General features: G+C 38.0%; 7 protein-coding genes and 1 non-coding gene across 21 annotated transcripts in view; 4 read left to right on the forward strand and 4 right to left on the reverse strand.

Annotated features, from left to right (window-relative positions):
- Positions 1-1,143, forward strand: part of tns2b (tensin 2b) — a 23,702-nt gene extending 22,559 nt beyond the window's left edge. For all 5 annotated transcript variants that reach the window (XM_053232013.1, XM_053232014.1, XM_053232015.1 and 2 more), the window contains one exon: positions 135-1,143. In XM_053232013.1, coding sequence (XP_053087988.1) covers positions 135-282 — 148 coding nt within the window. In that variant the 3' untranslated portion in view covers positions 283-1,143. The remainder of the gene's footprint in view (positions 1-134) is intronic.
- A 1,440-nt stretch (positions 1,144-2,583) lies between these two features.
- trnaq-uug (transfer RNA glutamine (anticodon UUG)) lies at positions 2,584-2,655 on the reverse strand. The gene has a single exon. It is a non-coding gene; the product is annotated as a tRNA-Gln (tRNA).
- An 8,315-nt stretch (positions 2,656-10,970) lies between these two features.
- Positions 10,971-40,909, forward strand: vdrb (vitamin D receptor b). 3 transcript variants are annotated; one of them, XM_053227252.1, is made up of 11 exons: positions 10,971-11,515; positions 11,804-11,942; positions 16,204-16,284; positions 25,806-25,950; positions 27,560-27,690; positions 29,289-29,473; positions 29,591-29,690; positions 31,552-31,732; positions 33,081-33,232; positions 34,427-34,543; positions 35,748-40,909. In XM_053227252.1, exons 2-11 carry the CDS (start codon positions 11,927-11,929, stop codon positions 35,996-35,998), a joined length of 1,359 nt encoding a protein of 452 aa, XP_053083227.1. In that variant the 5' UTR covers positions 10,971-11,515; positions 11,804-11,926; the 3' UTR covers positions 35,999-40,909. The 3 variants fall into 3 exon arrangements, with proteins under 3 accessions (XP_053083227.1, XP_053083229.1, XP_053083232.1); XM_053227254.1 differs by having other exon boundaries at positions 16,207-16,284; XM_053227257.1 differs by lacking the exon at positions 16,204-16,284 and having other exon boundaries at positions 10,973-11,515.
- Positions 40,910-48,179: 7,270 nt separating this feature from the next.
- hdac7b (histone deacetylase 7b) lies at positions 48,180-67,685 on the forward strand. Of its 5 annotated transcripts, none has more exons than XM_053227233.1 (22): positions 48,180-49,699; positions 51,446-51,488; positions 53,463-53,547; positions 53,646-53,740; positions 54,796-54,867; positions 54,966-55,031; positions 55,232-55,341; positions 55,529-55,688; positions 56,905-57,038; positions 57,677-57,871; positions 57,987-58,140; positions 58,790-58,923; positions 59,724-59,843; positions 60,636-60,700; positions 60,800-60,881; positions 61,290-61,406; positions 61,506-61,603; positions 61,706-61,824; positions 64,180-64,313; positions 64,427-64,511; positions 64,741-64,879; positions 66,359-67,685. In XM_053227233.1, exons 3-22 carry the CDS (start codon positions 53,468-53,470, stop codon positions 66,420-66,422), a joined length of 2,223 nt encoding a protein of 740 aa, XP_053083208.1. In that variant the 5' UTR covers positions 48,180-49,699; positions 51,446-51,488; positions 53,463-53,467; the 3' UTR covers positions 66,423-67,685. The 5 variants fall into 5 exon arrangements, with proteins under 5 accessions (XP_053083208.1, XP_053083213.1, XP_053083206.1 ...); XM_053227238.1 differs by having other exon boundaries at positions 48,183-49,699; positions 57,984-58,116; XM_053227231.1 differs by having other exon boundaries at positions 48,187-49,699; positions 57,984-58,140.
- Positions 67,686-67,827: 142 nt separating this feature from the next.
- Positions 67,828-76,469, reverse strand: slc48a1b (solute carrier family 48 member 1b). The gene is made up of 3 exons (XM_034314826.2): positions 76,135-76,469; positions 72,302-72,469; positions 67,828-71,180 (listed from the first exon to the last, which is right to left on the reverse strand). The coding sequence occupies exons 1-3, from the start codon at positions 76,262-76,264 to the stop codon at positions 71,044-71,046; spliced, it is 435 nt and encodes a 144-aa protein (XP_034170717.1). The 5' UTR covers positions 76,265-76,469; the 3' UTR covers positions 67,828-71,043.
- A 1,488-nt stretch (positions 76,470-77,957) lies between these two features.
- bin2b (bridging integrator 2b) lies at positions 77,958-98,778 on the reverse strand. The gene is made up of 12 exons (XM_034313367.2): positions 98,359-98,778; positions 94,855-94,935; positions 89,986-90,040; positions 85,770-85,864; positions 85,587-85,682; positions 84,312-84,419; positions 84,104-84,189; positions 83,054-83,129; positions 82,866-82,948; positions 81,392-81,953; positions 80,405-80,503; positions 77,958-79,438 (listed from the first exon to the last, which is right to left on the reverse strand). Exons 1-12 carry the CDS (start codon positions 98,461-98,463, stop codon positions 79,322-79,324), a joined length of 1,563 nt encoding a protein of 520 aa, XP_034169258.2. The 5' UTR covers positions 98,464-98,778; the 3' UTR covers positions 77,958-79,321.
- A 3,289-nt stretch (positions 98,779-102,067) lies between these two features.
- stk35l (serine/threonine kinase 35, like) lies at positions 102,068-112,318 on the reverse strand. 2 transcript variants are annotated; one of them, XR_008301357.1, is made up of 3 exons: positions 111,640-112,318; positions 107,670-108,444; positions 102,068-104,191 (listed from the first exon to the last, which is right to left on the reverse strand). XR_008301357.1 is itself a non-coding variant. In XM_053232033.1 (2 exons), exons 1-2 carry the CDS (start codon positions 112,133-112,135, stop codon positions 107,720-107,722), a joined length of 1,221 nt encoding a protein of 406 aa, XP_053088008.1. In that variant the 5' UTR covers positions 112,136-112,318; the 3' UTR covers positions 102,068-107,719. The 2 variants fall into 2 exon arrangements, 1 of the variants encoding a protein (XP_053088008.1); XM_053232033.1 differs by having other exon boundaries at positions 102,068-108,444.
- Positions 112,319-121,858: 9,540 nt separating this feature from the next.
- Positions 121,859-122,500, forward strand: part of cnga3a (cyclic nucleotide gated channel subunit alpha 3a) — a 14,106-nt gene continuing 13,464 nt past the window's right edge. For all 3 annotated transcript variants that reach the window (XM_034309902.2, XM_034309904.2, XM_053229866.1), the window contains exon 1: positions 121,859-122,241. The gene's annotated coding sequence lies outside the window, so the exon portion shown is untranslated. The remainder of the gene's footprint in view (positions 122,242-122,500) is intronic.

The raw sequence follows: 122,500 nt of genomic DNA on the forward strand, positions 1-122,500 counted from the left end.
CATAGTTACATTTAGTTATTTAGTTAGTAAGTTAGTTCATGTTGTCACTTATGTTACAGCAGCTGTAAACAGTCGTTCCATCACCAGCCTCTCTCTCTCTCTCTCTCTCTCTCTCTCTCTCTTTCTCTCGGCAGGATGTTTGGATTCGTAGCGAGGCGCAGTGGGAGCAGATTGGGAAACGTCTGTCACCTGTTTGCAGAACTCGATCCGGAGCAGCCGGCCACGGCCATCGTCAACTTCATCAATAAAGTCATGCTGGGACCACATCACATACGCAAGTGAGGGACGAGAAGAGAAGAGAAGAGAAGAGAAGAAAATGGAAGAGAAGAGAAGAGAAGAGAAGAGAAGAAAATGGAAGAGAAGAAAATGGAAGAGAAGAGAAGAGAAGAGAAGAGAAGAGAAGAGAAGAGAAGAAAATGGAAGAGAAGAGAAGAGAAGAGAAGAGAAGAGAATGGAAGAGAAGAGAAGAGAAGAGAAGAAAATGGAAGAGAAGAGAAGAGAAGAGAATGGAGTTTTTTAAAGTTTTTATTTTTTTATTTTTATCCTTAAATTAAATAATACTGTCTTGATCTTCCAGTTCTTTATAAACCATACTGTGCATTGATTACTGAAATAAATTTATGTCTAATATAAATTTCAAAAATTAATATAATGCGATTTTACTAGTTATATTCCCTTTCTGATATTCCTGTTTCATAATAATATTTAGGTTGTGTTTTTATTTTTTATTTTTTTTTTAGAAATTAAATTGTAGCAGGGTTACCATGCCTGAGATTTTCATTTTCCATCTGAACTGAGTTGCTGTTTTATTTTTTAATTTTATTATTATAATGTTTTTTTGCCTTCAGCTTGTGTTTGGGTATTTTGCATTTTTATTATTATATCTGTGTAAAATAAAGTGTATATTAAATGACAATCCTACTCCATGATCTACATTTCCCAGCATGCATAGCGGGATCTCGTTTTCGTCCTGTTGTGAACATCAGTGTGTTTCTGTCTAAATATTATTTTGTGTGTCACTACATCAGTCTCCCGCTTCTCATAAATATTCTTTATTTATGACAAAATCTGTAATTAAATAAGATTGTTTATGAGAAATTGTGTTCTCTTTATACAGCTTTATTAAAACACATTTATCCCACAGCGCTGCTGAGTTCTGGACTCTGATTGGTCGTCAGGTGTTGATTAATTCTCTAGAACAGCAGCTCTGACAGCAGCGCAGGTTTATATTAATGCGCTCGCTCTGATACGTTATCGTTTCCATAGTAACAGCTCATTCGCAGGGACGTGTACGGTGGACGCTCCACTGATAATAAACAAATCATAAAAATTGTTGACATGGTGAAGTTTTCTGTAAAGAGGCGTTTATTTATCATTTATGGAAGGAGTCTCCAGTGTCAGCGCTTTGTAGCAGTCGGAGGTAAAGCTGTAATTTTAGGACGGAGGAGTTTACGCTTCTTTGTGGTTTCTCGGTAACGTGACGTTAACTTCAACATGACAAGCTACGTTTTTATTTTTATTTTTTTTAGTAACTTCAAGAGAGAAAAAAAAAGAGAGGCTGGTGAGGGAAAGACTGTTTATAGCTGCTATAACGTAAGCGAGAACAGGAACTAACTTGTTTCATGGACGTTCTCCAACATTAAATGTAACAATAAATGGATAAAAAGTACAACATATTTTTTTAATACATAAAAAATATTATTATTGTCAAATTGTTGTGGTATAAGAAGAATAAAACATTTCAGGATGTGCTGTTACAGGAAAATAATCCCCGAGAGAGTGGTAACAGTTACTGCGCTTCATCACACCACTCGGTTGTTGATTATTTTACTAAAAGAGCACAACATGGAGTGTTTTATTAATTACATTATACATCTGCTAATGAGAGGAATGATGCTGAAATTAAAAAGCAGTGTACAGAGGCTGGCTTTGTGAAGCAGATCTGGCAACTCTGAGTTATTATTTTTTTTTAAAAAAAAAAGGTAATGAAATTGGAGCTTTATTATTTTAATGAAGTGAAATTTGAGTCAGTTTTTGGTTCATAAATTTTGCAGGTGAAAATGATGCATTAACATTAAAGCTATTTCATAACCACGATTTCTTTTTTTCTCTTTTATTTATATTTTCTTTCACAAGTCCAGTAAATACAGTAATATCTCATACCTTTTTATAAATACAGCTGACAGTGATATACAGCAATATGACATGAATTTGTGTTTATTAATCATTAACACATTTAAAATGTTTAATAAAGTGAAATTTAAATCTTTTTATTCTTAAACCAAACTTGACTTTGACATTGTACAAATATCTATCAGTTGCTCCATAAATACACTACAGATTTAACCATTAAAGCTATAAAGTCCAATTTTAATTTGCATTAAAATAACATTATTATTATTACTGTTATTATTTTTATTTATTTATTTTTATGAAACCAGACACTTGGTGCTGTTTAGGCGTCGTTTTTTTTTGTTTTTTTTTTGCAGTATGACTCAAGAAAGAAACAACACAAGGAATAAAGTGAGTTTCTTTTCTTTTTACCTGAATAAATATTTCTGTGAAATAAAAGGAAAAGGGACGAGGTCCCACCGAGATTTGAACTCGGATCGCTGGATTCAAAGTCCAGAGTGCTAACCATTACACCATGGGACCAGGCGCGTGCAAATACTACCGGAAGTGTTCCTCATAAAGCTAACGCTTCCATATTAGCCCGTGTTTTAATTTTGTTAAATTATAGCAATTATATCAGCAATTATAGCTGATTGTGAAATCCTCCGTCCGTTTTTAGAGATCAGTTACAAAACACAAATGCTTTTAATAAATAATATCGCTTGATTTACAAAATTTAACCAGCTAACGTTAGCTAGCTAATCCTCTCCTCGATTTACGACATTTCCGGGACATTTTCTGGTGCGCTAATGATTTAGGTTATACACAATATTTGTCATATTTTTCAAGTCGTTTACAGTTCATTGCGTCATAACACGCTATAATTAACTGTCTGGTTAGTAGTGAAGGACAGATGACAAGTCATTTCACGGAATAACCGCGAGAGGGAGCTGCTCATAAGCCTTTATAGAATGTCGCTAGCATGTTTTGCTAGCAAGTCGTGTACGTCAACATGTCCGCCATATTGAAAGGGGCAAGTTTAAGCCGAATCCTGTGCAAGTCTATGGAGACATGCTGCCCTGTACAGTGATAAAAAACAACTGTAACTCGCTTTATGTTTTAACCAATTTTCACAAAGTTGTCTTTGGTACAGACGTCATCATTTTCTGCACATCTTTCTGCAGGTAATTTACGTCAAATATATATTCATTGCTGATATTTTGATTAAGCTGTAATAGTACAAACACTCGAGGAACTTGTAGTCTTTCTTTCTTTTTAGTAATGTAATTTAGTTAGTTAGAATGTCGAGAAGATTTCATTAAACAATTTCAACCACAGTTGGGAAAAAGAGGACGATCACTGGTCAAAACTGTCCGGTTTAGGGTAAAAAAAAAAAAAAAGGAGTCTTTTGGGAGCTGAAAGAATCGACTCTTATTTATGAGCTGATTACATTAGACTCACTAAAATTAGTTTCTGTACCAAAACAAATTAAATGCTAATAAGATTCGATCATGATTGCACTGTGTCTCATTAACAGCACTGGAGAATAAGGGGGGAAAAAATCTATTAGATATGTGACTCCTCTAATATATGAATCCCTAACATTCAGCTAAAAGAGTCGATTCAAAGAGTCGATTCCTTAGTGAACGACTCATCACTGATGTGTTATACTAATTTAGACCACAGTGTTGTTGAATTCTGGGTTCTGATTGGTCAGAAGGTGTTAATTAATTCTCTATAACAGCAGCTCTGACAGTAGTGCAGCTGCAAATCACAGGTTTATATTAATGCGCTTGCTCTGATACGTTATCGTTTCTATAGCAACAGCTAACAGTCAGAGGTGAAACTGTAACTTTAAGTTTTCCGACAGTTAACAGTTTCTGCGTTGTTGTTTTTTATTTTTATTTTTTTTGTCTTATTAATTTAAGGGGAGAGAATAAAGAGAGGCTGGTGAGGGAACGACTCTTTATAGCTGCTATAACGTAAGCGAGAACAGGAACTAACTTGTTTGCTGTAACATTAAATGTAACTATAAATGGATTTAATTAATAAAAACGATAATCGTTGACACACTGCTGTGCTATAAGAGGAATAAAAAACTTGGGGATGAAAATAATGAACTTCGGAACCCATTCTGCGTTATATTGAAGTTACCGTGTTTATGCAGTTAGAAGGGATTATGGTTGTGGGTTGTTGTTTTTTTTTTCGGAGTGATCATGTGACCAGCTCTGTGTTTGTAGTCGTGACCCATGAAGGATGTTTTCTTTGCTATTTCTGTTCAAAGGCTTCAAACGAACAATCCAACTCCACAAGCGACATTCTTTTCTCTTTTCCTGGACTTTTTTTTTTTTTTATGTACAGCTGTGGTTTTAGTTCCAGAGGCTGTAAATCCACAACAATTCAGCTATAAAAAAAATAAATAAATAAATAAACAAAACACATTTTCTCGTTGCTTCTTTACTTCTAAGCGCTAATTATCAGACATTCGTGAGTGGCTCTTCTACAGCTCTTTCTGTTAAAGAGGGTGATAACAGACGTGCACCAGTTCGGTTAGTTTCTTCACACACACACATTCCACTCCACTCTCTTCCACGCTGCATGACGATTGGCTGGACAGCCTTGACCTTTGACCCACAGTGATGCAACCCCATTGTAAAGCTGTTTTCTCTGTACATTCCAGCGTGGTGTTTGTGTTCTCTGCAGAGTTCACGGCCTGTTGCATCACGTACACACGTCGAACACGCACAGAGGAGGTGGACAGAGGAAAAAAAAAAAGTTTGTTTATTCACAAACACATCTACCTTCTGATCAGGAGAACTGAGAGAACGGGGTTTTAAACACAAAACTCATGAAAACGCTTCGTTTAGCCGTCTCAAGATCAGAGTTTTCGCTCATGTGACCTTTACTTATGTTTTTGTTTACATAACTTTTTAATACATTATAGATGGAAGTGTGTATAGAAGTAAAACTCGCAATTAAGCCTGGACTATAATGATTTTTGTCTGTTTTTGCTACTTTATTGGCAGCTTTCAGAAGTCAAAACTATGGACAGTGAAAATATTTTCACATTTACACCAAAAAAAACCAAAATTTATGACAATTTTAACAAAATAATCTTGCAAAAATCATTTGGATTGATCACATCCAAGTCCGGACCCAATCTGGACCTTCCAATATGGCCGACATGTTGATGTAGCGTTGTAGCTAGTAAACGCGACACCAGTGCGTGTGTTTCGCTATAATACGTGACGTTAGATTGGACAAAAAGGTTTTGTCTTATGAGGGACTGTTACTGATCACAAGCACAAACTAACAACATAAAAAAGACCTGTTTCAATGTTTGTACGCTTTTCTAAATAAATACATAAATGTGGAATCCTGTCAAGCACCACGCAGTATTTGTGGAGTTACAAATCGCCGCTTTAAAATGATTCTATGTTATGCATGAGGTTGATTAAAGAAATCACCAAAAGACACAAAATACAGACTGTCATTTTATTTTATTTTATTTAGTTGTTAATGTAATTCTTTCACCCAGACCCAAAAAACAGAAAGTGGATGTAATGTTTAATATTAAAGGTGCAGTTTGTAATAGTTCATGGTTATTTAATAATCCTATAGTTTTAAAGCTACATTTAAAAACTGTGGTTCACAATGTCTGGCCTGTGGCGTATGTGGCTAGTTTATTAATTTCAGGTTTGTTTACTTTTTTCTGGCCCTGAAATTAGCTCCTCCCCTAGCTGATTCACTTCACAGGCTAAATATTGCATACTGTATCTTTACAGACAATCTGCTAAACGTCTGTTTTACTTCTTCTGAACTTGAACAGCTAGCTAGAACAAATAGCGCACACTAAAACCTCGTTTAAATATTGTTCCCAACCCGCGATTTCACACGTAATGGATTTTCCACAATTATTCTGTGTAACTCTGTCGCAGCACGTCCACTAACACGCGGCAATTAAGCCTGGAGTGCTCTGACATCAACATCACAGACTGCAGCTTTAAAGAAATTAATTAAAAATCATCTTCATCTTCTTAAAGGAGCTTTCTGTAATATTTATCGCCCTCTTGTGTCTCGGAGGTGAACTGCAATTGCAATGAAAACATTAACAAGTGTTAAGCACTTCTGTTTAAGCTAGGGGCGGAGCTAATTTACGGGCCGGAAAAAATTCAAGCAGAAGCCTGAAATGAAGAAAAGAAATCGTGAGATTCATTGTATAGCAATATGGCATCAATATGGCAAGTTTTTTGAATATTACTATTATTATATATTTAAAGATTCAGTAAATATTATTCATATTTACTGAATCTTTAAATATATGAGATTATTACAGGACTATAAACACTTTTAAACATTTCAAACTGCATCTTTAATGAAAAAATGTTAAGGATTGTGATCAGCGTTTGTGCCTCTCGTGTCAGTAATCACTTCAACACACTGCTGCGCATCAATAAATCACCATTAAAGATAAAACGATTCTCTCTTTTTTATTAACATAAGGTTCAAAAACATTCCCTGAATTTAAAAAAAGGTAGCAGAAATAGCTGAGTCACAGTGCTGTACTCTAACTCAAGTATCTACACACACACACACACACACACACACAGATATATAATTTACTGAAATAAAACCGCATTGAATTTAAACTATCACCTCCCCCGAGGAAGAGAAAACACGTTCTTCAGCACAAACAGCAAAATCAAATCATCACACATTCGTCTAAGCAACATGGATATCAAATATAATGAGCATAAATCATTTAATAAACAGATTAGATTTGGATTTATGTATAAAAATGATTATAAAATGATTTAAAATGGCTGCCAGTATAGAGTCGTTTATGTGGCACGTACGGTCTTGTTTTTTAAGTCTTGACAAAAACTGACAATTTTCAATGAACTATTTCCTTACATCATGTTTGTGGAATCATAATAATAATAATAATAATAATAATAATAATAATAACAATAGTTTCATTTACATAGCGCCTTTCTAACACTCACTAAATAAAACTACAACTGTTTTTTTACATCATTATATTTCTACCACTGGCAAACATTTTATTTTTTAAAAAAAAAAAACATTTGATTGTGTAATTAAATTATTTCAATCTAAATGTTGTACTCACAGACTTACAAACGTCTACAAATCATTTTTATTGTCTTTGCTTTTATTAAAAACATCCCTGAACTCTGGGTATAAAACACCATTCTGGGTGCGGAGCTACATACAACCTCAACTTGTGATGTCACTAAATCACATGTTCAAAGGGTTTTTGGACCAATCACGTCTGATATGCAAATGATTCGAAAATGACTGTACGTTAACAGGAAATGTTTCCCCGCAGAACGTGACTACTATGCTACATAGCTAGCTTGCTGACTAAGATAACGTTAGGGATGAGTAGGTGGTGGTTGTCATGGTAACGTTAAAATTTGATGCGCAATAATAGAAGAAGAACATATAACCGTGGTTTTGTTTTATCCTGTCATATACGACTTTTCATTACATGTGTATAGAGACATTAGGAAGATAAACAATACAAACTACACAAACTACAGACAAACTACAAGCGACGTGACTGACTTGTCGCCTTCTAGCGTGAATGTAGCGATGATTTTAGCCCATTTTTAGTATTTTTAAGGATCAATAACACACAATAACTCATTTATTATCATATTATCATTATTATTTGAAGTATTTACAGGTTTAAAATGACATGTTTAAGGGACGTTTTAAAAAGCCAGGCTGATTAGAGTAATAGACGTCCCGGGATCATAAACACATCCATACACGCCTCGAGACAATAGCACACACACACACACACACACACACACACACACACTGGTGAGTGGTGGACAGATGGAAACAGGATAACGGAAAGCCGCCTCCCCTCCCCCCTCACGCACAATACCAACTCGTAGCTCGCTGCACGCCTCAGCGTGGCCTCTTCCTCTCATTCCAACACATCAGCTCTTTCTGTTTTTTCCCTCTTCCCTTCACCTCGTGCTCTGACATTCACGCCAAACTGAACAGCTCTGCCCTTGGTGTAACCCCACCACACACACACACACACACACACACACATGCACACACACACACACACACACACACATGTATACACATACATACATACATACATGCATAAATTCAAGCTTGCATGCATGTAGGCAATTTTCATCTCTGAATCACATCATGGGGCTCATGCAAGGGTGTACATACACACATACACACACACACACACACACACACACACATACACACACATACACACACACTCTCATGCACGCACACGCTAGGCCCCCCAAACGGACGCATACCTCCAGGACTGCATTATTGCACAAGGCATGGACACACCCATGTGAAAGAGAAGCCCATCGGTGCACTGACCCACATCAGCACACATTCAAAACATCCCCCGGGGTTGCCAGATCTGTATTAAAAAAACAGCACAATATTCAACCAAAACTCAAATTAATAAAGTACAACTCAGCTTTAGTGTGTTGTCATATTTACACACAGGAAGGTGTGGTCAGATTTATGAAAAAAATATGTGTTATGTATGTGCTATTATAGAAAAATAATCTACAAAGAGGTGGTGTGATGAAGCGGCGTTACTGTTACCACACTGAAGTTGATTATTTTCCTATAACAGCATGTCCCTAATGAGGCGTTAGCTGGACTGTTAATCATCCGGAGCTGAGCCCAGAGTCTTCTCCATCAAAAAACTTAAAAAACATACTTCTAAATAGACCGTTTGCATGCAATTTTTCTTGCATTTAAAGTCTAATTGCTTGAAAAATTGGAGAAGGAAGGAAGGGTTTGGATTTGATTTGCCGTATAATCTGCACAATGAATAATCCAGCCACTCGAATGTCTCAAACCAGCGTCAGATCAGATACCAAAGTACCAGAGCGATAAAATCTAAAACTTTTCGGCTTTCTAATACGAGACTAAGCTAGTGTGGTGTCGCTAGCCAAGGGGAGGCACGACGAAGCTAGCATTGTTTGGGTTTAACTGCTACAGCGCCATGTAAAGTACGTTAGCTGTGAACTAACGAACTGACTGTGTGAGCGAGCGTTCGGCAGAACTGAGACCCATCAGCCAATAAGACGAGAGAATTTCCATGTGTTCTCCTTTAAACCCTGTCTGATTGGTCTTTACCTCCGTTCACTGAAGATACAAAATTACAAATTATTCAGGGCTAAAGAAAAAAATCTTCGGAGCTACAGCCGTAAACGCTCAGGCCAGGTTACACCCCCGGTACCTAAGTGTTTTATTCCTCTTATACCACAGCACAACGTCATAATTTCTATCTATCCATTTATAGTTACATTTAAAGTTAGTTCCTGTTGTCACTTACATTATAGCAGCTATAAACACTCGTTCCCTCACCAGCCTCGTTCCCTCTCTCTCTTTTTTTCTCTCTCTTGAAGTTAATAAGACAAAAAAAACGCAGCTTTTCATATTACAGAGAAACCGCAAAGAAGCGTAAACTCCTCTGTCCTGAAGAAAACTTAAAGTTACAGCTTCAAAGCGCTGACACTGGAGACTCCTTCCATAAATGTTAAATAAACATCTCCTTACAGAAATCTTCACCTTATCAACTATCTTTAATCCGTTTCTCATCAGTGGAGCGTGCACTGTACGAGTCACTGTGAATGAGCTGTTGCTATAGAAACGATAACATATTAGAACAAGTGCATTAATATAATCCTGCACTACTGTCAGAGCTGCTGTTATAGAGAATTAATCAACACCTTCTGACCAATCAGAGTAACTCCACTTCATCACACCACCCTGTCGCTTCAGTATATTTCTATAACACACACACACACACACACACACAGTGTTTTATTCCTTACTTAATACATTTGGTAGTGATGATAGGAATGATAAACGTTAAACCTAATATTTAGTGTATAGAGGGTGTTTTTGTGAAGCAGATCTGGCAACCCTGTGTTTAATCTATAACAATGGAGCAATAAATGAAGGATTTATTATTTTTTAGAAGAGTTTGGGTTGGTTTGATGAGTCTGTGGTGCGATTTACAGGAATTTTTAGGATTTTATCAGAGAAAAGTGTCTGTATTGGTACACAGATGTTGCAGGTCTTAGTTGTTTTGCTTTGTTTAATAAATAACAAAATGGACTTGATGGTAAAGTGCTGCGGTATAAGAGGAATAAAACAGTAACTCTGCTTCGTCGCACCGCCCCAGCGGCGTAATTCGGAAGCAGGAATTCGTGTGTTTATTGCGTCTTCGAGCTGCAACGTGGGGGGAAGAAAAGAAAATGTTTGGTTTTTTTTGTTAGCAGCAAACTATCACTAATGAAGCAGGATTTTATTTCCTGTTGATGCTGAGAGCGGCCATGTTGAATTGATGTCACTTATACAGAACTCAGTGTTTATTATTATTATTATTATTATTATGATGATGATGCTGATTTCTATTTCTAGTGAATTACAGGATCAATGATCCTGGATGGAATTAATAATGTAATATACAGTAACAGTATACAGTGTGTATAAATAGGACACTAATGCTGCTGCATTTCGGAAGTGAGGGAAATCCGCGGATCTGGCAACTCCGCCTCGCATCCCGTGACTCCCACATGTTTATTAAACCTGCTTATTATTATTATTATTATTTTAACATTTATTACATTGAATCATGGAGCAGAAACGTTGCGTTTTTTCTTTGCAATGCAAAACATCGTGCATTTAAAAAAAAAAAAAATTAGTTTGTAATTTTACGGAGTTTAATTTTCGGTTTCTCACGCGCACAGAGCGAGTTGTTTACCTCTTCGGTGCGTGACGTCACGACACACCCCTTGTCCGCGTACGTGTATTGATGTGTGTGTGTGTGTGTGTGTGTGTGTGTGTGTCATCCCAAACGTCGGAACGTGAGCGTGGCGTGGCGTGGCGTGGCAGCGCGCGCGCGTGGGCCGGTTACTGCGCGTCATTACAACCGAGTCCCATTTTTTTTCTTCCCTATTAAGATCCAAGTTCGACGTGTGTGTGTGTGTGTGTGTGTGTGTGTGTTTTTGACGTGGGTTCAAAGTTTGCATGTGTGTGTGTGTTTTTCACACGCTCCGGAAAGCAGGCGCGCGCTCTGTTGTTTCATTTTATCGCTCGCGGATGCAACAAGAAAAGAAAGAAATCGGCGCAAATCGTTTCTGCTGCGTCTCCGCGTTATTCTCCTCCTCCTCCTCCTTCTCCACGCCTCGGTGTGTGTGTGTGTGTGTGTGTGCTAGCACTGGAGCCAACTTCTCGCCATAGGAATGAGATAAACACACACGCATGCACACACGTTTACGAAAGAAAAAACGAGAGAAAAGTTCCAGGGAACCGGAGCGAGCGCGAGGAGAGGAAGAAAAAGGGATAAAGAGAAAGTTGCACGGTATGAAACTGAACTGGATTAAAGTGGAGCCACGAGCCATGAACAGCAAAGCGACTGCAAACAAAAGCGCTGCGATGTGCTGAAGATAAAGAAACAATAACAATAACAATAATAATAATAATAATAATGATGATGATGATCGTGCTCGAGTGCGCGCGCGTGTTGCGCTTTTTTGTAACCTGGCACGCGCTGAATAGTATCCTAACTTTACTATCCTAAACACGAGGAACTTTCACATTGTCACACAGTGTACCGTGTGTGTGTGTGTGTGTGTGTGTGTGTGTGTAGGTTACATTAATGCATGTGCACGCGGGAAGGAAAGAAAGAAAGAAAGAGAAAAAACAAACATCACGGAAACGAGAGAAGGAAAAACACAGTGAGGAAGAGGAGCACACACTGATGTGAAGAGGAATGCAAAAGAACTCGGGTAAGAAAGCAAGCGTGTGTGTGTGTGTGTGTGTGTGTGTTGTCCTGTTAGCACTGCAGCTTCCTGCAGCCATTTGCAGCTGCGACATCATATAGGATACACACACATATGCACACACACACACACACACACACACACACACAGAGTGTGTGAACTTCCCTTCTGACATCTTTATATTCAGTGTTTAATAAAGTACAGCTCTGTCTTACTGAATGAAAATGTCACGCGCTTCCCTTTTAAAGAAATGTAAAGGAAATACTTTAATCCTTTAATCCTAAATACTTTAATGTAAAGGAAATACTTTATAAATCATTGAGACAAAATTTACTGCAGAATGAAACTTTAATTTAAAAAAAAAAACATTTCAGGACAGATGAATTTTATGATTAAAAAAAAACACAGACACTTAACACATCACGCTTTAAAGAAAAAGAAAGAAAAAGAAAAGATAGTTTTTATTTCCAGGAACTGAACACAAAATAAACCCGCTGTGCTAAAGATGATCACTTTTAAATAAATAATAAGAATAAATAAGTAATAATAAATATAAATAAAGTAATAAATAAATAATAACTGTTTCTTTAAATAAGAAATGAACTTTTATTTCATTTGTTCTTTTTAAAAATAATATTAATTACTGCATTTTTATATGAATAAACTATTTTAATATGCAGATTTTTGCCTCATTAGCTACAGAAATCTCTGCATTAATTTATTTGTTATGAGAGTGTTTTTATTTCTACAAACAGAACGCAAAGTGTTTGCTTAAAAAACTGAAGATTACATTTGAATTAGAACTGATTTATTTACACTTTTCTTCCTTTTTAATATGAATATTCAAATATTCAGCAGATTATGCAAATATGTAACATCTTATCGATTGATCGATTGATTGATTGATTGATTGATTGGGAGAGTATTTTTAGTTGCACAAACACACCGCAGGAACGTACACTGTGTTAAAGTTAAAGTGTAGTCGACTTTCTTTACACTTTATATTTATGCTATTTTAGGTATTGCAGGTTAAATAACTAAATAATCAAGTAGCTGATAAACATTACTGCAATCATTAAAGACGGCTGTTACATTTAACTCGATTCTTATTTTTATATTATTATTAATCTTCAGATTAAAAGGATGAAAAGAGAACGACGTCGGTGAGAGCGTTATTTTATCACATGCAGTAAACTAAGAAGGAAATAATAACATGAATACTTAATTAAAAAAAAAATTAATTAACATTAATAGCTGATAAACATCTCTATAATCATCATATCAGTTAAAGACATCTGAGTTACATTTTACGCCACAGCGCTGTTTAATCCTGGACTCTGATTGGTCAGAAGGTGTTGATTAGTTTTCTATAACAGCAGCTCTGACAGCAGCGCAGGTTTATATTAATGCAGTCGTTTCCATGGCGACGGCTCATTCATGGGGACGTGTACAGCAGACGCTCCACTGATAACACACGATAAGTTAAATAAATCGTTTTTGTGTCATTTATGTAACGTTTATGGAAGGAGTCTCCAGTGTCAGCGCTTCGTAACAGTCAGAGGTGAAGCTGTAACGTCTTCAGGACAGAGGAGTTTACGCTTCTTTAACATGATGAGAGAATAAAAAGAGAGACTAGTGAGGGAACGATTGTTTACAGCTGCTATAACGTACGTGAGAACAAGTACTAACTGTTTAAATGTAACTATAAACGGATAAAAAGTATGAGGTGTCATTTTTTAACTAAATCGATATTGTAATCATTGGCAAGAGGAATAAAACACTTCAGGGTGTGCTGTTATAGGAAAATAATCATGTTCAGGATGGTAATAGTAACTCTGCTTCATCACACACACACACACACACACACACACACACCGTTTTATTCCTCACCTTTATGTGTGTGTACACGTAGTTAAATGTGTAATGATTAATATGCGGAGTGTGTGTTTAATAGTTGACACCTGTGTTCGTGGAGATTAAACAGCTGGTAAAATTAGACCCTACACACACACACACACACACACACACACACACACACACACACACACACTACTGTTGAGTTGCATTAGCTCAGTCTTGATCGCAGGCTCTGGAGCGGCTGCTGCTGTGTTGAAACCTTGAAGCCTGACTCTGTGTGTGTGTGTGTGTGTGTGTGTGCACCATACAATCACTTCTGTACGCTTCTCTATCGCATTCTCTATGAGCACAAGATTAATTTTCGTCTTTGTACAAAGTGCCAGATGTTTTGGCACCTGAAACCTGGACCTGTTCTCATTGCAGTACCAGAAGTTCCAGATGTTTGGGTTCGGGTTCCTCTTTAATCCCTCAGTGTGACGATGCAACGTTGTGGCTGAAAGTCGTTCAAGTTTCAGAGACTATTTATAGCAACAGGAGGCGGAGCAAGCGTTAGTGAAGAAAAGTGGGCGGGGCAAATGATGTGGGAAGCAGTTATTTTCTTCCTTATCGTTCACAGCTTTGTTTGGATCTACGTGTTGGTTCCTGAAGCAGTCGGCGAGTCCGGCTGTGCTGCCGCGAGCTTAAAGTGTTTAATCAACATAAATAAATCCAGCAGCAATGTTTTCACCACAAACAAACAGCATTAGCCGTGAAAAGCAAACCAGCACGGCTTGCAGTTCCCCCCGAGTTTTTACTTTTAGTGGAAAGATTGGTGACTGATACAGCCTAAACGTGCTAGCATGGCTAAAACGATGAATAAAAAAGACGTTAATAATCACAGAAGTTTCATTTACAGATTATTTGTTAAAATAAACGTCTTAAAGCAGATTATTAGGGATTTTTATGGAAGTGAGCGCAACAGCAGCACCAACAGGTCGTAACTAAAACACACAGAATGGGAAGAAGAAGCGAGTGTGGAGGCTGGGGCTGATTTCTTTCGGACGCATACGTGCATTAGCGAGCTACATTAGTTAGTTAGTGTGGATGGATGGATGGAGTCGGGTTGCAGCGGAGAAGAAAAGCGGAAAAGTATATGTTTGTTTTCATCGTGTAGGAATCCCTCGTTATCGGCTGATCGTCAGGAACAACACGCTGGCTAAGAGCTGTGAGAGTTATTTTCTCTCACCTAGCGTCACCTTGGAGACGTTTAATCTCGTCTAGCTGCGACGATCTCCTGACGATTTTCTGAGTAAATGAGCACCGATTACTCGTCAGACTAAAACCCCATACTGTTACCGTAGCGATGATGATGATGATGATGATTGCGACGCTTTTATGCTGCATTCAGCTTCACTCGGAAACGGAAAGTCACAACTCAGGAATTACGTCGTTTTCTACCTCTGTGCGTTCGAGCCCCGAAGCAGAGAAAAAACACAAACGTCTCCATGTTCGTCTTTTGTTAGCAACCAGCTAGCCAGCTAACTGTGCTGAGTGATGTATATTTGCCTCCTGTAGACTCAGCGTTAAAGATTTCACACGTGAACGTGTCCGTATGTTGATTGATCTAAAGCTAGTACGTGTGTATACACAGTGTAACTCGCTGAAAGGGAAGAATCGCCGGTACTGTGAGCGGCCATTTTGATTTGAGGTCACTTGCTGAACTCGGGGGTGAGGAGATCGTCCTGAGGTCCAGGATATGAATTCCGAGTTGAGGGTGCGTTTTCTTCCGAACTTCCGAACTGTCGTCATGGTAACTGTATCCCGTCCAGCCGTTTCTCAGACGCTGATGGAAAATGAACTCCTGTTAGTTCCTGTTCTAGTTCATGTTTTTTTGTTTTTTTTTTTAACGTGCAGTTAAAAATGTCTTGATACTCCACAGATGTCCCGGCGCGCTGAGACGTTCTCACGGGAAAAAAAAAATGTTTTGAAATAAAATATAAATCTATTAAATAACCACAATATGGAGAGCTGGAAATGATTCAGCGTCATGGTTACAGCCTGATGTAGCTCGTTTAATGATGTAATTGAAACGTGGCTTCATGTTTGGGTCATTATTGTGGTTGTGTTCATTTCAGGAGTAGGAATGCATGCGTGTGGGCGTGTGTGTGTGTGTGTGTGTGTGTGTGTGTGTGTGTGTGTGCCATTTATGTAACTGTAGAAAGAAGCTGTGAGGCCTTGACTGGAGCGCTGTACGGAGGCCCGTCTAAGGGGAGGCCGTGTGTGTGTGTGTGTGTGTGTGTGTGTGTGTGTGTGTTCACGGTATAGAGGGACCCTGTACGGAAGTAGGGGAAAGAGAGGAAGGAGGAGTCACTCACGCTCTCTGGTCATGTGTGTGTGTGTGTGTGTGTGTGTGTGTGTGCTTGAGTTACAGCAGAAGATGGGAGTAAACACATGCGGGGAATAACGTCCTCGCTAACACACACTGAGGCTCGGAGTGACGCTGGCGTGCAGTGTGAGTTTCTCATCCACCTCTTTAACCGTTAACTCTCCTACCTCAGCGTTTAGCTCGGGGTAAAAAGGGCGGGACGGTTATGTAAGGAATAACGCAGGATGGGGCGTGCTGTTGGAGGAAAATAATCCACACCGGGGTGGTGAGATACGGCGTGACACGAGCTGTAGCCTGTATTACACGTTTAACTGAATACAGAGAGTCTGTAAGGAAGAAACACTGCGTGTGTGGTGCTGTTGGAGGAAAATAATCCACCCCGGGGTGGTGAGAGGAAGCGGAGTTACTGACACACACCGGAGTGGATTATTCTCCTGTAACAGCACGTCCCCGAGTGTTTTATTCCTCTTACACCACAGCAAGCTGCTTACGGCTTTTTATTTATTTAAAAAAAACAGACACTTCATACTTTTTATCCGTTTATAGTTACATTTAATGTCTGCAAAACAGTTGTTCTCTCAGCAGCCGCTCTTTCTCTCTCTTTCTCTCTCTTTCTCTCTTTTTCTCTCTCTTTTTCTCATCGTGTTACTGCGAAACTGCAAAGAAGCGCAAACTCCTCTGTCCTGAAGATGTTATGGAGTGGAGCTCTGTGCTGTTCTGTGATTGGCTGGTGGAGCTCTGTGCTGTTCTGTGATTGGCTGGTGGAGCTCTGTGCTGTTCTGTGATTGGCTCATGGAGCTCTGTAATGTTCTGTGATTGGTTGGTGGAGCTCTGTGCTGTTCTGTGATTGGCTGGTGGAGCTCTGTGCTGTTCTGTGATTGGCTGGTGGATCTCTGTGCTGTTCTGTGATTGGTTCATGGAGCTCTGTAATGTTCTGTGATTGGTTGGTGGAGCTCTGTGCTGTTCTGTGATTGGCTCATGGGACTCTGTGCTGTTCTGTGATTGGCTATTGGATCTCTGTGCTTAATTAAACTCTGTTTAATTAAGTTCTGTGTTTAATTAAACATTGTTCAGTAACATTTTACAGCGTAAAAAGTTCACAGCTGTGCAATAACAGCGAAATTTTGTTGTTAGGTTTTATTTATTTTACACTTAGCATTTTTAAAATTTCCTGTAAGGAAAGAAATTTTGGCATTATTGTTATTTATTGATAAATAAATCAGGTTAAAAAAGCTAATTTTTATTTTTTTAAATATTTTAAATTAAAAGTAAAACTGTACAGTTGTATAATTGAGCTTTAATTTATTAAATTAAATTAAATTTAATGTTTAATCATTATTTTCTTTATTATTATTATTGTTATTATTATTATTATTGTTATTATTGTTGTTATTATTATTGTTATTATTGTTGTTATTATAGTTGTGGTATTTAACATCTTTATCACGTTGCAGTTTCTTGTCCTTTCTGTGCAGAGCTCCTCTGTAAGAAATGTTTTTTATTTTTATAACACAGAGATAGAGTTACGTAAATACGGGGTGCGTGTGTGTGCGTGTGCGTGTGTGTGTGTGTGTGTGTGTGTGTGTGTGTGTGTGTGTGCGTGTGTGTGTGTGTGTAGGTGGTGAAGGACGAGGTCAGCGTTTCACTAAAGCTTTGATTGACGTGTGTGACGTGAAGCGTTCAATCGTCTACACGTGATTCACGTTCTCCAGCAGATGTATTTAGCCGCAAGTTCTAGGAAAAACCGAGACGTTTGGTGGAAAATATCTTTTCTGAGTGTATCTTAGCGGAGGCCTGTTTGTGTGTGTGTGTGTGTGTGTGTGTGTGTTTTGAAGGAAAAGAGAGACAGACTGTAGTGCAGCCTGGCGAGGTCTCTGCTGAGGGGTTCGTTTAAGGACACCAGAATTTAATGTGTGTTCTGGATGTGAACTGACCCAACTGGCACACACACACACACACACACACACACACAGACTGGAACTGGTATAACTGTTATTGAGGAAGTGTGGAGGGGTGTGTGTGTGTGTGTGTGTGTGTGTGTGTGTCGTGTGTGTGTTGTGTGTCGAAGATGTGTGTATTGTGTGTCATGTGCTGTGTGTGTAGTGTGTCTTGTGTGTTGTGTAGGTGTGTGTGTGTTTGTGTGTGCCGTGTGTATTGTGTCTGCGTTGTGTGTTTGGTCTTGTGTGTGTTGTGTGTATGTAGTGTGTTTTTGTGTGCCGTGTGTATCGTGTGTTTGTGTGTGCCGTGTGTATTGTGTGTGTGTATTGTGTGTTGTGTGTGTGTATGTAGTGTGTTTTGTGTGTTGTGTGTGTGTTTTTGTGTTTGTGTGTCGTGTTGTGTGTGTGTTGTGTGTTTGGTGTTGTGTGTGTCGTGTGTATGTAGTGTGTTTTGTGTGTTGTGTCGTGTGTGTGTTTGTGTGTGCCGTGTGTATCGTGTGTGTGTGTGTCGTGTTGTGTGTGTTGTGTGTGTGTATCGTGTGTGTGTTGTGTGTGTGTATCAGTCTCAGCACTAGTATTGTGTATTTGTGTGGCAGTAAATCTGTTAAACTCTCAAACCGCTTTTCATTTTGTGTAAAACTTAATTAGGGGCGGGGCTACCTATGAGCCCAGAGTATGATGTCACTAATTGCAATAGATATGAACCAATCGGGTCCGATATGCAAATTAGTAGAAGACAACAACATTGTGTTTAGAAACTTTTAGCTACTGAACTTATGCTAAGTTAGTCGTATAGTCAGCTAATGTTAGCAGTGAACACGGTTACGGTTGTCATGGTAACGCTGCTGTGAAGTAAATCGGTGAGGATGTAATTTGTGACTAATGTTAGCTAGATTACTAGCAGTTAGCTAACCAGCTAGCTAAGTTAGATCATGTTAATTACAGATTAATTACGCTATATGAGATGACTGGGAAACTGAAACTTGAACCTTTCTAATTTGCATATTCATGAATATTCATAGATTCCGGCACTTTTTAATGAGGATAAAGGTGTAGAGACGTTCACAGAACCAGGGTTCTCAAATTTCTCAAAAACTCTCACGGCTACTTTGATGAAATTTTAATAATAAGTGTTTTAATAAATGCAAATGTCAATTTGATTAAAAAAAATGAATAAATGCTAACGAAAGCTTTGAAATCTAATAAAATGTTAATAATAAAAATGTGAATTAATGCTAACGAAAGTTGAATAATAAAATTTTGAATGAATGTTAATGAAATCTTAAAAATAAAAATGAAATGTAACATTTTAATTATAGAAATTTGAAAGAATGAATTAATCTAATTAAATGTTCCTAATAAAAATCTGAATGAATGCTAATGAAAGTTTGTTAATAATATTTTGTATGAATGCTAACGTTTTAATAATAAAAATAATATTAGTTAATTATATTTTAATAATAATATAGAAGTGAAACGTGGGTGTATTCTGAAATGAGACACGTGTCTGGATATGTACAGCTGAGTGCAAAAGTTTGTGCCCCCTTTGGATGTTTTTTTTTAAAATGGAAGAAAACCACTATCCAAATCAATTTTAGATTTATAAATAATAAAAATAATTACAAAAAGTACAAAAAAAAGAACGTCTTTGAAATTAAATTTCGATAATGAATCTTGAATCTTGAAAGGAGATTTTTGATACTTGTGTTTTCCCGACTATACAGTATTGTGAATAATACTCTATAGTGTTGGTCATGATGAAGGAAAACCCTTTGTTTCATGTTCATGTGGTTTCATCCCCAGGGTGCACAAACTTTCGCACTCGACCGTACATATGGAATGTATAAAAGCAGAAGGCTCAAGGCTGAGTGCTTCACTTTGCCTCACGTTAACTTTGTCCTGTTTTCCAGAAGAGGGTGATTATAGATTTCAGATAGAAGCGGTGAGTCACTCTGTCCTCACGTGTCCTGAAACGTTTCCACGTGTCCCTCATATCTCACATGACCTCAGCGGGACTTGGACTGGAGTGTGAAAGTGTGTTAATGTCACGTTCTCACACCGATCCCAACACTCGCCGTTTCCCAGAACTCTCTCAGAGCTCGGTTCTGATCCACTTCCGTCACCTGTTCATCGTTTCCTCCTGATTTAAACCGTAGCGTGATGAAGCGGAGATACTGTTTTATTCCTCTTATACCATGTCACTTTACCAAAAAAATTACAAATTTTTAAAAATAAGATGTCGGAAAACTTAAAGTTACAGCTTTACCTCTGACCTTTGCAGAGCACTGACACTGGAGACTCCTTCCATAAATGAATAAACAATAAACATCTCCTTACAGAAAATGATTTCTTAAAATCCGTTTACGAAGTGAAGCGCATGCTGAACACGTCCCTGTGAAGTAATCAGCTGTTGCTATGGAAGCGATAACGTATTAGAGCGAACGCATTAACATAAACCTGCGCTACTGTCAGAGCTGCTGTTCTAGAAAACTAATCAACACTTTCTGACCAATCAGAATCCAGAATTCAACAGCGCGCTGATCTGATCGCTAGACTTCGGACCCTAAACGCTAAAGGTTCGTAGTTCGTAGAAACGCACTGCTGTAAACATTAGCGACATTTTTTACTACACTGACGTTATTTTGTGATAAAAAGTATTTTACGGAAAAACTTTTGTAACGTCTAATAGAAACGTAATGTCTAGCTAACTATCCAAACCCTGAGAGCACATGTACGCTACTCATGGAAGATCCTTTAAAAAAAAAAAAAGCAATCATGTTTCATGTTTTTTTTTTTTTACATCTTGCACGAGAGTTTCTCGCAGCTCTTATTAAGTCATCTGTGTGGTTTATTCACTTCTGCATTGGTTTAGCTTCTAAAAACGATGCTAGCATGAAAATCCAAACCAGATAAATTCACAAACAAAACCATAAACCTTGTTATTGTCTGTTCAGAGCTTTCGGACCAATCAGAAATGTTCCTGATGAGTGTTTTGTTCATTTTCAAACACAGGCCAATCATTAACCGCGTCACTCTGTGTTTAACGTATACACTACAGTCCATATTGCACAACGTGTTTTTCTATATTCCCTCAACAAGGAGTGAAAAACCAGGTCGAGCGGTCACACGATCACATGACATCCACCGTTTAGAGTTCAAACATTAAAGTGAAGAAGACGAAGTGGTCGGATGAAGTCACAGCGTGTTTCAACATCAGCGGTAAAAACAGGGAGATCCAGAAATCAATAGAACTGATCAGAGGTTAAGATTAGCGAGAGAAAAACATGAAACGATAACGATGTCCGAAAGTACTGATCATCGACGCTGGTCACACGGAGCCACGCCCCAAACGCAGCCTGTAAACTTTCACTTAAACGTTCACTGTGTATCTTTATGCACATGATACACTGCTGCGCTCCTGAAATAATAACTAGCTCTTACACTAGAGAAAACCATTTCAGCTAGTAATGCTAGTTATGTTTCATTACTATATTTATATTTCACTCCTGTTTTCCAAATTCGATCCGGTTTAAAGCCGTTAATCACGTCACTGAGAACTGCATCCTCACGTGAGATCACGTGACTGTAGTACTCACGCGTACGGTTATAAAAAAAAAATCGCGATTTTTTTTCTACTTTATGAATGATTACAGTTTAGATTTTTTTTTTTTTTTTTCTTTTATAATGCAGATATAATACAGATTTTATGTGAATGTGGTGAATTTTTCCGGGAGAAATAATTACGCTTTCAGAGCAGTTAAACAAATAAAAAACGGTTTTATGTTCTGTTTAAATTAGTGAGTTTTCTACAGCGATGTTTTTGTGACACTCGACGCCAAACGTAACAATTTAGGTGAAATTCTAGCTACTTGGGCTACGCTAACATTAGCTTCCTGGTAATCTTTAGCAGCTAACAGCCAAAGTTGTAAGAATTGCTTCGTAAGAATTTTGCTGTTTCAGTAAAAGCTAAACATTTTTATGTATTTTTGAGATTTTTGAGAAGTTTTTAGATTTATATTCAGGATTCTGTGATTTTGACTTAAAGTTTTTAGGGAGAAATTTTTACCAAAACAAAGAAAAAAAGACAACGTGGTAAATTGTACATTTATTAAATCCTCCAGAGAAAAAATATTTTTATCTTATCTTTGGTTTACGATTGTTTCTCTCCCACCTTCCCTGCGGCTGTTTACAGGAATTAGACTCGATGGTGTATAAATATTGACTTTTACAGCGTGTGATATGCAGATTTACGACGTCTTGAACAGAGTAAGTGTTGTGAAATGGACCGACCTTCACGTTATCGTGTTATTTACTGTATAATTAATAAACACGGGTTATTTATCAGCGCTGTTCCAGGCTGCAGTTACAGTAAAGGAAAAACTTTCTACATTAACGGACTGTAACTGTAACTGCTGTGTAAAGTAGGGCTCGATTCTGTGATCAATAATATCTTAATTTATAGTTTATAATAACTTTTTTTTTTTTTAAATAACAAAGCAGCTGATTTGATTTCCAATTTGGAATCTTTAAACTGTAGAAAGTTCATTTTTACAGATTTTTACAGAAAAGATTTTTTACACTCTTCTTTTACAGAAAGATGCAATTTTATTGACATGTCAGAAGCTGTTTCCTTCAATTTTTCTCTCTTTTCCACTTTTTTTTTCCCACTATTTTTTTTCTAGAAACCTACTGCTGATGTTTTTGCTTGTTTTTTTTTCTGTGCTTTTAATTTTTTGTTTCATTCTTTTTCTTTTACTTTCCCATTTTTTTGTTTCATAAAAATATTTTTTAATCTTCTTTTCCTAGTTTCTTCTTTTTTCTCCTTTCCTTTCTGTTTTTCTCTAGCTATTTACATTATTTGCTTTAAAAAAAATTGAAAAAGAATTTAAACAAACCAACAATTTGAGTGAGCTAGCTGCAGATATTTGAGATTGTTTTTCCCTGTCCTTTTTTCTTCTCTCGTTCTCTTTCTGTCTGTGTGATCTACCTTCACTGGGGGTTCATTTCACTCCTGTTGGTGTATTTCTACATTCGTTAATATTACACACTCCCGTAAAATATAAAAACAAACCAATTTTTGTAGAAATTAGACTTTGCTGTCCTCCTGTTGGTGGATTTTTGACGCGCATCGTAGCGGCGCTCACACTGAGACTTTAATAAAAGATTTTCTCACACTGACAGAGCAATAATGCTACAGCGTCACGTTACTAAACCTTGCGACTTCTGTACGACGTCTGATGTCTTTCAGCTACATCAAATTCACGCAGAAAAAAAAGCTGGCTTTAATACGAGCAGTGAGTCTGTGGTGGGTGGGCGGAGTTTGCTGTAGTGAAGGTCGCTGATTGGTCATTTGTCATTTTTACCTCATACACTGCAATTTAAAAACCTGTTTACTGAGAAACCGTGATTTATGATTTATTTTAAAGGATCATCGTCATGAAGAAATGCCAAAACGACGTCCCAGAGATTCTACTGATGAAGTGATGAAGTGGTTCATCTCTTAGAACTTAGTGAATAATAATGTTTTATTTATTATTAACACTGAAATAAACACATTTAGAATGAAATCCTGGCGTTACATTCCCAAGTAACTTTAACTATGGAATCAGTTTCTGTTTTTTTCCCCCCTCACCTTTTTTAGAAATTTCCCAACTACCGGTATTAACAAGTTCAGCGTAAACATAAACGCTGTAATTAGGGAGAATTTAACCAAAAAGGAACTTTGGTCGGCGTCGTGTTCTGTGTTTCTCCACCACAGGAACCTGTTTAGGAACCAAGAACACTCCTTCAGAAACTTTTCCAGGAAATCAAGAACTTCAGCCGCGTTTCCACCAGAGGAACCATTAAAGATTTTAGTTCCAGGAACTGTTTTAGTTCCTGTTCCAGAGTCAGTGCTTTATTAAGGGGTGGAGCTTGCTGACTGCTGACTACTGAATGTTGCTGATTGGTCAATCGCACATTTTACCTCTTTCTCCATTTCAGCACTAGCAAGCGACTGAACGAAGGTGATGGTTGACTTTCTACACACGTGTGCGACACGGAGCCACGATTTCAGTGACATTTGAATCGAGATTTTCTGAATTCTACGCAGATTAGTTATGACACGATAAAGCAACAAGTCGCTGATTCCTCGGACCAGCGTGACACGTGCGGTCCAGCGTTTCTTCAGTATTTACAAGTTCAGCGTAAACATACATGCTGTGTTTCAGACACATTACCTAAACATGCTGCCTACTTAGGGAGCTAACCTTCTGATTGGAACACAATAAAATTAAATTAAAAACACAAAAACAATTAAACAAAAAATTAAATAAATGAAAAACAGAAGCAGGCAATGACAGTGTAAATGTATTATAAGACAACAACAATAAGACAAGAATTCTTTTATGATGTGTGAATGTTTTATTTCCTGCTACAGCAAATTTAGGCTGAAAATCTTACAGTGTGAAGCTGAACTGTATTTAATACGAGCTTTTTTTTTTTTTTTTTTTTTTTTTTTTTTTTTTTTTGCACAGACGCAACTTTTTGGCAGGTAGAAAATTTTCCAGACTTTTCCCGAAGACTTGTTGGTAAAATGAACCACCGAACAGGCTGCAACGCGCCTTACAGCTGCTTCCAAACAGCATAATAATTTAAAAAAAAAACGCTCCGTCTTTGAGCCCAAAAGCTCTCATTCAGCTTCATTGGTACGAGATAGTTTTAATCACACATGCGATCTGGTGTAAGACGTGTTGTTCTATCCATCCTCCGAATGGACAGATTCTGTACGTTGGCTTTGTGTTTGTGAGTGCGGTTCACTTTTTGACCGTAATAGCTTGGTTTATTATTTAAGACTTTTCTCCACCGGCTGTTGAAAGTGCGGGTCAATCATTCAGGAGCGCGGATAATCAAAGCAAATGAGTTTTTCTCGCTCACTGCCATACTGATGGATGTCTGAGTGTGTGTGTGTGTGTGTGTTTAATGTTTTTAAAGCTTTTAAAAACAAAATGCAGTGTGCGTGTGTGTGTGTGTATATATATATATATATATATATATATATATATATATATATATATATATATATATATATATATATATATACACGTGTGTATGGGTGTGTGTGTGTGTGTGTGTGTACATTTTCATGAATATCTGTAGGTGCATTTCTACAGGAACGCCGCTGGAGTTAACGCTGTGTTTCCGGGTGCCGTTTGAGAAATCCGCCTCATTCCCCCACTCCGTGAAAACAGGAATGCTGTGACATCACTCCCTCCTACGCCCCGGGAGTGTTTATTTAGCCAGAGTTGCTCGTGTTTGCACGTGGCCGCAGAGTGTTCACAGACCTGTTTTGTGACATGTTCCCGGGTTTTACAGCGATGATTATGTAAAAGGTCTCGTTTTTTCTCTCTCACCTGATGTTTTCTTGGCGTATAGACCGCTGTCGCGGGTGTTTGCGTATCTCAGTTCAAGTGATTTACAGTTCTATTAAAGTAGTTTTAATTATTCAGCGCCGTGCAAAAGCCACGTCGTTTATGATTTGTGGTTCTGTTTTGATTTCGGTTAATGTTGAAGGACGGGGAGATTTCCAGCTGCTCAGACCATTAAATACAGTCAATTTCTCCATTGGCTCCGCCCCCTCAGCCTGCTTCTGTAAATCAGTAAACCCACTGCTCTCTCTCTCTCCCCCTCTCTCTCTCTCTCTCCATCTGCTCCATCTGTCCGTCTCTGTAGTGATGGAGTCCACAGTTAGCACATCCACGCAGGTGCCTGATGAATACGACCGGAACGTTCCACGGATCTGCGGTGTGTGTGGAGACAAAGCTACTGGCTTCCACTTTAATGCCATGACCTGTGAGGGCTGCAAGGGCTTCTTCAGGTACACACCAAACCACACACACACACACACACACAGACACACACATACACACATACACACACGCACACGCACGTATACATTTACACATAATTTAAGACATAGCTCAAAAAAGTTTCACGCTGCAACCAAGTTCCATTTCACTGCCTCAGTAATTCGAATCTGTCTTATTAGAGAAAATTTAACCAAAAAGGAACTTGGGCAGGTGTCATGTTCTGCATTTCCACCACAGGAACCTGTTCAGGAACCTGTTCAGGAACCAGGAAACCTCCTTCAGAAACCTATCCAGGAAATCAAGAACTTTAGCCAAGTTTACCGCAAAGAAACCAGGAACGATTTTAGTTTCAGGAACTGTTTTAGTTCCTGTTCCAGAGTCAGTGCTTAATTAGGGGGCGGAGCTTGCTGACTGCTGATTACTGAAAGTCACTGATTGGTCAATTGCACATTTTACTTCTTTCTCTTTGCTAACACTAGCAAGCGACAAAGCAAGAAGCGAGGGTTAATTTTCTACAAACGTGCGCGACATGGAGCTGCGATTTCAGCGACAACAACTTTTGAACTGAGGTTTTCTCAATTCTGTGCAAATTGTGTACGAGGATGATTCCTCGGGCCAGTCCGATAACACGTGTGGTCCGACGTTTCTTCAGTTCCTCACTTATAAGAACTTTAGTTCCTACCTGCAATGAGTCTTCGTTTACTGTTTAAGCTGCAAAAATGGAAGAAAAACTTATAACCGTGGTTTCGTCTTATCCTGTCACATACGACTTCTCATTAAACACAAGCACATAACCTGTAAATCAGACTTTAATACGTTTCAAACAGAGGTAGTGTGTAAACCTCGTATAGTGGGCTGTAGGCTGTATATTTTTAGCTCCTGATGTTTCTTATCTTAGCTACAAATAACGCAGCACAGGCCACGCCCACAGGCGACAACAGTAACAGTTGCTACACGCCCACAATTAATGAACTACAAGCACGAGAGACTTGTGACCTGCTGTTGTGAACGTAGGGTGAACTGCGTTTTATAAAATATTCACGTTACATCGAAATGACAAAATGAGATCCCAGAGATACGAAGCACGAAGCAATTCATCCCTTAGCTTAGTGATTTCCTAATGTTATTTATTATTATTATTGTTTATTATTTATTATGTGATTTCATAATGTAATTTATTACCTGCTCAACACTAAAACAAACACGTATAGCATTAATTCCTGCTTAACACTCCTAAATAACTTTAACTGTATAAACACCTTTCAGAAATTTCCGGCTTCTGCGTTCCCGACTGGTATTTACAAGTTCAGCGTAAACATAAATGCTGTAATTTCCGACACATTACCTGCGCTTAAACACGCTGTTTACTGAGGGACCTGCCTTCTGACTGAACAAGCAGATAAATAAAATAAATATAAATATATTTAATTGGAAAAACAGTGTAAAATACGTTTAAAACGTACAGTATAGAAGGGATTCATTCTGTAAATCTTTGGATGTAAAAAGCTACAAATAAACAAACTGGTATAATATAAATAACACGTTTAGCATGTCTTGCAGTATAGTACTATTCCCCCAGACTGCTGTTATTTGTGTGTGTGTGTGTGTGTGTGTCAGACGCAGCATGAAGCGCAAGGCCAGCTTTACGTGCCCTTTCAGTGGGAGCTGCACCATCACTAAAGACAACCGGCGTCACTGCCAGGCCTGCAGACTCAAGCGCTGTCTGGATATTGGCATGATGAAAGAGTGTGAGTAATAACACAGCCCGCATTTCACACCTTCCAGCACTGTAGTCTCTTATGCACCGTACACTCGACGTGTGTGTGTCAGGACTAGAATCCCGCAGGACTCGGGTGTGGAAAAGCTGTGGGACATTTTTACTCTCACGCTGAGAGGGGGAGGGGCTTCAGAAATGAGGACAGATATAGTGCAGAGCTGCTGTTAATAAATACCACTGCCTCCATTTACATTTTTTCCATAAGATGTATCCTGTTTTCTAACGGCTCTCGCTTACAAGGTCAGCGATTTCAGGTGGTTAAAGTTCACCTGGATGAAATTAACTAGAGAAAGCAAATCTTTTGACCTTTACCGTTCTGTCCTGGCTTGTTATGGCCCAAAAGCGATTACTGTAACTGTTTCTTGTAAAACAAAGCACAATAGTTAGACATTAAATTGCTTAAGTTGCTAATTATATTATGAGGAATTAAGTCAAAACAGGATCTGTGGGATTGGGTGGGTGGGGTTGGAGAATCTGCAGGAGTGGGTGGGTGTGACGAGTATGTGGGAGAAGACGCGCATGATCTGGGTGTTGTTAGATGTGGGAACAGTTGGACGTGTCCAGGGTGTGTGCGAGGGGTTTTTGGGAGTAGTTGGGTGTGGTCATGGTGTGTGGGAGGCGTCGGGTGTGGTCAGGGTTTTTGAGAATGGTTGGGTGTGGTGAGGGTGATCAGAAGTCATTGGGTGTGGTCAGTGTGTGTGTGGGAGTGGTTGGGTGTGGTCAGTGTGTGTGTGGAGTGGTTGGGTGTGGTCAGAGTGTGTGTGGGGTGGTTGGGTGTGGTCAGTGTGTGTGTGAAGTGGTTGGGTGTGGTCAGGGTGTGTGTGGAGTGTTTGGGTGTGGTCAGGGTGTGTGTGGAGTGGTTGGGTGTGGTCAGGGTGTGTGTGGGGTGGTTGGGTGTGGTCAGAGTGTGTGTGGGGTGGTTGGGTGTGGTCAGTGTGTGTGTGAAGTGGTTGGGTGTGGTCAGAGTGTGTGTGGGGTGGTTGGGTGTGGTCAGGGTGTGTGTGGAGTGTTTGGGTGTAGTCAGGGTGTGTGTGGGGTGGTTGGGTGTGGTCAGGGTGTGTGTGGAGTGGTTGGGTGTGGTCATGGTGTGTGGGAGGAGTCGGGTGTGGTCAGGGTTTTTGAGAATGGTTGGGTGTGGTCAGGGTGTGTGTGGAGTGGTTGGGTGTGGTCAGTGTGTGTGTGGGTGTAGGTGTAGGTGGGTCAGGGTCTGTAGAAATGGTCTGTAGGAATAGTCAGGGTGTGGTTGGGCGTGGTCACTGTGTGGTTGGGCGTGGTCAGGGTGTGTGTGGGGTGGTTGGGCGTGGTCAGGGTGTGTGTGGGAGTGGTTGGGTGTGGTCAGGGTGTGTGTGGAGTGGTTGGGTGTGGTCAGGGTGTGTGTGGAGTGGTTGGGTGTGGTCAGAGTATGTGTAGGTGTAGGTGGGTCAGGGTCTGTAGGAATAGTCAGGGTGTGGTTGGGCGTGGTCAGGGTGTGGTTGGGCGTGGTCAGAGTGTTCACCGATTGGTTTGGCTGTAGTGTTTTGGGAGCTTTGTCTCCTTTTCCTTGTTCTCATCCGGCTTTCCGTGTGACAGTTATCCTGACCGATGAGGAGGTGCAGAGGAAGAAGGATCTGATCCAGAAGAGGAAGGACGAGGAGGCGCAGAAAGAAGCGCAGAAGCCCCGCCTCTCTGAGGAGCAGAACACCGTCATCTCCACGCTGGTGGAGGCGCATCATAAAACCTACGACGACTCGTACTCGGATTTCTCCCGCTTCCGAGTAAATCCTCCACATCCACCATTCTCCTGCTGCTCCGTCTGATATCCGTTACTGCTTCCTTTAGTCCTTCTTCTAAGTGTGTGTGTGTGTGTGTGTGTGTGTGTGTGTGTGTTGCAGCCTCCAGTGAGAGAGGGTCCTGTTACACGTAGTGCCAGTCGAGCTGCTTCCCTACACTCACTATCTGATGCTTCCTCCGACTCCTTCCGCCACTCGCCTGGTAACACACACACACACACACACACACACACACACGCACCATCTACTGTGTTTATCTCATTCACTTGATTAGGTAAAGTACCTCTAATGTAGTGAGTGATCTTTACTCTAACCAGGCGCCACACACACACACACACACACACACACACAGTGTTCTAGTCACTCCACAGCAATGATAGGTTGTTGGAGCTGAACTTCAGTTTTAGCATTATTATTTATATTATTTTATTTATTTTGTATTTCTGTATGTGACTTAACTCTGAAGCGGAGAAGTCGGAGCTTCATCATTTTCCGTTTTGTAACATTAAAGCTGCCAAGTGGGAAAAACATGGACACCTCCATGAAAGCAGATCTTTTGTTTGCTCTAGCTGAGCACAAAACGTTAATGAACTAGCAACGAGCTAGCCCGCTGACGTTAGCGCTGTGAGATATGACAGTGTGCTGAACTCCGACATCTCCAGGACACTTTCCTGACTTTACGAGTCGGAATTCCAAGTTGAGGGGGTGTTTTCTTTGCGTGTAGTCTGTCGCTTGTGGGTGTGGCCTGACCACGTTTTTTTTAGCTCTGATGAGAAATGGTGGTAGCTATATATGGCGTGAAACTCGGTTGTGTGAGTTACGTTACACACTCGGCTTCACGCTGGTTTCATTCTCAGATTAGATTAGCAAGGAGAGTTAACTGTACTAGCTCCTTACATTCAGCAGAACTTTATTTTACTCGTATTTTACTTGTATAATGTCTTTATAATGTCTTCTCACAACATCTCTTTAAATATTGCTCTCTGAAATCGCAGCTCTGAAGGTCTCTGGATGCTGAAGTCTGCTTTCACATCTGTGAAATAATTTTGTGTGCATAAATGTATTAACTAACCTCCTTTCTGTCTCTCTGTTTCATTTCTTTCTCTCACTCCTGTCACTCTGTCCTGTCATTTCTCTCTGTCCTGTTTGTCTCTGTCTCATCTCTTTATCCTCTATCTGTGGACTGTCTTTCTGTCTCTCTCTCTCTTTCTGTTTCTCTCTCTTTCCTGTCTTTCTTCTCTCTCTCTCTCTGTCCTCTCTCTTTTTTTCGGTCTCTCTGTTCCTCTGTCCTGTCTGTCTCTGTGCCCTTTCTCTCTCTCTCTCTCTCTCTCTCTCTCTCTCGCTCTCTCTCTCTTTGTTTTTCTCTCTGTGCTGTCTTTCTGTTCACTTTCTATGTGCTGTCTTTTTCTCTTTTCTTTCTGTCTCTTTCCATCTCTCTGTCTGTTCTGTTTTCCATCTCTCTGTGTCTCTGTCTCGTTTCTCTCTCTCTCTGTCTGTCTCTCCCTCTGTCCCGTCCTCCTTTCCTGTCCCTCTGTCTGTCTCTCTCTCTGTCCCGTCCTCCTCTCCTGTCTCTCTGTCTGTCTGTCTTTCTCTCTGTCTCATTTCTCTCTCTCTGTCTGTCTCTCCCTCTGTCTCTCCCTCTGTCTCTCTGTCTGTCTCTCCCTCTATCCCATCCTCCTCTCCTTTCTCTCTGTCTGTCTCTCTCTCTCTGTCCCGTTTCTCTCTCTCTCTCTGTCTCTCCCTCTGTCCCGTCCTCCTCTCCTGTGTCTCTGTCTCATTTCTCTCTCTCTGTCTGTCTCTCCCTCTGTCTCATTTCTCTTTCTCTCTGTCTGTCTCTCCCTCTGTCCCGTTTCTCTCTCTCTCTCTGTCTCTCTCTCTGTCTCTCCCTCTGTCCCGTCCTCCTCTCCTTTCTCTCTGTCTGTCTCTCTCTCTGTCTCATTTCTCTTTCTCTGTCTCTCCCTCTGTCCCGTCCTCCTCTCCTGTGTCTCTGTCTGTCTCTCCCTCTGTCCCGTCCTCCTCTCCTGTCTCTCTGTCCCGTCTCTCTCTCTCCTGTCTCTGTGCAGAGTCGGGTGATGGTAAGCTCAATCTGAGCAGTATGTTGATGATGTATCAGGAACAGGGTTCGAGTCCTGACTCTAAGGAGGACGAGGGTTCTCGCTTGTCCATGCTGCCTCACCTGGCTGATCTGGTCAGCTACAGCATCCAGAAGGTCATCGGATTTGCCAAGATGATCCCCGGATTCAGGTAGAAAACTTCAGCTTGCAGCTTTAACTCCCTCTTCTTCTCTTTATTGTTATTTGGAGTTGATTCCTCCTTGAGTTTGGGATTTGACATGATCAGGGTCTTTTCCTGTCCAGTCTAAAACATGCAGAAAAGTTTTTGTCCAGGTTCATAAATTTCACTGGGATACTGTTGTGCTCTGAATCTTGCAGTTAAAACGTTGTTTGGACACCTGATGCTAATCACTTTACCGTCATTTACATAGCTGCACCTCGCTAACACAAGTGACGTGGCTTTACCTGCGTGTCTTCACTGGCGTGTCTTCACTGGCGTGTCTTTAGTGGCGTGTCTTTACTGATGTGTCTTTACCGGCGTGTCTTTAGTGGCGTGTCTTTAGAGACGTGGCTTTAGAGGTGTGTCTTCACTGACGTGTCTTTAGAGGCGTGTTTTCACTGACGTGTCTTTAGTGGCGTGTCTTCACTGACGTGTCTTTAGAGGCGTGTCTACACTGACGTGTCTTCAGTGGCGTGTCTTTAGTGGCGTGTCTTCACTGACGTGTCTTCAGTGGCGTGTCTTTAGAGGCATCTTCACTGATGTGTCTTCAGTGGCATGTCTTCACTGACGTGTCTTTAGTGGCGTGTCTTCACTGACGTGTCTTTAGTGGCGTGTCTTTAGAGGCGTGTCTTCACTGACGTGTCTTTAGTGGCGTGTCTTCACTGACGTGTCTTTAGAGGCGTGTCTACACTGACGTGTCTTCAGTGGCGTGTCTTTAGTGGCGTGTCTTCACTGACGTGTCTTCAGTGGCGTGTCTTTAGAGGCGTGTCTTCACTGACGTGTCTTTAGAGGCGTGTCTTCACTGACGTGTCTTTAGTGGCGTGTCTTCACTGACGTGTCTTTAGTGGCGTGTCTTTAGAGGCGTGTCTTTAGAGGCGTGTCTTCACTGATGTGTCTTTAGTGGCGTGTCTTCACTGACGTGTCTTTACGACAGGCTTTGTGCGAATAGTGATCGCTAGAAGAACAACTAATATAAACATATCCAAACGGTATGACAACAAGTTCATCAAAAAATGTTATGAAATATTTTAAATAATCTCCACCAGGTATAACCTCCAAATTCTCAGAACGTTTTTACAGAGAACTTCCTCTGAGCAACGATTTTTAAATCCATTTATATACGAAACGATAATGTAGAGTGAGAGCATTAATATAAACCTGCGCTGCTGTCAGAGCTGCTGTTACAGAGAATTAATCAACACCTTCTGACCAATCAGAGTCCAGATCTCAGGTGTAGATAAAAAACTAGGCTAGAGTGTTACAGTACTTTTGATAATATTAAGCTAGGTGTGTGTGTGTGTGTGTGTGTGTGTGACAGAGAGTTAACAGCGGAGGATCAGATCGCTCTGCTGAAGTCCAGTGCCATTGAGGTGATCATGCTGAGGTCCAATCAGTCCTTCAGTCTGGAGGATATGAGCTGGTGCTGCGGGGGGCCCGAGTTCAAGTACTGCATCAATGATGTCACTAAGGGTACACACACACACACACACACACACACACACACACACACACACACACAGTGGTACCAGGATTGTGGTTCAATATTTTCTCCATTGTAATCAGAAACATTGTCTATGCTTTTGTATTAATCTGATTAGGGGGCGGAGCTGTGTATGAATTTGTGATGTCACAAAAAATAATTAAAACATTAATTTCATAAAACATTGGCTTTATGTTTAATGTTGCGCGTTGAAACATTTCCTGAATAGTTTTGTTTAAAAACAATGTTAAAAATACTTTTGAAATCATGAATAATTATTTAAGGTGTATTTGAATCCCATGTACACAATCAGACTGTAAACACCAAGACACTTTTCATTTTATTTTATTTTTACATATATATATATATATATATTAATATTTTTATTTATTTAATATTTTTGAGGCAAGTGTTCAAATCCATAGTTTTAGCTTCCTGAACATTTTGGCTAAACGACTCTGTGTGTTGCTTAATGTAAGAATAGAGAAAAAAAAAATGAATGCTTATTTACACCATAATGTATTTTCATATATTTTTAAATGATGTGCAGTTGTATAATAGTTATAATAATTTTTAATAATAATTAAGAATTTGTCCTAAAAGGGATGTTAAATCATTTTTTGTGACCGAACCACAAATGGTGCGCTACATAGGGGCAGGAAGCCATTTTGTTTTGTTTTATTTTATTTTATTTTATTTTTGGGAGTTATATACAGGAACAGGAAGCTTTTCTTTATTATTTTATTTTTTTATTGTTTATTCTTTCTTTATTTTATTTTACTGGGCTATATAATTTTATTTTATTTTATTTTATTGGTTTATTAAGTGAACAGAAAGCCATTTTATTGATTTATTAAATGTATTCTTTTTTATTTATTCATTTATTTATTTTATCCTCTTGACCATGAATTTAATTTAAAATACTTTTCAGTTCTTTGTTCATTTTGCTTATACGTTAATTTATATTTATATATTTGAGTCAATAAAATGTTTTATTATTTATTTATATATATTTTATATTTAATAAGCTTATATTTATCATGTTATATTTAATTATATTAATGAATTAGATATTGTCTTATTTTTATTTGTATCTGAGTGATGAGTATCTCAGCCGCAGTTTTGTTAATAATCAGGTTGAATTAAACCTGTGTGTGTGTGTGTGTGTGTGTGTGTGTGTGTAGCTGGCCACACACTGGAGCTGCTGGAGCCGCTGGTGAAGTTCCAGGTGGGGTTGAAGAAGCTGAATCTGCACGAGGAGGAACACGTGCTGCTGATGGCCATCTGCCTGCTGTCCCCCGGTGCGTCAGTGCTGCTGCCCATCGCTCGCCTCTGCAGCCGTCTAATCAAATCCAAATCCAATTATATTCCACCCAATACACTTTATTCACTTTATTTACCCCCCGAGGGGGGCGGTGTGTGTGTGTGTGTGTGTGTGTGTGTGTGTGTGAGTGTGAGAGAGAGAGACCGGGTGTGGTGAGGATCAGGATCAGTGTAAGAGAAAAGACAGGAGTAGATCAGATATGAAGCAGTGCATCGCTGCATCAGACGGCCATTTTGTTGTCTGTTATCATTTAAATCTAATCATTAAATTAGTTTTTTTTACTTTGTGTAAAGCTGCAGCACAACAGCTGCTTAAACACAACGTCACCAACTCGTCAAATACACCATCATCACCACCACCATGTTTACAGTTGGGTTGTCATGGTAACCTGTTTCTCATTGTTTCCTTTTTTTTTTTTTTTTTTTTTTTTGTCGTCCCACACGTATTTTTTTTTTAAAAAAAAGTAAAAAAATACAAAAATTACAAAGATTTAAATGTAAAAAAAGGTTCTCTCTGCACTTTATGGCTTAAAAATTCTACATATACTTATTAATAATTATTAAAAATTTATATAAATTTATTTATTTATAAATTTGTGATCATTAGAATTGAATCATAAAGTTACACTCGAACTATAAGTTTTTTTTAGGTCTAAACATCTTTATAAAGAGATTATATATTTTTTAATATTTTTTAGCTTATAGTTGTATGTAATTTTTTAATTATATATTAATTATTTAGAAAGAAAGAACGAAAAAGTGCAGCTAAACAGTTAAACCACAGAAATGTTGAACTTGTGATTTAGAGTCAATTCCAGATGACATTTTAAGCTAATTAAGCAATTAGCTAGCTCATAGCTAACACTTACGACATGTTTATTACACATTGTCTAATCACAGTTATTAATCTGATTAGGAAAAACTTTAGATTATGGAATCAAATAAATGAATAAAACAGCACGTTTGTTTTTATAGAAGTCACACCATCAAGAAGGTGTGTTTGGGAATTTTTCTGTTTGAATTTCTGAGGACTGATGTCCCTTTAATACACGTTTCCATGACAACGGTATAGTTTATCGTCCTGTTTCCACACATGATAGTCATGATATTATCTGTATTAAGAGTCAGAGACAGTACACTGAGCTGTGTGTAAGTGTGTGTGTGTGTGTGTGTGTGTTGCAGACCGTCCCGGCGTGCAGGATCACGAGCGTGTTGAGGCTCTACAGGAGCGTCTCTCCGAGGTCCTCCAGGCGTACATCCGAGTGCACCACCGCGGCCGTCTGCATTACGCCAAGATGATCCAGAAGCTGGCGGAGCTGCGCAGTCTGAGTGAGGAACACTCGAAGCAGTACCGCACGCTGTCCTTCCAGCCCGAGCACAGCACGCAGCTCACGCCGCTCGTCCTCGAGGTGTTCGGCGGACAGGTCACCTAGAGGTCAGGGGGAGCGTGAAGGGCGTGGACGCATGGACAATCACCATGAGACACACACACAGAGCCTGGGAGTGATGTCTGTGTGTGTATAAATGTGTGTGTGTGTGTGTGTGCTGCTATGAGAATGTGTGTGTTCATTCCTATTCCTTTATCATGGGTTCTAGATCAGAAGGGTGTTTTTAGCGCCATCGCAACGTGCAGCGCAAAGCATTTATCCCATAAACATTAACCTACAGTATTACACTACATGTAGCTCTGAGTGTGTGTGTGTGTGTGTGTGTGTGTGTGTGTGTGAGTGTGTGAGTGTGTTATAGCTCTGCTTGGTCCACTACTGCTGTCTTTTTTTCACCTCCTACTTTTAAAATGCACACGGTCCACACAGTCCAGCCACTCGACCAATCACAACGCAGCACTTCACTCAGACCCCTCCCCCCAAGAGCTCTGATTGGCTGTTGAAAAAAAATGCACAAAATCAGGTTTGTGTGTAATGCATAAATTATTATTTATTTAAAAAAAAAGAAAGAAAATATCAATAGGATCGATAAGAGTGTCCAATTTATGTTTTAAAAACTGCAAAAAAACTTACTTTGCTAAAATATTTCGAATATTAATGAGTCTCTAATTATACTACACTACTCTAACATTGCAGATTGGTTTTATATAAGAAGACACCTTTATACGGGAATAGTATAATCCACCATGAATCACTAACGGATTCATGTTCACTATGTGTGCTCACTACAAAGCGTATTATAATGAGGTTACATACGTCACACAGAACATCGTGAAGATACAGAAAAAATTTTAATATGCAAATTATATTGGCATAAAGGACACATTTATTTCAAGAGCTTCTACATCAAACAACACACAAGTCATTTAGTCAAATTTAATAAATGATTCTGAGTCATTTAGTCAGATTTACCTTGAGATATCTACAAATTATGAAAATTAGTTTTTTTTAAATGATGGATATTAAAATTTTTAAATATTTTTAAAAGAAGATAGTTACGATGCATAAAGAATCGATTTCTAGTCTGACTTTGACTCGCTGAATCAAATGCAATAGAATCAGGAAATCGGAAGAAATTTCCACCTCTTTGGAAAAAGACAAAAATAACAGTCTTCCGGTTTTCTTTATATATTTTTCACCTCATAATATTTACACTAGCTAGTGTAGTATAGTCTCTAAGTATACCACGCTACTGTCGCATTTCAGGGTTTTTTTGGATTAATTAATAATCCAGAATGGCTTCTTGTTCACTATGTGTGCCTCCTGTGTACGTAGGGTATAACATGGTGGTGTTATAAACCCTACATAGAGCATACACAATGCTTTCATAAACACATAATAAATTTTGTAATTAATTAGCGCTTCTCAAAGTGCTTATCAAACAGCATGTGAGTCATTTGGTCAAATTTAGCAAACGACTCGGAGTCATTTAGTCAGATTTGCGTTCAAATATCTACATAATAAAAACCTTTGTTTTTTTTTTTTTAATGATCAACAAAATGTTTTAAACGCAGTAAGTCATAGTATAAAAACATAATGCATAATCAAGATGCTTGAGGAATCGATTCCTAATAACATGAATCAAAAATGAGTAAATGACTCTGAGTCATTTAGTCATATTTACCTTCCTGTTTCTAGATATTATAAAATTTTTGTGTTTTTTTGTGATTGATAAATTGACATTATGTTTTAAGATAAGATCAGGATCATCAAGATTGATTTCTAATCACGTTGACTCATGACTCACTGAATCAAATCTCACTAAATGAGTCATTTAGTCAGATTTCGCTTCAAATATTAAAGATATTATGAGAGTTTGTATTTCTAGGATGTATGTACATGATATTGTGTTGTAGAAGCAGAAAGCCATAGTGGAAAAACACAATCTACAAGTGAGATGTCTAAAGAATCGATTTCTGATCACACTGTGACTCACTGAATCAAATCAGGAGTCAGGTCTCTAGAAATTTTAATCCCTGCTGAAAAAGACAAAAGACGCCTTTGCAATTTCTTTCCTCTTTTTGCGCCTTGCAGAACGCGAGTGATGTGATGAGGTCTGTGTGGACTGCTCAGTGCTTCGTCAGCGTTTATCGCTGAGCTTAATAACGTGTAAATACGACTATATATCCTTTAGCGCTATATTCTTAGAACCTACATGTATAATCTTTACCTCTGACCCTGAGATGTGTATATAGAACCGAGTTCCTCTTTAAGCTGAATTTAAGGTCTGATCAGCGTGTGACCTCTCGGGGGTTTTAAGGTCTAACTGTAGTTTCTTTAGAATGCTGTTGTAGCTAACAGTGACGTGTTAAGCTTTGGAACAATGATGTACCGTCATGCTTCATGGCGCATGCTTCGTTTTCCTGATCGTCGTCGTTAATTCGCTCGTTATTGCTGTAGAATCTCCTGACAAACGTGGAGAACGTCGCCATGAGGCTGCTTCGGAAATGAGGCTGCTTCGGAAATGAGGCTGCTTCGGAAAGTTCTTCTCCAGAGCTGAATCTCTCGCCACTGGATCTGTCATGTGTGTGTGATTTAGATTTAGATGCGAAAGGTTTTTTTTTTGCTCAGTGTGGGGAGACGACTTTAAATTCTATACAGATATTTTACACACACACACACACACACACGAGACACAGTGGAGGGAGATTAGAGTGATGAGTGAAAACGCCGGAGTTTCCCTTTAATAGGCTTTAAAGGATTTGCTGCTCTCTCATTGGTAAATGAAGCTATGTAACGTTATTGCGTCTCATATTACGCCAGTGTTTCTAATAATCTATTTCTATCCTGTTTTGTTATAGAATGTTATAAAGCTGTTTTAATTGCTTTCCGAGTTAACATGTACGCTCGTTGTTTTTAAATCATGTCGTAAGAAAATGAGGTAGTGAACGAGGGCGGCCTCGGACGAGGCACTCGAGGATCTGTGATGCGTTCAGAGACGAAGTTTATTCTCCAGTTCTTCATATTCATCGTTTATGGCTCGTGGACGTGTTTCTGTTCCGACGCCTGCTGCAGGAGGATGTCTTGTGGTTCCGTGTGTGTGTGTGTGTGTGTGTGTGTGTGTGTGTGTGTGTGTGAAGGAAAGAGGGCGTGGTCAGGTCACCGTGGTGATGGCAGGCTGAAGCTGCTTGGTCGTCTAGGCTCAGGGTCGATGGCAGAATGTTTCATCGCTTTTTTATTAGAAAAATATTAAGATGGCTCAGCGCATAAGGAAAACAAAAACTACCTGGAGACTGAGCGTGTGTGTGTGTGTGTGTGTGTGTGTGTGTGTATAGCAGGACTGTTAGGCACTTATCTATTCACTATGTATATTGATATTTCTGTCTGGGCGTGGCAGACTCGGCTTAGTGCGTGCGTGCGTGCGTGCGTGTGTGTGTGTGTGTGTGTTAAAGATAAAGAGAGATATTTTATAACCCAGTCCAGAGTTATTTGCAAAATATAATTTAGTCCAGGCACTTAAAAATTTAACGTTCAAATTTTGATCCATGAATGTTGGTTTAAATTAATGAACTTTTATTATTATTATTATTATTATTAAAATTTATTCTCCTCAGCTATTCCTATTTCAGTCATATTTAAACGTAGGGCTGCACAGATAATTATATTTTAAGCGTGTTCACAAATTGTAGCCTCGATTTATTAAAGATAATCGACGGTGATGGCAGTGAGATTACTGTCTGTGATCGTTTCGTATGGACTCTGGTGCATTAATGCTGCGTTCACTTGCTCTTGAATTGTTTGTGATTTATAAAGTTTTTGCGTTTGGAAAGTTTTTCTAACAAAAAATAAATGTAAAAATATCTGTATAATGGTCTAATCTAGAAGTCTAATTGTATCTGTAGTCTAATCAGTGACGATTTAAGGAAATTTTTCTTTAAAATTTAAAGATTATCGGATGTTAAACACTGAAACGGTGTTTTTCTCCATTTCGAAAAGGAAAAATTTGTATAAGTAACATGTTCATAATTATTTTTCATGCTTCTGTTTGTAAATCTAAACTGACGTTCCAGTTCAGTCATTAAGTCAGAAAATCGTATTTACGCTAATTCTTGAACGCAGCATTAATCACAGGTTCTCCCGTTTATGTTTTAACGTATTTAACATATTTAACATATTGACCAATCACAGCGCGCTCTGCGGACTCCAAGCACTTTCATTGGTCTACACAAACAATACTAAAGAGCGTCAGATCTGATGTGTTTAATAGATTAACATTCGGTTAATGTGAATAATTAACACTTATAAACATAGGAAAGGAATGTTGCGGAATGAGATCTACATCACGAGGATTTAGTTTGGAAGTTTGGAAGTCGGAATTGTTTATGCGTAACTTCGTTTTGAAGTTGATTGAAGTTAAATTTGTTTATAAGGCTTTAAAAATTAGCCATTAAAACGATCCAACGTGCAAAATAATTTTTTTTTAAAAGGATTTTACATTGAGTTAATCACAGTCTAGATTTGAAAGTGTTTACAGGGTTACGCGGCTGGAGCACGTCAGCACTGATTTGATTGGTCGCCATTTCAGCCAATCAGCAGTCAGGAAAAGGATTTGTTCCTAAATCGAATCTAAACCGTCTGCTGGACATCTGCGTGTAGAACCTTCACAGGTTTACGTGCGACAAAGTGAAGAATCTTTTAGGAAAATTTTTTGTAAGAGTTTATATTTTCAAAAGATTTCAGTTTTTTTTTTAATCGAATTCATACATTCAAGAGTTTTTTCGTATTATTTAGCAGAAATGAAATTTGATGCAATAATCTTAAGAGCCAAATGTGTCAGGACGGTGTTCGCCACCTGAGTGTAGAATAATGAAGTGTGTTAAAAAAAGGCCGTTTTCTGTCAGTTTAAAATGATTATAAAAAAAAAAAATTAAATGTGCAATAAACTTGTGATTAAATTGGCAGAATATTAAGATCAATAATCAGCGTTAAGCCAAATAATCGTAATGATCACTTTATCCCCTCACTGTGCAGCCCTCGCTACAGCCCCTGCCTCAGTTTATGGTAGACTGGAAGGCGTGTGTGTGTGTGTATGTGTGTGTGTGTGTGTGTGTGTGTATTTGTTTGTTTAGAGAACTAGTTTATGAGTAATCACCCCCTTTTACCTAACATTAAACATTAAAGGAAACGTCCAGTGTTTTTTTTTTTTTTATATCCTAATCGCTCTACTGTAATCGCAGTAATCCATGATTTATTCAGATTGCGCTACGTTAGCTAGCTAAGTCTAAACATCAGAGCGATTTTCGATAATCCAGATACTTTTCTAATTTCTAATTTGTCAGCCAAATAAATATAAACATCAGAACAGATTTTGATAATCCATGAACTATTCCCGTTGTGCTAGGTTAACTAGCTAAGTGTAAACATGCAAACGAATTTTGTTAACCTTTAGATTGCGTAATGTTCGCTAGCTAACTGTAACCATAGAAACAGCCAGTAGTAGAGCAGTATCTGAAGTGTGTGTGTGTGTGTGTGTGTGAGAGAGAGATTTACGATTAAAATAATTCCGTCACATATTCACATTTCCCTGCAACGAGAAAACAACGGAAATCCTGCTTACGCCAAATTCACTAAGAGCAGATGTAGAACATTTGATAAACACTTTAATTTACGGGATTAGAAAATACGCAAAATTAAAGAAGTCGCATCAGTTTAACAATAAAATTGTTCGGATGTAAAAGAAAATCTTCCCAGATCTGTTATAATGTTTTATCTTTAACTTTCAAACGATGGAGTTATGCAGTAAAAACTAGTTCCAGTTACTTTCCACTTTTTTGTCGTATTCATCCACTACGACAAAAATAGTTCCTCTGAAAGGAGCGAGACTAAACAGCTACGTTACTTGTACGCTAAATGCGTTTGTCGTAAACAGCTTTTGTTTTAATTTTTGTAATGAAATGTATAGAAATGATGTCGAATCTCTCTCTCTCTCTCACACACACACACACACACACACACACACACACACGGCTGAGAGACACTAGGATATTTAAAAAAACAAAAAAACTCTGGACTGTTCCTTTAACTCGTATTTTCTTTCTCTTGTGTTGTCATCATCTAAAAGCTGCTCGTTTCTGTGTGTAGTTTTATGTTTTTCACTTGAACTGGACAAACAGCGAAACCTTTCACTTCAACATTACAGCAGGAATGTTTTTATTTTTACGGTGAATGTTCATTCATTTTTTTTTTTTTTTTACATTCTCTTGTTTTGGGTTTTTCAGTAAAAAAAAAAAAACACAAACAAACAAACAAACAACAACAACAACGCTACACCAGCATCCGCTCATAAACACCAGGCTACTACGCAAAGTGTATAACGATGATGATGATGATGATGATGATGGAAATGAGGATGATTTTTGATATCGATGTTGGTCTCTATTTTTTTTGAGTCCAAAGTGTAACCATGACAAACTACCTCACTCGGCTACAGACGCATGTGATTTTTTGTATTTTTTTATGATTGGTGTTTGTATTTATTGCCGTGCCGTGGCTCACACACGGGCGACTCGAGTACCTCAGACTTTAATGTGTTTCCCACAGCGCAGCAGACTCGCCTTAACACAGCATTACAGCTTTTATTATTATATTATTATATTTCTCTACGTTCTCTTTTTAATCTCAAGCTTTCTCTCCAGTCACACGTTAGACACAGAACTACAAACGTGTGGGTCAAAGACGAAAATATAGCAAATAATTACGACCTCGTTCGACTTGAATTGGAGTAATCTGTTGTCTCATAAAGGCGTTTATAGGAATAAACATGAAAAAGAAGAAAAAAAGGTTTTAAAAAATAACACATTATCATTCCAATAATTAACACTGAAAGTATGTATATATGAGTATTATAAATGTAAGAATTTAATAATTCAAAATAATAATAAACATTAATATCTAAGAACCATTTACGACACAAGTACAAATGTATCATTGTGTCAGTTTTATTTATTTTTAATTTTTTTCTTTTTAAATTGAATGATTTTTTTCTTTAAATACTTTTAATATCTTAAATATCCTGTTCAGGAGAATAATAAATAAATTTTTAAAAAAAACTTAAATAAAATAAATTATAACAAGTGCAAATTTATCTTTGTGACTGCTTCATTTTTTGTATTTGATGTTTATTCTTCCTAATTATTAATATTTTAAAATATATAGAGAGGGTTCATTATTAAAATAAAAATAAACAAATACAAAAAAATCAAATTAAAGTACAAATTAAAGTTTTATTTGATGTTTATTACTCTTTAATTATTGAATTTCTTTTAAATATCTGTTTATACTGTATATATATATATATATATATGTGTTAATTATTAGAATAATAATTTATAAACATCAGATTTTTAAGAATATAGTAAGAATACAAATTTTTTTAATGCTGCTTTTTAAAATTTTTATTTCTTTTTTTATTTTAATTTTTTTTTTTCGTCTTTGACCCACACACTTACACAAACAGAGAAAGCTGTAGTGGGCGTGGTCACTCCTGTGACTGACAGTGTTCAGTAGCTGCTGGGATTGGTTGGCCCCTCCTCAGGCCCCGCCCCCTCTCAATTCTGACTGTAAGTTGGATTTATTGCTGCTTTACAGAAACATTTACGAGAAAAAAAAAAAAACACACACACGAACATGATCACCTCACGAGTCGCACTCATTTCCCCTTTTAGCCGTGATTCTGTCGTCGATCTTCCACTGAGAAACTCGTCTAATATCAACACAAACACCTCGATCTGTCCTGTCTTTACATGTACACACACACACACACACACACACACACTCACACACACACACTCATACATACAGCTGCTAACGTGTCAGTGCCTCAGATCAGATCACGTAATAACGACAGTTTCACTCTTAAAAGGGGAAAACAGACTCACTCTTTGTGTTTTCTGATGGGTTTATTTTTTTATTTTTATTTTTTTGACCCTTACGGGACACCGTAGGGAAGCTGTCTGTGTTCCCAGGTTAAACAGTCGCATGCCTTCACACCAGGACCTCAGTTTATCGTTAAAAATCAAACTGTAAATCAGAAATTGAAAGGTTGTTATTTCCTTTTTTTTTTTTTTTTTCTTCATTAGATATTGATTTCATGTAATGTTTTGTCTAATGTTTTACAAATCAAACAATAAATAACAACGTATATGATTAATAAAGTGTGTGGGGTTTTTATTGTTTGTAGGTTAAAGGTGCAGTCAGTGATTTTTTTTGAGAATTTTATAGTAATGTTGATACTGATCCAGAAGTGAGTATTAATCAACGCTAGACGTTAATGAACTGTTTATTTCGCTCTGTTTATGTTTCCGTGCTTTAAACTGTGCACTTCAGGCTACTAGCCTCATTATAGCCTCGTTCTTCATAGATTAAAGGTGCAGTCAGTGATTTTAGCAGTTCAAAAACATTGGTCCTGACATAACCACGCCCCCAAAATATATTCATGTGCAGTTCCCATGCTAGCTTTCTGTGTCCTAAGTCACTTGTAGCCAGTGTTCTTCATCGTTTGTATTAATGATTTTTCAACTGTTTTTTTCAGACCAACATGTTTTTCGAACGTTTCGATACGGTTTTGCTCCCAAAATACTTAGCGTGACATTACAGAACATATTATTTAGCTCTGCTAAATGTTATGTTTAAATAGCAGCTACATATGTGAAGGTTCACACACTCATGCTAGCAGGTTTGTTCTTTATAACGTTAGCATGTTGACTTTAATAAAAAATAAATAAAGTGTTTTAGCTAGCTACATTAGTTAGCTTGGATTGTGTTTTTGTTCCACTGTAACAAAGCGTTCCTGTACCGCTGTAAGTAAAGTAGGTTTTTGTTTTTATTGCGTCGAATCCCTCGTTGTTGATGACCGATAGCAGCTAATCGTCAAGAACAGCACACTGGCTAAGAGCCATGAGAGTTTTTTTCATTCAGATAGCGTCGTCTGTTATTATTTTTTTCGTCCAGCTAGCAATGATCTCCTGTAGTTTTATTTAAAGCTGCTGCTTTGCTGTTCTGCTTTGATCGTTAATCAGGAAATGTGTCCAGCTCGCTGATTTCGTGTCGTCTGGTCGTTAGCACGACTACGGTTACGTCTCGCAGTATCACCTGGTATCGGATGTTGGAGCACGGTATCGGAAAAATACCTGATACTAGTATCAATATCGATGCATCTCTACTTTTATACACTACTGCAGTGCATTGTGGGTGTTTTTTTTTTATTTTTTATGAGTGTAATGTAGCAATAATCTCCATTATGCGTTTATATGTAAATACAAAATGGCTCTCTGTACCTCCTGAAATAATGCAGTCTCTCTCCAGACAGGTGGGCGTGTCCTTAGTGCACACCTGACCTCAAAGACACACCCTTTAGACACTTGAGAGTGGCTGAACGACAGGTTTTCGGAGATATGTACCCTGTTCAACTGTCAGATTAGGTCATGTGATAGCATGTGCTTGCATGCTTTAGCAGAAATGTTAATTTAAGAACAAAATCGTTCACACATCAAATGTGTTTATTTCACTGTGAGCTTCGTTTATATTGTTACTGTTTCTACTGATATTATTTCTGTCGCTACATGATGTGTACCTGCCGAGGTTGCACAGTTCAGGTAGGTTTATCTTATTAATGCCACAGCATGACTAGAACACACACACACACACACACACACACACACACACACACACAAACCAAGTACATGACAAAAGGACTGTCTTGTATTTCTTCTTTTCGTCCACTAGGGGGTGATAGATGACTGACACTGGGTTATGTACCATCTCTCTCTGTGTGTGTGTGTGTGTGTGTGTGTGTGTGTGTGTGTGTGTGTGTGTGTGTGGGGCAGTAAGTGATGTCTGCTATTGCAGAATAAGATTTATTGTTTTGAAGGATGCTCCAGTGTCCTTGCTTTGAAACTTTAAACAATTTAAACAATAACATGTCATAGTTTTTATCCATTTATAGTCACATTTAGTGTTCTGTTCTGTAATGTTCCAAGTTGTGCAACAAAAACAAAGTTGTCACTTACGTTATAGCAGCTATAAACTGTCGTTCCCTCACCAGCCTCTCGTTCTTCTCTCTCAGCTTGTCGTGTTACCGAGAAACCGCAAAGAAGCGTAAACTCCTCTGTCCTGAAGATGTCGGAAAACTTGTACATTCTGGACTCTGATTGGTCAGAAGGTGTTGATTAATTTTCTATAACAGCAGCTCTGACAGCAGCGCAGGTTTCTTATACGTTATCGTTTCTATAGCAACAGCTCATTCACAGAGACGTGTACGCAACGGACGCGCCGCTTTATAAACGCATTAAAAAAGAAGACTCTATTTAACGTTTATGGAAGGAGTCTCCAGTGTCAGCGCTTTGGAACAGTCAGGGGTAAAGCTGTTTTCTGACATGTTATAAATAAAATATTGTAATTGTTGGTAAATTGCTGTGGTATAAGAGGAATAAAACACTTCTGGGTGGTGACAGTAACTGACTGTCTAAAAGAAAAAGAAAACTTGAAAACCGAAACAAAAATCGAGTCAAAGTTGTGTTGTTAGTTTGTGTGTTGTTAGTTTGTGTGTTGTTAGTTTTTACATATTTTTAAAATAATAATAATAATAATAACAAGCACAAATCCAGAGGTGTCGCTTCACTAGCGCTTTATTTCCGCTCATCTTTATAAAGAGTAATTACAGTTTATGACTGTGGTACTTTAGGTTTATTATAGTTATCAAACCCTGAGCTATAAATCTACTGTTACTTTACTGTTGCACTTCAGGTTAATGTGTTTATTACATGTTTATAACTGCTCGACTTTCACTGCGGTGTCGTCCTGTACCTCGGCTGGTTTAGTCTTCTCTCCATCATCACGTTAACTCTCCTTCAAATTGTTTATAAAATCAGAAATAGAGCTGATTGTGAAATACAGCTAAAAAAAAAAAGTGTTTTTAGGCCATCTGTGGTTTTTTTTAGTGCATCATGTGATCTTACATTTCCTGCTTCGATAACCATCAGCTTATTTTAAATAAATAAATAAATAAAAGGTAAAACTTTGATTGCTAGATAGTGAGGAGTGCTAACGTGATGTTAGTTATATAGTTATATAGTATATATCATTAACTAATTAATTAACTGTTATGTCACTCTTACGACACTAACAGGCGGCTATATGATCTCAAAAACATGGTTCAATTTTCGTGTTAATATTCAAGATAAAAGAACAAAACAGTTTTTTTCAGCGTAACCATGGTAACTCGTTGTTCACTTATTATTAAACATTGAGCATTGTTTTCAGGATTAGAATAAGAAAGTAAAAAAAAAATAGTATTAGGAAATGAATAAAAATAACTGACGTTGTGTATTATGTAGCTTTAATGATGTGATACATGTGACGTAGTGAATTATAAATAATTATTGCTCTAATGAAACATTTCTGCAGTTAGAGTTTAGTCACATTTAAACATGTTTATTAGAGGAAAGAATTAGTGATCGTAGTAGTGATAAAATTATGACAGTATCATAGTAACATTAAGTTACAAAAAAATCATTTTTAATACTTTTTTAAAGCCACTTCTAGTTTAATTTAATTCACAGTGATGATACACCAAATATAAAAAGCTCAAAAATATCTATCTAATTAATTAAATGTGGAACTACAAACTGTATGTTCCATGAAATCTGTAAAAATTAATTTAAAAATTAAAAAATGTCTGTAAAATAAACAATGTTTTACAGTATTTTCTGCAATGTCTATTTTCTTTAGTCTTAGTAAGATTGTTTGATGTTGAATTTACGACATGTTTCTGGAAAAGTCACAATTTAACACCACACTTCGTATTTTCCTTTTCATGGAAAAAATTAAGATTAAGATTAAGAACAATTAAAAAGCTGAAAATAAATTCAAATTCAGGAAAAAGGATTTGTAAGGAATAATAAAATGTTATTTTAGACAAATCAAATCTTTTGCCAGTAGTTTCAGCAGCTAATTTTCATAAAACTGAGTGAACTGATGGATAGAAATAATATAATATATATTATATATTATAAATCCTATGATATATTATTTAAAATGTATTATTTAATATATTTATAATAACAGTATTATTACATTTTTATAGGCACTTTTCATTGAAGTGTAAATCTCACTGTGTTCCAGCAATAATCTAAAATTAAAATATAGTTATTCTTATACAAATAATAATGTGAATAAGCAGTATTTCATTTTAAAAGCACAAAAAAGAAAACAGAATAAGAAAAGAAGATGAATAAGACAGAGGTCTTGTGTTACAGGTTGACGTTGTATCAGGGGTCCAAGCACTTTTCAGGAAGTGTTCGCAAATCCACCTGCTAAAACTGACGTGTGACCTAAATTGTGAAATAGGTTATTTCTAACCAGGTCTGACTGTGACATGAGCTGCTCACTTCCTGTAACATCAGGAGATTTAGAACTATGAAATAATATTGATAATGCTGGAAATGAGAAATGAAAACTTGTCTTTTGTCTCAGTGAACTTTATTTAAGCCTTAAATAAGTCTTATTTATCATTTAACTCTAAAATAATTACCACTCACTAACGTGGTTCATATCGACATCCTAAAGGACTGTAAAGGAAATGTTATATAATACACGCTCACCATCCACTTTATTAGGAACACCTGTACGACTGCACATTCATGCTGTTATCTAATAGTTATCCTATCTAAACTGTTATCTAATCAGCACAACGCATAAACTCATGCAGATGCAGGTCAAGAGCTTCAGTTAATGTTCACATCAAACATCAGAATGAAGAAAAAGTGTGATCTCTGTGACTTTAACCGTGGTGTGGTTGTTGGTGTCAGATGGGCTGGTTTGAGTTTTTCAGAACCTGCTGATCTCCTGCTGGGATTTTCACACACAGCAGTCTCTAGAGTTTTACACAGAATGGTGCGAAAAACAAAAAACACTGAGTGAGCGAGAGTTCTGTGGGTGGAAACGCCTTGTTAATAAGAGAGATCAGAGGAAAATGGCTGATTGGTTCGAGCTGCCAGGAAGGTAAGGTAGTAACTCAAATAATCACTCTTTACAACCGTGGTGAGCAGAAAGGCATCTCAGCATGCACAACACATCGAACCTTGAGGTGGATGAGCTACAACAGCAGAAGAGCACATCAGGTTCCTCTCCTGTCCGCCAAGAACAGGAATCTGAGGCTCTCATGGGAACAGACTCACTGAAACTGGACAGATGAAGATTTAGATTAAAGATTAGAACAAAAATCACCTGGTGTTTTTCCAGTTTTCAGCTGTTGGATGAGTCTGTGGCCATAACGATAACACCATAAAACAATGAAATAAAAAAAAAATCCCACACAGTTACCAAGATACATAAAGAAACGGCTAAAGATACATAAAGAAACGGCTAAAGATACATAAAGAAACGGCTAAATGATCATGTGCTCTGAGAGAAAATGAGCAGGAAGTTAAAATGTCAGTGTGTCAGTGTCGAGTCGTGTAGCGAAGCCAGAGGTGATGTTTACTGGAATACACACCAGACACCTTCTCTGTGGTGTGTGTGTGTGTGTGTGTGTGTGTGTGTGTTTGAGTAAATCCACACCGTCATGCCTGCTGATTCATCTGCACAGAGAGCAGAGTCAGAGAGAGGTGTGTTTTTGGTCTTGTTTAAACAAAACTCTCAGCTCACAATCTTTCCTCCTGCTCTCAGTCCTGATTGTGACACACTGAAGAAGTAAGTTACTTTTACTGGCATGTTACTGTTACATTACTTTTATTCAGTTTTAATTATTGTATACTTTTTATTTTTTTACAATATTTTAGTACAATATTTTTTTGTAAATATTTTAATACAATATTTTAATTTTTTTATATTTTAATGTGTTATTGTTTTCATCCTTCTGTCAGTTCTATTATTTATTTCACTATTATTTATTTGCTGATTTTATTATTTTATTTCTCACTACGTTTTTCTTCTGTATTCCTTTATTTAAATATAATTTTACAAAAGCACTTTGAGCTCCATTTTAAATCTATAAAAGGTGCTATATATAAAAGATTATTAATGTATATGTTTTTTAATAGATGATTTAGAGCTTATTTATGGACATTCTTACTAATTTCAGGTTTCATTCTGCTCACGTTAAACGTTTATTTCTACACAGAAGCAAAATTATTTGTTCTATTTGTTTTATTTTTTATTGCCAAAAAGAACGACCTGAAAGAAAGTGGAAAGGGAAACATCCGTTGTTAAAATTGCTATATAAATAAAACTGAAATGCAATCATACATTTAAGAGGTTAAAATTACTTTTAAAAAGCTTTTTTAAGTTGAAGTTCTGGCTAAAATTGTTGAACGTTGAAGCACGAGGCAGTACAGGAATTTGTGAGGACGAAAAACTTTTCCATTATTCCAAATTACTAGAATTGCTGCTTAGTTTAAAAGGTAAAAATAACGCATGTATATTATTTATTATTTATATCTAACTTTACCGATTATCAGCTTATAGCTCAAACAAATACATCACAAATCTGTAATTTATCAGTTGTACTTCATTACAAATGAAAGTGTTTACTGTTCAGTGTAAGCCAGGCTGAAATTTCCCAGGTTTTGACTCGTTAATGTCAGCGTCAATTTATTTCCCCAGGTGTTAATTACAACAAAACAGCGGTGTTAATTTACAGCTGGGTCGCTGCGTTTAGCTTGATGGGGCAGGTAGCCGGGTCGCTAAGGGGCAGATAACGTGAAACTCAGCATGTTTAACCTGAAAGAAAACAGTCTCGTCGTTGCGTAAAGATTAATTTTCTGGAATTTTCCAGAAAACACACCTGTCGAGAAAGAACAGCAACCACAATATGTTAAAATTAATGACATGAGCTGCAACTGCAAAAAAACAAAAATGCAACTTTAATGTTCCTGTTTAACTTAATTTATAATTTTTTAAACGTTCTGAAATGATATTTCTGTGTTATTGTGTAAAACCTTTCTAACATGTAGTTTGGCTTCACAGTCAGTGTTAGTCTGCTGACAAAAAGTATGCAAGCGGTTGGTATTTAAAGAGAAAATATGGATGAATGAGACAAATTACTATTTTTTATGTGAGAAATTTTTAAACATTAAATTAAATTCTTATATAAGTATATTTACAGTCAACATTATGTAAACTAATTTGCTACATAACTATTAATGTTACTTCTAGCTCATTTACTTCAAAGCAACAGTTTAGTAATGTCTGTGAGTCGCCAAATCGATGCAGTTAGTGCAAGCAAGGGACAAGCATCCAAATATTAAATGTTACTTACTTTCATTTACTTTAAGGCTATCTGTTCCAATACTTTTGCTCACCTAAAAATTGGGCGGTCTGCCACAAAAGGTGCTAAGTTGTTCTAAGCCGTTTAACATAACTAGATGTAAATATCAGGAAATGAAAGCTGAATTTCTGATCTATCGTCTCATATTTATGTTTTGATCTCAAACCCAGTGTAAAGCACTCACTTGCTGTTCCAATACTTTCGGAGGGGACTGTAAGTATGCGATTTGAGACACTTTCATAAACATTGCATAAATATTTTCTAAAGTAATACTGGATGATTTAGAAGACTGACTTTAAAACATGTCTTTACATGAAACGAAAAGAGAATTATTATAGAGAACTATTATGGATCAACTGTTTAGGACTTGTTTTGTCTTAAAATCTTATCTTACTAACGGCACATTACGAATTTTTTTTTAATTGGATGCCGTTTGTGGAAGTGTATTTAAAGAATCTTCTTCTTATAAGAGCGTGAAATTAAATGTTTAACTGATCTGTAACAGAAGTGCTAGTGATGCACTTGTATTCAGAGTTAATATATAAATCACCTTTACATCATTTACTTGTTTACGAAACTCAAATTCCAGCTCACTGAATGATTTTAATGCCCTCAGACTAAACAATTAATCAAAGGTGCATTTATAACACAGTTATAAAACCCAATGTACGCCTCCTACAGTATTCTGTAAGTGTAATGAATGTGCTGTTAGTAAAAAGAAACTTGTATAATTTGCAAGGATTAAAAAATTATGGTTATGATCTCGATCAGTCGAGCCTTAATGATAACTGAGGCATGAAACATAAAACCTCTAAAATCACCTCATGAGTTTTTACATAAACCTTTCACAAGTTCAGCACTGTTTTCTAAAAGAAAATACACAGTGTTAATGAATGAGTTACGAAGGTCTTATGTAGTATTTACGAAGGTCTTATGTAGTATTTATGAAGGTCTTATGTAGTATTTAGTGCCTTTAAACCACTCTGACGTTGATTATTTTCCTATAACAGCATCTCCACAATGTTTTATTCCTTTTACACCGCAGCAATCTACAACGAGAACGTTTTTATTTATTAAAGAACGGCACAAGACTTTCCTGTGTCAGAAAACATAAAGCTACAGTTTTATTTCTGACTGTTACAAAGCGCTGACACTGGAGACTCCTTCCAAAAACGTTAAATAAACGTAACATATATAGAATTTTTTAAATTCAAGTCCAAGTCCCTGTGAATGAGCTGTTACTATAGAAACGATAACGTATTACAACGAGCAAACTAAAGACAGTATTTGGAATAAATATTAAAGGATACGAGAGTACGAAAGTAAAAAATTAATAGCTATGTTACAGATTTAAATATAATATACATTAAGATATTAAATGACACTGAGATATTACAAATTTTCTACAAATTCCAGAAATAGTAGAAATGATGGTGTGCGTGTGTGTGTGTGTGTGTTATCACTTTTTGCTGAGAGTAGATTAATATCGGTGGATGTTTGAATAAATATTCTGATTTTTTTCATATCATTGAAGATATATCGTAAACTTTAGGGCACTTTTTTCCCTCTTTGACGACGGGTAACACTGACTGATTAAAACCTGATTAACCCCAAATTTTTAAAAATGCATCGATTTGTTTTTCTCACCTGAAACTGTTTTTATATATTTAATATTTTTTTTCAGCTGAGAAAAAGTTTTTTTTACTTCAGTGTTGGTCAGTATTGGTATTATTTTTGCACCATGCCGTGTGGAGTCTGCACTTTACCACAGAAACCACGTTATACTCAGTCTGGACGGCATCACTAGGCTAATCTCACGTAAACAACCAAAACCTTCACTTCCGCCAGCTATATTTAGTGCATTTGCCTCATTTTCGGACCATTTATAGCAACTCATCTAGCTCTCTGACCCACATTCAGCCTGACTGAAAGTCCTGAATCTGGTGATGTTGTTGAGTAATTTTCTATGACATTACATATAACACAACTTCTGTAATATATTTTTGTTTTTAAAAAGTACAACCATCCTATCATCCTTTCATTAATAAAAAATTGTGATCACTGAGGACGTGCTGTTATAGGAGAAGAAGCTTTTTTTTGTTCTCATGAGCTCCTACTCCTAACGTGTGTGAAGTTCCGAATCTTGCACATGTTTGTCTTGTTTCCTGTTTTTGCTGTGATGGACAGGTGTGATGGCCAGTGCAGAGGTGAAGCAGAGGCTGCAGAGGTCCATTTTAAGTCGTCAGAGTCTTAAACAAGCCGAGACTCAACGGTGACACGTTTTAAAGTTGTTAAAATAATTTGTTTAAACGCTGTGTACCTGCGAACTCCTCACACTCTGTATAATAAACTTTGGTGGTTGTTATTTAGAGAGATGGCCCATATCTCTGAGCTAAATTTACAGCATGAGCATCCAAACACACCTCCATTTTCACAACACAGAAGAAAGCAGCTGAGGAGAACCGGTAATACACACACACACACACACACACACACACACACTCACACACACTCACACACACATACAGACACCATGAAAAATATCCTAAACAACTCATCTGTGTGTAAGATTTGAAAAACCATGAGTAAAAAAGCGGCCATGATTTAGTAATGCAACAGAACGAGATAATTAAGTCGTGGCCATGATTTAGTAATGAGATAGAACAAGATAATTAAGTCATGGGAGATAGAGATAGAACAAGATAATTAAGTCATGGCCATGATTTAGTAATGCAACAGAACGAGATAATTAAGTCATGGCCATGATTTAGTAATGCAACAGAACGAGATAATGAAGTCATGGCCATGATTTAGTAATGCAACAGAACGAGATAATTAAGTCATGGCCATGATTTATTAATGCAACAGAACGAGATAATTAAGTCATGGCCATGATTTAGTAATGCAACAGAACGAGATAATTAAGTCATGGCCATGATTTAGTAATGCGACAGAACGAGATAATTAAGTCATGGCCATAATTTAGTAATGCAACAGAACGAGATAATTAAGTCATGGCCACGATCTAGTAATGCGACAGAACGAGATAATGAAGTCATGGCCATGATTTAGTAATGCAACAGAACGAGATAATGAAGTCACGGCCACGATCTAGTAATGCAACAGAATGAAATAATTAAGATAATAATTAAGTGAAAGAACAAGGTAAATAAATCATGACCACGAGTTAGTAAGACATAGGAGAGAGATAATTATCTCATATTATTCTCATGTCACAGTGAAAAACTGTCCAAAATACAATATGGACATAAAATAAAGTGAGACGTGTGTGTGTGTGTGTGTGTGTTGTATTCATAAGGTACGTGTGAATGAAAACGTTTTCAGAGACTTTATTTAAATGATGTCACTGACGGTGTGAACTGCAATATCACCAAAAGTCACCATTTTAAGACCCTTTCTGATCATCTTGAGATACTGAAACATCATAAATAATCCTGATACATTTTCTCTGATTATTATTATTATTATTATTATTATTATTATTATTATTGTGTCGTAGTGCTATCAGCTAGCTTCTGCAGATATAATACCTGCTTTTGGGGAATATTCATTTACACACAGTCTCCATTTTGTAAGTGATTTCAGGCTGCAGTGAATCACTTTGCATTGAACTCCTCTTGTGTTTTGTTCTTTGGCACTTACAGCAGTGTGTGTTTGCGTGTTTTTTAGCCTCTGAATTTGTTCTGAAGCCCAAAAACAAGAGCTCTTCATTCAGCAGCAAGAATCCTCTTCACAGTAAGCACACACACACACACACACACACACACACACACACAGGTGTACATGGTATTTTTTAAACAACACTTATCACAGTTAATCTTTACCAGAGGATTGCTGATATTCTTACAAGTATTTGAAGTATTGTTAAACACCTCACTTTAGTGTTGTGTGTGTGTGTGTGTGTGTGTGTGTGTGTGTGTGTGTGTGTGTGTCAGACTCGTTCCGCAGCAGCAGTAACCTCCTCGCATGTCAGTGCTCTCCACCTTCAGATCGGTCCGATCACACGTCGCTGCTGCAGGACTTCAGCGTACATACGCACCCTCAGGTCTCTGTCTGATCCTCAGTCTGCGTCTGTTCTCCGTCTCTCTCTCGTCTGGAAATCCACATGTAGCTTTAGATCCTTAATGAACAATACAGATGTATTGTTATATCTCGTCTAACACAATGAAAAGACAACACCTTTGACCTTATTTGGAAATTTCTGCAGCTTGTTTATTTCCTCTCATGTTCAGATGGACAGGAATCCGAGCTTCATCGGGCCGTTGAAGATGTGGATCCAGGCTCCTGTCACTGTCCCACGTGAAGACATGTTACACCACGCCATCTTACTGGAACAAGTGTACATGGATACAGCCGTGTTCACCAATCCTCACCTGGCCGTCGTCCCGGCAGGTCAGTTAAACACCTCGCTATAGAGTTAAACACCTCGCTGTAGAGTTAAACACCTCGCTGTAGAGTTAAACACCTCTCTGTAACATTGTAAACACCTTGCTGTAGATTTAAACACCTCACTGTAACATTGTAAACACCTTGCTGTAGATTTAAACACCTCACTGTAGAGTTAAACACCTCACTTTAGAGTTAAACACCTCACTGTAACATTGTAAACACCTCTCTGTAGAGTTAAACACCTCGCTGTAGAGTTAAACACCTCGCTATAGAGTTAAACACCTCTCTGTAACATTGTAAACACCTCTCTGTAGAGTTAAACACCTCGCTGTAGAGTTAAACACCTCGCTGTAGAGTTAAACACCTCACTGTAACGTTGTAAATACTTCGCTGTAGAGTTAAACACCTCACTGTAACGTTGTAAACACTTCGCTGTAACATTAAACACCTTGCTGTAACAATAAACACCTCACTGTAGAGTTAAACGACTCACTGTAGCATTAAACACCTCATTGTAGATTTAAACAGCTCGCTATAACATTAAACACCTCGCTGCAGTGTTAAACACCTCACTGTAGAATTAAACACCTCGCTGTAGAATTAAACACCTCGCTGTAGAGTTAAACACCTCGCTGTAGAGTTAAACACCTCACTGTAACATTGTAAACACCTCACTGTAGAATTAAACACCTCGCTGTAACATTGTAAACACCTTGCTGTAGAGTTAAACACCTCACTGTAGAGTTAAACACCTCACTTTAGAGTTAAACACCTCACTGTAGAGTTAAACACCTCGCTGTAGAGTTAAACACCTCACTTTAGAGTTAAACACCTCACTTTAGAGTTAAACACCTCGCTGTAGAGTTAAACACCTCACTGTAGAGTTAAACACCTCACTTTAGAGTTAAACACCTCTTTATAGAGTTAAACACCTCGCTGTAGAGTTAAACACCTCACTGTAGAGTTAAACACCTCACTTTAGAGTTAAACACCTCTTTATAGAGTTAAACACCTCGCTGTAGAGTTAAACACCTCGCTGTAGAGTTAAACACTTCACTGTAACATTAAACACCTCATTGTAGATTTAAACACCTCGCTGTAACATTAAACACCTCACTGTGGAGTTCGACACCTCACCACAGCGTGTGTGTGTTTGTGTGTGTGTGTGTTTGTGTGTGTGTGTTTGTGTGTGTGTGTGTGTGTGTGTGTTCCCCTGCAGTGTGTATCAGTGTGAGCCAGCACAGGCCGATACAGAGATGTCATTCACAGCCTCTGATCCTTAGCAAACAGCCGAGGAGATTTCATCAGCATCACTGCTTACGATTACCAGGGAAACCCTCACACACATATTCAGTAAGAGAAGCATGCAAACACACACACACTCAAATACACACACACACACACACACACACACAAACACACACACACACATTTTTCAACCTTCCTCTGTCCAGTTTGGGTGAATCTGTGCTTCAGATTCCTGTTCTTGGCGGACAGGAGCGTAACCTGATGTGGTCTTCTGCTGTTGTAGCATATCTGTGTCAGTTTGACATGTTGAGATGCTTTTCTGCTCACCATGGCTGTAAAGAGTGGTTATTTGAGTTACTGTAGCCTTCCTGTCAGCTCCAACCACTCTGGTCATTCTCCTCAGACCTCTCTCATCAACAGGGTATTTCCACCCGCTGAGCTGGATGTTTTTTGTTTTTCGCACCATTCTGTGCAAACTGTAGAGACTGTTGTGTGTGTGTGTTGTGTCGAGGTTCTGAAATCCTCAAACCAACGCATCTGACATGTTTGATGTGAACATTAACTGAAGCTCTTCAGCTATATCTGCGTGATTTTACGTGTTGCATTGCTGCACGTGATTAGCTGATTGGATCATTAGATAAAAAATATTGCAGAGCAACTAGAACAAAGCTTTCTCCATGGCTGTGTTCTCCATGGCTGTGTTCTCCAAGTGTGTTTTCTTCTCCTTCTTTTTTCTCTGTAAGATCCCACAGAGCCTGTGTGTAATCCCCTGTGAACAGCACCACCCAGTGGTGGAGGAGAGAACAGCAGTGCAGGAGAAGGAGAAAGTTTGGTTTACGGCTGGAGAGGACTACAGCATGAGTCTCCAGAGCGAGTTCTGTGAAGAACCCAGAAGCAATGAGTCGGGTTGCTCATCACACCTGTCTCCCAGCGATAAGGTTTAAAACCTGCCTCATTAACAACATTCTCCTCCTTCATGCAGTCCATCTGCACTCATCCCTTCATCCCTCTCTCTCTCTCTCTCTCTCTCTCTCTCCATCTCCTCCTCAGCAGTGGCAGCGCAGACAAGCTTTCAGAATGCACAACAGATCACATCAGCCAGTGGCACACACCCTCTCCTCTCCTCCCGCCTACATCCTGCCTGACACTGCTGACTCCGCCCCTGACCACGCCCACAGCACAGGTGACAACATAGAGCACAGCACAGGTGAAAACAAGCTCTGTTGAGAACACACACACACACACACACACACACACACACACACACCTGCACACATCTGAGTTCTTATAGTTTTGATACAGTTATTTATTTATTTTGTACTTAATTTTTCTTTTTGTTTAGTTCTTCATTTTTCTTCTTTCTTTCTCATTGTTTCTTTCATGCTTTCTTGCTTTTTTCCTTCTCTTTTTGATTATTTCTTCTTTTAGTCCCTCATTCCTTTCTTTCTTTCTTTCTTTCTTTCTTTCTTTCTTTCATTCTTTCTTTAGTGTTGTAGTGTTCTTCACGTATCTATTGGTTTTTCAAAGATATTGATTAAAAAAAACTTTGTACACTGACTCCAATTAAACTCAAATTTGTTTTATACCACAACAATTTGCTGGCAATTTTTTTCAACGATTACACACTTTTTTGGGAGCGTCTGCCGTACGAGTCCCCTGTGAATGAACTGTTGCTATAGAAACGATAATGTAGTAGAACGAGTGCATTAATAGAAACCTGCACTACTGTCAGAGCTGCTGTTATAGAATCAACACCTTCTGACCAATCAGAGTCCAGAACTCAGCAGCGCTGTGCGATAAACATATTATTAATTTTGATTTTGCGTGTGTGTGTGTGTGTGTGTGTGTGTGTTCAGGGCTGGTGTATGACCCACATATGCTGAAGAAGGAGTGTATCTGTGGTAAGAGCAGCTGTGACCTTAAGCATGCTGGGAAAATTCCAAAGGTGTTAGTGAGACTGCATGAATGTGGAGTCAGTCATCAGTGTAAGGTACAGAACACACATTTTTCATTTACAATTCAGCACAGTTTTTGTTTTTAATGTGAGTTTGTTCATTATTATTAGTTGTGATGGATTTTTGTCAATAGGAGGCACAGTGGCATGAAAAATGCACACCTTGACTGATAGGGGGCAGTATTATATTTTTATAAAATAAATATAAAGTATTATAATATTATAATTTATTGGACTGACTCAGTAGAAGTGTTCAGCCTGTTGGGTGCGCTGGGGGTGTTTTAGTTCATAGCTCTTGATCATAAGTGATAAGGAACATTCTGACCAAATTTGGGCAAAAGTGTTGCCAATGCTCTAGCTCCACCATCTGGACCACCATCAAGTACATTTATGGTCATAACTTTTTGCCAAGCCAAAAGTTCGAGAAGAGCTCAGTGCACCCTATAACGTCAATTTCCACCTAATTAGATTTTCCACCATCTTGGATTTTGTCAAAAACAGTTTTTTCTCTACTTCTTCTACAAGTTTTCTCCAATCGTCACCAAATTTGGCACACATCATCTTCAGAGTAAGCCTCACAAATATTATCCAAAGAATTTTGAATAGTCCAAAGGGTTTGTCCGTAATGGGCCGCCAAACAGGAAGTGAGGCTGTATCTCAGCAACGTCTTTGCGCACTGATATAAAACTTGGTAGGCATCTTCAGGACCATGACCTGAGGCTATGCAACAAATTTCATGTGGATCACCAAGTCTGGGTGCTTGGCCCCTGAAAATGCTGCTTGCAGCTTTAATTATTATTATTATTATTATTATTATTATTATTATTATATTTCAGTGGATCACAGGCAGCAAGTGCAGTGTGGAGATGCCTTATCAGACCAACACTTCAGCAGTGACGATGGCAGCAAACTGTGTAATAGAGCTCGTGCTGCTCGTGGCAGAGGGTCGGCTGAGGGTAAGTGAGACATGCGGAACCTCTAAATATCCCTGAACTTAAAGGTGGATCAGGTGAGATTTGTCAAAATTAATCAAATTTGGGTCTGTAAAGGTTAACCAGGTGGAGTGTATAGAATTTTATTTATTTATTTTTTTACTTCTTGAGCCTGTGTCACATTCCTGTCCATGTACTCAAAGCTCCACCTCCAGAACCTATGGTAGTGCAACTAGAATTAGCATGCTAGCTAGAGTTTTGCATTCGCAAGGACTGTCATGACATCACTTCGGTTGAAAGTACAGAGTGCAACGTTGCAACTCCTTTGTATCTACGTGATTTGTTATGTAAAGCAGGTCAGTCAAACAACGGCTTGCGTTTGCAGACCTGTCCAGGTGCCACATCGCTAATTCTGGGTCCAGCTAATTTGATCATGAGATGTGGGCGGAGTCAAGGGGTGTTGGGGGCGTGTCTATGAAATGATCAAATCTACACAAACAAGTCTGGGGCCATGGCTTACACCATTATTTTTTATCATGTTCTACATATTTTTCCACATTATTTGTACTAGTAAGAAATTAAAAAAAAAAATGTAAGGCTGTGAGCCAATCCTTATCACGAGTAATTAATATTCAGTACAAATCTTTATGAATAACGTTAGACTTTTTCAATAATTTATTATTTAATAAGGCATGAACACATGGGAAAAATTCGTACAAAATGTCACTTCCCTGCAGTTTCAGGTTTCGTAAATCTTTCCGTTACTTTTTAATATTGAAGGAACATAATAATACAAATGTTTCTCTCACAAAACAGAACGGCTTTGCAATAGTACAACCACATGGACAAGATGCCTCACACTCATCCCCCTCTAAGTCAATGTAAGTACTGTAGTATACACACACACACACACACACACACAAACACATGCTTTGTCATCCTCAAAGTTTATAACTATCGCTCTCTCTTCTACTCTTTAGGAATAGTTTTAATCCAGTAGCACTTGCTGCTGAACAGCTCCGGAAAACACATAATAAGAGAAAGATTCTCATTCTTGACTGGGTAAGATACACACACACACACACACACACACACATACACACACACACACACACGCATACACACACACATAAACAGTGAGCAAATGTTCATCAAAGTTCCATCAAACATCCATCAAACATTCAAATGTTCATCAAATCTTCATTAAAACGTTCCTGAAACATTCATCATTCATTAAACTTTCATCAAATGTTCAGTAAAATGTTCAGAAAATGTTCAATAAACGTTTATCAAACATTCATCAAAAATTCAGTAAACGTTTATCAAACGTCCATTAAAATGTTCATTAAAAAGTTCATCAAACATAACACTGTTCATCAGCTGCATAGTCTGCAAGTCCATCACGTGGTGCTCCACACGGATCGAGTCGGTGCTGCGTGTCTGAACGGAACTCTTGTGCACTTTCTTTAGGATTTTCATCACTGTGATATCACTCAGGAAATGTTCTACACAGACCCGAACGTTCTCCACATCTCTCTGCATCGCGGCGACGGCATGCCCAGCGCTGTGAGAGGACGAGCTGATGAAGTGAGCGCACATCACTCCGTTGTTCACGCATTCTGTGTCATACATCCTACTTTTTATCTGTGTGTGTGTGTGTGTGTGTGTGTGTGTGTGGTCCTGTAGGTGGGCTCGGGTGAAGGAGAAGGTTTTAACGTCAACGTGGAATGGTTATGTGGAATGGACCCACCCATAGGAGACGCAGAATACTTGGCAGCATTTAGGTATAAGATAACGACCTGCAGGTGCATGTGTGACTGTGTGAGGTCAGAGGTCAGAGGTCAGGGGTCAGTGTCGGGTGCACTAACACTCCTGTCTTTGTGCAGGACGGTGATCAAGCCGATTGCTCAGCAGTTCTCCCCTGACGTCATCCTGATTTCCACCGGGTTTAACACCGTCGACGGTCATCCATCGTCTCAGGGAGGACTGAGAGTATCCGCGAAATGTACGACAAACACATGCACACACACACACACACACACACACACACACACCAAACACACACACACACACACACACATACACACCAAACATACACACACACACACACATCAAACACACACACACACACACATACACACCAAACACACACACACACACATCAAACACACACACACACACACATACACACCAAACACACACACACACACACGCACACACACACACATCAAACACACACATACACATACACAGCAAACACACACACACACACACACACACACACACACACATCAAACACACACACACATACACACCAAACACACACACACACACACACACATCAAACACACACACACACACACATACACACCAAACACACACACACACACACACCAAACACACACACACACACACACACATATCAAACACACACACACATCAAACACACACACACATCAAACACACGCATACACACACACACACATCAAACACACACACATCAAACACACACACATCAAAGACACACACATCAAACACACACATATACATTCAAACACACACACACACATCAAACTCACACACTAAACATACAGCATTCACTGAACGTACTCCAATAAAAAAAATCATTAAGCATTAATCTTAAATTTACATCAAACATACAGCAAAAATATAAATTATTATATAAATATAAATTAAATGCACATAAACATACATCACATGTACATTAAACACAGCCTGTTTACGTAAAGTGTTACGCACGTGTCGGCCATGTTGTTTATGACGTCACTCTCACGGCAGCAAAGACACGAAACAGTGGAACCAAAAAACGCTGAGCTGCGTTTCACACATAACCTCCATAAAAAAACAAAACAACGAGGAATCACCAAAAATACACAGCAGCGTCACGACGCAGGAAAACAGGAAGCAGCTTAAAGTTTACATCCTCACGAAGACGGAGAACAAACTTCGAGCGAAATGTTTTAAAATATTGTTCCTTGAATAATTTAGGGATCATCTGAAAACTACCGAAATAACCTTTTAAATAAGATTCATTTAAAACAAACGAAAACTAAATATAAAATTATTTACAATATTAGAAACATCTCTTTTAATTGTAATTTTAGCCTCGTTTTATCCAAACCTCCGGTAATCCTATAAAGTTTATAATTTAATGCATTTTTTAGACGGTCCCTTAATTATTACATATTAAAGCAGCAGTACTGGGAATCGTTACAGAATCATTTGTGAAACAAAGACACGGCAATTTCACGCTATATTTCACACTCGTTTACTTTCACTACCAGCACATGATGTTAATAAATGCTAATTAAGCGTTTCACAACACTGAGTCAGTCTTTGCAGTGACAGGAAGTTTGAAAACCTCGTTTTGTGCTATATTAAGATTTAAAAAAGAGATGTTTTGTTTAAAATGGGAAGAGAAAGACGAGGCGTCAGCGTGATGCAGCACTTTGCGTTATTTGTGGAAGGAAGTTTTGTTTTTTTCTCGGCTGAATCATGGTGAGAATAACCGTGACTCGGCGTGACATGACTCTGTATCACTGTGAATTTCTTTTTGGAACTATTTTAGATTCCTTTCATCTGGTATATTTTGCAAATCCTAAAAAAAGATGCTTTATTTTGAAAAATATAAATCTATGTTTTTGAAAATGTATATCTAGTTAATAAAAGTAAAATAAAATAACTCTAATAACTGAAACTTCAAATTGAATCGAATTCAGTTTTAAGTGCAGATTCATCACTGGGGGGCGGGGCCTGATGATTTCTTGAATGCTGATTGGACAAAATGGTAACAATCAAATCTGCGTTTGAAATTCGTAACCTGTGAAATGTAATGAACTGAATGTAAAAATAGTTTGTCCTGCCGTAATTTTAATTTTGCACCACTGATTGTTCTTAAGATGAATTTTTGAAATGTTAGAAATTAAAATGACGTCATACAAGTTCAGTTTCTTTGAATTGAACTTTACAGCGAAATAAAAAGCGTTAAATTTCGCAATGATTTATAATCAATGCGACGTAAATATTATTTACTAGACGCCACCTATAAGGCGTGTGTTACCTTTCGCAATGTTTTTATTTCTTAGTAGGGACCAAATATCGTGGGATAGGGATATTCTAGTTACGGTTTTGATCTTGTGGAGACGTCTGGCAGGTTCCCATGAGGAAAAATGCGTTTTTACTTTTAAAAATTTTTAAAAATTAAAAGATCTGAACTATTTCCTTTCCTTTTAGAGTTAAATTGAGGTGTAGCTTAGCAATATTTAGTGAGATGAATAATTAAAGGCCCTTACAAGGATAGCAAGACAAACGTGTGTGTGTGTGTGTGTGTGTGTTGTAGGTTTTGGGCTCCTCACTCAGAACCTGATGGAGCTCTCCGGAGGTCGCGTGGTCGTGGTGTTAGAGCGAGATCATGACGTTACGGCCGTGTGTGAGGCGTCTAAGGCGTGTATTAACGCTCTGTTAGACAACAAGGTGATACACACGACACTTTAAACACTGCTCCATCAGACAGAACGTGTTGAGGTGTCTGAGCGTGTGTGTGTGTGTGTGTGTGTGTGTGTGTGTGTGTGTGTGTGTGTGTGTAGGTTGCGTCTCTGTCGGAGGACGTCCTGATGAAGAAGCCGTGTGCTGCAGCAGTTCATTCTCTATACAGAGTTCTGCAGATCCACAGTGAGTGTGTTTTCTGAGCTCTCTCTCACACACACACACACACACACACACATACATACACTTTCCTCACATTTACCATGACACAGGTGTGTGTGTGTGTGTGTGTTTTGTGAATATACAGTACCCTCAGGACAAACGGTTCTGTTTCACTTTAGCAAATGATCGAATAATGTAAAGTTTTATGTAACAGATTTTGTGTTGGACGTTAAACTCTGGGTCTGTGTGTCAGGTCAGTACTGGTCATCTGTGAGAGCTCTGACACACACCGTAGGTGAGTCGTGGTTACAGGCTGAGAGGAAACATTCAGCGCACACGGACACGGCCTCAGCCCTCGCCTTGCTCAGCATGACCACCCCGAATTACACCGGGTAACACCCAAACACCAGAACACCTGAACATCCAAACACCAGAACACCTAAACACCAGAACATCCAATCACCAGAACACCTAAACACCAGAACACCAGAACACCTGAACATCCAAACACCCAAACACCAGAACACCTGAACATCCAAACACCAGAACACCTGAACATCCAAACACCAGAACACCTGAACACCCAAACACCTGAACACCTGAACACCCAAACACCAGAACACCTGAACATCCAAACACCCAAACACCAGAACACCTGAACATCCAAACACCCAAACATCCAAACACCCAAACATCCAAACACCAGAACACCAGAACACCTAAACATCAAAATGCCCAAACATCCAAACACCAGAACACCTGAACACTTGAACACCCAAACACCAGAACACCAGAACACCTGAACATCCAAACACCCAAACATCCAAACACCAGAACACCAGAACACCTAAACATCAAAATGCCCAAACATCCAAACACCAGAACACCTGAACACTTGAACATCCAAACACCAGAATATCCAAACACCCAAACACCTGAACACCTGAACACCCAAACACCAGAACACCAGAACACCTGAACATCCAAACACCCAAACACCAGAACACCTGAACATCCAAACACCAGAACACCTGAACACCCAAACACCTGAACACCTGAACACCTGAACACCCAAACACCAGAACACCAGAACACCTGAACATCCAAACACCCAAACACCAGAACACCCAAACATCCAAACACCCAAACATCCAAACACCCAAACATCCAAACACCAGAACACCAGAACACCTAAACATCAAAATGCCCAAACATCCAAACACCAGAACACCTGAACACTTGAACATCCAAACACCTGAACATCCAAACATCCAAACACCAGAACACCAAAATACCAAAACACTCAACCATCAGAACACCAAACAGGACATGTTTCACTATATATTCAACATTATAGTCTTTTTTGGGCTGTATAACAGTTTTACTCACACTCAGTGTTCATAAGGCTACATAACACCTACATTAGGACTTTGTGACAAGTTTGTGCTATAAATAATTTAAAGTTTAAAACGCATTTTATATCATTAGGGTTTCAGTTTAAAAATATAATATATTGCATTAATTATAAAAGGTTCTTCATGTAATGGTGCTCTTATTGTTTATTTATTTATTAATAAACAACACACAGCAGAGAAGACGTTCATTTTTACAAAGCAGCGAGTTTAAGTTCAAAATTATATATATATAAAAATATATATATATATATATATATTCATTTTAGCTTTAATTGTATATTTATTTTATTACTATTTATTGTACTTAACTTACTATGTAACATTTAACTTGTATGTTTTTTTTAACACATTAACAAATATTTACACTCAACCTTTAATTAGTAAACTATATAATACTCGCTTAGAAATAGTTTATTAAAATTAGAAAGTGTAATTCCTGATGTCTGTGAACTTTAGGTTCGGTTGTGGAGGAACCGAGCCGGTGGAGCACGACGAGGACGAGGACGGAACTCCAACGTGACCTGATCGAGGCGAGACGAGACAACGGACCAAACGCAGAAACCTGAAACTCTCCAGGTTGTTTCCTTATTTCTGAAGCTCTGGAAAAAATATCCATTTTTTACCCGTTTTATATTTTATACCCATATTTCTTATGGGCTAGAGACAAAAAAGAGCTTCTATACACACACACACACACACACACACACACACACACACACATTAATTATTGTGTTGTTTTATTGCTTGGATAGTTTTGTGTTGTTTTTGACTTTTTTGGAAATTTTTTTTACAGTTTTTATTATTTTTAATTAAAGGTCAAAAAATAGATTTTTCATGGCATTAGCAGAAATTCAGTCCATTAAAATATGAAGAAAATTAAAACACACTTTTACTGTTAGTATTTGCTTTACTTAATTTTACATAAACAAAATCAAAGTATTAAAAACAAATTTATTTAGATTTCTACTGTGTTCTCATTTATGTTTTAAAACTTCTTAAAAAAGAATTTTATCTGAAATACTATCCAAGTTATGGCTTAAGGACAAAAAAAAAATCCTAAAAATATGCCTTGATTCATTTGTATTTGTTTTTTTTTACTATTTTTGTAAAAGATTAATTTGCACACTCGGTTTATTATTATTTTATTTATAGTTGATGTTGTAGTGTGGAAGTTTTTTTAAGGAACTTTGTGTGGACGCTTATTAACAACTTTTATTTGTATAATTCATAAAAAAAGAAATAGATAGAGTACACAAATATATAATGTATAAAAACTGGAGAAAAAATCTTTATTATTTTCTTATTAATTTCTGAATAGACACTGTAAGTCTTTAATGAATTAAAAATAATTCACTTTATATTTACATGAACTTCCTCGCAGTAATTTTATTTTAATTAAATGTAAATTTTATTTTAATTTTAATCTCGTCCTTTAGATGCCTTTTCAAAGACCTCCATGTGCAATTTTTTTCAATATTTGGAATTTTAAATTATATTTTTAGGCTTTACATGTGACACACGAGACCCAAACCTATTATATATTTTATATTTTATAAAACCTCTGTAAAATTTTACTTGACGGGCAGCAAGGATTTAAATTATTTAATTCAGAATTTTGTCTTTGTTTTTGTGACATTTTGTAGTGATTTCTGATTTACTCTGATACTTTAGCTTCGACCTTTGCGTTGTAAAGTGACCTTGAGTGTCCTAAATAAAATGTCGTTATTATTACTACACAAAGGTTTTTGTTTTGTGACATTGAATAAAAATATTTCGAACTGCAGCATTAAAATGCTTTAAAACTTTTTTAAAAAAGCGTTAAAATTCTTGTCTTGTGAAAATTCTTAAGTCTTTTTTTTAAAAAGTGTTAAAATTCTTGTCATTAACATAAAATGGACAAATAACACCATCATGACATGAATCCGTAATTTGAATAAAAGTGTTTTATTAACATGATGTCCACGCAGAAACGTATAGAAAGACACACAAACATTATTCATAGGATTAATAACAATAAAACATTTATATTTGTTCTCCTCGTAAAATCAGAAAAACAAATACGAGTGACTGAAACTTGCGGCGCTTATGACTGATATGAGCTACGTGGTAAAATTCGCACTTCAAATGATTCGCTACATTAACGTGTTTAACGACATTTTTACTTACGAAGTTGACAAACAGCCAACAATATTCACTCAGTCGTGTTACTGCGGCGCTGAATTCTGCGTTCTGGAGCTGAGATTAATATACAGGCACAAATACACCGGAAATAAAAAATACGTTAAAATTATTACGCATCTCCACAATCCTTATCGTAATGCAATGATCCCGGATACGATGCGTTCAGAACCGCGCTGGTGATAAAATAATACGGGTGTAAAATTCACGCTTCTGCACGTTACGATACGATTCATAAGGCAAGGATTCGATTTGACGATACGACGCGATTAATTATCCTCTGATCGATACGTGACTCAATTACGGCTAAATAGTGTTGCGAGTCTATTAAATAATTTAATCAATTTCAAAATATGAATTATTTTTTACACATCACTTGTCTGTCCTTTTTTGATAATAATCGATTTATGTTTGTTGCCTTGTAAAAATCAACGCAACGCTTCAAATCATCGAATCGTTACACCTCTAATAAATAATGCGTGGCCACGATTTATTAATGCGTGCAGCCAAGATAATTAATTGCAGCTACGTCTTAATAAGCTGTGATCGTTGTTTTTGTTCCTCCAAACAGAAGTGCACATATATACGATGTTTTACGGTAAACACCAGGTGCCTGGGGAGGTAAAAACCTGACTAGCTGTATTAGTTAAGCTAGCTAAGTTTAGCTAGTAGACACTAGAAAAGGTTACACACACACCTTCTCATTAATTTCTGTATGCAACATCTTTTCCTATAAAAATATAATGTTCACTTTGCGCAAGTTTGTTCAATTAAAGCAATCGATTTTTATGGAAACAGAAAATAAAATAGACAAATTATTAATAGTACGATGTGTAATGAATTGTTCTTTAGTATGAAATCCATTTACTGAGACAAATTGGAAAATTATACACGGAAAAATAGCTTCAATAAAACGAAACTATGACATTGTAGTCTACAGAACAGATGTTTTCTATCTTTTAGATGTTTCTATGTTTTAAGAAAAAAATATTACATACAGTAATTAATAATAATTCATAACCTAAAATGTGAACTTTTCTAACCTCTACATTGCGTACACAGTCATGTCCATATACATGCTACAGTCACCATGGTTACCGTAAAACCTTGTGTATATATATACACACTCCAGACTGTAGTCACAACACGACGATCACGCCATATTTAATTATCTTACTCACGGTCACGCAGTATTTTTATGAAGTAGTGACATCACCAGCAACGCTCCGTAGCCACGCCTTTCTTAAAAAGCGAAAAAAAAAATTAATGTCTTCATTTTTTTGACAATTTTTAACTGCCAAAGGCTTAGAAATGCCCCCTAGGTTCATCACACGATTATATAAAAGTAGATTAAAGCACCCGGCAGCGTCACGCTAATAAAATCTATCAAACGTCATACAACCTGCATTAAAGGACAACTCCAGCGTTTTTGTTTTTTTTTCCGATAATCCTAAAGCACTGTTTGTGTGTGTGTGTGTGTGTGTGTGTGGGTGTGTGTGTGTAAAATTACAATATAATATATACAAAAATTTCAACACCTTTCCAAACAAAACAAAACAAAAAAAAGAAAACAGAAAACAAAACAGTTTACTGCCAATTCAGCCATAATGGAAGTCTAGGGGCAGCTGCTGAATTACAGTGATAAACATTTAAACATTTAAATTACGCGACTATAACACACACACACACACACATTTAAGTATATAACTATAGCATGAGACAAATCTGCACTTATGGACATTTATCTTCAACTTTCACACACTGCAGCAACACAGTAGTGAAGTAAAAAGTAGTTCCGGGTCAAAGTTTACACTTTCCTGAAGGTTTTGTGGTATTTTATACTCATTTTATACCAAACAGACCTGACAGCCTTGAAGAGGAATAAAGCGTAGGAGAAACGTCGTACATTTTTAAAATCATTCTTTCACAAAGCGCTTGTCTAAAGTAGAAACTTGTGTGTGTGTGTGTGTGTGTGTGTGTGTGTGTGTTAAGGGTTTTACGGTAACCACAAGGCGTTATTAAAGGTGAGGGAAGTTGTACGATGCGTTGCGATGCGTTTCTTAAAGATTCTACATCGACGCAAAAGAAACTTAAGAATTGATCATTAAAAGCAAAATTCGTACCAAACTCTTTAACTTCTGTTTGTTTAAAATTCAGCCGATTCCAGAAGTTGTGTAGCTACACAGACGTAGAGCTACGCAGAAGGAGAGAGGGAGAGATTTCATCGGAGAAGGCAAACAGTCAGAACATTCCACGCCAAGACGTGAAATCAGCACTTTCGTCTTTAAAAGATGGAATTTGGGAGCATTTCTGGTTTTATGAAGCTGAAGGGATTAAAAAAAGTTTACATACTTTGGCAACTCAGCATAAGAAATCATATCGTTTCCTCCTGGAGCTAGCGTTAGCAGGATAACTAGCGTTAGCAGGATAACTAGCGTTAGCAGGCTGCTGTGGATAACCAGGGATCCCCTGAACAGGCACTCGATTTAATCAGAGATAAAATAAAGTGCAAATATAAAGTGCTAAAAAAGATCATGAAATCTATCGCTAAGGATCTGCGCTCTTACTCAGTTAAACAGCTTTAAGAGAAGATTTCCACTTTAAACATCTGCCCCTTGACTTCTGTTAGAAAAGAGTTTGACGTAAAACACGTTTTCTGTTTTTTTTTTTCCCATCAGTGCAGGGAAACGTGATGAAATTCTCATCCATGCTGTAATCACATACGTTACAGATACAGCGGAGAGAGAGATAAGGATAAAATAATAACAATAATAATAATAATAATAATAATAATAATAAAAAACGCTGGAGTTTTCCTTTAATCTCTTCACAACAACCGCTCATCACCCCTTCATCCTCACAGCGTTATAAAAACAGAAGCGAGAACTGTTCAACCTGTGAGATAAGTGTGTTCATGCTTGAGTGTGTGTGCGTAAGTGTGTGTGTGTGTGTGTGTGTGTGTGTTAGAAGTCGCTGAGGATGGCGATGTCGGCGAACTCTTTGTGATAACGGCGAGAGTACAGGCTCAGGAGGAACGCCCACTTCAGACTCATGAAGCTCCACACACACGACAGGTACAGGCTGTTAGGGTCCTTCAGCGCTACACACACACACACACACACACACACACACACACACTTACATTACTATCTTTATAAGGTCCTTCCATTAACAGAATGACACTGGACCTAACCCTGACTTTAATAATTAAATCAAAAAGAAATATTTTTCTTATCATTTTTTAAAAATAAAAGCTGAATTTCTTTAAAAAGAGAAACACACTTTTTTTGTGAATGATTACGAGGACATCCGGTCCTTTTTCTGGTCCTCAAACAATTAATTCTACTGTTTAAATTTCCTTTAAAAAAGTTTTTATAAAGTTGTAATAATAATAATAATAATAAGAAGAAGAAACAAAGAGAGTAAAAAAACATGTTTAAAAAATGTAAAAATTATAGAAAAATAATTATACAAAAAGAATAAAATAAGAAGAAAATAATTAAAGTAATAAAATTAAAAATTAATAAATAATAATTGAGTAAAGTTGAAAAAAAAATTTTACAAAACAAATTTAATACAAAATACAGAAAATAATAATGTAATAGAAATTAAAACATAATAAAAGATAAGACTTTAAAAAAAATAATAAATTTTGGGTAAAAGAAAGAAAATATATATTTAATACAAAATAAATAACAAATAGCTCATAAAATGTCAAATGATACAACAAATGAAAAAAATAAAAGCTGTGATGTTTATTTAATGTAAAATAAAGTCATTTCACGAGCGGATCAGTGCTGCTATAAAGCAATAAAACCTGATTTATAATTCTGTAAACTTGACTAGCTCATCGAATATCTCCTACACTTCCCTCTTGATCAAAGTTCCTTCTTTATTTTTTAGATTTTTATTTTAATTTTAAGTCCTGATCTGTTTATTTAATGAGTTTTTTGTGTATGCTCTGTCTCAGGAAACGAACTTTTGTTTTGTTTGTTATTGGTCATATATTATCTGATTGTGATTAGCATATTTTTTAAAAATTAGCATAAATTTAAAACCTAGGCGTCGAAATTCTTGAGGTTTAAACGGCGCCGTCAATCTGGCAACGTTCAGGTGCGTTTAGACAGAAACAGAACATCCTGTAAACCCTACAACGAGTTCAGGGTTGCCAGATTGGAGCGCGATCGTGGACGAACATCGTTAGCGTCGCGCTCCACTTACACTCTCTACGCGAGACGGCCACCGACAGGAAGCAGAAGAAGGCGATGAAGGAGAGCACGGAGAAAAACACGCCCACGAACAGAAAGAACTTCAGACCCTTCAGCCACGTTCTCCAGTAGTCCTGCAGGTACATGACGTGAGTGATGAGGCTCCAGAGCGCCAACACCCCTACACACACACACACACACACACACACACACACACACACACACACACACACACACACACACACACACAGTAAAAGTAGTGAGTACAACCAAAGACCTACGGTTTCACTTGGTAATTTGCATCTTTAACCAATAACACAAGTGCTTTGCATACAAGGAATAAAATACTCTGTGTGTGTGTGTGTGTGTGTGTGTGCGCGCATCATGCTATTATAGGAAAATAATCAACAACAGGGTGGTGTGATGAAGCAGAGATACAGTTACAACCCCAAACGTTGATTATTTTCCTACCAAAGCATGTCCCCCGGAGTGTTTCATTCCCTTTCATACCACAGCGGTTTGTCAACGATTGCAATTTTTTTTTATTTATTAAAAGAAGACTTTTTATCCATTTATAGTTACCTTTAAATGGCATGTTACAGAGAAGCGTAAACTCTTATGTCCTGAGGATGTCAGAAAAAGTTACAGCTTTACCTCTTTTACCTCTGACACTGGAGACTCCTTCAATAAATGTTAAACATCTCGTTACTGGTTGTTCTTTTTTTTTTTTTTTTTTACATTTCTTGTGAGTGAAGCTTTAATGTTTGAGGGTTTGAGATTGTTGAGTCTGTTTTTGCTGTGTCATTCACACACACACACACACACACACACACACTTCCTGCCTGGGTTTCATGACAGTGCATATTTCACTCTGCAGAGAAAAAAAACAGTTCAGCTCAGCGATATTTGTTCAGCATGACACATGACATGACTCTCAAAGGTCCACGTTGCACAACACACACTCAGACCAGGACGAGCGTCGAGTCAGAAATAATACACTCATAAAAAAACACAATATCTAAAACACCACAGTTTAGTGTTTATCTTTACTCTTCAATCTTGTTCTCTTTTCTCCCGTTCTGTTCAGAAAACAATAATCGACACATTTAAAAAGACAGAGTTCTCATTTTTTATTCTATTTAAACTAAAAGAGGCTGAAAGAGGTTATAATACGTTATGGAACGATGCACTATAAATTTTTTACTGAAACATTAACTATATGCTTTTTTTTATTTTTACTATAAATTAAATTATAAGTTGTCTTGAAGTAAATAAAGAATTAGAATTAGAATACACAATTCCTATAACAGCATGATACACACTTAATAATAAAAATTGTAATCGTTGACAAATTGCTGTGCTATAAGAGCAATAACACACTCGCGGACATGCTGTTTAGGAAAATAATCAACGTCTGGATTGTAACAGTAACTCCATAGTAACCCTGTTATGATTATTTTCCTATAACAGCATGATACACGCTGTGTTTTATTGCTTTTACATTGCAGTGATATTGGTTAAAGATGCAAATTCCCATGTTAAAGTCCAGTTATTGATTTCAGTAAGTAGGTCTTCGGTTGTACTCACTTCTTATACCGTTGTTGTTGACATTATTATATTATAATACTTATATTATATTATATTATATTACATTATATATAACAGTATATAACATTAACTATATGCTTTTTTTATTGTTTACGCTGTCTTGGAAGTAAATAAAGAATACAAACACAGCTTCCATATCTTATATGAATATATTGTTGACATTATTATATTATAATAGTTATATTATATTATGTATTGTTGGTATTATTATAACCCCTCCCCCCCTTTTTTCTTCCCAATTTGGTTTTGACCAAGTCCCGCCCACCAGCCAGCTCTCCCCAATCATACAGCAGCTACCAACCAGGGAGGGTGAAGGCTAACACCTGAGACATGTGACTCGAGCCGACCACGTGTTTCTGAACACACTCAGAGGAAAGCGCTATCTGCCCTCTTCCACATACATGAGCTCACAGACGCCCATGTTTGGCTAGTTTTGCTGTGATTGACAAACGATGGAAAGTATGCCCCTCCCACAAAGAGAGCATGGACAGTTTTGCGCACACCCACACACACACACACACACACACACACAATCAATAACTGGACTTTAACATGGGAATTTGCATCTTTAACCAATATCACTGCTTTGTATAATATAAAAGGAATAAAACACAGCGTGTATCATGCTGTTATAGGAAAATAATCAACGGCAGGGTTACTGCAGAGTTACTGTGACAACCCAGACGTTGATTATTTTCCTAAACAGCATGTTCGCGAGTGTGTTATTGCTCTTATAGCACAGCAATTTGTCAACGATTACAATTTTTATTATTAAAGAACAACACATTTTAGTAAGATACTAAAGATACTTAATCCAGAAGAACTCTCTTTTATCCGATCTAAAAATCTTTTCAACTACGTCAATGCTAAGTTTCGTCTCAAGTAAGTAAACTCTTTGGTTGCCAAGGCAACCGGTACGAGGTTTTGCGACACACTGGTCAAATCATAGGATTGGGAAGATTATTTATAATGTTAAAGTATATATTTTAAATATCATGGTTAATTTAAGTCAATAAATCAGATGCATTATGTGTGGAATAATGAAAAACTTTTTTTTTTTTTACCTGCTTTAGTTTTATGGTTTTATGGAGGTTTTATGGAGGTTTTATGGAGGTTTTATGGAAGAAGGAAAGGTCTGAAGAGATACTGGATTTATTAAAAGTCAATTTTTAGCTCCGGTTGTCAGTTTTAAGATTGATTTTTAGTGTTTTGGAGTCTGGAGTGTGGACAGTTCATCGTTTATCAGCAGCTACTGATAAACTTCATCACCTGACTGGCAGGAATTTTTCTTCCCTCAGCTGCAGAGTTAAAAATAAGCACAGAATGAATTTCATGTAGGATATATTCTACAACTTTCATGCGATAAAGAGGCAACATTTTATGAAAAATTTATCTTACTCGTCATGTAGAGAAGGTCAAAAGGTCAGGCGAAGTTACAAAACAAACAAACGAACAAAAATAATATTCCTGTGTGTTTGTAGTAGAATTATTTCGTGACATTGTTTAAAATAATGTGCCACATGAAGAATAAAAAAAAGTGTAGTTTTAATCACGTGATGTGAACAATAATAATAAATAAAAATAATTCTGAGCTTTTTTTTCTTTTTTTAGTCTTTAATTTTTGCTTGCACAAAGAATCAGAATCTAAAATCGGATTTGGGAATCAGAATCTGAATCACAAGACTTTTAATTCATTATTTTTAAATATTATTTCTTACTGTGATCAAGAATTTAATGAATATTTTAAAACAATTAATAAAACTTAATAAAAATAATAATAAAAATAATTTTTTAAAACTTCTCCAAAGACTAAAATTCATGTATTTACACAACTGGAGGGGGGAAAAAAACCATCAGTGATTAATGGATGAATTTATTTTTATTTTATAAACATTAAAACATTATTTTAAAAGAAAAAAATCTGTATTATATATTATTATTTATAGTGTTTTATTTATACTTTATTCTCAATGTAACTTTACAGGAATACACCTTAATGATAAATCAATAAAGCAAAAATACTACAAGTGTAAAGTGTTACAGTTAATTATTTAATTATTTAATTAGTTAATGAATCAATGAGAATCACTGATAAATAAAAGCGAAAGGAAAGCTCAGGGATTTCCAGAAGTCGCGTCCTAAATGCCAGTGTAGTGCCCTAGGTAGTGTGTGCAGGTGTGTTGCTTCACCCCCTACGTAGCGCACCGGTGTAGGGAGCACAGACAGGTGAGGAATTACCTGATAATCCTCCCATGGCGGAGGTCCAGGGCTGTCTGTAGACGATGTTCCACACCAGGAAAGCAGAAAATCCCACCAGGACCCCGACACAGGAGTAACCCACACTGATGTACGTCTTCCTGAGCGCCATTTCACCTTTAATTATTTCATTAAACCTCTACAATTCCACTTCACCCGCTGTTAGCTGTGAACATGTCGCTGTGGCGGAGACTCAGCGGATCCTGCAGCTCTCTGAGGTTCCGGTTTAATCCCAAAGCCGCTTTATTTCCAGCCTGCGCGGTTCACCAGCTGCTCATGGCTGTGTTTATAACCCGCGATTATTATGCAACACACAGCCGAGGGGAGTTCCAGAGCTGGCGGAGGAAACACAGCGCCACCTGCTGCAGCGGAGGAGGAGACACTGCTCACAAACAAACAAACAAACAAACAGACAAACAAACAAACAACCTCAGAACCAGGGTTCTCTAAGTGGGGAGTTTCTGTAGAACATCCACTGAGCTGTAGCAATTAAAGCTATTACACTTATTAATAATATCAATAATGACAATTTTATTAAAATTGTCACACTCACACTCACACACACCCACCCACACACACACACAATTTTATTAAAATGGTTTCAAACAAAATGACAAATAAAAAAATATCGTATCACGATTACTGAAGGCATTTCTACGAAACATGATATGTATCACGATATATCGTTTTTCCCCCAAAAATAAATAAATAAATAAACTTTGAACACTGAAAAGGAGAGAAAATAAAAGTAAAAATGTGTAATTTATATATATATATATTTTTTTTAGTACAAACTTTGTTATAGATGTTTATTTTCTGACTTCTACATTATTGATTCAGTACAAAAACCTTTTAGATTCCAAACATTAGTTTTCCAGCACAAAATGAAATGTTACAGAAAAATGTTTGTATGTCAGTAAAGAAAGCAGCAGATTCCATAAGAGACACTTTTCAGATAAAAACATAATGAAGGCTGCTGGGTTTCGCTGCAGAAATAAGAAGCGAGTCGACAGTCAAAGTCTCCAGAAGAACTGTGGCTGCTTCTGCAAGATGCTCAGTAACACTTCCAGCTCATTTCCTTATAAAACTGCACACACTGCACCTCAGATACTGCTTTATTTATTTAAAGCGAAGGATCGTCACGGAGGATTGCTTCATTTATTACTGTTTACTGCTCTTTATAAGATTTTTTTTAAATGTAGAAACATTTAATTTCATTATATTTAGAGGCGTCTTTGCTCTACAGCATTTCTTTGCATGCGCCTGAGACTTCTGCACAGAACTGTGTGTGTGAGAGAGAGAGAGAGAGAGTATATGTATATATATATATATATATATATATATATATATATATATATATATATATATATATATATCTCAGAAAGACATGGTGTGATATAATTGATCAGGATATCGATATCATGGTATCAACATTATCACAAAGCCCTGGTGGAAAGGCTGCAATAAATCAGCAAAATTATTACTGTACATATTTTTTAATAGTTTATGTTACATATATAACTCTATTTTTGGGCTGATTGTATTAAAATACAAGATGTAAATCACCTCCAAAATCATGTGACATTTTAAAATAAAGCATTTTCCTGATTTCTGTTGCTCTCTCGACTATTCAGTGATTTCATGCCCAAAGACATTAGCTTTAAACCTGCTGATTATCTGGCAGAAGTTCAGTTTTTCACCAGAAAGTGGCGCAATTACAAAAAAATACGAGAAAAAGATAAAGAATTTGGGGTTAAATGTCCTAAAGCATGCACAGCCATTGAATAAACAACAATAAACAAACATTATAGACATTAAATCTTTATTGAATATATAGTAAGTTGTATTATTTAAAAATGTGTGTATAAAATGTTCAGGATGTTTCACAGTTATTCTGTTTTAATATAACTTTCAATTTTACGACGTTTGTGAGAGAGCGAGAGAAAGCGCTGAGAGTTTAGAATATAAAAAAAAAAAAGAAATAAGCTGAAGAAGCAGAATTTTAGAAATATGACGATTGCACTTTAAACACTGAAATCAGATCATCAGCTGTTCTGGAAATACTGAAGAAACAGTCACACAAAAATATATTTTTAACATATTTTAGCAAAACCCAACACACACGCACACCCAACACACACACACACACGCACACCCAACACACACACACACACGCACCCCCAACACACACGCGCGCACCCCCAACACACACACCCAACACACACGCACGCACCCCCAACACACGCGCACGCACCCCCAACACACGCGCACAACACACGCACACACACACACACACCCCCCAACACACGCACACACACACACACACCCCCCAACACACGCACACACACACACACACCCCCCAACACACGCACACACACACACACACACCCCCCAACACACGCACACGCACACACACCCAACACACGCACACACACCCAACACACGCACACACACACCCAACACACACACACCCAACACACACACACGCGCACACCCAACACACGCGCACACACCCCCAACACACGCGCACACACCCCCAACACACGCGCACACACCCCCAACACACGCGCACACACCCCCAACACACGCGCACACACACCCAACACACGCCCAACATGCGCACACACACCCAACATACGCACACACACCCAACACACGCACACACGCGCACACGCACCCCCCAACACACGCGCACACACACCCAACACACGCACACACACACCCAACACACGCACACACACACCCAACACACGCACACACACACACCCAACACACGCACACACGCACACACACACACACACCCAACACACGCGCACACACCCCCCAACACACACACACACGCACGCACAAACACGCACCCCCAACACACACACACACACACACACACACACACACACACCCAACAAACCCAACACACACACACACACACACACACCCACACAACCAAAAAAAAACCCAACAAACACACACACGCACACACCGACCCACCCACGTCTGTGTGAAGTGAAAAAGGTGCAGTTTGTTGGAAATGTGTAAGTGAAAGTGAAGAGGACGGCTGAGGAAGGAACTTGGGTTCTCTGATTGCAGAACTGAAAGCACGTGTCGAGTTCTCCGAGTCTCAGGATTCACTCAGAGCTGCTGAGTCAGGAATCAAACGGCGAGACGTGACTCAGGAGTTCGAGTCGATTCGCTGAATCAGCGTCTCCGTGACGATGCCTGAGAGAAGCGTCAGGTCTCTGTACTGGATCCAGTCCTGTTCTCTGATCGCCCACACGGTACCGTCCGGCTACAACACACACACACACAAACACACACACAAACACACACACAAACACACACACAAACACACACACACACACACACACACACACACACACACACACACACACACACAAACACACAAACACACAAACACGTGTCTACAAAATGATTGCATCATAAATCTTCTATTCGTTATTGAGCACGAACACTAACAGGGTTTCCTGTTACAGTTAGGGTTTGAGTTTAAAATCCTCTCTTGTCGCCTTCAAACCTACTGAAAGCTCTGTTTTATGTACCAACCTTCTGGATTTTCTAGATTAATAAACACTTTTGAATGTAAGGACAGAGTTCATGACAACAATCACAACGACAGCATAAAGTTTAACGAGAGGAAGTGTGTTGAATGTTGCTGTGCAGGAAATTGCTAATCATTTTACAGAGTTAGACTTGGAAGCCTGATGGACAGGGATGACTTGGCTCTGACGTGCCGTCTAGCGAGCGTCACTTTTACATCTTCTGGATGTACGTAAGATACACAGCGAGTGTGGGAATAATAACGCCACTCGTGTTACCGCTGCGTCTGCGTGCACCAAGTATAAACCAGGTTGCTTTAACAACACAACACTTCTCACTAGACTGGTGAGCCAGTGCAAGGAATATTCCTTCGGTCTTTAGTCGCTTACATTAAACATACACATGATACGAACACAATAAAATATTCAAATGTTACAGTAGCCCTAAATGAATAATGTGGAATTTAAAGGATTGGGGTCATGGAAAATTCATAATGCTCATTTGGGGTCGTTTGTCTAGAAACTGTGGAAACTCTTGCAACAGACCAGAATTTTTTATCATGTATTATATATTTTAAGTTATTTGTACTAGTGAGGAAAAAAAAAAAATCAACAATTGCACCCTAAAAGTCAGTGCAATCAGTGTATACACACACGCGCACACACACACACACACACACACACACACACACACACACCTTTTCTTCTTCTTCATCAGCGAATACGAGGAGCACGTCTCCTTCAGTGAAGAGTAGAAGAATACCTTCATCCGAGTCCTGGGTCTCCAAAGCAACGGCCTGGAAAACAAAAAAGTTTTGGTTCTGTTGGACTCGAGGGCAGAATTTACCAGCATTAACCACAACAGTGATGAAAACATGGTTAGTTTAGATAACTTGGTTAATTTAATCTGCCTGGTTTAGATCTTACTTGACAGATTGTTACCTGTCTGTTAGCATTAATGGAGATTCATCAGCAATATGGCGCCCTACAGGGTTCTGCTCCAGGCCCGATGTTGCTCTTATTTTATATATGCGTCTATATATTGGACTCGCAGATGAACAGAAACTTTTCTTCTCCTATATTCTAATAAAACTCCTGATTGGTCAGAAGGTGTTGATTAATTTTCTAGAACAGCAGCTCTGACAGTAGCTCAGGTTTATCATCATTAATGCGCCCGTTCTACTACGTTATCGTTTCCATAGTAACAGCTCATTCACAGAGACTTTATAAATGCATTAAAAAATCGTTAATATGACGTTTAACATGAAAGAACATGTTTCTTTAAAATTTATGGAAGGAGTCTCCAGTGTCAGCACTTTGTAACAGTCAGAGGTAAAGCTGTAACTTTTCCAACAAATTCAGGACAGAGGAGAGAAAAAAAAAAAAAAAAAGAGAGAGGCTGGTGAGGGAAAGACTGTTTACAGCTGCTGTAACGTAAGTGAGAACAGGAACTACACACTATACGTAACTATAAATGAATAAAAAGCACACATATCGTTCTTTAAAAAATTCTAATTGTTGGTAAATTGCTGTTATTGGAAAATAATTCACTTCCATGTAGTAACAGTTACTCTGTTTCATGTCACCACACCATCGTTGATTATTTTCCTATAACAGCGCTACACACACGCTAGAAACTGGTGTTTAATCTGTTTATGGTTGGACGTTGTAGCTAAAGTTCTCACCTTGTAGAGGAATCCAGGAGGTTGTGAACTGTCCGTTTGCTGACTCATGACCTCTGGTCCTTTCTTTAACTCTTCACTTTGTTCCCTCTCTCCTCCTCCTCCATCTTCTTTCTCTCCACGTCCCGTCTCCTCCTCACATTTCGTCGTCGTGGTGACGGACTCTGCTACATGAGCTGCTTCATCTTCCTGCTCAGCTTGAGTTTCAGACGTTTGCGTGTCCTCTGATGGAGGCGACACGGAAGCGCGTTCCTCTTCGGCGTGTTCGCTTCCCGGCTGCTCCGCCGTGTCCGCCGTGCTCCCGTTGCTCGCGTGGACTTTAACGCCCTCGCTCTCGGAGCACACGGACTGTCGACTGGGCGTGCTCGGGACGCTTCCGGCAGAGCTCGAGTCCTCCGAGTCGGATCTTTCCTGCAGTGTGTTACCGGAGCGTGTGTCCGTGTCTCTGTGTGCGAGTTCTTCAGGAACGCTGAGTTTGCTCAGACCCGGATGATCAGGAGGAAACGCCGTGTTACAGGGGATGGGCGCAGAGATGGTCAGAGATTTCCTCTTCTTAGACGCAGTACTGAGGAAACACAAAACACCGTGAACTTCAGGTTACACGACAATCCTAAACCCATTTCATACGAATTCACAAACGTCACATCTGCCTTCGGTTATTATTATTACTATTATTATTATTATTATTATTATTATTAAGAGCAACGGAACAAAGATATTAAACTTTACTTTTATTTAAACTCACAAAATAATTCCAAAATTCCTGACAAGTAACTTGTTAATCAATAATTCTCATAATTAATTGAGTATGGAATAAAACACTGTGTGTGGTGCCATTATAGTAAAATAATCAACAGCGTGGTGTGATAAAGCAGATTTAATGTTACCACTGTGAAGTTGATTATTTTCCTATAACAGCATGTAGCCTAGTGTTTTATTTCTCTTAAAGCACAGCAATTTCACATTTTTTACTTATTAACGAACACCATGTCATACTTTTCAAATATTTATAGTTACATTTAATGTTCGTGAAAAGAGTTAGTTCCTGTTCTCGCTTACGTTACAGCAGCTATAAAGACTCGTTCCCTCACCAGCCGCTCTTTTTTCTCTCTTGAATTTAATAAAAAAAAAAAATCGCAGTGTGTTGCACATTCTACCGAGAAACCGCAAAGAAGCGTAAACTCCTCTGTCCTGAAGCTGTTGGAAAACTTACAGTTACAGCTTTACCTCTGACTGTTACAAAGCGCTGACACTGGAGACTCCTTCCATAAACGTTATATAAACATCTCCTTACTTTACGTAAACTTCACCATGTCAACGTTTTTATATTTTTGTTACTATAGAAACAATAACATATCAGATCTTGCGCATTAATATAAACCTGCACTGCTGTCAGAGCTGCTGTTATAGAAAACTAATCAACACCTTTTAATGTGTGATTATGATGAAGCTGGATGAGGTGGAGATGGTGAACTACCTGTTAAGGCCTTTGATGATGAAGGTTTTGGTGGAGTGCTGCGTCTCGAGCTTCTTCATGACGTTATATATCTCGTGATTTAACTGGAAGAAAAAACAAAACCATTTAGCAGCATGTCTTTCACCTCTGAGAGAAATAAAACACCATAAAAAATCTCAAAAAAAAGACGAGAGGAGACGGTCTCATACCACACTCATCTCTTTGTAAAAGACGTCCCTCAGGTTGGAGATGTTCTGAAACACAGTGACGTAGCAGCCGATACGACTGAGAGCAGAACAGACACACAGTATCAGCGATGGAACTGAATACAGGTTCGTTATTCACACTGAACAGAGGATGCGTCCGAAACGAATATGAATACAGATACGAACAACAGGCAGAGGATCTTGTTTTGTTTTTGATAAAATGCTTCAGACTAGACGTTTGCATCGGGACCACACAGGACGAAAGGAGAAAAAATAAATAAATCACGAAAGTATAATCATTTTCTGTTATCAGTTTTTTCTTCTACCACGCTACTGTGGTCTAAGTATAAAAGGTCAACACTGTGGTATAGTAAAAGTGTGTGTGTGTGTGTGTGTGTGTGTGTGTGTGTGTGCGCTTTGAAACAGTAGCTTTGCATGCAAGGTCACAGCTGTTGCACTTTTATCATTATTGATACCTCACGTTAACATTTACTTCGTCTCATCAGAACTGACTGTTCTGAACCATCAAAAATGTCTTCTCTAAACTTATTCACAAACATGAATGAATAAATCCATGAAATGTACCGTGTGCATAAGTATTCACCCCCCTTTGAACTTGCTGTAGTGTGAACTGAAATAGACTCAACTGGGGTTTTATGTCAGAATATTGAAGTGGGAAAAAAAAAAAAAAAAAAAAAGATCATCATGAAGAACAAGGAGCGATTATTACAAGTCTGGGACAAAGTATCAGGCAAAGCTTTGTTACTTAAAAAAAAAAACAAAAAAAAAAAAAAAACACCCTACTCCATTCTTAAAACATTTAAAGAACATGACAACCGTGACTCTGCCCTAGAGGAGGCTGTCCATCAAACGTGAGTGAGCGTGAGGTAAAGAGGGGATTAGTCAGAGAAGCAACCAAGCGGCAAAGAGTAACTCAGAACATGATGCTCCCACCACCATGCTTCACAGTTCTAGAAAGGGTGAATATGTACGCAAGGCAATGTCAATTCAAAAAGATTGAAAAACACATGTACACCAGTTTTAACCCCTGACCTTTGGTAGAGGACGGGCAGCTCCTCCCTCAGCTCTTTGTTTATATCCTCAAACACACTCTGAGCTCGACTGAACTCTTCCTCCGCCTGAGGAACATCAACACCAACGTCATCAAGTATCATCATATAAAATAATAACCATCACACTCTACACTTACAGCACGCTTTTACAGAGAGAAAAAAACAACAACAAAAAAAAGTAAACTCACTTTAGATACTTTTGCGTCATCTCTCTTCTTGGCGCTCTGCAGCGACTCCAGATGATGACGAGCCGAATCGTAATCCACCAGCTTACGTCCACGTTTAGCAACTCGCTCCTAACACACACACACACACACACACACACACACACACACTTAGCTTTTCACAAAGAGAAACAATTTAGAAAAGATCCAGGAGCATGTAAAGTTAACCTCACAATGTTATTCCATTTTTAAAAAATTCTTTATGACCTACAAGATGATTTTTTTTTTTACAAATTTTAAAAATATTTTCAATCATCTTGAAAACATGAATATTTTAAAATGTGTTTCCATTAGGACTGGCACAAATGTCTCTCCTCAAATATTCAAAAATTCATAATTTCTACATCATTAAAAAAAAATATTATGAAGTTCATATTTTTCTTTAATAACTTTCCCCCCATATCTTTTCCCTGTTCTTATTCCTCAACCTTTTTCCCTCAATTATTTCCCTATATTAATTTCCTAACTTTATTTCTCTAACTTTTCCCTAAAAAAAGAAGTAAATTTTTCTTTAGTATAAAGTTTCTTCTCTAACCTTTTCCTTTTCTAATTTTTTTCTCCTAGCTTTTTAGTTGAATATCTCATTGTATCATGTGATGTAAGAAAAAACTCTGAATAAGGTAATCATTTTAATTTTAATCATTTATGGCATACTTTTACTTTTCACATCTTTTCACATTTTAATAAACCATGTATCTATTTTCTAATTAAATATCAGAAAGTGTGTTAAAAGTGATATCACATTTAAGTAGTTAATTTTTAAAGAAACCCTCTTTATTAAAAGTTTATTGGGTGTAAAGTGCACTAGGTAGCGTTTAATGACACCATTATAGCGTTAAACACTATGTAGTGAGCACATGTAGTGAATAAGACGTTATTTGAGATTCTGTAGATCTGTAGCAAATTTCAGCTAGGAAATGTAAACGAGATAAATAAAATCTAAATCATGACAGCTTTTGATAAAATGATGTGATATGAACACACAGCGTAGGGTTAATGATAATTTAAATTCAAAAGCAATTATAAAATTAATTTAAAACTGATTTGAATATTATTATTATTATTTTTATATGCATGTAAAAATAAAATTTTCACAATCACGATGCAACAGTGAATGCACTATTGTTTATTTCTATTCCTGACCGAATGATGACGATTTGATAAACATCCATAAGGTATCGATGATTATTGATGATTTTTTTTTAAATTATAGTTTTAGTGGTGAAGAGAAATACGCACTTTGACCTCAGGGAACTGGCTGGTGTAGTTCTCCATCGTACGAACCACCTGATCGCTCAACTTCTCCTCATAATCATTCCACAGCAGGTCCTCGCTCTGAGACCGAGACGGAAATCAACACACTTTAACATCATTAATGACAGAAATGACGTGAGTACGGTGACGTGTGTCGCGACTCCTCACCTCCATAATAACAGACAGATCTTCGACACCCTGCCAGTCCGACTCGTACACGTCCTTCAGCGTCTGAGAGAGACGTTTCGACGTTTCGTGCATCGCTACAAAGCAGAACAGTAAAAACACACAAAAAATTTACTTTATAAAATAAACATTACACTCAATAATGCAAACTTTCCACTCAAAGAACTTATTATTAAATTATTTTTTGTTAAATATCACTCTTTTGTTCATTTCCATGAAGGGTGCCAATAATTCTGGAGCTGACTGTATAACACTGAACAGTCCCATACGCTTTTTACATAAATTTTTATTTATTTATTTAATTTTTATTTTAGATCTTTATCTCAGAGTAAATTATTAATCTGCATAAATATTATTTAATATCATTCCACTGTTACTTTTCTGTTCACAGGAAAATTAAATTTAAATTAAAATTTTTTTAATTAAATCTGTAAAAATGAAGAATAAAATTCTAAAGTGCACAACAGGTTCACATTTTTATGAAATATTTACAGAATTAAAATTATAAATTTAACAACTGATAAAATATTTTTCTAAAAAATGCTGCAAATAAAAACAAATAAAAAGCTACAATAAAAGTACAAACTAATCTCTGAAATATTTAATAAAAATACCACAATGTTATTTATGTAAAGTTTATTATTTTTGTATTTATATCATATTTATTATTATTTATACATGATTCACATATTTATTCTGTAATTATGTATGTGTTTATTTTTACTATTTGTTATGAAATGATTATTAATAAACATATTTATTAAATATTCCAGTGATATCAATTGACTGATGTTTTGTATTTGACCCATATATCTATAAAATGTAAACTTATCTTTTATATATTATTTTTTTGTTTGTTTAATTCAGTGATATTTTCATTCAGACTGCTTCTTAATTAGATCAAAATATTAAATAAAACAAGGAAAAACAGCACAATCTTCAGCTCTGAGGTTAACAGATGCTGCATGAGGTGAAAAGTTACTGTGTAAATTATATAAGTAATATATATTTATTATATAAATTATATATACACATAGACATAAGATAAATGTCATTTATGTGTTGCTCTATTTATACAGTCAGGTTGCTGGTTAAGACGTTCAGCTTCACCCCAGACGCAGGTCTTTACTTTACTAAAGGTGTTAGTGGGGAGTAATGTAATATCTGGTGACTCTTTAGTTGAACTTTTGCTTTGGTTTGAAATGGAGTGTCTCTTCTGGGTGAAAACTCCACCTACGTTAACGCCAGCCGCTAACGCTAACCGCTAACACTGCAGTTTCCTGTCAAATCAAAAACTCACCACACACAGGAGCGCTGCTATACTTTACTCACCTCCTCTTAGAGATCAGAAAAGCTCTGACATTTACGGACAATATAATACACTGTACGCACACACACACGTATACACACACACGTACACACACACGTATACACACACCGTACACACACACACACACCACACACACACACACACACGTACACACACACACGTACGTACACACACACGTACGTACACACACACACGTACACACACACACACGTACGTACACACACACGTACGTACACACACACACACGTACGTACACACACACGTACGTACACACACACGTACGTACACACACACGTACGTACACACACACACACGTACACACACACACACGTACGTACACACACACACACGTACGTACACACACACGTACACACACACGGTGTTTCACAATCAACTATTAATAACACACTCTCGCTTCCACCTTCATTCGCAGCGTGAGCAGAAAACAGAAACACAACCAGAGCTTCAGTTTGGTTCGGTGTCTGTACCAGCTAGTGCTTTCCACAAAAACCACACTATCAGAGGAGAACAGCAACAGCACACACACACACACACACACACACACACACACACACACACGTTGTCCCCCCCGCCCTTGTTAAAGAAAATTAACCAGAAAGAATTAACCTCTTACTTATTTTCTTTTACTGTCATTAACTGGAACATGAACAGGAAACAAGGAAATGTCAAAGGTCAACAAGTTTAAATCCTAAAGACACCAACGAGAACGAAATGATCAAGAATCAAAAATATGAGTTAGACACGTATCGAAATCGATATCAATATTGATACCATCCTCATTCCCGCTTCCTCTGATACCAAAATCCTACAGACGACACGAAATGACAGCAATCTGGACGTATTTCACATTTAATGATTAAAAAAAGAGCAGTATCTGGGATAAGAGAGAGAGAGAGCAGTTCACTTCAGCGAGCACTGAGCACTCCGACACGGCCACATGTCCATTCGCCAGCGTCTACCTTCTTCCTCTCAAGTCGAGGTGTATGTCACGCTCGTTTTTAACCCTTTCATGCATAAATTATTTAAAAACATATCCAGATTTATTGTTACTTAAAATTGCATGTTATGAATTTTCTAAATTAAAAAAAAAAAATCAATTGAATGGAAATGTAGTAAAAATTGGACAAAACTGGATAAAACATCCCTGAAAAATGTTCAAATGTGTTTCTAAAACAAATTTCTTTTTAAAAATTTGCTAAAATATTTAATGATGAGCACGATTATAGACATATAGTAATATTTTTTTATTTTTAAAATAAATTCTATTTTCGGACTGTTGCATAAATAAACACATAAAATTAACTGCTAGCAGCACACGACAGCGATATTGTCCTTTCACAAATCATTTGTCGCTCGTCTGTGTTAGTTACGATGTAGACGGTAAGTGTTAGATTGAACACTTCGTTGTAGATTAGTCAAAATATTCAGTCTTTCTTTTCTTTCATTCCATTTTTACCTGAAAATTTTCAGCGTTATTGCTAATAAATATATTTAACTGATGTTAGCTATAAACGGCTTTAATGTTAGCTAATTAATAAGAATGAAACACCAAAGCAACTATCAATCATTCCAACTGGTTCAGCAGTGTACAGTGTAGCAGAGTACTCTGACGTTAAAACGCGGAACTCCTACGCAAAATCCGTAAAGGTGCGATGGTGTTTTGTAGTCACGTGATTAAAACATTTAACAGAACATTTGCACTTAAGGCTAGATTATACTTGTTTTTTAACTACTATTATAGGTTACATTCAAGTACACCCAGTAGACAAGCATGCTAGTAAGCTAGGTAGCATTATTGTACAATTAATACAAGTAGCCATGTTTAGTAGCTAGCTAGCTAGCCAAGATTAGGTTAATATTATATTGTTTGATTAGAAGCAGTGGCCAAGCTGTTGAGCAGGCTAACGTTATACTAATATATTGTGTAAGAAAAAAAGAAGATTCTTTTGGTGTATTTTTGAATAATAAAAGTGCAAAATGCATAAAGATGGCAAGGTGTTAATAATCACACAATTTAAACATTTAACAGCAGAATATTTGCACTTAAGGCTGGACTATACTTGCACATGTATACTTGCAAGATGGCTGCCACAATATCTCGTAGCTGTTTGCAGCGTCGCTTGTGCACAGCCTCAGAAATTAACAAATTAACGTTGTGTCTCAAATCACATACTTGTGTACTATTCTAGACTGTTATTGAGTACTAAAGCTAACTGGTTTTGCTATTACAGGTAGCGTTTGAGTTTTAAAAACCTCATGTAAGCCTTCAAGCCTTCCAAAAGCTGTGTTTTGTGTAGCAGCCTTCTTCTGAACGTAAGATCATAGTTTCTGATTTGAGACGCGGCTCATGCCGGCAATCACGACGACAGCAGAACGTTTTAAAGAGAGACGGAGCTCTGAATAAACTAACTAACATTGCTCTGAATAAACTCGCTAGACGTTTCACAGTTTGACTTGGAAACCAGATGGGCTGGGACGTTTTGGCTCTGACTCGTCATCTAGTGAATATCGCTATTAATCATACAGATGTACAGAAGATAAGCAGGCGAGTGTGTGAACAATGCCAGTCGCTCATGTAACGTCACGTGTCAAGTATAAACCTGGCATCAGGTTTCCATTTTGAGCGAGTTTGTGGTTTGCTATTCTTTTCTCAGTACTAGGAATTGATACACACTACACACACAGTGTGTGCAGAGAGATTAGCGCCAAAATACCGGCGTTTCCCTTTAAGCCAGTTATTTATATAACACCATATAATATATGACAGTTGATTTATCAGCTGGTTTCTCAGTAAAAGTTTCTCAGTAAAAGTTTCTCAGTAAAAGTTTCTCAGTAAAAGTGCTGTACCTTTGACTGCGTTGTAGTACGCCTTTACGTCCTTGTACAACCTGGAACCATCCATCTGCAGGAAAAAGAAGCAAGTTTGACATCAACGTTTGACATTATTTGTTTCATATTTACTGTTAAAGTTGGATTTTTATTGATACATGACAAAATTAAGAATGAAAAAAACTTTCTGAAGAAAGTGCAGATAAAAGCATGGGATAGTTACAGTTAAAGTTATAGTGCTTTTCCACTCGAACTAAGTACCTGTGCTGAAATTTGTTCCCCTCCTTTTATGGTAATATATGGGCGGAGCCAGAAATACTGCAGCTTAGCTAATGCTAACTTTGCCACAGGAAGTGTTTGCTTAGTAGCTAGCCAAATAAGTCAAAGCCTTGTAAGTTAGCTAACATTATAACTATTATATGTTGTTCAATTACATACAGCAGACAGGTTTGCTAGTTTGCTAGCTAGCACTGCTGTATTATGTTATAAAGCTAGCTAACATTAAGGTTCTTTAGCAAGCTAATGTTAGACAGATTTTGTGAAATAAGCAAGCTAGCTAACATAAGCTAGCTAACTATTATATTGTGTAAGTCAAAAAAGTTTGTTAGCAAGCTAGCTAATATTAGGTAGCCTAATTATATAATGACAATACGAAATTGGGCGCAAATAACCACAAATCTGCCATCAAAATGAGGTTTTAATTATATTTTATGTTTATATATGGTGCTATTGTTACTATTTTCATTAGTGTATAATGTTATTTAGACGGAGGATTTTGGCTAGCCCACTCGTTTTTCCACTCAGGCGTCATCTTTCAGTTTCCTTTCACCAAGATGTTGCACAAGTTACTGGAATTTCCAGTGCAATGTCAGTCATTTTTCCCTAAAATAACCCTGCAGGAGGTTATGACATAGCATCTGCTCTAAACACACCTCAAATGAGCCATCAGTCAGGGGCGAAAAAGGACAAACTGTACTTAAGTTAAAGTACGGGTACTGTATCAAAATCTTACTCGATTAATAGTAGAAGTACAGAGGCGATAAAGTATGTCAGTGAAAGTCATAAAGTATCTACAGTACATTTAAACATACTCAAGCATTCAAGAGTAAAAGTAAATATTTTTAACTGATAAGAGCTGACCCAAGTTCATCATGACCAACCCTGCGTGACTAGCGAGATGGTTAAGCAATCAGTCAGAAAGAAAATATTTTGCCAACTCAAACAAACTCAGAATTCAGCTTTCTGGTTAGCGAACGTTTAATAAACTCTGCTGGAATTAGCATGGATGAAATTAGCAACAAAAGCAAAACTTAACTAGCCAGCTAATTTATTAACAAATACATTCATCTGTATAATGCATTTAACATCATCTTCTAATGTTAATAACACTAAAGGCCACTGTTTGGGAATAACTGCACAAGAAATAAAAGGTTTTATTCAAGTTTTATCCCATTTTTACATGTTCTGGATCCTCCTTGCTGAATTTCTGGCGAATATTAAACGCTGAACTTCACCGAAGTCAATTCCTCTACCAGAAAGTTTTAGTTTGACATCCGTCACACCTCAGAGTTATTTTAACGAAATAAAAATCTGTAATTGTTTTCTTACACTGCAGCAGCAGTGCATCATGACTGAAGTTACGCTAGTGAAAGTAATCAGACACAAAGGTTTACAGGCATTTGGTCGGTTGGTGTTGCCGTAAAAGGGATCACAAAGCATAATCAGTATCATGAAATGATGAGTGATTGATGTTGAGGGGCTGCTGATGTGCATCATCGACATATTTGACCGGCTAGGTTTCCAGCGTGGCCTCTGGAGAGCTTCCCTAGACTGACAAGAGAGCTCCTGCAGACTGGATGCGCACAAACGTAAACCTGAAGTCTGTCACTGGTGGGTCAATCCCCATGTGGGAAAAGACGGGGCTTGCAGTCAGAATGGGGAACACATAGGCACCGTTCTCTCTAAGCTGTGGTTGTGAACCTCTGATGATGCTCTCATGCAGAAAAAAATAAAACCCGAATGAAAATTCTCCCAGATGAGGATGTGTTCCCTTCTGAGTCTGGTTCCTCTCAAGGTTTCTTCCTCATGTTGTCTCAGGGAGTTTTTCCTTGCCATCGTCATCTCTGTTTCGCTCATTAGGGATAAATCCATATACGGATTTATTTAAAGCTGCTTTGTGACAATGTCCGTTGTCAGACGCGCTATATAAATAAAATCTGAATTGACAAATTGTAGTAGTGCCATTTAAAAACATTTGGTAAACAATGGTAGCAAATACAGCTCACAATCACTGCAGTGTCTCCAAATACACAAATAATTCAAGCAAACATCTGTACCGAGTTTTCACTCATTTTTCCCCTGAAGTTCTTGTGAGAAAGAAATGGTTCATCATGATGAAGGTGAGCATTTTAAGATTTTAACAGGCAGCACGTACGCCTGTAACCAACCCTCCAAAACCACTGGCTGTTAAAAAATACATTAGCCGTGCGCTTAGCAAGCCATCTTAATTGTTCAACACCTCTGAGATTATATCTTGTTAGCATAGCGGTGCTGAGAACAGTTGCTTTCCCAGACTACACGGCTAATGCTAACCAGGAAGCTGCAATTTGTGTAGCTCATGGGCTTTTTCTGCTCAAATGGCAAAAGGATTCACCCAATAGAAATATTTTTTTAAAGAAATGAGGGAACAATGCCAATAGGGCTGCAGCCAAGACTGCAAAGACCAGTACTAGCCGAGATCAAGACCGAGTCTTAATGAGGTTGAGACCAAGTCAAAATCGAGTCCAATGAAAACGAGAGCAAGACCGAAGAATCCTTTTCGAGGTAAAACTTCAACTAGCTGGCCTCATTCATGCATTGTACCAATAAATAGCCTGTTTTCTAGAAGGAGTTACTTCTTGTCAAACTTTGTGACAAACATTATGTTTACAAACTCTCAGTCAAGACCAAGACAGTGTTTAACGAGACTAATGCCCAAGACAAAGACAAGTCCGAGTATAAATGCCAATAATTGTGAGACAAGTCCAACTCAATCAGATGTCTTGAGGTCTTACTCAACTCCTACTGCCCTAGGAACCAGTTTTGTGAGCACAAGTTTTGGTTCGCTCTCGTTAAGATGGCTCAGCGGCTCAGGCTCTGGCCTACTCATCAGAAGGTCGTGAAATCAAGCCCCTGCACCACCAAGCTACCGCTGTCAGGCTCTTAAGCAAAAACCTTTACTCTCCCTGCTCCAAGAGACAACGTATTATGACCGACCTGATGCTCTGACCCCAAGCCGAGATATGTGAAGAAAAGGATTTCACTGTACTGCATGTGTGTATGTCACAATAAAAGCTTTCTTCTCCTTCTTAAGGACATCTGCATTGTGGGGTTGGACTTCCTCACCACAATCAGGGCATCACTAGACCTGAGTGACGAGTGACGCTACGCTTCACATGAACCAAACAGAGAGTCAGCTCGTTCACAGAAACTTGGGGCACCAGGCAAGTCCAATCCCGTCCTCCATGAGGAACCTCCTAACCCTGGATGAGCTGAACGCCGTGCCAGGGGAGACTGAGGGAACCTCAGAGTCGAATTAAAGACGAGTGTCAGGTATCGGCACTGATGATGGTGATGAGAGAGAGCACGGCCGTTCCTGCAAACGACTGGTGTCTCAGCGAGAGAGATGTGTGTGCAGTTCAGAAAACCACACTGAGCAACGAAGCTGATAGAGGCTTCAACAAAGAGGACTGTGTATGTGCAAGGGGACAGGGTGTGGCTCTTCAACCTGTCATGGCATGTTGTGATGTGTTGTGTGTTGTTTTGTGTAACCAGTTTTCATGTGTCACTCTGCCAATTAAAAAAAAAAAAAAAAAAAAAAAAAAAAAAAAAAAAAAAACTGATATTGCAATATTTTTGCCACCTCACACATCTCTAATCAATCTCTCATCATATCACGCAGCTGTATTTGTAAATAAATTTTCATATTTAGCGTGATTTATTAAAAAGTATATATATATATATATACACATAACTAAGCAGACTGTATAATACTTCCTTACTGAGCTTTGATCACATAAGGAGTTCAAAAAAAAACAATTACAGCTAAAGAGAGCGATTAAGAGAGACGAAGGGACTGAGACAGAGCTCTGCTCTGGGTGGAGTTTCCTGCGATTCAACACGCTCGTCAGCTATAACAAAAACGTGACATTTATCCACGCTTGTTTACGGGATAAAATAAGAATTCCCGAGCTCCAAAACTTAAATCCAACCTAAAAGCATAAAGCAACGATCGCCTGCTACGTGTGTAAAGACGACACGATTAGCGATTATTGATCATTTGAGATGATCGTGATTAGCTATTTAAATAACATGAGATCCGTTAAACATGAGGTTTATTCCACGTTCAGCACCACAGTGCTGTTGAATTCTGGATTCTGATTGGTCAGAAGGTGTTGATTAATTCTCTACAACAGCAGCTCTGACAGTAGAGCAGGTTTATATTAATGCGCTCGTTCTAATACGTTATCGTTTCTATAGCAACAGCTCATACACTTGTACAGTGGATGTGTGAAATAATGTCCATATGGTGAGGTTTTCTATGAGGAGACATTTATTTAATTAACATTCATGGAAGGAGTCTCCAGTGTCAGCACTTTGTAATAGTCAGAGGTTTTCCCGATATCTTCAGGACAGAGAAGTCTACACTTTGATTATTTTCCTAAAACAGCATGACGGACTGCGCTGTTACTCAGTAACCAGGTGGTTGATTGGATTTTATGTTATTTTTTGTTCTTTTTTTGTGCATGATGCACCTCATAGCATTTATACACACACACACACACACACACACACACACACACACACACACACACACACACACACACACACACACACACACACACTCACCTGTTGTTTGTTCAGACTGGCTGCACACTGCTCGAACTGCTCGTCTTTTGTCTCCATGGTTTTCCCGAGTTTTTGAAGGACCTGCAGTGCAAAAACATCAAGTTCATACAGGGACAGGAGGCACACGGCCATGAAAACACAATGTTATGAATTTTTGCTGCTCAGATAAAATCAAGGACAGAAACTTTTAAATATTCCAGTGGAAAAAAAAGTGAGAGCTACTGTGTGCAAAGTCAGCAATCGCATGGCTTCTGGGTGTTTAAAAAAAAAACAAAAAAAAATCCAAAAACCAAAATGCATGTATTTTACAAATGAGTCCTGCTGCATGACAACAATCCAAATTATACTGCTAATCATATTTAGCATCACATGATGCTAAATCATCGTGAGTTTCTCAGGGTCAGAGTGTCCAAAAGCTGGCCATGAGACTGGAGAACAGTTTTGAATGAATATCTAATTGATTTGTTAAATAATTGATATCTTAACACTAACATGGTTTGACCAGTGTTGTTAAATCAGTTGCCTTTTCCTAGAGGGCACAAACTTTTGCACTCAACCGTATATCATAGCAAGAGGTGGAAAATACTACAGTAACTGTAGTTACTATTCGTAAGTATTATTTTGGTGGATTTATAAATTACTTGAGGATTATTGAAATTGAACACATGTACTCTTGATTACATTTCCAAGGAAAAATTGCAGTTTACAGTCCGATCGTCTCGGTTTACAGTCCGATCGTCTCAGTTTACAGTCCGATCGTCTCAGTTTACAGTCCGATCGTCTCAGTTTAGCGTCCGATCGTCTCAGTTTACATTCCAATCATGTCAGCTGAAATCCATCTAATTTGAAAGACTAGGTTTTGCTAACACCTGGCTACCTGGCTATATTTTCTAGGTTAGCCTGTTTTCTTTGCTAATGCTAGGTTAGACTAGCATCAATTCCAGCTAGTTAGCGAGTCAAATTCTAGCTAAATGTGATGCATCCTGTAATTTACAGGATATGTTACATCAGATTAATTCATTAGTAAACTGTATAGCGTTAGTCATGTATATTTATGAGAAGCTCAACAGAGGGAGCAGATTGTTTTAGCATTTCATCCTTTACCTTTTATTTTTGAATACTTGAGCTCGTTTAAAGGTTGTTTTTAACTTTCACTTGAGTATATTTTTGACTGGACACTTCTTCTGCTTTTATGATTTTAAACATTATCTCTACTTGCACAATTTCTCGCTACTTTCTCTTCCCCCTGATCCTAGCTTTTTTTTGGAGTAGTACACTCACAATGCCATCTTGTACATGTTCTGTTCTTTATTATTTAGTTTTCATGCACCAATCATGACAGGGTTTAGACGATTTCTGCTTTCTTTTTATCATTTTACCTCATTATTCTGTTTGTTTTTTACCATGTGCTTAACAACAGCGTACAGGCCATTCTCACTGACAAAGCAAGCGAACTTCACACACTGAGGTGAACTGAGAGAGAGGAAGTGAGTAAGGGCAGGAAGCAACAGGCAAACACACACACACACACACACACACACACACAAAATCATAAATTACTCATGTAGCTAAACAACACACCTTGCTAATACACTCATGATTCTGTGTGTAATTTTTTTTTTTAAACATATCAGACACACAGTAAGGCCACGTCTTAAACCACCTCCACTGAAGCTACACGAAGAGGCACTGAAACTACATTTCTGTTTCACAACAAGATCCAAACTCCAGTATCCAATGTGTGCACACTTCAGTATTTAAGATACGCTTCATCACTGCTGATGAAAACGTTAGGATGTTGTTTCTCTTTCGAACAGTTTCTCTAAACTCTAAAACTTATTTCAGTGGCAACGAGTTTAATCGTTCCACTCATCAGTGTGTCACTGACTGACTCACTGTGTTTAGATAGCCATAAATACTGACACACTTCAGTCCCTGTTTGTTTTGTAGCATAAACACAGGCACAAATATCACACACATCAATTACACCACCATCAGAGACCAATACACTCCTGCAGGTAGGTCCATTACACCACCATCAGAGACCAGTACACTCCTGCAGGTCCATTACACCACCATCAGAGACCAATACACTCCTGTAGGTAGGTCCATTACACCACCATCAGAGACTGATACACTCCTGTAGGTCCATTACACCACCATCAGAGACCAATACACTCCTGCAGGTAGGTCCATTACACCACCATCAGAGACTGATACACTCCTGTAGGTCCATTACACCACCATCAGAGACCAGTACACTCCTGCAGGTAGGTCCATTACACCACCATCAGAGACTGATACACTCCTGTAGGTCCATTACACCACCATCAGAGACTGATACACTCCTGCAGGTCCATTACACCACCATCAGAGACTGATACACTCCTGTAGGTCCATTACACCACCATCAGAGACCAGTACACTCCTGTAGGTCCATTACACCACCATCAGAGACTGATACACTCCTGTAGGTCCATTACACCACCATCAGAGACCAGTACACTCCTGTAGGTCCATTACACCACCATCAGAGACCAGTACACTCCTGTAGGTCCATTACACCACCATCAGAGACTGATACACTCCTGCAGGTCCATTACACCACCATCAGAGACTGATACACTCCTGTAGGTCCATTACACCACCATCAGAGACTGATACACTCCTGTAGGTCCATTACACCACCATCAGAGACTGATACACTCCTGCAGGTCCATTACACCACCATCAGAGACCAGTACACTCCTGTAGGTCCATTACACCACCATCAGAGACCAGTACACTCCTGCAGGTAGGTCCATTACACCACCATCAGAGACTGATACACTCCTGTAGGTCCATTACACCACCATCAGAGACCAGTACACTCCTGCAGGTCCATTACACCACCATTAAACCAGTTAGAGCACCATTACACTCCTACAGGGGCATCAGATCAACATTAAACCACCATCAGAGACCAACAGACTTCTATAGGTCCTTTAAATCACCATTAAACCAGTTAGAGCACCAGTACACTCCTATAGGGCCATTAAATCACCATTAAACCACCATCAGAGATCAATTTACTCCTGCAAGTCCATTAAATCGCTGTTAAACAACTATCAGAGACCAGTAGACCCCTACAGGTCCATTACACCACCATCAGAGACAAACACACTCCTGTAGGTCCATTACACCACCACCAGAGACAAACACACTGCTACAGGTCCATTAGAAGTCCACTACACAGGTCTAGAATCTGTCACAGGTCATATATTAAACCATTAAGACTCTAAACTTGGATACACACGACACTGAAAATAAAACTTCATCATTAATCATCAGCAGAAAGCTGTAATGTGGCCACGAGTTAACAGACACACACATGAAGACACCACCCTGAAATCTGATTGCTTTCCTCTGTGTTTGAGTGTGTGTGTGTGTGTGTGTGTGTGTGTGTGTTATCTGAGAGGTGTTCATGAAGTTCAGAAGCTCAGAAGTTCAGCTGTGGATCTTTACCTTCTCCTGTGCTCTGTTCATGGACTTCTGGAACCTCTTGGCCAGGAATCCGGCTCCAGCTCCAATGTTTCCACTGATGTTGGAGCTCATTTTGCTCTCAGCCATCTTCACTTCTCTACTCTCAAACACACACACACACACACACACACACTTACATATACACTCCTACTCCTCCAAACATACACTCTCTCTCTCTCTCTCTCTCTCACACACACACACACATACACACACACACTCTCCTTCCTTTTTATATGCGCGTGGCAGTCTGACTTCCTTTATAGCAGTGTGAAGGGCGGAGTGTTGCAGTGTAGAGGATTAGTTCATGCTCATGTTTTAGCAGCTTGCGACAGAGCAGATGTGCAGTGTGTTAACACACTTAATCATCTTCATGCATGTTAGAACGTGTGTGTGTGTGTGTGTGTGTGTGTGTGTTAAACTGGAGGAAACACTGAACTGCAGCTTTCAGACCAAACTCAAAACTCCATCTGGCAGGAGAGAGAGAGAGAGAGAGAGAGAGAGAGAGAGAGAGAAAAAGGCTTTCAGTCAGGGTTGCCAGGTATTCTCATAAACAAGCAGCTCAGGGTTTAGTTACAAGAAAGAGGAAGGGAAAAAAAGGAGAAAAAGAGAGGAAGAAGGAAGAGAGAAAGGAAGGGGAATAATGAATTAAAAAAGAAAGAAGGAAGTAAGAAAGAAAGAAAAGGAAGGGCTGGATAAAATAGAAAGGAATGAAGTAAACGATTGGAAAGAAAAGAAAGACAAAAGCGAGACAGAACAGAAGGAAGGAAAGAAAAGAAAGAAAGACAAGGAAGGAAGGAATAAAAATAGAATGGAAAAAAGAAATGAAGTAAACGATTGGAAGGAAAACAAAGATTAAGAGAGATAACGGAAGGGAGGAAGGAAGGAAGGAAGGAAAAAAGGAAGGGATGACATAAAAGTAAGAAATTAAGTTAATGGGTGGAAGGAAGGCAAAGAAAGAAAGAAAGAAAGAAAGGAGGGAATAAAAATAGAAAGGAAAAAGTGAAGTAAACAAATGGAAGGAAAAGAAAGAAGAGAGAGAGAGAATGGAAGGAAGGAAGGAAGGAAGGAAGGAAAAGACAGAAAAGAAAGAAATTAGGTTAATGGGTGGAAGGAAGGCAAAGAAAGAAAGAAAGAAAAGGAAGGAATGATTAAATTAGAAAGGAAAAAAGTAAGTGAAATAAACGAATGGAAGGAAAAGAAAGAAGAGAGAGAGAGAGAGAGAGAGAGAGAGAGAGAGAGAGAGTGGAAGGAAGGAAGGACTATCTTTAAACACATTCAGGGGCTATAATGGCCCTGTGTTCATGTCTCAGAGTGAAGCTTTAAAGGGTTGCTGCTGTTCCAGGTGATATAAAGGTGCTAAAGGTCCCGCAGGTGTATGATTAAGGGCACGAGCCCAGTGACAAGGAAAAGTACAGTGTAGTACCTTTTTTCTGACATTGTGCTAATTCACTTCATCCTGTTCATGTGCTGTTTACAGTATATTTAATTCAGTTTACTGGAATTTAGAGAAGACAAATCTGATGAATAATGCAGCTCTTCACAACCTGCGTGAAAATATCAGACCTGGCAACACCACCTGCATCAGTACCTCATTAACGACCAGCTTTCGGCTTCGTCCCAAACCTCAAACTGTGGACTATTAATTAGTGCAGCAGCTCTTAATGACTGCACCAGCTGCAGGGGGCGTCCGCCAGGGGGCGCTGTTTACTCACTTTATTACTGCTCTGAAAGAAAAATAACTTCATTTGAAATTGAAATTGAATAGATTTTTTTAAAATTAAAATTCATGTTCTTGCAGGAACTTTTTTTCCAAAATAAATGTGTTTCATTCTTACATGCTGATTTATTTGTATCTTATCAACGTGTGTGTGTATGTGTGTGTATGTGTGTGTGTGTGTGTGTGTGTTGTGTCCATTCGTTTTTCAAGTTAAGTGGATTTTTATTGTCATTCCTCTATATATAGTTGTTTCTCCAGGACCATGGTGCAGCTCAGAGCAGTATGCAAGACAACATAAACAGTGTGAGACGAGGGCATGACAAAGAATACACACAGAACAGAGCAATAAATACACAATAAACAAACACACAGGACAATAAATACACAGGACATGGGCTGTAAAGTGTAAACTGTTGGTCAGGAAGCAGCAATACGTTTAGTTTTCCACGTTTAGTGTTAGTTTTGTTTGTTTGTTTCGTGATTAAAATTGGAAAACACGAAAACAGCTTTTTATTTGTTTTTTCGTGGCACCTACTGAGATAGGAAATTCATCTTTTCATCATTTTTAAAAATTGTTTCACTGCACAAACTGAATAAAATAGAAATCAAATCTTCATGAATTGAAATATGAAAAACACCACTGCTGTTTTTAGGAGGTGGGAGGAAACTGGAGAACCCAGAGGAAACCCTCACACTCAGGATCGAACTGCGAACGCTACCATCAAAACAACAAAACAACAAAACAAGCAAAATGAAGAGGAAGTGTTTGCACAGAGCTTCACTCTCCAAACCCATGTGTAAAGGATGCAAACTTTAGAACTCATGTTTCACCATTAGTATTAAATATATCGATAAATATAATAATCACACCGTGGTGTTTAACCTGCTGTGTGTCAGAATGAGGAGTAAGATCTGAGCGACTGCAGAGCGAGAGACGGATCAGGACGCGTGTTGTTTTTTGGCTACAGGAACATTTAATCCTCTTCCTCATGCATGACTGCGTGGAACACTGATTACACACAGACAGACGAGTGTTAAAGCTGATCGCTCTGCTGAATCCTGGACTCTGATTGGTCAGAAGGTGTTGATTAATCCTCTATAACAGCAGCTCTGGCAGTAGCGCAGGTTTATATTGATATATTATCGTTTCTATAGTAACAGCTCGTTACTATACGCTTTATTAGTTTTAGATCACGAGTCTGTTTAAACAGAGTTTGAGTTATGAGTTTGTCTGAATGCATCACTGAACACTAACAAGCTACGACCAAGTCAACATTCTGTGTTTTCAAATAAATAAAAGTGATTTAAAACAAGTAAAGGGTGCACAAACTTTTGTACCCAACTATAATTACATTAAAGATTTAAAGGTTTGTGATATTTAAAGGTCTAATTCTTTTAAAACATTACACATGATGTAACGACTAAGACAGAAATCTGAGTTTCCTTTTTTTTTTTTAAAAAAAAAAAATGCTTTTTTACACTTTAAATTTGTCGTCTCTCAGTGTGGCGTCTTTAAGAATTAAAAATTAATATTAAACTAAAACACTGATGGAGTTCAGTTCTAATTTATATAAATAAAGCTAATGTCAAAATGTCAGACAGCAACAGAATTATAATTGAGACAAAATTTAAATTCAAATCTACAAATTCGTTATAATTTAATATTTGATGCTTTTAGTTTTTAGTTCAGGTCCAGCATGCTTGCGTACGTTTCTTCATTTCAGTTTTCTGTTTACATTTTATGCTTTTTTTCATCATTTTTTAAAAATTGTTTCATTGCACAAATTTAACGAAATAGAAACGAAATAGAAATCAAAAGTTTAAAAGGACATTAAAGCGGCAGTATGCAATTTTTCACTCTCCTCTGCTAAACACATTGACGGTTTCCCCTGTTCCGTAAGAGAGAAAAATTACATACCGCCGCTTTAATGTCCTTACAAACTTTTATCCTTCAGTTTGAAAGAATCAAAACAGTTTTTCTTTAATTTACATTATTTATTGGAAGAAAATGCCACAAGCACAAAGAAATAACATGAATAATTCACCCTAGATGGTGCAGAAGGGGAAAAAAAAAGAAAAGTACAATCATTAAGAGAAAGATTGTGAGTGACAGAGCAGGAAAAAAGAGCAGGAAGTCTGATTATTGGAGTAATAATAACAACAACAATAATAATCAGTGAATCTGTGACGAGTCAGGAATGAATGTGTATTAAATAACAGAATATTCCAGAAAACAACAATCACTTCCTGTTTCTCTCTTTCTCTAAAAAACAGTGTGATGAGATTTTCATTTCATCATCTCATCACAATGCGACAAAAAAGATGTGAAACATAAAAATAAATAACTAAAACGTGCTGATTAGGGACCCATTAGGAGAAAAAACGACCCTGCTGTGCACATTCACACGTCCCTCTTTCACACCCACAACTCGTTTATTCGTTTATTAGGTTTCTTAAATACTAAAAGAGAAAAGAAAAAAAAATACGTTTGGTGCCATTAAAAATTCTCACAAAAATCTCTCTGAGGTATCAAAGTTTCAGCAGCAGCATCCGAACAATCTGCAATCATGAACACCAAAAATTAAAAACAAAAAAAGGAAGAAAGGAAAAAAAAAAAAAAAAAAAAAAAAAAGACCAAATCTTAACCAGCGTCTTTCTAAATGTCCAAAAAAAAAAAAAAAAAAAAAAAAAGAAAATGATTTTTGAAAAAAAAACGTGTAAAATGTCAGCGAGCATCATGTTTCTGTAAAAACACTAAGTGGGTTAGTTCTGATTTTTAAATACGCAAGAACAGCGAGGTAGAAGCGCACACACACACACACACACACACACACACACACACACACACACACACACTACAGCGTTTGGATTAACACGGTGTAAAGTTGTCGAGTTAAAGCATCAACACAACTTTAATACAAAAAGCTAGTGTTCGATTTTCACAGTTGAGCGATTTTTGAAAAAAGAAAAGAAAAACAATTTTCAGAAGTTAAATAAAAATAAGTGAGAAATGTTCAGGAACAAGTTTCCGAGAAAATCATCGGGGTGTGTTTTAGCGAGACGGAGGCCATTTTCACGTTTATTCTCTTTGTGCCGCGTTCTGTGGTTTAATTAAAGCTAAACTCCGCCCTGATTCACATTAAATACGTTCATACTGAAATATTTCTGGTGCTCACACACACGTGTTGCGTTTAATAGGGGAAAAAAAAATGTACGTTCTCAAACGTCAGGTTTCGCCGCTAGCTCCTAAAAACAAAACTTCTTTTCTCGCTCGACTATTTCAACGTCATATAAATCAGAAATCCAGTGTAGAAATAGTGGGACTCAAAGTCCCAGAATGCAATGCAGCTATACGATGCTGAGTTACGATACAGATATTCAGCTAGTTAGCGAGCTACGAGATGGCGAAGTTTGGGAAGCTGATCTGTTTGAGCAGAGTTTACAGATGAGGAGCTGAGAAAGCTAAAGTACTAAAGCGCCGCCGCATCGCTCTCTAAGTAGAGATGAAACGAGGGCTAAATCATGACTATCAGCATGGAATTGTGGGTAATGTAGGAAACCGTTAAGTGGAAAAAACACTGAAAGAAAAGTGAAGTAACTATGGTAACACTGAGACGTCAGTTTTTACTCCAAAACCGAGCAGTTTGTTACGAGATTAAATTAATGTTTTATTTTTTTAATCGGAATTTGGCTACAAGTGAAAATACTGAACATTCGTCTTTGTATAACTGTGTATGAATATGGTCGTGTACAAATGATCTGGAATTCAAGGCACAGAAACTGCATTAAATCCAACATTAAATATAATTCAGACGAGTTTAACGGCTAATCGGAGGACTGATGTGAAGACGTGTGTGTGTGTGTGTGTGTGTGTGTGTGTGTGTAAAGAAAAAAAACCATTCAGCTTTGCTTGCGAGATCAGAGAAGCAGAGGACACAAAAACACGCAAGCAACCTCTGGCAATTACAAAACATCATGTAAACAAAAGATAAAACCCGAAGCAACAAAGAACAGCGCAGGAATCTTCACAGCAATCCGAAGTGTAGTCGTCCCTGTGACCTGCCTGCGGAGAAATGTGGGGTCCTGAAGAAGAGCAGCCTGGAGAGACACAAACACAGGGGTGTAAATAAAGGACAGATGTTAAAAGAAAACTCTAGCGTTTTTCTCTCTCATGTCTCTCCGCTGCATCTGTGCACACACACACAGACACACACACACAGACACACACACACAGACACACACACACAGACACACACACACAGACACACACACACAGTAAGAGAAATGAGGCTGAAAAACACCAGAGATTTCCTTTAATGCTGTTTTTGATGTGATGTAATGTGATATCTCTGCTGTAGTGTTTTGATAAAGCGTCCAATCAGATTAAAGTGAATTCAGCATTTGATTACATCAGCACTGCAGAGAGAGAATGATGTCATCTGTCAACACACACACACACACACACACACACACACACACACACACACACACACACACAGCTGTAGAATGTGCCGAGTCATTAACGGCAGTAATGCAGTTTACTGCACTCGCTACACCTCCTTCTCACTCTCTATCAGTCTGTCGCTCTGTCTCACTCTCACTCTCTGTGTGTCTGTCTCTCTCACTTTTCTCTTTCCATGTCTGTCTCTTTCTCCACCTATCTGTCTCTCTGTCTGTCTCACTCTCTCCACCCATCTGTCTCTGTCTCTCTCTCTGCTTTTTCTCTCTTTCTCTGTGTCTATCTTTTTCTCCATCTATCTGTCTCTCTCACTCACTGTCTCTCTCCATTGTTCTCTCTCTCGCTGACTCCTTCTCTCCGTCTGTCCATCTATCTGACTTGGTCTTTCTTTCTCTCCCTCTCTCTCTGTCTGTCTCTCTTGCCGTCTCCCTCTCTCCATCGGTCAGTCTTTCTTTCTGTCTGTCTGTCTGTCTGTCCATCTCTCTCTCTCTCTCATTCTCTGCTTGCTAACTAAACCTAGAGTGAAGACTTCAAATGAAAAACGACATTTCAATGCAAATAGACATCTTTTGAGGAACCCAACAGCTGCAGACTCTTTTTTTTAGTTCTTTTGTCCTCTTTTTTACCCCATCAGTGTAAAATCCTCACAGTGACCCACATTAATCTGTAGCTACTGTATTTAAAAAACAAAAAAACAAAACAAAAAAAAAACAAATATAATATCTTACAGTCGTGCTAGCTTTCTGTCAGCGAAAAGTCACAAGCAGAATGAATTTTATTTCAGTGGAATTTGCATCAGTATCCAGTAACATCACTGCTCCGGCTATGTCGAACTCCGCAGATCTAAACTTAAAAAGCAATTGGTGGTTTTTCTTTTTAAATAAGTCTTTAGCCTTTAAATCATTAATTAATCCTTAATCATTAGGAATTCTGTACCTGTTAGGGTGTGTTGTATGGACTCTAACCTCTTGCAGTGCATTGTGGGATTTCTTGAGTTTTCTTTCTTTTTTTCCCTCCTTCAATATACTTTTAATTTTGACTACAAAAAGCACAGCAGATTTCACGTCCTGTTAAATTCTTTATTCTTAGCTTCAATGATCAGAGAAAGTAAATAAACCCTTCCCTTATTGAATCACAGAAACGTTAATTAATGAGCATTCACGAACGAGAGACGATCTTTTCAGAGTCAGGAGTTATGAATAAACGCTGACGAAACTCAACTAAATAAAATCCGGCGTCATGGAACGGTCCTGATTTTTACACACTTCAAGAGAAAATAAAAACGCTAGCCAGATTCGATGAGCTTTTACGTGAGATGTGAGGACAGAACACACATCATCACAGAAACGATGGCCAATGATTATGAACTCGATGGATATAAAAAAAAAAAAAGTCTACACACCCCTGTTAAAATGGTGGGTTTTTGTGAAGTAAAAAAAATGAAACTAAGATAAATCATGTCAGAACTTTTTCCACTCTCAGTGTGAAATTACAACATATAAAAACATTTTAGGGAAAAATAGGAAAAATAAAAAACTTACAATAACCTGGTTGCATAAGTATACACACCCTTTTATAACTGGGGATGTGGCTGTGTTCAGAATGAACCAATCACATTCAATCTCACGTTCAAAAGTAATTATCATTCAGCTGCCATCAGTGAAATTATTCTCATTAACCGCAAATAAAGATCAGCTGTTTCTGTACGATTTTCTTCACAGAGACTCTTAGTGCTGAAATAAAATCAAAAGCTGCTTCAACAAAGTATTAGTTTAGGGGTTATGCACACTTTTTTTTTTTTCTCTAAAAAGTTTCTGATTGTTTTTCACTTTATTTGTAAACTTTGCAATTTCACATTAAAGGTGGGAAAAGATCTGATATGGTTTATCTTAGTTTCGCCCCTGCCATTTCTACAGGGGTGTGTAGACTTTTTATATCCATTGCATGTATTTAGCCACGTAATTAACGTTACGTTTCATTAGCTACCACTTAGTAATCTCGTCATTTACATTTACAGTCAACCAAAACTCTTTCCCATGTTAGTGGAATGGGAAGAGAAAACAAGCCAAACTTACATTTTAAGTCAGATCTCCAAAAATGATTTTCAGGAACAGTGTTCTGTTGTTTTTACATGAGCGTGAGAACAAGCAACAGAATAAGGTTCTTTAAAACGGGGTGAATGATCCGGAGTGTGAGTGTGTGTGTTCTCTGCCTTGTTCCTGCGACAGTGTGTGTGTGTGTGTGTGTGTGTGTGTGTGATGAAGAAAAACAGAATGAGGGGATGGTGGAGCTGTGTGGCGGCTCTAATGTTCTCATTAGCACCGAGAGACAGACGAGTGCAGGGAAGCGGGGGTGAACGGGTTCAGTTGTGTAACGTCTCGGCTCGATTAGATAAAGACAAAAGAGCGCGCGTGCGCACGCACACACGCACGCGCACACGCACGCGCACACACGCACGCGTATGTCTAGGTGTACGAGTACAAACACCCAAAGCTCATGTTAGAGAACTTTACCCCCATCCAGAACACCTCTACACCTTTATCCTTAATAACAAAAACCACAGTCTATGAATATTCAAATATGTCGACGAATATGCAAAAATATTGATGAATATGCAAAAATATTGATGAATATGCAAATAGGAAACAGCCTCAGGTCCCTCCTCCCATCCCAGAATAACTCTCTGTTTGCACGGCTAACTGCAAGTAAACTAGCTCACATCACTCATCCTCATTTTCTCACTGATCTGTTTAGCCAAACAGTCAGGGATCTATTTCAGCGTTACCACGGTAACCGCCATCTACTCACCGCTAAGTTAAATAGCTAGCTAGCTTGCTTAGCATGCAGATTCGGCAACCAAATTTGACACGTTGATAACACGATAATTCTTTCCCCGTAATTTGCAAATAATTTGGATATGACTGGATAAAACTGAATGGTGACATCACAAACCGTGCGTATATGTAGCCCCGCCCCTAACCAGTTTCATAATAAATGTATAGAGACAATTTTTTAACATTGTCTGAAGACAAATTGGACCCAAATAAGCAAATCAATGAACATTCAAGAGAAACAATAAAATGTAAATGTTGTTATAGCAGCTTTTTGAAGACGTACCTCTGTGTGTGTGTGTGTGTGTGTGTGCGCGCGTGCGTGTGAGAGAGAGTTCATCCGGCACAGATGACGCGATTGATCCTGCCGTGGAGCTCCTGAGCGTCGGGTCGGTCCTGCGGGTTGACAGCGAGCATGTCCTGCAGGAGTTTGCGGAGGGCGGAGGACATGTGCGAGCGGCGCCGCTGAGGGATGCTCAGAACCATCTTCGGGTTCTCGAGCAGCGCCTCGCCTACAGGTACAATGTCGGCGCCCTGGCGTACGTACGTCCCGAGCTGCTCGCGCTTTGACTCGCCGTCGATGAAGGTGATCCGCTCGATCATGGCCCAGATGATGATGCCCAGGGCGAAGATGTCCGCCTTGGCCGTGTAGTGCCCCTCCCACACCTCGGGCGCCATGTAGAAGTCCGACCCGCACGCCGACGACAGCCAGAACTTGTTCACGTTGACTCCGGGTTTGTTTTTGTCCTCGGCGTCGGAGCAGCCTCCGGGGCTGGACGCGAGTCCCGCGCACACTTTACTCAGCCCGAAGTCGGCCACCTTGAGCACTGGCGCTCCCGAACGCTCCGAGATCAGGATGTTGTCCGGCTTCAGGTCTCGGTGCACGATGTTGTTGCGGTGCAGGAAGGCCACGGCGCTGCTCAGCTGCTGCATGAAGCTGGCGTTGGTGTGCGGGTCGGGCTGCCGGGACAGGACGAAGTGGTTCAGATCGCCTCCTTCACAGAACTCCATCACGAACCACAGGTAGCACGGCTCCTCCGGACTCGACAGCACACGCTCACCTGTGAACAGGGATGCAGGTGAGGTCACATGATGTCAGAATTTCAGCACATGTAGATGACCGCACGGTAATCCCACCTCATTCTGCATGATGCAGTAACGTGCTACGAAACAGCAGAAGGTTTAGGTGACATTGTTTTAACACCATTTAATTCAACTTTGCATTAATTATCACTATACTTGTTCAATTTTAAGTATAAAAAAATCTAACAGGAAGTTTTACCAAAAAAAAAAAAAAAAAGTAATAGCACCTTTTGGATATGATGTAGGTCACAACCTTACTGCTTATTTTCTTTCTTTTCTTTCTTTTTTAAATAAATAAATCTGCAATCTGCACCATTTATAACTCCGCCCACACACCCCTGTTCAGCACTTGCTCTGGGCAAGAAGGGGGGAGAGGAGGAAAGAGACACAGAGAGAGAGAGAGAGAGAGAGAGAGAAATAGCATGATGAGGTGTGTTGTATCATTGGTGCTCCTGTGGAACCAGTCTGACACTGATATATTTTCACCTGAACAAACCGCCACACCTGTACACTCATTACCCTACTGTCTCTCTCAGCACGAGGCCCCACCCACAACCCACAACCTCAACACCAGCTACAGTGCATCATTACAACAGGTTTTACCTGGAAGGGATTGACTTTCACACCGACACGAGCGAGCGATTGGATATGAAGCGTTTAGGACAAACAAAGGCCACGTTCATCACCATTAATGTTTTTGATGAACAATGAATTTACAGCGCTTTCATTCATCCTCACTAACAGCCTGGCCAGGGACACGCTAGAACCAAGTAAACGATATATAGTATAAACAATTATAATACCCGTGTAATCTGGATTAAAAAAACATTCCCACGAACATCTCTATTACAAAAACAAGTAGAACTCGCCTCCTTCACCATCAACAACTCCAGTCTTTCTTGTTACTAATGTGTTGCTTCAAATCCCCTTAAAACACACTTCAAACACTAAGGAAGCTACTGAAAGAAAAAAAAAAAAGAAAAAAAAAAAACTATTTCAGATATTTGACCTTGCTGTGACCTTGATCCTGTTTGGATCAATTTCAAAATCTAAGAAAATAATAAAATAATAATAATAATAATAATAATAATAATAATAATCCTACAAACATTTAACCACTCGTTCTTGAGATATCGCACCAATGAGAATCTCAGATGGACGCGCGGAAACATAACGCCTCCACCACCTAGTGACGGACGAACAAAAAGAAAGAGGGGGAAAAACACACCCTGTCTGGTTTTAGGCCACGCCCCCTTTGGGTCCGGATACAGATATTTGGCATTACGTACCACTCTTAATGCGGACAAAAACTTCCTCTGGACGTTATAACAGTCAGGGTTAAAGATTAGCCTGCGTTACCGTGCAGCAGATATTTAGCCCTTTAACACCAGGAACTCGGGGTGTGTATGATTCGACACTCACGCATAAGGAGCTGGACTGATGAAAAACAGACTATAGTTTGAGGCTCGGGGTCTTAAATGTTGCATTAAACTCCACACAAAGTTAATTTCAGGAGCTAGATTCTGACCTGATTTGCATTATATTTAAAAAAAAAAAAAAAGTTCAGGTTCATCATCTGGATATTGGACTTCCTCAGAGCTCAGTACATGGTACGCTCTCAGAGAAAATTAATCAACACCTTTTAACCAATCAGTACTGAGAATGAAACAAAGCTGTGATTGTAACAGATTCAAACTAGTAAGTAAAATCTGTACTTCTCTTCTCTTCTCTTCTACACAGTGTCCTGATAAACGATTATGTTCCCAGATTGTTCGGTAGCGTGGGCGTGTTAGTGTTTAGTCTGTTTGAGTAGAACCCTGGCGTGTTCTCCGTCTCGGAGTCCGCTTTCACGCCAACTCAACTGTAAACATGCTGTGTTTTCTGGAGAGCTGTTAAACTCACCCGTGAGGCACAAACTGATCAAGACGAGTTTCTGTTAAAACCTTAAAGTTGATTATTTTCCCGTGACAGCACATCCCCAAGTGTTTACAACTACAATTTCTTTTTATTTATTAAAGAACAACACACTATCGTTTTTATCCATTTAGTTAGATTCGATGTTCTTGATTGTCTGTGATATAAGTTAGTTCCTGTTCTCGCTTACGTTACAGCAGCTATAAACAATCGTTCCTTCACTAGCCTCTCTTCTGAAGTTAATAAGACAAAAAACAAACAAACTGACACTGGAGACTCCTTCCATAAATGTTAAACAAACATCTCCTTACTTTAAAGAAGCATTAGGTAATATTAAGTCTGCAGCATCACACCTGCCTTGCTTTCAACCAGCACAAAAGGACCCACGTCACACCTCTCTTCATCTCCTTCCACTGGCTTCCTGCAGCCGCAGCATCAAATTCAAGGCCTCGATGTTCACATACAAGACCTCGTCTGGATCAGCACCACCTTACCTCAACGCTCTCTCTCCATGAGCTTTATGTTCCCTAACGCAACCTGAGGTCAGGTAACTCAGCGAGGCATGAGGTCCTTCTCCAGAACCTTCAAACTGAGTGTCCATCAGCAGTGGAATGAACTTCCAACCTCAATCCGGACAGCAGATTCCTGCACTATCTTCAAAAAAAAAACGGCTAAAGACCCACCTCTTCCTCAAGGACTTAACTAATCCCTCACTTATCCCCACTCAACAAATAAATAAATAAATAAATAAATAAACAAATAAATCTGCTCTTATACCTGACTCAGTTAAAACTCTTGCACTGTTCTCTGCTTGATTTATCACTTCGCGTAGGATAAAAGCATCTGCTAAATGAATAAAATGTAAATGTAATGCTGTTACAGAAAACTCAGCAACACCTTCTGACCAATCAGAATCGAGAATTTGGTTTTCTGAGCTTTTGTTACACTTCAATCCAGGACTAATTTCTAGACTTTAAATTTTCTTCATCAAAGCATTTGCTGAGCCAGGAAAGGGAAATGTTACACTTTAAAAAAAAAAAAAGAAATGTAAAGCGTAAAGCGAATCACAAAGCGCTTCCGGGTCAAGGCTGTTCTTAGCCCCGCCCCGTTTCCAAAACATGTTGCATAACCCAGACCCTGGGGGTTTAATAATGGTAGAAGAAATAAATAAATAAGTAAATAAATAAATGGCAGACACTCAGGTGGTGTACATGTCAACACGGCAGGAAGGTGGAAAGCCACCTGCAGGTGTTCAGCACCTTTGAGAGAGGTCTCCACCAGGCGCAGGTACTGTCTGGAGCGCTTGTTGCCGTGGCTCATCTTCTGCGCCATTCCGTTCCTCTGGAGCACGCACTCCTCCAGCTGCACCACGTTCTCGTGCCGCTTCTCCAGGCTGGTCAGGGCCCAGAACTCAGCCAGCGCCAGCTCCACGTTCTCGGGCGCGTCGCAGCGCAGCTTCTTGACGGCCACCACGGTGCCGGAGCTCCGCGCCACCGCCTCGTACACCACGCCGTAGCTGCCGCGCCCGACCTCCCGCACCAGGCTGTACCGCGGCGCCGACACCTTCTGCTCCAGCGGGTTGTTTCCTCCTCCTCCTCCTTCTTCTCCATCTCCTCCTTCTTCTCCATCTCTTTCTCCTTCATTCCCGGTGCTCAGAGAGCGCAGGACCGGGACATGTTCCCCCAGTTCCCCGTGTTCCCCCGAGCGCTTACACGCCCTGGTCACCCGCCTCCTCTGTCTCTCCCCAGCATCCATCACATCTCCTCCTACAGCGCCATTTGTTCCTGGTCCACTCTGCTCTGTTTTGTTAGATATAAAGCGGCGGCCATGTTGTGACCCCGCGCGCCGCGTCACTGCTCTCACTCACTCACTCACTCACGCACGCGCTCTCACTCAATGCACCATTTGAATGGAGTCCGGACCGTACCATTATTCCTCAGCAATAGGGGGGGGAGAGGGAGCACAAGCTCGTTCTATGGCTCTTTAGAGTTTTAGTGACTTTGTTCTAAGGTGAACTGAGAACCTCAGCCGGGTTGCCAGGTCACCTCAAAAACTTCCCCGTTGCCAAATCCTTTCACAGGGAAAGTTGCAGTAAAAAGTGACCAGGTGAATTCTTGGACTAATTTGCATATTAATCGAACCGTCCAGCTCATTTGCATATCAGAATGTGGGTCATGACGAAGCAGGATTTTCAGAATAGAATCAGTGATTGGTTGATGGGAACAATAGTGATCAGTGATTGGTCAATAGGAGCAATGGTGATTAGTGATTGGTCAATAGGAGCAATGGTGATTAGTCATTGGTTGATGGGAACAATGGTGGTTATTTGCATATCAATAACAAATTTGCATTTCAAAATATCAAAACTAAACAGTAAAATGTTTATTTTCACGGTTTTAGTTTTTGTCTATTCATTTTCCGAGCACCGCCTCATCTGAAACTTAGCTAATTTGCAGACTAATTAAGCTCCGCCCACTTCACAATTACACCATTTCATATTTCCCTGAAATGCTTGTTTTCTGATATAATTAGACATAAACAGAAATATATATCATATACACATTATATCATATACACATTCACTAATAAAATCAGCCAAAAGACTAGATTTTTGCTTTAATTAAGTATGCAAATGTATGCATATTTAATTAGACGAATCATTTGCATATCATTATCATATCATTTGCATAAATAACAAATGCGAAATTTATTTGTAGGAATATCAGAATGGAGGAGAGTGTGATTTATTTATTTATTTATTTGTTTGTTTGTTTGTTTGTTTGACATATTTAACCATTAAATATTAAAAAAACACTTTTTCTAAATGCTTCTTTCACCACAGTCCTAAAGTTGTTTCCTGCTAATAAATAATATTAAAATATTGTAATGAATAAAGAGAATCTTTGAGAATTAGTGGAACGTTTTTACTCACACTCATCTTACATTCAGTCAATTATTTTAAATGAATTTAAAGTGCAGAAAAGACATTATTTTTATTGATACACAATTTCTATCCCCCCCCCGTGTTGAGTCTGAATGGTTCAGTCCCTCCGCGTCGCTGTGCTGCACGTGCGCGCGGCTCTGCGTCAGCGGCACGTGGATCAGCACGCTGGCGTTCATGCACGCGCGCGAGCCTACAAAATGCAAAACAAACAAACAAACAAACAAACAAACAAACAAATAAGAACGAAGGAAAAAAACAAAACTCATCTTTACTTTTAGTTGCTATAAGGAATGGCGTATTGTTCTTAAAAAATAATATTAACAACAACAACAACAACAACAACAATAATAATAATAATAATAATAATAATAATAATAATATGACATTTCCAGTTTTTCAATATCATTTGGATAGAGACAGCTCCAAAATTATTGGCACCCTTAGTGGAAAAAAAAAAGTATTATGTAAAAATGTGTAAAAAAAATATATATATATGAATACAATGAAAATATGAAAGAAATCTGAGCTTTAATTAATTGAAGTGAATAAAATCTGTTCATCAAAAATGATATTTCTTAACAACATCACAATTATTGGCACCCCTGCATTCAGTACTTTCTTCTTCTTCTTCTTCACCAGGGGTGCCAATAGTTTCGGTGCTGCAACAACAGGAACCAGCAAAATACCAGACTAAAGTAAGTTTATGAGGCGCTTTATCTTTTTTTTTTTTTAATTAAATTTTTCCTAATAATAATGTCATTATGTACATTTTAAAAATTGCCATATTTAATACATTTATAATACATTTATTATTAAACTTTACATCTCAGTGATTTTTTTTTGGGCTTTTTTTTTTTTTTTTTTAAATAAAATGTAGCATGTCTACTTCTAAAAATTTGAAGAGATTATACTTATAAAATAATAAACATTATGCAAAAAAAAAACAACAAAAAAAACTTAAATGCATTTTATTAGAAATGCAAAACAAGGACTAATTTTATTTTTGTTCTATAAAGTGAATAATGAGACTAAAATGAGACTTCATTAGTGTTAATACACCTAATTAATTACAGGTTATTAATAACTACAGGATGTTAAGAGCTGTTCACACACTTCCGTTAGCAAAAAGAGATGTTGCATATTGCATATTGTAAAAAAAAATAAAAATAAAAAATAACAGAATTAAGTTGTGGAATAAAAGAAAAGACTAAAAACACTAAAGATGAAGAGAGATTAATAAAATATTTATTTCTGAAAGTAGGAATGAATTTCTTCTCTCCTCCTCTAGAGGGCAGCATTGGGATTAAATCGCATCTCATCACACACCTGACTCGAAGATTCCCTTTATTATCTTGTTTCTTGTGACGTCATGCTTCTTCCTGTTTATCTCCATTTATATTTATTCATTTAGTTGATGCTTTTATTACAGAGACGAGCAGATGAAGCTTTAAGGGGTTTGAACGGCGGACGTTTGCGGTGCTGGGATTCGAACTCACAACCTTCTGATCAGTAGTCCAGACCTCTAACCACTCATCATGTTCATTTTAAACATAAACTGGAAATAATTTGATAAATCTTGATTTTGTGTGTTTATTTATTTATTTATTTTTGCGATTTCAGGCTTCTAGTTACATTTTTCTGGCCCGGAAATGAGCCCTGAGCTGAGAACCGATACCCGAGAGTCCTCGGCTCTGCCCTTCCTGTTTCATAACGTTTAACCGGACGAGGTGTGGTTTGATTGTGGGAAAGTGAGGAGCGAGGATTTGTTGATGTTTTCACAGTAATTGCTATTCACCCCTCAGGCAGCAGAGGGCGCTAAACATTACATACCACTGCTTTAAAAAATAACGCTGTAAGTTTGACTAAAGCTTTAATCTGTTGTAGTCAGAGCTCAGAAAGGTCTGAGTCGATTTTTCCCGAGTTCTGATCTAAAAACGTTCCAGTGCTTCTCCTCGGAAAAACCCGGATGCAGGGAGCAAGGTCGTATTCGTACGACTAGCCTGTGAATTTGATAAACAAAGATGGAGAAGATCTTCATGAATTATTTACGTATAAGACCGGTCATCTTTCGACGGCTGAACAAGATCTCGATCTTTTGCTCATGAAAATGATCTGTCACAACGGTTTTATCACTGGAACGGAATCAACAGAATTACGTTAAACATCTACGAAGTTTTATCAAGTAGGAAATGATGCGAAGGGAAATCTGCATGCGCTCCCTTGTTGCCATGACGTCAGGTGTGTTTGCATCCGAGAGCTCGGGCTAGGTGGATGTTTGCCTGATTTCCCGACTGGGAATTCCGAGTGGAATCACTGCTCCGTTGCACTTTTCCGTGTCGGACGTCGGGGTTTTCGGTGTTATAAGTCCAGTGGATTGCAGCATAAATCTCGTAACTCAGAATTTCTGATCTCTGATTAAAAAAGAAGGAAAATGTCTCCTTAACTCAGAACTCAGAAAGACGATAAGGTTCTCCTCAACCCCGAGTTCAGCCTACGAGCTGAAATCAAAATGGCTGCTCACACTGTGAATAAACAGTAAATAAAATATTACTTTAAATGAGTTTATAGTTGTATTTATTTTAGTTCAATCACCACAGACTACATTAGTGGGTTAAATCTATAACACTGAGCGTGTTTCTTCCTACGTTGTAGCTCAAGAATAACGTAATTCCGAGTTCAACATAACGTAAGATTGTACTCAGGTTTTCTCTCTTTTTTGTAATTGATTGAAACCTCCAACGCAAGCAGGTTAAATTTAGTCTTAATGGAGAGTGTGTTCATTAAATAGACACACTAATGATCTGATTGTGTGTGTGTGTGTGTGTGTGTGTGTTTAAAGCCTCAGAAAGACAGAAAGCACACAGATGGAGTGATGTACAGCGGATTGTCATGTAGAGCTCTTTCATGAAGAGGTCTCCAGGATCCAGCGCTCTTAGGCTTGGAGTGGCTGCCATGGCAACTTAAACCATTGTCATGTCTGAATTTCGGAGAATACAATAAAAAAAAAAAAAACAGAGAGAGAGAGAGAGAGAGAGAGAGAGAGAGAGAGAGAGAATACAATGCAGACACATGTGCAATGCAAATGCATGCTTCATGAACCCATGAAAGAACCTCTGAATGAATCCTACTGCTTTCCTGCGCTCAGACACTGGGTCCGAGGATGTTGATTAATTTTCCATAACAGCAGGTCTGACAGTAGTGTCTGTTTATAGCTGCTGTAACATAAGCGAGAACAGGAACATTAAATGTAACTCTAAATGGATAAAAAGTATGATGTGTCATTCTATGATTTTAATAGCTGCTGTTGTATAAGAGGAATAAAACACTTCAGGACGTGCTGTTATTGGAAAATAATCAACGTCAGGGTGGTAACAGTAACTCCGCCTTCTTCACACCACCTCATCGCTGTTTTAATATTTTCCCTTAAAATAAAATCTTTTCTAAATGAATCGTGATTTCTGTGATATATATGCAACATATAAAATTATAAAGCAAATTTATTTTATTGATAAATAAATGCTATAATTTATATATAGCACATTTAAACATATACAGTACTAAATTATAATATAAAATAATATTTATAAAATATGTAAATAAATCAATGAAAGATTAATAAATAAAACGTAATAATTATTGTTTTAAAAGAATGAAATAACTGATGAATAAACAAATCATATGCTAATTCTATATTTATCGTAAATCTTCATATATTTTGTTTTATGTGCTTTAATTCTCTGCACTGATTCAATATATAAAGTATTAAAACTGCATATTAAATTGTTTTTCCTCCTTTTTTATTTCAGTGTTTTCAGTGTGTCTGTGTCAAAGATTTCGCTGAGGATGAGAAGAGACGAGACGTGAGGACGTTGCCCTTGTTCCTGTTGTTCCTATTAAACATCGCTCTTCAGATTGCTGAATACACAGCTAATCAGGAGTTATTAAGGAGTTACACACCTACACACACACACACACACACACACACACACACACAGAGTGTAGTGGTTTTAGAGAAGTGCTTCATCAAAATTACGGTCCTCCTGCATCTGAAGAGCGACTGATTGTCTGAGAGTCTGGAAGCCAAACAGAGACTCGAGAACATCGACGCAACGTTCTGGACCAAGAACCAAGATGTGTGTTTGTGTGTTTGTGTGTTTTTGGATTGCAAAAGCCTTCGATTAATGTCTTGTTCATGTTTTAACTTTTTTTTTTTTGTTATTTTTGGTTTGCATATTAATTAATCCTGTACAACCTGACATCATAACATAATAGTCCACTCTTCTACAACATTTAAAACCTTTAAGTGTTCTTTAGTTTTCCTTCTGGAAGAACAGAAAGGATATAAACTATAAATATTTATGCAATTATCCATCCCATCGGCCAATCATGTAGCAGCAGCGCGATGTATAAAATCATGCAGATCCAGAGCTTCAGTTAATGTTCACCTCAAACATCAGAATGAGAAAAAAAAAAAAATAAATTCAGTGATCTCAGTGACTTTAGCAAATCTTAGCATGGTTGTTGGTTTGAGTTTTTCAGAAACTGATGATCTTCTGGGATTTTCACACAAAACAGTCTCTATAGTTTACACAGAATGGTGCGAAAGAAAAACAAGAAACATCCAATCAGCAGGCAGAAGAACGCCTTGTTGGTTCGAGCTGACAGGAAGGCTACAGTAACCCAAATAACCACTCTGTACAACTGTGTTGAGCAGAAAAGCATCTCAGAATGAACAATATTGACGGGTTAGACTCCCGTCAGCCAAGAAGAGGAGGCTACAGTGTGCGCCGAAGCTGGACAGATGAACCAGGAGACGTTTTTATTCACTAGGATAAAATTCTACAGGTTTTGGAATTTTACTGTTATTTAAAACCTATGAAATTTCTGTTCATAGTGGACTTTTTTTAATTTTTAATCTCATAAAAGTGAAAAATAAAAGCTACTCAGCAAGGTGCAGCGTGTTAAATCACCTGATGTTGACCTACACGTGTAACAGTCTGTGTGCTTCATCATCATCATCATCGCCATCATCATCATCATCGTCCTTCTTCTGTTGGAGACTCTGATCAAACCAAATTAGAGCTGGCAGAAGATCATTTCTATTCTAAGCTACTCATCGATGCCAAACCTGCAGTAAACAGAACATTAAAGTTAATCTCCTTACCAGCTATATTTACTCACGACTGCATATCCTCAAAGCTCAAGTATTCAACCCCCACATGAACTTTCCCACATTCTGTAGCGTTAAAACCTCAAACTAAAATGGATTTAATTGGGATTTTTATGCCATGAATCTACACAAAACAGCCCATAATATGCAAATGGAGATAAAAGTCAATATAGTTTGTAAAAAGTGTTTTTAAAAAACTCCTAAAAGTTGTGATTGCATAAGCATTCACCCTCATTGGTGTAAAATAAGTTGCCTTCAGAAGTCACATAACTAGTTGAATGGAGTCGACCTCTGTGCAATTAAAGTGTCACATGATCTGTATATACAGTACTGTGCAAAAGTCTTGGCACCCTATTTATTTTTTTTAAGTACAAACTTTGTTATAGATGTTTATTTTCTGACTTCTACATTATTGATTCAGTACAAAAACATTTTAGATTCCAAACATTAGTTTTCCAGCACAAAATGAAATGTTACAGAAAAATGTTTGTATGTCAGTAAAGAAAGCAGCAGATTCCATAAGAGACACTTTTCAGATAAAAACATAATGAAGGCTGCTGGGTTTCGCTGCAGAAATAAGAAGCGAGTCGACAGTCAAAGTCTCCAGAAGAACTGTGGCTGCTTCTGCAAGATGCTCAGTAACACTTCCAGCTCATTTCCTTAGAAAACTGCACACACTGCACCTCAGATACTGCTTTATTTATTTAAAGTGAAGGATCGTCACATTAAATATTGACTTTGTATCATTTATTACTGTTTACTGCTCTTTATAGTGTTTTTTTTTATGTAGAAACATTTAATTTCATTATTTTTGAAGGCGATACACCTGTAAGTACACCTGCTCCTGGAAGAACCCAGAGTTTGTTAGAGAACATACCTAAACACACAGCATCATGAAGCCCAAGTTCATGAAAAGTTTTAATCAGATGGATAAAGAGGGGATTAGTCAGAGGAAAAAAAAACCCAAAGATGCCAAAATTAACACTCAGCGTGATGCTACCACCACCATGCTTCACAATCTGGATGGTGTCCTCAGGGTGATGAGCAGTGTTGGATTCCCACCAAATGTTCTCCAGAAATATATTATACATATATTTATTATAAATTCCTGTAAAAAATAAAAGTGTTCATTTAAATGCAAGAGAAGCTTCATATTCATGCTACATTACCTGAATCCTATTCTTCGCTTTAAAATACACACTGAATCTTTTTATTTCTCCCAGACGAACAAGAATCATCATTTCTGACCATAGTGTATCGCAAGCGTTTTTGTTAGTTCTTTAGAATAAACACGGTGTTTTAACAAGCCGTTCATAAGCTTTCGGGTTTTTATATAATGTGTGTACGAGAGCTGGTGCTCTTACAGTGACAGATGGCTGAGGTTAAAGAGAATTAAAGGAGGAATCTGCATAACACCGAGGCTAAGGGTCAGGCTAATGGAAGAAGCCAAATGTTTTAAGTATGCTAATAAACCACTGTGTGTTGTGCTGTTGTAGGAAAGTAATCAGCGACGGGGTGATGTGATGAAGCAGAGCGACCAGCTGTTTCACCCTGAAGTTGATCAGTTTCCTATAAAAAAGTAAAAAAGTATATAGTAAATTTATATGTCCTGACTGTTTAAAAACTGTCCTGACACTGGAGACTCCTTCCCTGTGAATTACTATTAATATAACTATCGCACTACTATCACAGCTGCCGTTATAGAGAATGAATCAACACCTCCTGACCAATCAGAATGGAGAAACCTTGTCACTGCTCCTCTTTGATGGCGACTCCGGCTCCGTGCAGCAGGTGCACATGTGTAATGTAAGTCCATGAAGAAGCATTAGAGGTGCTCAAAGCTAATCCTGGATTAGCGATGCAGCTCCGCAGATTGCCTCGAGGATTTCTCTGGACTCTCCGTGGGTGGAGGCGGAGAGTAACGCTGATTCCAGGCAGGTCATACCACCAACCACGACATGTTTATTCCAGTGAAGATCTAACCACCACAGAAGTGCTGCTTCACCAGAAACGCTCTCTCTCAGAAAACTCTAGTAGCTGTATTTTCGCTGATCTTGTGCATCATGACACAATCACTGTAAGAGCTAAAGGCTAAAGAGTAAAGGATGAGAAATATATAAAAAGCTGCAAATATACAGTCAGATCCATAAGTATTTGGACAGTGACACAGTTTTGGTAATTGTGCCTCTGTACACCATCACAATGGATTTGAAATAAAGCAATCAAGATGTGATTGAAGTGTAAACTTTCAGCTTTAATTCAAGGGTTTAATAAAAAATATTGCATTCATCTGTTAGGAAATACAACCATTTATTTACAGAATGTATATATACATATATATTTATATTTTACTATTTATTTATATATATATATTATATATATTTTTATATATTTTCATATTTATTTTTTATTATTACTAGCTTTATTATGTAACTTGTTTTTTTTTTTTTTTTTTTACTGGTGCATTATTTTGTATTTCTGTCACTGCTATTATTATTTATTTCATTATTATTATTATTTGTTTATTTTAGCATATTGTTTTAGATTATATTTTTAAATTTTGTTTAATTAATTCTTTTTTTCCTTCACACTTTGAGCACTTTGAGCTGCAATTTATATGTGTGAAAGGCGTTATATAAATAAAATGTATTATTATGAATAATTAATATGCAAAAACAGAAAATAACAACAGAAGAAAATGAAACTAAAAAATATTCTATATCTCAACATGCTATATAAGGTGCTATATAAAATTAATATATAAATAATTCTTAATTCTTATTATTATTATTATCATTATCCATGTTTTAATGGTTATGTTAATTGTATTATTGCAGTGTAACTGTAATTACAATATTTTATTTAAGTGATTACAAGCAAGATTAATTAATATGTTCCTAAAAATTAAAAGTGCAATCTAAAACAAATCCCAAAGATAAAAAGAAGGTAATTTTTTTGTGTTTTAAGATGTATAGTAATCTGCTTTCTGTCACTATTAAATACTCTATGCTGCTATAACTATACACTGAAGCGTTATAAAGCTGTTATACACTGGTAACACTAATAAACAAACAAACAAACAAACAAACAAATAAATACAGAATGCTACTACTGATTATTACACAACTAATAACTAATATCTATCACTTTGCACTAGTTGTTTTATGTGTATAATTTAACAAATTTTTAATATTAAAATACATATTATGAATAAACAGTTGAATTAGAGCTAGAAATCCAATCCAGCACTAGTTATAAGTGCAGTGCTCATTAATATTAATGAGATGGCTCACTTGACCACGCCCCCTTAATAATAAACAAGGCACCGCGCTGGCCCCGCCCCTCTATAAATTCTCCGCTGGCTCCACCCTCTTGTCCATCACGACGCTGTTCGCTCAGGTGGTCAGACTGTTAGTCAGAAACTCTGCCTCGCTGATGAGATTAATGTCGAAATAAGAAGCACAGAAGGCAGTTATGATTTATTTATAACAGGGGAAAAAGCGGATTATGGCTGAAAAACCTCAGAGTGGAGTTTGTTTATCGAGAACGGGAGTGTATGATGTCCCGGTGAGAGGAGCCGTTGACAGGAGATGAGCGCGAGACTTGATGCGCTCGCGCTGAACCAGTGTGACAGGAATCAGCTCAGCTAACGGCTAACAGCTCTCTCTCTCTCTCTCTCTCTCTCTCTCTCTCTCTCTCTGTTTATGAGCAAACTTCGGCTGCCTCTGTCTCACTCTGAGTTTTCTGGTGAGTAGGAGTGAGTTTTAAAAATGTAAACTGACATAACTTTCGAAAAACATAACTTTCAAAATGATATATCTTGCTGTATGTTTAGTGGTGCGCAAAACGATTCTTGTCACTGAATCGGTACACTAAAATGACTCTTCGACTCTTCAGTTTACTCACTAATTCCTAATTGTATCATTTAATTCGGTACACTAAAATGATTCGATTCTCTAACTCACTGGCTAAATGATTCTTTTCTAAGACTCTAATTTGCTTTCGA

The sequence above is a fragment of the Pangasianodon hypophthalmus genome, chromosome 2 (genome assembly GCF_027358585.1).
Source record: "Pangasianodon hypophthalmus isolate fPanHyp1 chromosome 2, fPanHyp1.pri, whole genome shotgun sequence".
NCBI lineage: Eukaryota > Metazoa > Chordata > Actinopteri > Siluriformes > Pangasiidae > Pangasianodon > Pangasianodon hypophthalmus.

Excerpts from the sequence above, each read along its gene's own strand:
- hdac7b (XM_053227231.1), top strand. The coding sequence starts at position 53,468 with ATGGCCAGTGCAGAGGTGAAGCAGAGGCTGCAGAGGTCCATTTTAAGT. Across the intron at positions 54,868-54,965 it reads TTACACACAGTCTCCATTTT|CCTCTGAATTTGTTCTGAAG; the intron begins GTAAGTGATTTC and ends CGTGTTTTTTAG. Across the intron at positions 57,872-57,983 it reads ACCTGTCTCCCAGCGATAAG|CAGTGGCAGCGCAGACAAGC; the intron begins GTTTAAAACCTG and ends TCTCCTCCTCAG.
- slc48a1b (XM_034314826.2), bottom strand. The coding sequence starts at position 76,264 with ATGGCGCTCAGGAAGACGTACATCAGTGTGGGTTACTCCTGTGTCGGG. Across the intron at positions 72,470-76,134 it reads CGCCATGGGAGGATTATCAG|GGGTGTTGGCGCTCTGGAGC; the intron begins GTAATTCCTCAC and ends GTGTGTGTGTAG. Across the intron at positions 71,181-72,301 it reads GGCCGTCTCGCGTAGAGAGT|CGCTGAAGGACCCTAACAGC; the intron begins GTAAGTGGAGCG and ends GTGTGTGTGTAG.
- bin2b (XM_034313367.2), bottom strand. The coding sequence starts at position 98,463 with ATGGCTGAGAGCAAAATGAGCTCCAACATCAGTGGAAACATTGGAGCT. Across the intron at positions 82,949-83,053 it reads TTTACAAAGAGATGAGTGTG|TTAAATCACGAGATATATAA; the intron begins GTATGAGACCGT and ends TTTTTCTTCCAG. Across the intron at positions 81,954-82,865 it reads ATCATCAAAGGCCTTAACAG|TACTGCGTCTAAGAAGAGGA; the intron begins GTAGTTCACCAT and ends GTGTTTCCTCAG.
- stk35l (XM_053232033.1), bottom strand. The coding sequence starts at position 112,135 with ATGGATGCTGGGGAGAGACAGAGGAGGCGGGTGACCAGGGCGTGTAAG. Across the intron at positions 108,445-111,639 it reads GGTGGAGACCTCTCTCAAAG|GTGAGCGTGTGCTGTCGAGT; the intron begins GTGCTGAACACC and ends CCCTGTTCACAG.
- vdrb (XM_053227252.1), top strand. Across the intron at positions 27,691-29,288 it reads TATTGGCATGATGAAAGAGT|TTATCCTGACCGATGAGGAG; the intron begins GTGAGTAATAAC and ends TCCGTGTGACAG. Across the intron at positions 33,233-34,426 it reads CATCAATGATGTCACTAAGG|CTGGCCACACACTGGAGCTG; the intron begins GTACACACACAC and ends GTGTGTGTGTAG.